General features: G+C 39.8%; 1 protein-coding gene and 1 pseudogene across 1 annotated transcript; both read right to left on the reverse strand.

The window, feature by feature from the left end:
* Positions 1-589: 589 nt before the first annotated feature.
* LOC134335778 (U1 spliceosomal RNA) lies at positions 590-735 on the reverse strand (annotated as a pseudogene).
* A 12,953-nt stretch (positions 736-13,688) lies between these two features.
* vcana (versican a) lies at positions 13,689-59,520 on the reverse strand. Its single transcript, XM_063018037.1, has 13 exons — positions 59,204-59,520; positions 56,358-56,433; positions 52,609-52,980; positions 52,325-52,499; positions 51,111-51,238; positions 45,883-46,176; positions 30,037-30,150; positions 28,497-28,610; positions 22,404-22,562; positions 20,459-20,541; positions 17,184-17,328; positions 16,677-16,859; positions 13,689-14,348 (listed from the first exon to the last, which is right to left on the reverse strand). The coding sequence occupies exons 2-13, from the start codon at positions 56,419-56,421 to the stop codon at positions 14,215-14,217; spliced, it is 1,965 nt and encodes a 654-aa protein (XP_062874107.1). The 5' UTR covers positions 56,422-56,433; positions 59,204-59,520; the 3' UTR covers positions 13,689-14,214.
* Positions 59,521-144,179: the final 84,659 nt, after the last annotated feature.

A 144,179-nucleotide genomic window follows, 5' to 3' on the forward strand; every position in this document is an offset into this window, starting at 1 on the left:
TCAAGTGTTTAATGTCAAACAGAGTCATGGACAATTTAGTATCTCTAATTCACCTCACTTGCACGTCTTTGGACTGTGTGAGGAAACCGGAGCTACAGGAGGAAACCCACGCAGACACGGGGAGAACATGCAAACTCCTCACAGAAAGGACCCGGACCGCCCCACAAGGGGATCGAACCCAGGACCTTCTTTCTGTGAGGCGACAGTGCTACCCGCTTAGCCACGCTTCTAAACAAATTTAAAACTCATGTTACTGGCAGATTTCCAAAAACGTTTTAATCAGCCCTTCACCACAAAATGAGTGTCAGACATGAACTAAAACATCAAAATGACAAACTAATTAAAAAAAAAAAATCATTAGTAGTGGTTAGAAGAAGAAGAATGCCTTTTGTTTCCATATATACATATACAGATGTACAGTACAATAAAATTCAGAGCGCAGGGTCAGCCATTGTACGCCGCCCCTGGAGCAGAGAGGGTTAAGGGCCTTGCTCAAGGGCCCAACAGTGGCTGCAAGGCTGGGATTCAAACTCTCAACCTTTCAGCTGATAGCCCTACCCACTAGACTATCACTGTCCCTAAAATCAGGGGAGAGCTCAAACGCAGAAATGATGCAGTCGAGATTCCCACATTTGGGGAATCCGCAGGGGTCAGCACAACCGGAGTGCAATGGCTGAGCCTCGCCGTGGATGAACCACCGTCTTGATCATGGTCTCGCCCCTGCCAGGTAAGTATGTGCTACTGTTTCCTTTCGAGCAAACTGTAAGTGGCCTATATTCCACTTTTTATACATTGAAAATGTATCCTTTCTTCCAAGTTGTCCTACAGCATAAGCATCTTGTCTTAACAGCAAATACAAAAAACAGCGAATTCATGCATACCTGGAGGGCATTTTTCCTGCCCTGATACTCATATGGACATCATTCCCATAAACTCTCTGATTTACTTTCCAGACCATCCAGTGAAAATCCTTTTAACAACAAACAGGAGGAAGATCAGAAATCACAAGCAGTTTGTTTACTTCAGAGCAAAAACCTGTGGCCCACTTTGTCTACACTACATTGAAGTCTACATATGAAGTCTACATTAAAGTCTACTTGATTTATTGAAGACATTTGAGAATAAATCTATCTATCTATCTATCTATCTATCTATCTATCTATCTATCTATCTATCTATCTATCTATCTATATCTACCTATCTATCTCTCTTTATATCTATCTATCTATAAATATCTATATCTATCTATCTATCTATCTATCTATCTATCTATCTATATATATATATATATATATCAATATCTACCTATCTATCTCTCTATCTATCTCTCTATCTCTCTATCTATCTATCTATCTATCTATCTATCTATCTCTCTATCTCTCTATCTATCTATCTATCTATCTATCTATCAATATCTACCTATCTCTCTATCTATCTATCTATCTCTCTATCTATCTATCTATCTATCTATCTATCTATCTACATATCAATATCTACCTATCTATCTCTCTTTATATCTATCTATCTATCTATCTATCTATCTATCTATCTATCTATCTATCTATCTATCTATCTATCTATCTATCAATATCTATCTATCTATCAATATCTATCTATCAATATCTATCTATCTATCAATATCTATCTATCTATCAATATCTATCTATCTATCTATCTATCTATCTATCTATCTATCTATCTATCTATCTATCTATCTATCTATCTATCAATATCTATCTAGCTATCAATATCTATCTATCTATCTATCTATCCCTCTATCTATCTATCAATATCTATCAATATCTATCTATCTATCTATCTACCCATCTATCTATCAATATCTATATCTATCAATATCCATCCATCCCTCCCTCCCTCCCTCCCTACCTACCTACATATAAATGCATTCAATAAACATTAATTAACCAAACATTAACAAACCAAAGCAGAATCTAAACATTGGTATAAATGCACTTAATTCCTTATAGTGAACTAACCAGTAGGGTTGGATTGTAAAACAATATAAAATGCATATTAGTAGATTTTTTTACTTTTACAGACATGTTGGCAAATTACGCTTGTGTAAAATGTTACTAAACAACTGTGTTTCTTTGAAATGAGCTGATGAGGAACTGCTTTGGATCATTTTTGTGTGAGAGAGAGTCAAAACAAACTTTATACAAAGAAACCAATACAAAGAGCTTGTTATTAAATACAAACCCAATCTGTTTGGAAGTGAATGTGTGTTGAAAAATAGAAGAAATATATAACAAAAGCAACCTTTTTCTTTATATAAACTTAAGTTATATACTACAACTTAAATAATACAATAATAAAACCTTTGATATTCATTTCATTGTCATATAATGCCAAACTAGTACCTGAGGATTCTAACTGCTAGCAAAGGCTGACCCTTTCCAAACAATTCATAGTTTAATAAATACAATTTACTAAATTAATGCTATTTTACTCAAACAACTTAGCCATACATTAATTGTAACTTTATATTTATTTGTGTTTTTAAAAAATATGCCATGTGCAATGTACACAAAGTACAATGCACCTGTTTCAACAAACCACCAACACGGCGTGTTTACATTCATGTACTTGTACTTATTACCTGTTTTTATGTCTTAAACATAATAAAAACAATTTAAAAATCACTTTACCTTCATAAATATCGAAAGCCACGAAATAAAATCGCACCTTTATCACGATATTTGTGTTTATCTGCGCCACTTTCTTTGAACGCAGGATTTCTATTGTTTTACTGAGCGGATACAAAGCAGCAGCGCCACCTGTAGGCTGTGTTAAAGTATAGCACGCAAGCATGAATAGATCTACAGGTAAACGACAAGTACTTTATGTTTTTATACGTTTATAAAGTAAAAGTTTATTACACAGCATGGCTAAAAGTAAGTGGACACCCCTCTTAATTACCCCTCTTAAAAAGGACTACAGTCAGTAATTGTAGAACCACAAAGTGCTTCTATATGGCAAGTGGAGCTGATAAAATGGACAGTGAGTGTAAAAACAAGGAGGTGGTTTTAATGTTATGGTTGATCGATGTATAAGGGTGGCATGTTGGCATTGCAAGAAATGCCTGGGTTTGAATTACAGACCAGAATCCTCTCTGTGTGGAGTTTGCATGTTTTTTCTGTGTCTTAAACATGCAGTTAATCCAACTGGAGCAGAGTGTGTGAAGGGATGTGACCTGGTTTGTGATGGACTGGCGACCTGTCCGGGGTGTTTCCTGCATTCCGTCCAATGAATCTGACCCATGGTGACCCTGACCAGTATAAATCAGTGGTAAAACAGACAATTGAATGATTGTGGCAACACGTAAAGACACGGTTTGTTAAGCTTGGTGTGACTGCACAGAGCCATGACCTAAACTCTGACTAAACATATTGGGGATAGATTTAAAAAACTGATTCTATTACTGCATTTTAAAACTTCACTTTGTATTTGTTACAAATATTATATGCACTTGCAGGAAAAGTTTATGAACCCTTTAGATGTATATGGATTTTCTCAATAATTACTGATAAAATGTGGTCTGATATTCATCCTAATACTAGACAAACACATTTTTCTAAAATAATATTACAAACAACTCTGCAAACCTGTAAGCAAGTGTTTTAATTAAAGAGACAACAGACAGTGGCCAGGTCTGTAAGTTATTTCAAAGAAAAATCGTGTAACTCAAAAAAGTCTCAATTAGAATTAAGTCCAGGACCACAGAAAAAGAATTGAGAAGATGCATAATGCTAAAGGACACTAAAAATGTACTAATAAAGAAAGAATGTTTATCTGTGTACAAAAAAGCAAAATGTCAACCGATACTGCTCTACCTAAAAAAAAGGTAAGTATGAAACACCACAGAAAAAAACAGTGTTTTTGCATTTAAATACTAAAATGAACTGATTAATAGAATAAACAATAATATGTGGTCAAAAAAACAAAACAGTGAAGTGTGGTGGAGGAAGCATTATAGTTTGGATCTACTTTACTGTTGGTGAGTTTAATAATTAAACTGAAGGCTTGTATAGAGAAATTCCTTCATTCATTTTCTTATCCACTTATCCAGTCAGGGTCACGGGGTGCTGGAGCCCATCCCAGCCTCTCAATGGGCGCAAGGCACACAGCAACACCCTGGAGTATAGAGAAATTGCATTTGTTAAATGTATCTGCACTGAATACTAGATGCTGTTTAATTTCATATTACATAGTACACAGTGAGTGCTAGTACAAGACTCCATGAGCAGTTTGACATACTAATTTGGTCTAATTTGGTACATATTTACACATAATTGCTCAGTGGACAGAACTCTCACCTCACAGCAAGAAGGTCCTGGGTTCGATTTCCAGGTGGAGCTGTCCCGGTCTTTTCTGTGTGGAGTTTGCATGTTCTCCCCGTGTTTGCGTGGGTTTCCTCTGTGATCTCCGGTTTCCTCCAGCAGACCAAAAACATGCAAGTGAGATGAACTGGAGATACAAAATTGTCCAAAATTTACTTGAACTGATGAATCTTGTGTAATGAGTAACTAGCTGTCATGTCATGAATGTAATGAAAGTGTGTAATGATGTTAACATCCTAATTAATAAAAAAATTACTACTAATTGTAGATTTTTGGTCCCTTTGCCTTTAATGTTGTTTTATAAAGGATATGTTCAGGCCAAGATAGATTTTAGCATGAAATAGTTCACCAGTTTATGGTTCTTATTTGCAATTGACAACTCCAGAATTAATAAACCGAAAGTCTTAATTTAACTTAACTGTAAAGGATATTTACAGCTTTTTATACAACAGTTAGTTCCGACCTTACAATCTGATTGGTTGAGAAGCGTTCTAACTGTGCTGATATTCGTGATAACAGCACGGTCTTTTCACACCATAACTGTATTACTCCGCTGACGCGTTGCCATTAACGACAAGCTTCATGCACATAGACGCGCACGCAGGCGACACAGCCTTTTTTCCCGATCGCGTTTTAGATCCGTTATCTGATATACAATCTAGCGCACTGTGTAGGGAACATAACCAATTGTCTATTTTCACTATCTAGGGCACTATGTAGGGAACATAAATCCGTGATCTGATACACAATCTAGTGCACTATGTAGGGAACATTAATGTGTTTGTGATGCGAACAGTTAGCTTAATAGCCCAGTTAGCAGCTCATAAAAGTTCTGTTATCACCCATAATCCTTTGGTGTGTGTGTGAGAGGTTTTTTATTTCTTTTTTTCCCTTCGGAGGTTCTCGCCCTCTTCTTCTTCTTGTTGTTCTTACCTCCCTGAAATGAGTTTTTGCAACTTGGGATGTCTGCTTTGTAGTGTTAAACTTTATATTCGTTGTGGAACTACTTTTTTGGCGGAAGGTATTGTCAATATTAAAGCATATTTATTATGAAATTCAGGACTTCTTTGAGTTATTTTCTTTCTTTATTTTGTAAAAACTGTTGTATAAAAGCAATAGAACACTTGAGGTCGTGTGTTATCGCGAATAACATCACGGCTGTGATGATCTACTGCGTCCGAATTGCTTAATAATTTATCAAACTCAGTTATCCTACTGACAGTAAATGATGCTGTCCCATTGTTCTATTATGAGTAATTCTGGCATTTTGGACCCACTACATATTAATGCAAAGCAGTTTTGCTTTGCAAGTGTTTTAACTAGTAAGTGTTTTAACCAGTGTTATAACTCAGTGATCCCCAACCACTGGGCTATTTATTACCGGGTCACACAGAAAGAATGAATAATTAGATATCACTAGAAAAGCAGTTTTCAATGCCTCTTTTTAGGGTGTTATTGTCGTAGGTTGGAGCAGCGTCTCATTGCAGCAAAAAAAGCTCATTTTACATTGTTTGTAGACAATATTATTAAATCTTCCCACCCCCGCTGGTCCGTGAAATTTTATCTTATATAAAACCGGTCCATGGTGCAAAAAAGGTTGGGAGATGCTGATTTAACTAGTTTTCCTGCGTCAGAATGAAATTATCCCTATGAATTTCATTTACATTAGCTATATTAAGTGGTTGTATATACCATACATGATGTAATGGCGTATGGTACTATTGCTCATAAAAATCCTGTAAATCCCCCCAAATGAGGGGACAGTGGTAGCCTAGTGGGTAGAGCTTTGTGCTATCAATTGGAGGATTGTGGGCTATGCAGCCACTGTTGGGCTCTTGAGCAAGGACTTTAACCCTGTCTGCTCCAGGGCTCTGTACAAATGCTGTCAGACCCTGTGCTCTGACCCCAGCTTCCAAACAAGAATTTAAATGTAAATCCTTCCAGACAGTCAGTACATCACTCCTGAATAGATCGCTTCCTTTCCTGTTTTGTAATCCCCCAGGACTTTGCAGCTGCCAGTATTCCTGACTGGGCATATTTTCACACAGACCTTGCTGTCTGTATTTTTGTTTGACCCTAGGAGCATGAAGCATCAACAAACCAGCAGCCGGGATCCTTTGGGGTTTCTGTTCTGGCTTTGCAGCTATTAAATAAAAGATTAACTGCGTTTCAGTCCACAGTTCATCTTCCATGGAGCTGGAATTTACAATCTTGTGGTGACTACGAGTCTCTTAACCTCACGCCTGAAACCATGATGAGTCTGACTGAAGTGACTTTTCTCCCCAGGGTCAGTCCATCTTTACACCTCTTGTTTGGACAGCTGACAAAGACAATCTAATGGTACAAGCTGTGATAAATGGCAAGGCTTCTGCACTTAATTGTATATCTTGACCGTAAGTGTCTCTTTATTGGTAATACTAAAATAACATAGACGAGAATAACCATGCAGAAAAGTAACAATATAAAATTGGCCATGTGTTTGCATATTTCTTGTGAATACCTATTAACATTACTGCTCAAATTACAGCGTGATTGTGTCGTCTCACCCACGCAACTAATACTTGGATCCACCCCAAAAGAGGTAAAAACTACAAATCTCAGGAAATAGAATAGATATATACAAAGCAGTCCAGTGAAGAAAGTTTGCAAGTGCAATGCTTCATTTGTTTATATAAACAGGCATGAAATATGTATGTGCGAATGAGTAATATGAGGCTCTTCATTTAAAGCGTCACGTGAATTAGTAGCAAGGCAATATAGCCATGGCAGTAGCAATGCCATTGACTGCATAGCAGCTCCAAATACTATTAAAGTGAACCATGTGCAATAGTGATTGACTTCCCAATTGTCACTGTATAATTTAAACTCTGATTAACAGGCAATTTAAAATACTGTAAGAGTGTAGCAGGCTGGCTAACTGAGTGCCATTTTATTATGGTACCTTGCATCTGTTACTGTAACGTAAAGCTTCCACAGGGTTAATTTTTATACTGGGTGTTTATGAGCCTGTAAACATTTGCTTATTAAATAATTACTATTTTTCTCTGCAACCTATTTTCTGCCTTGTGATCCACTCAAGGGTCACGACCCAAGGTAACCCTGGTCTAATGTTATCAGGTCACACCAATTTTCACACATGCCATTATGCAGCACTGTGAATGGCGCACCATAGACTGTGTGACTGTCACACAGACACAGTTTTGCATATTTATATTTTTCTATATAATATGCCTAGAACAGAGAACATAGGACAACACCAGGTGAGAAAAATAACGTATTTGTTTTGAATTCTTATAAAAATTATGGGGAGATTAGGGTTTCTGACTACTCTTATTAATACTTAGTCCCCCAACACACACACAAAAGAGGTAGAAACAACAGTCGGGAGGACGTTAGGTAGCTAAACTGTAACTTCAAACAAAACTTAGAAACTAGTTGATGTTGGTATGATCAAAGGTGTAGTAAGGTCTGTTAAGGTGTAGTAACATTTGTTAAGTTGTCGTAAGGTCTGTTTTTGTCTAATAAGGTCTGTTAAGGTGTCGTAAGGTCTGTTTTTGTCTAGTAAGGTCTGTTAAGGTGTATTAAGGTCTGTTAAGTTCTGGTCTGTTAGGGTCTAGTAAGGTCTGTTAAGGTGTAGTAAGGCCTGTTAAGGTCTAGTAAGGTCTGTTAAGGTCTAGTAAGGTCTCTTAAGGTCTAGTAAAGTCAATTTAAAGTAAAAAATGATCAATGATCAAAAGATGGCTCCTTACATTAGCATACAACTATAATAAAGACACGACACGAGTAATGAGAGTGAAGGTCCACTTTATGGATATCTGAAGTCATATTCTTATACAGGTATATACATACAGTATATATTTGTATATAGATTTGAGAACTAGTAATTAAACTGTGGCAAAATTAACTGTCAGGTTTCCAAATGGTGTAAACAAAGGCTATATTAACTATGTAGCACTTCTAATAAGTGCTGATAAACAAAACTTTCCTCTCTAATAGAAGACAAGAAGTAACCCTATATTTCAATTCAACACAGTAGCCAAACTTAGTAATTACACAGTTACTGGCAAATGTTTTGCTCTGGTAGTATCGACTTCATGAATATTTATTTAGCCAGGGATTAAACAGACTGAACTTGGACAATTTTAATTGCTAAATTGTCAATCACAAACCTTGTGTTTATCTCTCAGATCTTAAATTACAGTTTACATCAACTAACTCTCATACTTGAATAATTTCAGTACGGATTGAGGCATGTTTAGAGTTAGAACTGATGTACTGGTGCTCCGCTTTTACTTCCATTAAAGGTTGCATTTGTGTCCGTAACTGGAGCAATGAAAATTATAGGACTCTTCAAGAATGGAACATCAAAACATCTGTATATGGTTTACTCAGATGGGATTGTTTTTCCTGTTTAAGCTAGTTGTTTTATTCTGCATGTATGTGGATCCTAGTTGTGCATTTGCTTGTAAAATAATATAACTGCATATACATTGACCAGGCATAACATTATGAGCACTGACAGGTGACGTGAATAACACTGATTATCTCTTCATCACGGCACCTGTTAGTAGGTGGGATATATTAGGCAGCAAGTGAACATTTGATCCTTAAAGTTGATGTGTTAGAAGCAGGAAAAACGGACGAGCGTAAGGATTTGAGCGAGTTTGACAAGGGCCCAATCGTGATGGCTAGACGACTGGGTCAGAGCATCTCCAAAACCTTAAACTTGTGGGGTGTTCCCGGTCTGCAGTGGTCAGTATCTATCAAAAGTGGTCCAAGGAAGGAACAGTGGTAAACCAGTGACAGGGTCATGGGGCGGCCAAGGCTCATTGATGAACATGGGGAGCGAAGGCTGGTCCAATACAACAGACGCGCTACTGTAGCTCAAATTGCTGAAGAAGTTAATGCTGGTTCTCATAGAAAGGAGTCAGAATACACAGTGCATCACAGTTGCAGGGCTGTTTTGGCAGCTGGTCGATGGTCAGTATGTTTACAGGAAAGTGATGAGCTTGCTCATCCAGGTGGATTTATTGGTATGGCTAAAAAAAAAACTACAATGCTGGTCAAGTTCCCAAAAATAAAATAAAGAGTGCAGACTGAAAACCAGACCAAATCAAACCCAGCATCACAGCAGGTTGCCCAAAATGAGGCGCCAATTTTGTGAGGATGATACTATGATAGACCCTCAATTCTTATTCACCCTACTTGGTGGATTAGTGCATGAGGCCAGTCTTACGAGAGCATGGACAGTTACATGCTGATTTTCATGTTCCCCCACTCAGGCCACTAATCAGGGTCCTTACACAGCGTTGAAGACCCCGCTTTCTTTTAAGTCCTAGCAAGACTAGGAAAACCAGGTATTACTCCCTTACCCCTCCGCACATCCTCACCAACTTCTTTTACTGCACCACTAAGAGTATCCTGACAGAAAACATCACTGCCTGGGATGGGAACTGCACCAACAGCAGCCACAAGACCCCGCAGAAGGTGGTGCAGTGGGCTATGGCTTTGGGACCATTGTTGATGGAGCTCTCCTATACCTGTGGGGACAAAGCAAGGAGACTCACCAAAATCCCCAGTCATCTCCACCACAGGCTCTTTAGGTTGCTGCAGTCAAAAAAAGATGCTACTGTAGCTTGAGGGTGAACACTGAATGCCTCAATGCCCCATATTCTAGATAAGGCCATTATTATTAATCTTAACTAACAGGACTCCACCCACTCCTTAACATAGTTTCTATGAAGACAGTATTATGCACTCCCAGCTTTTTTTTTTTTTAATTCACGTTCTCTTTAAGGTCTGAGGCTGTGCCCTAAATTACATATGACAACATTAGTTCTGTGATGTTACTATAGTAACACAATATTTAATGTACTGATTATTAAGATATTATTTATTTGCAGTGTTTCCACACATGCCCAGATGTGCTAAATAACCTGGTAACTGGGCTACAGTTCAGCTGCTATTTATAGATTTCTTAAAATCCAATAGCAATGTGGATCCAAAAGTTGGGCCTGGTCCGAAAAGTGATTGGGGTGTATAATGATGGGTAAAAAGTTGAGTTCCCAGAAAAAAATAAAGAGGGCCGGCCAAAAAATGGACCAGATCGAGCCCTTTATGGTTGCCAACAAAGGAGGCGGCAAGTTTTTAAGGATGAAACCACGATACGTAGAAACTCTTCCACCTGGAGTGAAGTAATACTCCACAAGGCGCAGGTGACTGCAAGTCAAGAGAAAGCAACACATTATTCAATTGTGCCTGCATGTCCTGAATGCCAGCCATAATCGGCAAGGCAGAAGAGCATCATTCTGTAACTGTGAACCCTTCTCACCACCCCCCACCCAAATATTCACAGCAGGTGTCCCCATTACAAGTTGTGTAACATAAAAAGAAAAATCTCAAAGAGAGTTAAATTAAGCCGCTCAGGTGGCGCAGCGGTAAAAACACACGCTGGAACACCAGAGCTGGGATCTCGAATACATCGTATCGAGTCTCAGCTATGCCTGCCGGCTGGGCTGGGCAGCCACATGAACAACGGTTGGCCTGTTGTTCATATAGGGGTGGGATATTAAGCCGAATAGGGACTCTCTCATGACTGATGCAGCTACGACCTCTGCTGCCTGCACTGAGACAAGGAAAGAGTACGCTGATCAGGGTGTGTCTCTCCATACACAGTGCTGATCGGCATATGCACTATATGCACGGTGACAAAATGCATACGGCTGCTGCCCACGAATCAGCAGTGTTAACCCAGATATTTAAATATTTAAATAAATAATGATTTTAGATATTGGATTAAGCTGTATACACTATCATAATTTAATAATGATCAGATTTTAATGTGCGTGTAAACATACTCAACAGCTATTGCATTTTTTTAACAGTAAGTAATGACAGAAAAAGACCAAGAGCCACAGCTGGATGGAATAAACGTTCTCTTTGGTGACAAATAGTAAGTATAAAAGCTAACTTTTTGCAAGATCTGTTCTTCCACACAGCGCAGACCATTCACATTATACAATAATAAACATATTCAGCTTTAAATACAAAAAGATATGTGCACACTTTTTGATAAACAACTAACAAAACAATTAAAAAACAGGTTTAAAAATGCTTGGGATGAACAAATCAAGGAGAATTATTGTTCAAATGTGCAGTATTACTAATATTCCACACTGGCATACTGATTGATTGATCTGACCAGCCTATCTCGTCCCATTGAAACATCCCAAATGTCATATCAGTTTTCATTCCATCTGTGTTTAAATACTCATCAGTCACAAATGACACAAAGTGTCACCTATCTGGTTTTAAAATGATGCATGTGCGTATTTCACCAGGGCGCTGGATTCACCCACAAACACAGAAATTAGGAGCAGCTTAAATGCATAAATTACATGCATTAACAGGTTAAGGCATTTGGTTCAAGTTTTGTTGAGCAGATCACTAAGTACATTCTCTTAAAAGTAGTCCAACATGTTTAAAATACGATGGCTGAAGTTATTGAGAGTGTAATATTGAAAGTGATGAATTAAGGACATCACTCTGGTTCCTCCTCTACCAAAAACATGCCAGTTGGTGAGTCGGCTACTATTCTTCTGCTTTTTCAACACACAAAACAGCATGAAGTAAATCCATTGTGTACATATTGTTATGGCATAATGACACCTGTAGAATTACAAATAAGTCTCTGGTGGCGAGATACTAACTTGTACTAACTGGTAAAAGAAAATCTAATTAAATACTGATTAATTAGTCATTATTAATTAATTTAATAAATGCAAATTACAGACAGTGTGATTAGTGTGTAGAGAACACAATAATGGTAGAGGCATTTAACTGGCACTTTTCACCTTAAAGGTAAATGGGCATAAGGGGTCTCTGGTTGTTGGGCTTTACAGTCAACAGATTTTAATGTAATTGTAAACCTATTACAGATTTTGGAGTGATAGTTGGCATTTTGATGATAGTAATGACATCAAAGTGTGTGTATACACTGATTAGGCATAACATAATGACCACCTCCTTGTTTCTACACTCACTCTCCATTTTATCAGCTCCACTTACCATATAGAAGCACTTTGTAGTTCTACAATTACTGACTTTAGTCCATCTGTTTCTCTGCATGCTTTGTTAGCCCCAATGCTGTTCTTCAATGGTCAGGACCCCCAGAGTGGGAGACCCCCAGACCACCAAAGAGCAGGTATTATTTAGGTGGTGGATCGTTCTCAGCACCACTGATGAAGGTCTAGAAGATGACCAACTCAAACAGCAGCAATAGATGAGCGATCGTCTCTGACTTTACATCTACAAGGTGGACCAACTAGGTAGGAGTGTCTAATAGAGTGGACAGTGAGTGGACACTGTATTTAAAAACTCCAGCAGTGCCGCTGTGTCTGATACACTCATACCAGCACAACACACACTAACACACCACCACCATGTCAGTGTCACTGCAGTGCTGAGAATGATCCACTACCTAAATAATACCTGCTCTGTGGTGGTCCTGTGGGGGTCCTGACCATTGAAGAACAACAGATGAGAGAAACAGATAGGCTACAGTGAGTAATTGTAGAACTACAGAGTGCTTCTATATGGTAAGTGGAGCTGATAAAATGGACAGTGAGTGTAGGAACAAGGAGGTGTATGCAGTAACTCAGCAGTAACTCAGCAATAAAAACACTAATCAAATGTGGATTCTGGGCCCTACTGTACTGTGCAATGAAAAAGCAGAATCAATGTGAGTGTGAATGAACTAGTAAGTGTGTAAAGCTCTGTGATGGGTCAGCATCCTATCCAGGATGGATGTATCCCCATCCATGGTGTGTCTGGTATTCCTGCAATTTGACACTGATCAAAATAAGAGGTTACTAAACATGAATATTGGTGGCGTGATGGCTTGGTGGGTAGCAGAAAGTCCTGGGTTTGATTCCCAGCTGGATCGGTCTGGGTCTGGGTCCTTTCTGTGTGGAGTTTGCTTCGGTTTCGTCCCACAGTTCAAATACATGCAGTCAGGTACTACTAAAATCGGTCTAGGTGTAAATGTGTATGTGTGTGTTTGTTGCCCTGTAATGGACTGTCGACCTGTTTGAGGTGTTTCACCCAGTAAATTGGACCCACCGCGACCCTGAATCGGATAAAGCTGGTGGTAAAACAGACACTGAATGAATGAATAAACATGAATAAATAAATTGTGGAATTAATTATGAATAAAAAAATGTGTATGTACTTTTTATGAACATCCAGAATCATAACTGTTCAAACTAGGCATATAACCCCCCAAAACACACCCCCACCCCCTTTCGCCCAGATCTAGGCACTTAGGTTTTGCTATATTCAGTCTGGCTGTAGCTTGTGTAGTGTTAGTTTCTTTCCAGCTAAATGAAACATTGAACTGTTACTACTTCTCCTGTTTTTTGTCTATTTTCTATTGACATGCTGTCTTTAATGTTTTTTTTTGTACTATATCTCGTTTCATGTGCTGTTTTTGTAGCAAAAAAGTTCAGGGATCCCCAACGGGCGCAACGTCGATACACGGCATCCAAACGAACACATCCGCCATGCTGGGTTTTATGGCTCGAAGTCTTTCATATGTAGCTGACTTGAACTACGTTTCCGCAGTGGGATCTGCAGACTTGTGAAGAATTGTATGCACAAAAAAGGCACTAGCAAAAAAAATGTCAGTCGTTCAGCAGAAACGGCGGCCAGCTGAGAATACGTTTTGAGAAAATCTTGAGAAAAAAGGCACTGTGTTGGTTCTTTTAGCTGCTCAGATGCTGGTCCTTTTCCATTTCTCGTCCTGCCGCATCCGATATTTGTGTTGTTGAAAAGTTTCTCTCAGCAGTCACGGTCATTATTGTATTTTGGAAGCGTGGTGATGGTGTTTCTGGGATAGACTGGCAGCCGTGTCTGTAGATCTTCTTCGATGGTTGCCATAACTTCTGATGGTCTGATACCTCTGTCGGTATGCTCTCTGGAAGTTGGAGGCTGGAATGGATATAAAAGAACAATGTTGATTAGTTGAGTCAGTTTAAGCTTTAGGACTGGTACAGAACTAATTATTTTTAGCATGTAACGTAAAGCTCTACTAAATTAATGGAACAATGTGCTTAATTTCTGTCACGAATCAAGCGTCCTTGTTCTCCTGGAGCCATGCCACTCTCTCCAGGAGAAGGTTGGAAAAGGTTTATTTCTTTATTTATTTATTTTATTTATTATTTATTTTATTTTAATTTTTATATTTTTTTTATTTTATTTTATTTATGCATTTTCTCCCCTTTTTCTCCCCCTTTTAGCATGTCCAATTGCCCGATTGCATCATGCTTCCTCTCCACCAATGCCGATCCCCGCTCTGACTGAGGAGAATGAAGCTAACCCACGCCTCCTCCGACACGTGGGCAGCGTGCCGTATACATCTTATCACCTACACTTTGACGAGGGCAATGCGGCTCAGCGTTGTGTACGGAGAGATACACCCTGAAAGCACTCTTTTCTCATCTCTGTGCAGGTGCCATCAATCAGCCAGCAGAGGTCGTTATTGCATTAGTTATGAGAGAGACCCTATCCGGCTTAATCCCACCCCTATCTGAACAACAGGCCAATCGTTATTCATGTGGCAGAGCTGAGATTCGATACGATGTATTCGAGATCCCAGCTCTGGTTCCAGTGTGTGTTTTTAGCACTGCGCCACCAGAGCGGCCGGAGAAGGTTTGTTTAGGCTGTCATGCCTACGCCTCCTCTCTTTTGATTGGACTGAAGCCAATGACCCTGTCTGTGGGTCATTCGGCATAGGCTATTTTGACTTCTCATGATTTTGGTTCGATGTTCATGTTTGGTTTCGTCATGTTCATGTTTAGAAGTCTTGTAAAGTGTTAGTCTTGTTTAGTCTTGTTCAATTCTGTTCATGTCTAGTTCATGTTTAGGGTCTTGTTTAGTGTATTTAGCATTTAGAATTAGCATAGGTTTTAGGTTTCATTAGCGTTAGCAGTTACATTAACGTTTAGTTTATGTGTTTAGATTAGTGTTAGCATTATCATTTAGCTTAGGTGTTTGTGTCTGGTCTTGTCTTCTGTACCCTTCTCTTGGATGGATGGGTGGATGGATGGATTGGGTGGATGGATGGATGGATGGATGGATGGATGGATGGGTGGATGGATGGATTGGGTGGATGGATGGATGGATGGATGGATGGATGGATGGATGGGTGGGATGGATGGATGTATTGGGTGGATGGATGGATTAATGAGTGGATGGATGGGTGTGATGGATGGATGGGTGGGATGGATAGATGGATTGGATGGATGGATTGGATGGATGGATTGGATTGGATGGATTGGATTGGATTGGATTGGATGGATGGATTGATTGGATGGATGGATGGATTGATGAGTGGATGGATGGATTGATTGGATGGATAGGATGGATAGGATGGATAGATGGATGGATTGATTGGATGGATGGATGGATGGATTGGATGGATGGATGGATTGGATGGATGGATGGATGGATGGATGGATGGATTGATTGGATGGATGGATGGATGGATTGATTGGATGGATGGATGGATGGATGGATGGATGGATTGGATGGATGGATTGGATGGATGGATGGATGGATGGATGGATTGGATGGATGGATGGATGGATGGATTGGATGGATGGATGGATTGGATGGATGGATGGATGGATGGATGGATGGATTGGATGGATGGATGGATGGATGGATGGATGGATTGGATGGATGGATGGATTGGATGGATGGATGGATGGATGGATTGATTGGATGGATGGATGGATGGATGGATTGGATGGATTGGATGGATGGGATGGGATGGGATGGATGGATGGATGGATGGATGGATGGATTGGATGGATGGATGGATTGGATTGATTGGATGGATTGGATGGATGGATGGATGGTACTAGGCACAGCAAACACTGAGCTACTGAGTAGGCTGCAACTTGCTGCGGCGGTGGAAGTCAATGTTCTGGGCTTATTATATTTGTATGAGATGATATCGGATGTTAGGATGTTTTTAAGATTTTTTAAAACCAGGGATTAAAATGAAACATCAAAGTAGTAAAGACAGAAAATTAAAGACTGACTTGGATTAACCTAGACAGTTGTTTCCCAGTTTGCTCTAGTGGCCAAACAGTGTAAATAAATACTGGTATTAAAAAAGCATAATCCTACATCTCTGTTTCCTGTTAGCCGTCTTTGATGTAAAAAAAAAAATCTAAACAATGTTTTTCCTTGTTATTACTACAACAAACCCTTGTTACTCATGTTGGTTAGATCAGCAATAATAGGACTTACGAGTCATGCAGGAAATTTTAGGTAGGTCCCACGAGCCGTCTCCTCTGCAACGAATAGTAGGTATGTGCCTCTGGATAAAGCCATCCACACACTGGTACCTGATCAGCGAGTTGATTTCGTAGCTCGGCCGCATCTGCCCGAAGGTACGAGCGTTCTGCACCACAGGAGGCTGACTGCATGATACTGTTAATGGCAGAAACAAAAGGAACGTCAACCATAAGGAACATATATTGCTCTGAAAAATTGTCACATTAAATATTTCAGAACTGAATACTAATTAAAGACAAAATTGCCCCTTAAATCTAATAACTGGTTGTGCCTCTTTTGGCAGTAACAACTGCAATCAAACGTTTGGGACAGTGGTAGCTTAGTAGGTTGAGCTTTAGGCTATAATTCAGAAGATTGTTAGTACAAATCCAGGCTCTGCTATGCAGCCATATATTGAATATGAGTATGTGTAGGCACAAAAGAGGTGTGTATAATAAACAGCAATTGGTCAGTACTCACTTGTGCCTTTCTTGCAGGTAAAGGTGAGGTGGTAGTTGCAGGGAACGTCATTCCATTGACCGTCCTCATGCCAGATCATTACCACACAGTCCTCTCCAGATGAGAAGAAACTATCCGGCTGGTTTGGTCTCCAGTTCTCATATTGCTACAAGAAAAGAAAACACTCACTCACTTAACCGCTTATCAGGGTCGCAGGGGGTGCTGGAGCCTATTCCAGCTTTTCAATGGGCGCAAGGCACACAGTAACACCCTGGACGGGGCGCCAGTCCGTCGCGGGGCAGACACACATACACACCCATTCTCCTATAGGGCAATTCAGTGTCTCCAATTAACCTCATTGCATGTTTTTGAACTGTGGGAGGAAACCAGAGCTCCCGGAGGAAACCCACGCAGACACAGGGAGAACATGCAAACTCCGCACAGAACCTGGGGATCGAACCCAGGACCTTCTTGCTGTGAGGCGACAGTGCTACGCACTTAGCCACCATGCCGCCCAAGAAGAAAACATTATAATTACGACTGCAAAGATATACATTGTATTTTCCTTTATCCATTGCCCACAGTTATGATTGTGCTGGATAAAGCAAATTAAATCCATGTATCGTACTTAAAACATATTTAAAAAACTACTTATTATTTTTTGCTTGTACACAATTTAAGTAGATGGTCTCGTAATACACAATGGGAAAGAAAATAGTGATTAATATAGGAGTCAGGAGTTGTTTTGAGCTGTGCTTACACCATGGCCTGCTTTAATTTTGGCTTGGTTAAAGATTTTTGATATTGCTAGAGATTGTCGTTCCTGTAAGTATTCAGTACATTTAGTAAGTATGTGTGTATGTGTAATAGAAAGACGTAATTTACAGGTATCACCCCTGCTTAAAAGATATAAATGTTTTAATTGGGTGTGTCCAATGCCAGGAGCTATTCCATCCCTGCATTGTTTGAATTATATGTGGTAATATCTATAGACTGTATGCTACATTATTATTATTATATCTCTTTTATGGTTCATTATGCTGACACATTGGTGTTATATCCAGTGTCATAATAAACGACCACAGCAGCATATTCAATTCTTCGACAGACAACAACAAACAATCTGGTCCAATATAAGCATGCATGAGAATCCACATGGTGGCGCTGTCTACCTCCTAACAGCAACAAAATAAAAAGTATCCATGCCTGACTTTTTCAAACACTCATTATTAATAATTTTAAATGCAAAAAGTGCAAACTAATACGAAAAATCTGGGTTTGCCATATATTTATGATGGTAAACGCCTGATAAGTATAATTAAAAATCACTTAAACAAACAATGTTTGATCTGAAATGTTCTTTTCACTCGGTTCTCTTTATTAGTTGCTTTATCCTTGATATGAATACCCCCCTTGACATGGTCCCAGTTCATCAGAGAGCACCATACACCCACCCATTCCCTCACGCCTGGCATGGTTCTGGACTTAGATGTCCAACAAGCTCATAGTCAGGTGTCCACATATTTTTGGCCATATAGTATACTATATAATAGTAGTGCACCTACATTTACATTTTCCGCATTAAGCAGACGCTTTTATCCAAAGTGACTTACAGAACTGTGACAGTCTAAGCAATTGAGGGTTAAGGGCCTTGCTCAAGGGCCCAACAGTGGCAACCTAGCAGTGGTGGAGCTTGAACCATTTTTCACCAGCACGAGTCGAGTTCATATATACCGATCAGCACTGTGCACGGAGAGCCACACCCTGATCAGCATTATTCCTCAGCCCTGTGCAGGCACCGTAATTGCACCAGTTATGAGGACCCATGATCCGGCTTGCCCCTAACCCTATGAACGACAGCCAATCGTTGTTCATGCAGCCGCCCAACCCAGCCGGGTGGCAGAGCTGAGTTTCGATACGATGTATATTCGTATATATAGTCCAGTACTTTAACCACTAGTCAGGTGTCCACATATTTTTGGCCATATAGTGTACTATATAATAACAGCGCACCTACATTTACATTTTCAGCATTTAGCAGACGCTTTTATCCAAAGCGACTTACAGAACTGTGACAGTCTAAGCAATTGAGGGTTAAGGGCCTTGCTCAAGGACCCAACAGTGGCAACCTAGCAGTGGTGGGGCTTGAACCAGTGACCTTTCGATTACTAGTTCTGTACCTTGACCTCTAGGCTACACTTGCCCTTATATATTTAATTTCCTTCGAGATCAATAAAGTACCTGTCTGTCTGTCTGTCTGTCTGTCTGTCTATCTATCTATCTATATTTCTGTCTATCTGTCTGTCTGTCTGTCTGTCTGACTGTCTGTCTGTCTGTCTGTCTATCTATCTGTCTGTCTGTCTGTCTGTCTGTCTGTCTGTCTGTCTGTCTGTCTGTCTGTCTGTCTGTCTGTCTGTCTATCTATCTATCTATCTATCTATCTATCTATCTATCTATCTATTGTTTTTAAGTTGCCAACTCAAGTCGCCCTAACTCAACTCTACGAAACAACTTATCCTCTTACTTCCAGCTCTCTGTCACTGGAGTTCACATGCATTCCATCCATCAGCGGCACTGGGATTAGAACTGGCCCTTCAAAGCTGAGTGAACCAATCTGCCACAAAACTATGACGTTACTCCACAGGCTACTTTCGACACTCCTAGTAATAAAGCAGCAATAACCATCAAAGCAAAGCTTAATCCGACACATCCTAATTCACACAGATATTTATAAAGCATCTACTTCACTCAATCAATCCCCACCGCCACAACCACACACGATCACAGCCCCTCCGGGTCCTGTATTTCAATTTTCCACTCTACCCATCTGCATCGCTGGTTCCCTTCCATTTCCTGTGGAGACCTCGGACCTGTCCACACCTGTCAGCTTCGTATTTTAATCTCAACTAGAAGAGCATGAACGGCCCTTATCTCCTGCCCCTCAAGGCCTTTCTTTTTTTTTTTCCCAGCCCCGACTACAGGTCATATCTTTGAAGTGATAGCCCAATTGGCACCAAATTACCCAAAGCCATAATTAGCCACTTTCCTGTCCTTTGAAGTAATAACTCTAAAAACAAATGAGACGTTTACCACCCTTTTGCTCTGCAAGTATTCAGAGATTACTGAGACATGTTGTGGAGACTGTTTCTGACGTATTTGTGTATTTTGGATTACTGTACAAAGATCAGGCTATTATAAGAGGCAAATATATATACTGGAAGCTATCTGTATTATCCCAGTATATATTTAACATTGAGTTTAGGTTTAAACACATAAATAGCGGTCAACTTCCTTACCACGGCATGGTTATCAGTCCACCGGAAATCACTTTCAAACATCTTATCGTTTAATCCGATCCACTGGTAGTCGTGGCCAAGGCCTGTCAGGACAAAATAGAAAGCGTGGGTTAATTCCAATACCATATAAGGCATGCGTGCACACTCCTTAAAAAGGGGGACCTTTTTATTAGATTACACATCACATGTAGCTTCTAAGGTCTGAAATTCTATTATTCTAGTGATGTGTTAAAAACAGTAAGTATTAACCTTTCTGTTCTGTTCTAACATACAGACGCATGTGGATCTAACAGAAAAAGCACAGCACACCAGCACAAAATCCTCAGGCAAACTGTGAAGCATGGTGGAGGATGCATAAAGCATTACATTACATTACATGACATTTTCGGCATTGAGCAGACACTTTTATCCAAAGCGACTTACAGTACAGACAGTATACTGTCTAAACAATTGAGGGTTAAGGGCCTTGCTTAAGGACAACCTGGCAACCTGGCAGTGGTGGGGCTTGAACCAGCAACCTTTGGATTACTAGTCCAGTACTGTTACTACTATTTTTCCCCGAATTTTCTCCCCTAATCTAGTCATGTCCAATTACCCTGATGGCATCCTCCACCCTCCACCGCTGACCGAGGACACTTCTCAACCGACACGTGCTCAGTACAGACTGCATTTTTCACCTGCAAGAGTCGAGTTCATATATACCGATCAGCACTGTGCATGGAGAGCTACACCCTGATCAGTATTATTCCTCAGCCCTGTGCAGGTGCCGTAATTGCACCAGTTATGAGGACCCATGATCAGGCTTGCTCCTAACCCTATGAACAACAGTCAATCATTGTTCATGCAGCCGCCCAGCCCAGACAGGTGGCAGAGCTGAGTTTCCATATGATGTATTCGAAAACCCAGCTCTGGTGTGCTAGCGTATTTTACGGCTGCGCCACCTGAGCGGCCTACTAGTCCAGCACTTTAACCACTAGGCTACAATAGTGGCAACATAAAAACAGTGGGGCTTAAATCAGAGACCATCTGTGATTACTAGTCCTGCATCTCTAGAACTGTTGTTGTTGTCAAAGTGGGCACCACTGGTTAAGTAAGCGTTGGCACTATGTATGATTAATTAGTGCACTTATTTGTTTTGGTGTTTGTTATTAGTTTATAGGTAGGTTGGAATCACCAGGCAAACAGTAGGAAACACCCTGGACAGGTTGCCAGTCCATCACACGGAAGACACACACATTCACATTTAGGGGAATTTAGTAGCTCCAATTAACCTGACTGCATGTCTCTGGACTTGTGGAAAATCATAACAATATAGGAACTGATTAGGACACAAAATACTTGCAGAAAAATATTTAGATTAATAATGCTAATTAGGGATGTAACGATGCACCACAAGACAGTTAAAAATCGATACACATGTGCCACAATTTTGATCAGTTATTTATTTAAGATGAATAAATATTCACTTTAAACAGCAGAGGGCACGGGTGCTATTCACCTCGCCTGGTTGACGGAACTTCACAAAGTTGCCAGTTAGGGCATTTTCCAGCCAAATCTATTTACGAGAGGATACTTTCTTTATTTGTATTTTTCATTTATTTAAATAATGTTGGATTTGTTTTAAAATTTCATTTCAGTTTTTTTTTTTTACACAATAAGCATAGTTTCAACCTACCTCAGAAATAAAAGGGTATTCATTATTTAGATAAATAAAAGATAAGCACAAATACAGTATTTTATTTTATTTTTGTAAAGAGAAATAATAAAAGGAAACTTTGTCATTATTTGTCTTCAATTTCACTTTGTTTAAAAGAATCAGGAAAAAAATCAGTATTGTGAATCGTATCGCATCATGGGTAGAGTGTATCGTTACATCCCTAATGCTAATAATATCATATGTGGGCTACAAAAAAATCTCAAAACAAGTCCAAGCTTCAGCACTTACGGTTAACAAACTGCTGTTCCTCATGGGACTGAATGCTAGTCAGGTGTCCGCCCAGAAGACGGCATTCACGCTCAGCTGCATCCCAGGTACGCCTGTGGGGGACGTACCTGTAGCAATTACTGTGAAACTTGTGCCAGCCGTAACTGCATGTTTCAGTGTCTGGAAAAAAAGAGAAAAGATTTAAGAGTGTGGAAAGACTCGTGAGGTCAAACGACCAGCAAGAGTTACTTATTGTTCGGACATGTAATCAAATAACAAATTATATAAGATCAGAACAAGATAATCAAGAGTAGCAAATATAGTACATACAGGGTAGGTAAGAAACTTGGTAAGGTCAAAATAAACATGCACAAACTTATTTGCTTATGTTTTTAGCTAAAGCTAACAGTTTTGCTTATGTTTATTTTAGCTAAAGCTAACAGTTTTGCTTATGTTTTTAGATAAAGCTAACAGTTTTGCTTATGTTTATTTTAGCTAAAGCTAACAGTTTTGTTTATGTTTTAAGCTAAAGGTAACAGTTTTGCCTTGTTTTTAGCTAAAGCTAAGAGTGTTGCTTACATTTTACCAAAAGCTAAAAGTTTTGCTTGTGTTTTTAGCTAAAGCTAAAAGTTTTGTTTATGTTTTAGCTAAAGGTAACAGTTTTGCTTATGTTTTTAGCTAAAGCTAACAGTTTTGCTTATGTTTTTTAGATAAAGCTAAAGGTTTTGCTTATGTTTTAGCTAAAGCTAACAGTTTTGTTTATGTTTTTAGATAAAGGTAACAGTTTTGTTTATGTTTTTAGATAAAGGTAACAGTTTTGTTTATGTTTTTTAGATAAAGCTAAAGGTTTTGCTTATGTTTTAGCTAAAGCTAACAGTTTTGTTTATGTTTTTAGCTAAAGGTAACAGTTTTGTTTATGTTTTTAGCTAAAGCTAACAGTTTTGCTTATGTTTTTTAGATAAAGCTAAAAGTTTTGCTTATGTTTTAGCTAAAGCTAACAGTTTTGTTTATGTTTTTAGATAAAGGTAACAGTTTTGTTTATGTTTTTAGATAAAGGTAACAGTTTTGCTTATGTTTTTTAGATAAAGCTAAAGGTTTTGCTTATGTTTTAGCTAAAGCTAACAGTTTTGTTTATGTTTTTAGATAAAGGTAACAGTTTTGTTTATGTTTTTAGCTAAAGCTAACAGTTTTGCTTATGTTTTTTAGATAAAGCTAAAAGTTTTGCTTATGTTTTAGCTAAAGCTAACAGTTTTGTTTATGTTTTTAGATAAAGGTAACAGTTTTACTCATGTTTTTAGCTAAAGCTAACAGTTTTGCTTATGTTTTTAGCTAAAGCTAACAGTTTTACTCATGTTTTTAGCTAAAGCTAACAGTTTTGTTTATGTTTTTAGATAAAGGTAACAGTTTTGCTTATGTTTTTAGCTAAAGCTAACAGTTTTACTCATGTTTTTAGCTAAAGCTAACAGTTTGACTTATTTTTTAGATAAAGGTAACAGTTTTGCTTATGTTTTCAGCTAAAGGTAAGTTTTGCTTATGTTTTTAGCTAAAAATAACAGTTTTGCTTATGCTTCAGCTAAAGTTAAGAGTTTTGCTTACATCTTAGCTCAGAGTTTTGCTTATGTTTTCAGCTAAAGCTAACCGTTTGACTTATTTTTTAGCTAAGGCTAACAGTTTTGCTTATGCTTTTAGCTAAAGGTAACAGTTTGACTTATTTTTTTAGCTAAAGCTAAAAGTTTTGCTTATGTTTTCAGCTAAAGGTAACAGTTTGACTTATTTTTTAGCTAAGGCTAACAGTTTTGCTTATGCTTTTAGCTAAAGCTAACAGTTTGACTTATTTTTTTAGCTAAAGCTAAAAGTTTTGCTTATGTTTTCAGCTAAAGCTAACATGCACAAACTTATTAGCTAACTAATTTAATTCATGTCATCTCCTTCTAAATGCTTGATGCCTGTTATTCACACTAGCCATGTTTACATGCAGCCTGATAATCTGTTAATAATAAGACTAACAGCTCGACTGGAATAGAATGCGTCCATTATACATCTCAGTTGGATTAGACTAATCCACTTGGTGCAATTTCAAGTACAATTTCTACATGGGTTATACCGTCAATACTCTTAAACAGAAGTATAATAGCTATGTAAACACCTGTATCTGATTACATTCCCAATCAGAATGTAATGTACAAATGTGCAATTCTGTCATTCTGTCAGTGGCAGAAACAAAAACTGCTCTGCAGAGGAGACAAAGTTTATGCTGCAAACTTTAAAAGAATTAAAAATAGTTAGCAGGATGGACAGCCATAAAAGCCGCAATAACGAGCTGTTCAGACAAGTATTTGAGCAAATGAAGAACAGTGGGTTCACATGAGCTACAGAGCAAATTAAAAACACATGGAAGTTTCTAAAGTCTAACTGCTTATAAGTGAATCTGATTGACTTTAGCTTCTTTGTGCCAATACAAATAAGGCAAATACACCGATCAGGCATAACATTATGACCACCTCCTTGTTTCTACACTCACTTTGTAGTTCTACAATTACTGACTGTAGGCCATCTGTTTCTCTGCATGCTTTGTTAGCCCCCTTTCACCCTGTTCACCACCACAGAGCAGGTATTATTTAAGTGGTGGATCATTCTCAGCACTGCAGTGACACTGACATGGTGGTGGTGTGTTAGTGTGTGTTGTGCTGGTATGAGTGGATAAGACACAGCAATGCTGCTGGAGTTTTTAAACACCTCATTGTCACTGCTGGACTTAGAATAGTCCACCAACCAAAAATATATACAGCCAACAGCGCCCTGTGGGCAGCGTCCTGTGACCACTGATGAAGGTCTAGAAGATGATCAACTCAAAAAACAGCAATAGATGGGCGATCGTCTCTGACTTTACATCTACAAAGTGGACCAACTAGTTAGGAGTGGACAGTGAGTGGACACAGTGTTTAAAAACTCTAGCAGCATTGCTGTGTCTGATCCACTCATACCAGCACAACACACACTAACACACCACCACCATGTCAGTGTCACTGCAGTGCTGAGAATGATCCACCACCTAAATAATACCTGCTCTGTGGTGGTCCTGTGAGAGTCCTGACCATTTAAGAACAGGGTGAAAGCAGGCTATAAAAGTATGTAGAGAAATAGATGGACTACAGTCAGTAATTGTAGAACTACAAAGTGCTTCTATATGGTAAGTGGAGCTGATAAAATAGACAGTGAGTGTAGAAACAAGGAGGTGGTTTTAATGTTATGGCTGATCAGTGTATGTTCGTAAACACTGGACCTGTATTGGCAAACAAAATATAAATTAGGTCAGTAGACTCAACGCCGCATGGACAGATGTTGCGAATACTGTACCAAGTTAGTCATGAAAATAAACTGTGGATGTTTACGGACCAGCCCTGAGCTACACTGGTTCAATCTCACGACTTGTTTGAATTTTTACCCTGGCAGGAATGCTAATGAGTAGCAGTTCATCACTGAACCTGTAAGCAAAGCTGCTCAAGCACCTCTGAAATGCACGTGTTTTTCTCTCAGAAATGACAGCAATATTAAGCACTTATTATAACTGTTAAAACAAATGTTTAAGACTCATTTACGAGGAAATATAAAACATCTGTGTTCCATGTACTCTTTTTTATACGCTTCATTCTTAGATTGTGAGTTGTCTGAAAAAGCAGCTGCGTGTGGCTGTTCAGACACCCGAAATACATCATTCCTGAGTTATTACACTACATGAGTTATGTTCCATTATAATTTACTGTTCATGTTAAAATAGGTAAGGTCAGGACCTCGCTAAATACATCTGGGTGACAATAAAATGAGAAAGAAACCATAATAAGTCTAACATGCTTGCTTAAAGCTTATGTTTTTTAATAAAGCTAACAGTTTGCTTATGTTTTTAGCTAAAGCTAACAGTTTTTCTAGTGTCTTTAGCTGAAGCATATGTTTTTAGCTACAGCGTTCATGTTAAAATAGGTAAGGTCAGGACCTCGCTGAATACGTCTGGGTGACAATAAAATGAGAAAGTCTAATATAATAATAATAAAACTAATATATTTGCTTAAAACAGTTTGTTTATGTTTTTAGCTAACATTTTGGCTAGTGTTTTTTTTAGCTAAAGCTAACAGTTTTGTTTATGTTTGTTTAGTTGAGGCTAAAAGTTTTGCTTGTGTTTTTAGCTAAGCTAACAGTTTTGTTCATGTTTTAGCTTCATCTAAGAGTTGTGCTTATGTTTTTAGCCAAGCTAATAGTTTTGTTTGTTGTTAGCTAAAGCTAACGGTTTTGCTTATGTTCTAGCTAAATCTAACAGTTTTGTTTATGTTTTTTAGTTAAGGCTAACGATTTTGCTTATGTTTTAGCTAAATCTAACAGTTTTGCTTATGTTTTTATCTAAAGCTAATAGTTTTGCTAGTGTTTTTAGCTAAAGCTAACAGTTTTGTTTATGTTTTTAGATAAAGCTAACGGTTCTGCTTATGTTTTAGCTAAATCTAACAGTTTTGTTCATGTTTTTTAGCTAAGGCTAACGGTTTTGCTTATGTTTTAGCTAAAGCAATGGGTTTTGTTCATGTTTTTTAGTTAAGGCTAACGGTTCTGCTTATGTTTTAGCTAAATCTAACAGTTTTGTTTATGTTTTTTAGTTAAGGCTAACAGTTTTGTTTATGTTTTTTAGTTAAAGCTAACAGTTTTGTTTATGTTTTTTAGCTAAAGCTAACAGTTTTGTTTATGTTTTTAGTTAAAGCTAACAGATTTGTTTATGTTTTTTAGTTAAAGCTAACAGATTTGTTTATGTTTTTTAGTTAAGGCTAACAGTTTTGTTTATGTTTTTTAGTTAAAGCTAACAGATTTGTTTATGTTTTTTAGTTAAAGCTAACAGATTTGTTTATGTTTTTTAGTTAAAGCTAACAGATTTGTATATGTTTTTTAGTTAAAGCTAACAGATTTGTTTATGTTTTTTTAGTTAAGGCTAACGGTTCTGCTTATGTTTTAGCTAAAGCAATGAGTTTTGTTTATGTTTTTAGCTAAAGCTAACAGTTTTGCTTATGTTTTAGCTAAATCTAACAGTTTTGTTTATGTTTTTTTAGTTAAGGCAAACGGTTCTGCTTATGTTTTAGCTAAATCAAAGAGTTTTGTTTATGTTTTCACTAAAGCCTAGTTTTGCTTATGTCTTTATCTAAAGCTAAACGTTTTGCTTATGTTTTTAGCTAAAGCTAAGAGTTATGCTCATGTTTAGCTAAAGCTAACAGTTTTGCTAATGTTTTAGCTATAGCTAACAGTTTTGTTTATGTTTTTAGTTAAAGCTAATGGTTCTGCTTATGTTTTAGCTAAAGCAAAGAGTTTTGCTTATGTTTTCCTAGTTAAAGCTAACAGTTTTGCTAATGTTTTCAGCTACAGCTAACAGTTTTGCTTATGTCTATCGACATGTCTATTTTTTTATGTCTATTTTTAGCTGAGCTAATAGTTTTGTTTATGTTTTTAGCTTAATCTAAGAGTTGTGCTTATGTTTTTAACAGTTTTGCTCATGTCTATATCTAAAGCTAAACGTTATGCTTGTTTTTAGCTGAGCTAATAGTTTTGTTTATGTTTCTGGCTTAATCTAAGAGTTGTGCTTATGTTTTTAGCTAAAGTTAACAGTTTTGCCTATGTCTTTATCTAAAGCTAAGAGTTTTGCTAATGTTTTTAGCTAAATCTAACAGTTTTGTTTATGTTTTCAGTTGAAGCTGAGTTTTGCATGTGTTTTCAGCTAAAGCTAACAGTTTTGCTTTTGTTTTTAGATGAAGCTAACAGTTTTGCTTTTGTTTTTAGATGAAGCTAACAGTTTTGCTTTTGTTTTTAGATGAAGCTAACAGTTTTGCTTTCGTTTTTAAATGAAGTTAACAGTTTTGCTTTTGTTTTTAGATAAACCTAACAGTTTAGCTTTAGTTATTAAAATGAATGTTGAATAACACGCAAGTTAACACAATTCTTTCAGCTTGTCTGGTTGCCTTTTTTGGTAAAAATCTGCTGTTTTGTACTGGGACTGATTATTATCAGAACGCTCTGGCTACTGCATTTAATAGTCACACTTTATAAAGTAAACAGTAAAGCAATATTAACAAAGCGGTTTAATCTTACCTTGTTCACACAGAGTTCCCTTGTAGCTTGGAAGACATAAGCAGGTAAAAGAGTTTAGTCTGTCTATACAGGTACCTCCATTATGACATGGGTTGTTCTGGCACTCATCAATATCTAAATAAAGAAGACAGGAATGAGCTTACAATTAAAGCAAAATGTTTAAATACACATGTAAAGAAATATGTGTATTAGGGTCATTTGAGATTTTAATGATTTTAGAGTCACTTTTTAGTGACTGAATGATGGGGTCAGTTTTCTGAAAATTCACTGGCTCATAAATATACATTTATTTACTTTTGGTGGTGCTAAAGCTAACAATTTTGCTTATGTCTTTATCTAAATCTAAGAGTTTTGCTTATGTTTTTAGATAAAGCTAACAGTTGTGCTTTTGCTTTTAGATAAAGCTAACAGTTTTGTTTATGTTTTTAGATAAAGCTAACAGTTTTAAAATGCTGATTTAACTGCATCTATTAAACACACCTGCTGTGAACACAGTTGCAAAGGGCTCAAAAACTGCCACTTTATGCTACGAGAAAATCTGTCCAGATAGAAAGATGTAATAAACAAGTCTATCTTAAATTATAATAGCAACACTATTCCCAATCAAGCAAGCTTGCCATCAACATGACATTAGCAACTGCCCTTTTTAGCGCGTCCAATTGCCCGATTGCGTCATGCTTCCTCTCCACCAATGCCGATCCCTGCTCTGATTGAGGAGAACGAAGCGTGGGCAGCATGCTGTATGAATTTTATCACCTGCACTTTGACGAGTGCAGTGCAGCTCAGCGTTGTGTACGGAGAGACACACCCTGAGAGCACTCTTTTCTCATCTCTGTGCAGGCGGCATCAATCAGCCAGCAGAGATCGTATTTGCACCAGTCATGAGAGAGAGAGAGACCCCATCCGGCTTAGTCCCGCCCAAATCTGAACAACAGGCCAATCGTTGTTCATGTGGCCACTCAGCCTTATCCAGCAGGCAGAGCTGAGATTCGATACAATGTATTCGAGATCCCAACTCTGGTTCCAGCGTGTGAGTTTGACTGAGATGTTACTATAAATGTATCATGTCTAAAGTGTTATCAGCTTGCGTAATATGACCATTAGGATTTTCAAAGGTCTCACCCCTATTTAACTTGGTGAGCTACTTCATCCTTATTATTCCTTTCACTTTCTTGGTCTTCCAGTTGTACTGCTCCACCATCTCCTTTAAAGCTCAAATAAAAAGATTCTCTTTACTGCTCACTATTCGTCTTCCATGTCTTAGTGTTGTTGTTTCCTCTTCTCTATTGTTATTTTGCCTCTCAATGTAAAGCATTCTTGGGTTCTTGGTGAGCTACTTCATCCTTACTGTCCCTCCAACTTTCTTAAATCTACTGGCAGTTGTACTTACATACATACAAGACTCCTGTCAGTTGGTGGTAGGTCTTCCAGTTCTACTGCTCTACCATCTTAAAAGCTTAAATAAAAGCTCAAAAGCATATTTGACCCCATTTGACTACTAGCCAATGATAAACAAAAACGTTTGTTATTTAACGTATACCTATTTCGCAACGATCCCCAGAGTATCCTGGTGGGCAGCTGCAAATTTGGTTGTTACCCATCTTCAGGCACAGGCCCCCATTGAAACATTCATTATCAGAACATGGATAAGCACCTTAAGTAAAAACAAAAAGAAATAGCACAAAGATTAGATTGATTATTGTATTAATTAGCAACATGTAATTAGGTTTTGATCATTCATTATGTTTCATACCTGTTATGTCATATGCCTCTCCGATAACCGTGTATTCTAGGTCCACTATAGGTCTGTGTGTTGCATTTTGCACCTCTGGGTAGGCTGTGGTCGCCTCTTCCTTGTTACTTTCTAATTTACTAGATATTGTTGAGCTGTCGTATTCAGACAGTGTGGATGGAGTTGTTTGTTCAACGGTATCAAATTCTGTACTTCCAACTGACGAATGTGTCTCAGTAGGGGTCGTTCTGTTTAAGATGTCTAATTCATTCTCAGTATCAATAAGCTCTGGTCGAGACTCAACTAAAAATTGTTCTGATGTACTGTTGACATCCAGGTCTGCATCAGATGTAACTTCCAAAGTCACTGTTTGATCTTCAGCTGTGGGACTAAACAGAGACGGATCTGTTGGCTTTGGTGATGCATCATTTAAACCTTCTTCTTCAGTGGACTGTCCAGTTTCCTTTAGGGTCTGCTGCGTAGAAACTATGGGGATGATTGTTGTTGACAAATCTGTCATTCCTGTAAAAGGTTGGGAGGTAAATTCCATTTCAGGCACCTTGACACTGATTGTTGTAGATTCTTCGCTGAACATTTGAGTAGTCTGATCTCCAGAGATTTCATCCACATTCGATGATGACGGGCTTGATGTTTTTTCACTAGTTTCAGTTGCTTCATACTTGATAGTTGTCTGTACAGTGCTGTATTCATCTGGTTGTCTGGCCGTTACAGCACTAGTCTCACCCTCAGTATTGGGCTGAGTGGTGATTTCAGTCTCAGTTTCATTAATGACGACAGTAGCACCGAAATCTGGTTTTGATTCTATGAGGGAATTACTTTGGCTTTCGTAGTCAAATACCTCATTAGTATCTGAGCTAGATGTCATGCTTTGCGTTTTTGGAGAGAATGTCCCTGAAAACCCACTGGAGGTTGGAGGAACAGTGGTGTATATACTAGAATCTACATTTTCAGTGGGAAAACTTGAGTCTTGGTGTGATGTAGATGCAGGAGTTAGTACATCAATCCTAAAATCTTCACTTGATCCTTCAATGTCTGAAGGTTGAGAAAATACAGGTGAGAGTGTTACTGACTGTGAAACAGTTCCATACAAGGTTGTTGTTGATACTATGTCCTTAAAAGGTTGAGGAGTTTGACTTGTCTGTCCGTCTAGAGTCTCTGAGATGGTATCATTGATAATCTGAGGAGTTGTCCCAGTAAAGGGTTTGCTGGTTTTGTTTTCATTACTTGGCAAACTTTCTAAGCTCTGATCTGTAATTGGTGGGACAGTTGGAATCACAGTCTGTACATCAGAGCCTTCTGCAAATGCACCATCTCCTGAGAAACTATCGTTTAGAGCAGGAATTACAGAATTCGACATGTGGGGTGTTGCCTGAGTGGTTCTAAATCCAGAATGAACTGTGGTAGACGCAAATTGTGAGACTGTTTGAGATAAGGGGTCAACGGTTGTATGGCTAGTTTCAGTGGTAGTGTAGACAGGATGAGTGGTGGCATCGCTGATATGTGAGGTGATTGTTTGAGCAGAGTATGCAGAAGCATCAGTTTCATTAAGGACTTCTCCAGATGGTGCTGGTTTTCCTTGAACTTTCGTCAACAAAGAGTCCGTCCCAGAAACCATGTCTGTAACCTCTGGCTCTTCTGTTACTGATTGAGATGGCACATGTAATTCTGGCACAGGTGACGTAGAACTATACACCCCGGATCCTTCTGGTTCCTCTGTTATTATGCTGGATTGTGGTGTCATTGTGACAGCTGTTATACCTGCTGCTTCCTCTGTCATGATCGTGGGGACGAAAGGGGACGAAGGTTCTGACACCGCAAAAGTGTCTGCATCGATGATTACGTTATCTTTGGTAATAAATTCTGTCGTCACGCCATGGTCGATCATGCTGCCTGTGACTGTTGAGAAAAGTGCATCCTCATTTTTCACCTCTTCGGTGAAAATGATCACAGGGCTTGTTAATGTTTCAGATTTATGGACACTTGTGCTGCTCTCACTGCTAGATGGTACAGCAGTTAAGACTTGCTTAGCTGTATGATCTTCGTAGATGACAGATGGAATAGGTGGGGTTGTCACTGATTCATGTGTAGGCAGACTGGTAATTAGGGGACCCTGTGTAGATATCTCTAAATTGTTTTCTGTCTTCTCTGAGCTGTGGACCACTTCACTTGCTGTACTTGTTTCGGTGGTATTAAAGAGGTCGGGAACTTGGTCTCCAGAGCCACCATCTTCTGTAAAAGGTCTCACGCCAGTGTGTGTTGGTGTTGGATGCACCTGACTTGCACTTGACATCTCTGGAGCAGTTGTTACAGCTGACTGTTTATCTAAATCCATGTTTGTGACATCTGCTACCGACCCTGGTAGAGTTGAAGCTGGTGGCATCTTTGGAATACTGGTGGATACTTCAGTCATTACATCAGCTCCAGTGTCTTCTCTTGCTCCACTTCCAGACTCATCACGAGTCAAAGTTTCAATGCTAGGTGCTAATGTGCTAGGTTTATCACTGGTTTCTGCCTCATCGGTTTTTACAAAGTATTCCTTATTGGCTTCAGTTTTTGTTTTTTCAGAGTCTTCAACCAGGACAGATCCACTTGTGCTTAAAGCGTCAGACTTTTCAGCTGTCAACAATGCTGCTTCTGTTACCTTTTCTTTAGATGGACTAAGAGAAAGAGAATCTGGGATAACAGGAGATAGAATATCACCAGAACCTTCATCTTCAGTCCCTTCAGTTGTAGTGTCCTCTGCATCCCCACTACCAGAGTGTAAAGTAGATGCAATGGATTCTTTCTGGGTTGAACTTGAAAAAAGTGGTAAGGGAGTCTGTGACTGTAATAAGGTAGAGAATGTAGCCGTTTCAACACCTGAATAATCAAGTGTGCTCTTTGTGTAACTGATTTCAGCCTCATCGGTGTGTACAGGAAACTCTTTATTTGCTTCAGTAGTTCCTGATATATTATCAGCAGATCCTTCAAGCAAGGTAGACTTTTGATCGTCTGTGCTTGACGTCCCAGACCCCTCCATTTCAGCGGCACTGGATGTCCTGACTGAACTTGGTAATGTGGCAGATACAGTGGTAGGAATATCAGATTTCTGGTCCTGGTCCTCTGACCCATCCAACACCTCTGGAGTTGTGTGTACTATCATTGGTTCGGACTCTGTTGTTGACACATCTTGTGTTAGAGTTTGTGAAGGAACTGACTCAAGAACGGCATTAGAGAAATCACCAGAAGCCTCATCTTTGAAGTCTTCATTTTCTTCACCAGAACCATCTGACTCTGGCATTTCTAGAGAAGAAGGAGAACTGATATGTGACTCTTCCCGAACTACAGTTGGAGTTTGAACAGTTAAGTATTCAGTATTTCCGGTAGCATACAAGGACTCTGTTTTGTTGTGACCAGCTGTTGTGTGCACAGCTGAAGGTGAAGAAGCTGTAGGACGTACAACTGACTCGGTTGAGGTTTGGATAAATGCAGAAAACTCTGGTGTGGAACGTGTAGGACTGAAGGACTCTTCTACTGTTGAGGTAGCATGACCAGCAGTGACTGATTTAGTTGTAGTTGTAGAAAAACTTCCCTTTGCTTCCCTTTGCTGTGTTGTTCTTATGTCTAGTTCATTAGTGAATGTGGTTGTGCTAAACATACTTAAAATCTTCGCACCAGAAGCTGATAATGGCGTCTCAGTCTCTGCTTTCTCTGTCTGGTCTGTTTTAAATTTCATGGTTGTTGCATCTGCCGAGGACAAGGCACTCGATGTAGATTTATGACTTGTGTTCATTACAGTTTGTCCACTCTGAGTAAACTCAGAGTTGGGTAACTGTGTGGTATCCAGTGCTGATGATGTAGAAGTGAAATGGTCTTTAGGAACAGCTGGAGCAGTTGTGGTAGAGGCTTCAACTATTTGATCGCCTGAGCCTTCTGCCTCAGGGAAGAAAAATCGTGGATCTAAACTTGAACTTAATGGTGCCGCTTGGCTTACTGACTCCAAACTAAATCTATCAGTCGTTTTCTTCTGTGGACCCTCTGTTGAGAACAATGTTTCAGAGGCATCAATAATAGGCAGTTTAGATGAGGTTGATGCCTGGAACTCTACATTACTTGTCGGAACCTCCACTTCTGCTCCAGAAAATGCAGTGTTTGTTGCCTTCGTTGGCAACTGGGAAGGTTCCACTTCTTTTGAAATGGGAACGGCTGAGGATGTTTGCTCAGTCTTCGGTGACACTGTTTGTTTGTCTGTATAAACTTCATAAGCAGGTGTTGAGGTGATGTTTTGCTCCCCTGCCTTGTCTGTATTTACTGGAAAATCGGTTGATGATTCAGGTGACTGATCTCCTGAGCCATTAGCATCAGAAAATGGAAACACTGCTTCCAAATGGATTTCTGATGACACAGGTTTACTTGTTTCGGCTGTAGATGTGCTGCTTTCTTTTGAGGGGTGGGTTTCTTCAGATGGTTTTTCTGTGACAGTGCTGTGTAATAATGCAGGCCTTGTGAATAAGAAGTCCGAGGATTGATCACCTGATCCTTCTTCCCCAAGAATGAAAGGTTGTTTTGTTGAAGTAGTGCCTAAGGTGGCTGAATTAGATCCAGCAGAATCTGTGCTGTTTGAAATATCTTGCTTTGTGTCAGATGTGAACATATTTATCATTTGAGGTGTTGTAGACGTCGGTTGGTCAGTACTTTCTGTTCTTCCTGGGAGGTCTGTATGGTTTGTTCTGTCAGTCTCTGGTGCTTTTGTTATTTCCTCTGTTGTCTGAGCTGCTTGAATGGTAATTGATTCCTGACCCGACCCTTCGTCGACAGAAACAAAAGCCTCAGTTTTCTCAATTGGTTCTGAAGGTGCACTTGAGATGGCAATTGTTGGGGCCTCGGATGACGATTCCTTTAATGGTTGATCCAGTCTCGCTGATGTGCTTGTTTCAGATGTGGTCTCTGATTGATTGCTTAAGGTTCCCTCCTCAATGAGTGTCTCATTTTTAGGTTCTGGTACAAGAATTATTGGTGGAGTGCCCTCAACAATGAATTGTTCTTGGTCATAGTCATATTTTGATTCAGAGGTACTGGAGACCGTTGGTATTGTTAAGGTTTCGTCAACTTTTGTTGTACCTGTGTCTATAACTGAGTAATCAAAACTGGATTCCATCTCTTCTGTTTGTGTTGGGTCTTGAACTGTTGAGGACACGCTCTCAAATACGTCTCCTCTTGCTTCTTTTTCGACCATATACTCAGTCTCGACACTCACCTCTTGTTTGCCGTTTATGAAACTGAGTGTTGGTGTAGAGGTGGCAGCAGGAGAGTAAAATTCATGAGTTGGCTCTTTTACTTCTAAAATAGGTGAACCATCCACAGAGGAGGGAATGGGCTGATTGGGTAAATCAAGAATCTCTGGAAAAAGAAGACGGGGATCCAGATTCACTAGAAAAACAACAGAAATATTATTTCTTTATTAGATGAAGGGTTTTTTTTGCATGTTGTATATTTTCACACAAGACAGCTAAATATAGGGCCAGTGATAGCTCAGTGGTTAAGGTACTGGACTAGTAAACAGAAGGTTGCCGGTTCAAGCCTCGCCACCACCAAGTTGCCACTGTTGGGTCCCTGAGCAAGGCCCTTAACCCTCAATTGCTCATCATGTTCAGCTCATTGTGTAAGTCGCTTTGGATAAAAGCGTCTGCTAAATGCTGAAAATGTAAATATAGGGGGTACTGAATGCAAGAATTCAGAAATAAGAGCATTGTGAGCATTACATTACAATTACTGAAAATAGTCCATCTGTTTTTCTGCAGGCTTTGTTAGCCCCCTTTCATGCTGTTCTTCAATGGTCAGGACTCTACCAGGACCACTACAGAGCAGGTATTATTTAGGTGGTGGATCATTCCAAGCACTGCAGTGAAACTGACATGGTGGTGGTGTGTTAGTGTGTGTTGTGCTGGTATGAGTGGATAAGACACAGCAATGCTAATGGACTAAAAATAGTCCAACAACCAAAAATATATCCAGCCAACAGCCTCCCGTGGGCAGCGTTCTGTGAGCACTGATGAAGGTCTAGACGATGACCAACTCGAACAGCAGCAATAGATGAGCGATCGTCTCTGACTTTACATCTACAAGGTGGACCAACTAGGTAGGAGTGTCTAATAGAGTGGACAGTGAGTGGACACGGTATTTAAAAACTCCAGCAGTGCTGCTGTGCCTGATCCACTCATACCAGCACAACACACACTAACACCACCACCATGTAAGTGTCACTGCAGTGCTGAGAATGATCCACCATCCAAATAATATCTACTCTGTAGTGGTCCTGGGAGAGTCCTGACCATTGAAGAGACTCCAAAGAACTTCAAAGCTTATCTTGCTCATAATTCAAATAGAAATGACACTGGGTTAGGGAGAATTTTCCGTAGGTAAATATCATTTAACACAATATCTGGCTTATTGATTGTAATGCCACAAACACTGCCAAGTACAAAGCCATAATTAGAGGCACTCATTGCTCAGCTGCCGTTACAGAGTGAGACCTTACACTGGTGGTGACTTCAGCCTTGTTTTGATGCCCAGTTTTTACTGTGGTAATAGGCATCTGTGTTTATTCAGGTAACAGGCCAGGGTTTTTCTTTGCCAAGTCTCCAGAATTGAAGAGAAAGCAGAGAGGACCTATAATGTGCAGTCCCTTCATTACCCGCCTGTTGAAGAGACTGCATATACCTTTGAGCCAAGATTAACTGTGTAAACGCTAATAACTGAAACCTGCCAGCATGTAATGTCACGTCTTTTAAAAATCAAACCCGTCTTGAAGATTTGTTAGTAACATGAGTATAACCATGTACACTAGACCACTTTTAAAACGTCAGAACTGGTGCACAGCTCTAACTAGATGACGTTAATTGCTAACGTCATCTTGTGGTTATGTGGTGGGCACATTATGGCATCTATCATAAATAAGAGTCTTAAACAAGAGGATTCTTCATCCTGGAGGAATGCCAACCTAGCATCTAATTAGAAAATGTATGCAGAAACTGTATATTTGGCCACCTATTATTCTAAAATCAAGTAAAAATATTTAAATATTAATGAGAAATTGAGTGTGAAGGGGTGGGTAAAATGCTTTTCAATTTTGCATTTTGAGAGGTGTGACTACTGGTACACCGATCAGCCATAACATTAAAACCACCACCTTGTTTCTACACACATTGTCCATTTTATCATCTCCACTTACCATATAGAAGCACTTTGTAATTCCACAATTACTGATTGTAGTCCATCTGTTTCTTTACATACTTTGTTGGCCCCCTTTCATGCTGTTCTTCAATGGTCAGGACTCTCCCAGGACCACTACAGAGCAGGTATTATTGACACTGACATGGTGGTGGTGTGTTAGTGTGTGTTATGCTGGTATGAGTGGATAAGACACAGCAATGCTGCTGGAGTTTTTAAACACCTCACTGTCACTGCTGGACTGAGAATTGTCCACCAACCAAATATATCCAGCCAACAGCGCCCTGTGGGCAGCATCCCGTAACCACTGATGAAGGTCTAGAAGATGACCAACTCAAACAGCAGCAATAGATGAGCGATCGCCTCTGACTTTACATCTACAAGGTGGACCAACTAGTTAGAAGTGTCTAATACAGTGGACAGTGAGTGGACACGGTTTTTAAAAACTCCAGCAGCGCTGCTGTGTCTGATCCACTCATACCAGCACAACACAGACTAGCACACCACCACCAGTGTCACTGCAGAGCTGAGAATGATCCACCACCTAAATAATACCTGCTCTGTGGGGGTCCTGACCATTGAAGAACAGAATGAAAGCAGGTTAACAAAGTATGTAAAGAAACAGATGGACTACAGTCAGTAATTGTAGAACTACAAAGTGTTTCTATATGGTAAGTGGAGCTGATAAAATGGACAGTGTGTGTAGCAACCAGGAGGTGGTTTTAATGTTATAATGATCGGTGTAAATGTATGACTTAAGAAGCCTACTCATCAATGGCAAATTATAGCAGTTAAATGAATTCCAGTCATTGAATCAGACAGAAAATAAATGCCACTGTAGCAGTGATTTAAAGCAACACTTTTTCCATACAGAAAATAAACAAAAGAAGAGTTTAAAGGGTCTAATGAGCACTTTAAATAATCTTACATTGCACAGAACAAAGCAAGTATACAAAGATTTCCTGTGGAGAGTCCCTGTTTTGTACAACACATAAAATACAATGAGGCCTCATTAAGTTTGCTTGTTAGCACCCTATTAAATTTTATATGCTTACCGTCCCTTAGAGGACACACCCCAAATCCCAGCCATGTTAAAATGCCAGAATAAAAATATGAAAAGATCTAAAGTCTTGGCTAATACTTACACTTATCAGTCATAACATTAAAACAACCTCCTTGTTTCTACACACACTGTCCATTTTATCAGCTCCACTTAACATCTAATTCTCTACATACGTTTTTAACCTGCGTTTACTCCGTTCTTAAATGGTCAGGACCCCCACAGGACCACCACAGAGCTGGTATTATTTAGATGGTGGATCATTCTCAGCACTGCAGTGACACTGACATGGTGGTGGTGTGTTAGTGTGTGTTGTGCTGGTATGAGTGAATCAGACACAGCAGCGCTGCTGGAGCTTTTAAATACCGTGTCCACTCACTGTCCACTCTATTAGACACTCCTACCTAGTTGGTCCACCTTGTAAATGTAAAGTCAGAGACGATCGCTCATCTATTGCTGCTGTTTGAGTTGGTCATCTTCTAGACCTTCATCAGTGGTCACAGGATGCTGCCCACGGGGTGCTGTTGGCTGGATATTTTTAGTTGGTGGACTATTCTCAGTCCAGCAGTGACAGTGAGGTGTTTAAAAGCTACTGCAGTGCTGAGAATGACCCACCACCCAAATAATACCTGCTAGTGGTCCTGGGAGAGTCCTGAGCATTGAAGAACAGCATGAAAGGGGGCTAACAAAGCATGCAGAGAAACAGATGGACTACAGGCAGTAATTGTACAGTAGAACTACAAAGTGCTTCTATATGGTAAGTGGAGCTGATAAAATGGACAGTGAGTGTAGAAACAAGGTGAGTGAGATGAGTGTAGAAACATTCTTATACAGATTGATACAAATAGCCATTTTTCCAAAATATTCTCTCAATCTAGTCGTATCCAATTCCCCAATTGCATTTCACTTCCTTTCTACTGCTACTGCCCTTCACTCCTGACCGAGGAGAGCCGTGACTAACACGCCCCCTCCGACAAGTGTGCAGTAGCCGACTGCATTTTTTCACCTGCACGAGATGAGTTCATAAGGGGCTCAGTCTCGTGCATGGAGAGTAACACACTGCTCTCCACTGGTACAGGCACCATTGATCAGCCAACAGAGGTCGTAATTGCATCAGTTATAAGGAATCCCCTATGACACCCAAGCCTGACAGGAAAGCCAATCGTTTTTCGTGTAGGTGCCCAGCCTGCTGGTAGCAACAAATGGCCTTTTTTTGTGTGACCACAGCATTTAGCTGTGGCATCAGACCTCCTAATTAAACGCAGCTGATGGATCCCTAATTTAATAAGAAGATAATCCTTAGTGCTTTAATGACCTGTTGACCAGAGTCAGTGATTCAGGAAGATTTAACCCCTATAAATATGATTCCAATAAAATACAAGATGGTTTAAGTAAAATAGAAGTAAATACCTGTTCCATTCTGCCTTTGCTGATCAACGTTGATGATGATCACTTGGATAGGCTGGCGACTTGTACAGTTGTTAGTGCTCGCTCCAGGAGAAACCGTTGGGATATTTTCGGTGTCATCGCCTTCCACTAATATCTCAGGGATTTCTGAAGTTCCTGATGCTGATTCTTCAAAAATTACCGCAGAGGTTGCTTTCTCTGCCGGCATTTCAAGGGATTCAGCAGGTGTTAGGTCAACCGATATAGAAGATGCTGTTGTGAACTCTCCGGAATGTAGGGTAAAGGTAGGCTCCTGGGTACTGGCATCAACTACGTCTGGTAGCTTGGTGACTAAAGAATCATCCTCCACGGTATTGATGGTGTCCTTCACTTCTTCCATTGCTGGGGTCGTTGGTTCTGTGGTTGTGCCAGGCACTGTGTCGCAGAGAACAGTTGTGACTGTGAAAGTCACGTCAGTAGTGGCTGGCATAGTGGAATCAAGTCCAGAGCTGGAATCTTCATCGGATGTGTCAGGAATGGTGGTTTCTGGTGTGGATGGTGGTCCTGCCATTACGCCAACTTCAGATTCGTCGTCATAGTTTGCAAACACAGTAGACTGAACTTCTTCGGTAGGGGTTGCCTGAGGAACGTCTACTATGCCGGGAAAGCCTGCGTCTTCTTTGTTTGTGGTTCCTGAAATCTCAACTGATTGGTGCACCGGCATTTGAGGAGTCTTGGTAGGGTCACCTGATGAAGAACTCATTTCTATATCTGGTTTTATGGTTCCAGATGTTTCCTCTGTATTGGATTGTGAATCAATGAGTAGGCCAATTACATTTGTTGGCCCTAATCTAGACAGGTCAGGTGTACTCTCCAAATGTACGCCCTCAAGTTTTGTCTCTTCTGTATTCCCCAATGCAGACATGGGTTCTGACGTTTCCTCTGTATTAGATTGTGAATCAATGAGTAGGCCAATTACATTTGTTGGGTCTACTCTAGACAGGTCAGGTGTACTCTCCAAATGTACGCCCTCAAGTTTTGTCTCCTCTGTATTCCCCAATGCAGACATGGGTTCTGTGCTTGGAGACGCTGTAAGGAAAACATCAGATTCATGGACAACATCTCCACGGTCTTGTTTCTCTGACCCAGCTAAGCTTTGACTAGGAAAATCATCAATATTAAAGTCTGAGAGGGTAGTCTCTGAGTCATCATTCTTAAAATCTCCAGTGGGAGCTGTTACATGGAGTTCACTCAGTGACTCAGAACTCCTAGAAGCCTGGAGCAAGCTTGATGGAGACATGCTGGTGGAAAACATGAAAGGCGATTCTGATGGGGTCTGGTGTTCAGTGTCTATGGAAGCCTGGGTGTAAATAAATACTCCTGGTTCAAGGGTGGACACCGTCTCGGAAAGTGAAGGCCGGGCCGTGGTGGATGATTCTGTGGTGGGTAAGGATGTGGTGACACCCTGAATTGTGACATCCACCCATGTTGTTTGGTTAAGCTCCTGACCTGGAGATAGACAGGAAAATCTATTTAAACTGGTATAAACTAAACAAAAACTGTGCAGCAGTAAAACAGCAGTAAAAATTCTCTGCTAAAGAATTTATGGACAAACTGGACGTCTCACTAGGGAACAAGTTTGCCTCACACTCTCAAATGCACAATGTTAAACGTGTATTAATAATTTACGAGACAAGCTAGCTGGGAAATATAACTGTTATTGTACACTCTTATTAACACTTTTTGTAGCGTTTAAGTTAAATAAATATTTAGGTAAATCTATTAAACTAACGAACTGCAAATTTTGAGATAAACCGATCAGCCATAACATTAAAACCACCTCCTTGTTTCTACACTTACTGTCCATTTTATCAGCTTGTCTCACCATATAGAAGCGCTTTGTAGTTCTACAATTACTGACTGTAGTCCATCTGTTTCTCTGCATGCTTTGTTAGCCCCCTTTAATGCTTTCAGGACCCCCAGAGGACCACCACAGAGAGGGTATTATTTAGGTGGTGGATCATTCTCAGCACTGCAGTGACACTGACATGGTGGTGGTGTGTTAGTGTGCGTTGTGCTGGTATGAGTGGATCAGACAGCAATGCTGCTGAAGTTTTTAAACACCTCACTGTCACTGCTGGACTGAGAATAGTCCACCAACCACAAATATATCCATCCAACAGCTCCCCGTGGGCAGCGTCCTGTGACCACTGATAAAGGTCTAGAAGAAGTCAAACAGCAGCAATTGATGAGCGATCATCTCTGACTTTACATTTACAAGGTGAACCAACTAGGTAGGAGTGTCTAATAGAGTAGACAGTGAGTGGACACGGTATTTAAAAACTCCAGCAGTGCTGCTGTGTCTGATCCACTCATACCAGCACAACACACACTAACACACCACCACCATGTGTGTCAGTGTCACTGCAGTGCTGAGAATGATCCACCACCTAAATAATACCTGCTCTGTAGTGGTCCTGTGGGGGTCCTGACCATTGAAGAACAGCATGAAAGGGGGCTAACAAAGCATGCAGAGAAACAGATGGACTACAGTTAGTAGTTGTGGAAGTATAAAGTGCTTCTATATGGTAAGTGGATAAGTGGTAAGTTGTCCTTTCATCACTGTTTCACTTAAAATGACACGTTCTTTTAACCACAGACTGAAATAAAATGTAAGGTTTTTTCCTCTAAAGACACATTCAGCCCTTTTACATACGTCATGTGACGTTTTCCCCTTATATTATAAGCCCATTACTTTTAGGCTAACATTATACACTCCAGCTTTTAGGTATACAGTTTCCTGCAGTAACATTCACTGTTCACACACTAAAACTTTGTAACTATAGCAACCTCCAGTGTGTAATGCGACATGGACTGTATCCAGCGCTCCAGCTGTTCCAGATTACGCACATGCCCTCGTTCTTGTTCTCCAGATATCACTGATGTAAGGTGTGAGGAAATTTTTTCCTTCACGAAAACCAGACTACAGTCCGCTCTAGTCAATGAGTCTGTGTTCTCTTCCTTCTTTTTCAGCTTTCGGCGATTTAACGAGATGAGGTGCAAACGAGACCTCGCTGAATTCAGATACTGACCGGCACTTAGAACCACAAGGACCTGAGAGGTCCGAGCGACCCGAAATAGACCAAACATACACAGGGAGGTCATAGCGTCCTGTTTAAGGGTGACCCCGGGGTTCTGATACTTATCACAGCAGGCTGTCATTCCGGATGAGCGCCTTGACTGGTAGGAGGTGAGGAATCTAAATTAGCTTCGGTTAAAAAGATAAAGCCTTTCCCAGGTCAGAGGTCAGAGAGAGCTGTTAATTCGGGAACTGTGGCAGTAGTTCTAGGCATTATCTCCATGTCTGTTCTGATAAGTACGTGCATGAGAGACAACAAGGAGTGAGAGTCCGGTCGAGAAAATTACTGGAGTGAGTAATGAACAAGTTAAAGCTAAGCACTTTTTAATGGTGTTTGCTGGTGCAAATCATTGTCGTTAATAATAGGGTAAATTTAACAAATCATGGTAGAAATAGAGTAGTAAATGTAGCTCTCTAGACAAACACTTGTATGTGAATATTTCTATTTAATCTGTTCCACTGAGTGATATCCAAGATTTATTACATAGCAATCATCACTGTTTAAACTGGCTTTCATCAACACACTGGTCTTATTACACAGCTCATTTAAGTTTCCCTCATTACCCACAATGCCATTCAGCTACAAGCCTATAGTTCATTAACAAAATCAGTTGCCAGCTACACAGGCTTATTCATCCCTCCTATGTTGTATAGCTGATCTGCATTCTTTAACTTTAGAGCTAACATTTCTCTCCTCACTTTTAATGTTTAAATAAAGACATTTAGTCAGATTTGTTCTTTTTCTTCAATTTTACTTCAACAAAAGTAGTCAACCAGACAGTTTTCCACCAGACAGCACAATACTCAGCTGACTTATCATGCTTAAACACATTGTTGATGTATAAATACATAAGTCAGGTTAGTTATAGTGATCAGCAGATGAATAATTATGCCTGTATAAATATATATACTCTAATCAGCCATAACATTAAAATCACCACCTTGTTTCTACACACATTGTCCATTTTATCAGCTCCACTTACCCTATAGAAGCACTTTGTAGTTCTACAATTACTGACTGTAGTCCATCTGTTTCTCTACATGCTTTGTTAGCCCCCTTTCATGCTGTTCTTCAATGGTCAGGACCCCCACAGGACCACCACAGAGCAGGTATTATTTGGGTGGATCATTCTCAGCACTGCAGTGACAATGACACGGTGGTGGTGTGTTAGTGTGTGTTGTGCTGGTATGAGTGGATAAGACACAGCAGCGCTGATGGAGTTTTTAAACACCTCACTGTCACTGCTGGACTGAGAATAGTCCACCAACCAAAACTATCCAGCCAACAGCATCCTGTGACCACTGATGGTCTCAAAGATGACCCACTCAAACAGCAGCAATAGATGAGCGATCGTCTCTAACTTTACATCTACAAGGTGGACCAACTAAGTAGGAGTGTCTAATAGAGTGGACAGTGAGTGGACACGGTATTTAAAAACTACAGCAGCGCTGCTGTGTCTGATCCACTCATACCAGCACAACACACACTAACACACCACCATCATGTCAGTGTCACTGCAGTGCTGAGAATGATCCACCACCTAAATAATACCTGCTCTGTAGTGGTCCTGGGGGAGTCCTGACCATTGAAGAACAGCATGTAAGGGGCTAAAGAAGCATGCAGAGAAACAGATGGACTACAGTCAGTAATTGTAGAACTACAAAGTGCTCCTATATGGTAAGTGGAGCTGATAAAATGAACAGTGAAAACAAGGAGGTGGTTTTAATGTTATGGCTGATTAGTGTAAGTATGTATGTATATATATATATTTATAAAGATGTATATCGTTCATATCAATACTAAATCCAATCAGAGAACTATTTCAAATGACAGTGAAATTGACCAATCATATCAAAGTTAGCTTTTCTTCAATTTTATGTCGATAATATATAAATTCTCCTTGCATAAAGTTCAGCATACAGTCTTCAAAAATACTTTAGAGTAGTTGTTTAAACATATGAAATACATAAGAATATGTTATAAAAGTCAAATATAGCCTTAATATGGTATTAACAAGCAAATAAACCTTAAATTGTTTAACTTCTTCATACTGGACGCTCACTGCAGCTACTACTACATGTTTGAGTGACTGAAGGAAACCGGAGTACTCTGGGAAAACCCAAGCCAACATGGGAGGAACTCGCTAAACTCTTTGCAGAAGCAGACCAAAAGCAAGAATTAAACCCCAGGATGCTTGTAACTGTGAGACACCCACTTTACCAGCTGTGCCACCCTACAGCCCATGATAAATCTTATGAATTACAGCATATATTACATTTGTGAATTGATCATTTGCTAAGACTAACCCCACGCCATGATTTATTTCCAGAAGCAGTTGGCTTTTATAGCAATATGAGTTAACGTTCCTGTTCACCGAGCCCAAGCCCAATTCAGTTTCCGAGGCGACGGGTGGAAACCCAAAGTGAAATAAAGTGAGGTCAGAGGAACACTGCTCCACGGGCTAATAAAACCTGTGTAAACATGTCCAATCCTTTCCAGACACGACCCACGTGAACTTTCTCAAAGTAACAAACAAAGAGCTAGGATGCACACACGGTGTGCGCGTCTGCCTGGATTTACTATCTCTGGGTGTAGGGAAGGAGAAGGTAATACTGACTCACGGAAGAGAATCTGTGTCAGAGTGTGTGCGTGCGCGTCTGTGGGAATGGAAGTGCTCGAAGGGTGGGGACTGGATTACGTACTCTCAAAGAAATGACTTCAAGAAGCTGAAACTGACTACACGGTTGTATTTTCTTTCCACTTAAAACTTAAATACATGTCAGCTAAGTGTAACGCACACGCTCTTATGACACACTGTAAAATGCAGAGAAATGATACCTTTGAAACAGTACGCTCCCAGTTTCATGGTGGGTTCTGGGAAGCCGGTCTGGTTTTTGAAGCGGTACATGGTGCGAACCCCAAGCAATCCGCCGCCGCACTGTGTTCTGGGGATGGACACGGGGTGACGGGCGCTTCCGTCGGTGAGCCAGCCGTAGTCACAGCGGTCCAGACCTTTTCTCCAGGCTGAATGGAGCTGACCTGGTGAGGCCAGGACTGCATCGATGTTCTCACACTCGGACTTGGCCTCCTCAAGGGTCAGTCCATGTGAGGTATGTGCAAAGAACACTTCACCTGTGTGTAAAAAGGAATAAGATATGGGTCATTCATTGAGGGACATGAGTGTGACAGGTACAGCTATTTATCTAACTACTAATAAATATAAAAAATTATATTTATTTGGCTTTTCTTAGTAATGAAAAGTATTAGATCATTGAAACATACACCATATTGCCAAAAGTATTCCGCTCATCTGCCTTCACACGCAAACTTTACACTTGGCACAATGCAGTCAGACAAGTACCGTTCTCCTGGCAACCGCCAAACCCAGACTCATCCATCCGATTGCCAGACGGAGAAGCGTGATTAATCACTCCAGAGAACACGTCTCCACTGCTCTAGAGTCCAGTGGCGGCATGCTGTACACCACTGCATCCAACGCTTTGCATTGCGCTTGGTGATGTAAGGCTTGGATGCAGCTGCTCGGCCATGGAAACCCATTCCATGAAGCTCTCTACACACTGTTCTTGAGCTAATCTGAAAGCCACTGACTCTACATAGTGTGCAGAGGTTGGCGACCTCTGCGCACTATGCGCCTCAGCATCCGCTGACCTCGCTCTGTCATTTTACGTGGCCTACCACTTCATGGCTGAGTTGCTGTCGCTCCCAATCGCTTCCACTTTGTTATAATACCACTGACAGTCGACTGTGGAATATTTAGTATTGAGGAAATTTAACGACTGGACTTGTTGCACAGGTGGCATCCTATCACGGTACCACGCTGGAATTCACTGAGCTCCTAAGAGTGACCCATTCTTTCACAAATGTTTGTAAAAGCAGTCTGCATGCTTGGTTTTATACACCTGTGGCCATGGAAGTGATTGGAAGACCTGAATTCAATTATTTGGATGGGTGAGTAAATACTATTGGCAAAATAATGTAATAGATAACATATAACAAATAATATATAGCATACACACACAACATACACAACATGGAAAATATACACCAAATTATAATATATAACATTTAATTTTAATTTAACTGTATCCTGAGAACTCCCTCCGCTTCACAAACAGATTAATTTATATGAGCAATTAAAAAATGTACCTCTCACTTCCAGTAACTTAAGAATGAGAGAAACAGGAACCAAATTACAAAAACAAATTTTAGAGAGCAAACTTCATGGTTCCATCATCCAGGTCCTGCGGAAACAAAGCCACCCCAGACCATCACACTACCACCAGCATGGTATGATGTTCTTATGGTTGGATGTAGTGTTAGCTTGAAGCCAAATGGACCCATGACCCACTCTACAGAATACTATCATACTATACTATCAGTCTACAGAATACTAAGTCTTGGGGGTTATCTAAATGTCTTTGTTTTCTCCATTTGTGAATAATGGCTCACACTGGCTCTCGCAGTGGCTTTGCAAGCCTTTACAGACTGGTAGAATTTTATGACTTTTTTAAGGATTTGTATGTAATTTTTTGTAGAACATGATATTTCTTTGGTCTTTGCAATAGCTCAGGACACAGAGCCAAGGAATCAGATAAGTCCAGGGTTAACACTACTTTACTGGCTAAAATAGAGTAAAAGTTACAACCATGTTGCATTTCATGTAGTTCTTTTATTATATAATTTGCATATTTTGTAAATAGGTTAATCTGCACTCCTATTAAGACATTAATATTAACAGTCTGGCTAGATTTATTTTACATATCATGGAATGCTGTGTGTAGACCAAAACCTATGAAGAGAATGAGTAAAAAATATAAAAATCATGATGTTAGTGATTGATCCACAAAAAAATGACATTAAATATCAATAGCAATTTATAACAAGGCTGGCTTGTATTTTTGTAGACATTATTTTTGGACCATATCTTGTGTTTAACATAACTGTCAAGGAGGAAGATGATGATCAATGAGTAAACAGAAAAGGAGCTACTGAAACACATCGAGTCATGCAATTTATGTTACTTGACACAACTTGTGGAAAGTCTCAGAAGACGAGGAAGATCAAGAATAAGCTGGTCTGACAGCATCACAACATGGATCGCATTATCAGGGGCCAGTCTGCTAAAGATGACACAAGACACAGGGCACTGGAGAAAGCTGACCCTTCTGTGCAGCCAACCATCACAAAGTGATGATGGAGTAGAGACATGATATTTGACCATGTAAGACGTGTGTGCCCCAAACCCTCACCAAATTATCAAAGCAGTATAGAAACATCTTGATATATTTTATTTCATTTATCTTCTGATTAATCTATGCTGCTCTTTGAGGTTATAACAGAAATATCTTCTGCACTGCAACAAAAGGCAGATTCCAAACAATACTCATCAGTAATCCTTATAAATACTACCAATAAACAATACTGTCCGAGTGTTAACACAGTGAATTCTTCTCTTCTTTCAGACTGTTGTGCAGAGAGTATAATCCGCTCCATATGTAAAACAGTGGTAAATTAAATACAAATGATAAAAACAAAAGCAGGGTGTGTGTGTGTGTGTGTGATTTTTTTTAACCTAGAATTATGATAGAACCAAGGTTTCCATGGTTTTCAATACAGCAATACACAAAGAACATCCCCAAACTCTCTATCATTGGGAATAAAGCATGACACATGGCACAACACACAATAGGGCGTTTGTTTTCAGGAAGTGACACCAATTTTGCAAGTGTAGTTAATTTGTGAGCATTTATGTTTCTCTGTATTGGGCAGAGCAAACATGCCCCTCTTAAGCAGTCATCTGGTAGATTTTGTTTTAATTGTGGGTGTAAATGTGCCAGCCTCTGGGACAAATAAGTATTCAAAACTACCCTAGTTTATACACCGATCAGCCATAACATTAAAACCACTTTATCCATTTTATCAGCTCCACTTACCATAAAGAAAGCACTTCCACAATTACTGACTGTTTCTCTACATGCTTTGTTAGCTCCCTTTCATGCTGTTCTTCAATCGTCAGGACTCTCCCAGGACCACTACATGTGTGTTAGTGTGTTAGTGTGTGTTGTACTGGTACGAGTGGATAAGACACTTTAGTGTTTTTAAACACCTCAATGTCACTGCTGGACTGAGAATAGTCCACCAACCAAAAATATCCAGCCAACAGCGCCCCATGGGCAGCATCCACTCATACCAGCACAACACACACTAACACACCACCACCATGTCAGTGTCACTGCAGTGCTGAGAATGATCCACTACCTAAATAATACCTAACCATTGAAGAACAGAGTAAAAGGAGGCTAAAAAGGTATGTAGAGAAACAGATGGACTACAGTCAGTAATTGTAGAACTACAAAGTGCTTCTGTATGGTAAGTGGAGCTGATTAAATGGACAGTGAGTGTAGAAACAAGGAGGTGGTTTTAATGTTATGGCTGATCAGTGTATATATGTCCACCCAGTTTAGTGTACAAACATGAAGGGACATCTTCATAATTAGCAACGGTAACATTATAACAAGTTGTTTTACTCTCTCATAATAGTTGAATAGTTAAAGAGGCACTGTGTAGAGTACTCTGTAATTGGGATGGGTAGAGAGGCCTGGCATGTGATGAAGTGAAGCTTCATTTATAACATTTTCTAACATGGTTAACAAGCAGAAGTGGCAGGTGTACGCAAACCTCTTAATTCAAAGTTATTAAACACTACAAACTTCATGGGTTGGGACATTTTTGTAAAAGCAGTACAAGTATCTCTTGAATTCTCTTTATTTAACTGACAAAATTTGAAAGAAAAGATTTCCAATGTTTTCTTACAGCATCATAATTGCATTTTGTAAATATGGACATTATGGGAAATTCGATGCTTGCAACACATTCAAAACGTTAATAAATGTTCACCAATGTGCTGCATCACCTTTTATATTAAGTGACCACAGTTGTAGCCTAGTGGTTAAGCAGCTGGACTAGTAGGCCGATCAGGTGGCGCAGTGGTAAAATACGCTAGCACACCAGAGCTGGGTTTTCGAATACATCGTATGGAAAATCAGCTCTGCCACCTGGCTGGGCTGGGCGGCTGCATGAACAACGATTGGCTGTTGTTCATAGGGTTAGGGGCAAGCCAGATCATGGGTCCTCATAACTGGTGCAATTACAGCACCTGCACAGGGCTGAAGAATAATACTGATCAGGGTGTGGCTGATCGGTATATATGAACTCGACTCGTGCAGGTGAAAAATGCAGTCTGTACTGAGCATGTGTCGGAGGGGGCGTGTGTCAGTTGAGAAGCGTCCTCGGTCAGCGGTGGAGGGTTGAATCATTGGAGGATGCAATCAGGATAATTGGACATGACTAGATTAGGGGAGAAAATTGGACTAGTAATCAAAGGGTCACTGGTTCAAGCCCTACCACTGCCAGGTTGCTACTGCTGCACTTAACCCTCAATTGCTTAGACAATATGCTGTCAAATGTCTAAGCAAAAAATGCTGTCAAATGTCTAAGCAAAAGAGATCAGCACTGTGTACAGAGACACACCCTGATCAGCGCACTCTTTCCTCGTCCCTGTGCAGGAGCCATCAATCAATCAGCAGAGGTCATAGTTGCATCAGTTATGAGATAGTCCCTATCCGGCTTAATATCCCACCCCTATATGAACAACAGGCCAAGACTCAATACAATGTATTCAAACTGCCTTTTTTAATACTCTAACCTGCTACCAATTCACCTGCTTATTGTTAAATGTTTCAAAATGGTAACTTAAATACTCAAAAACTTTATTATTAGGTCCCTATTTGTACTTGTTGCAGGATTCATCAGGTCAAGTTTAACGTCAAACACAGTCATGGACAATTTTGTATCTCCAATTCACCTCACTTGCATGTCTTTGGACTGTGGGAGGAAATCAGAGCTCCAGGAGGAAACCCAAAGGCATACAACTGAAAATTTGTTCATATTTACATAATACAATGAAATCAGCCAACCAAAACATTAAATGACTTCTTAGTCTTCAAAAGGTTATAAACAGTGAGGGATTTTAGCTGCACTCTTACCCTCAAGCTTATCAGCATAGCAGTACACATCGTAGGTCTCAGTGGAGTTACGGATGCCGTATGATCGCACACCAGGTTTTCCAGGCATGTTACCAGAGCAGGTGTATCTTGGCATAGTTATAGGGTATCTACAGATTTAAAAAAAAGATCAGCTTGCATATATATTTATAACTACAAAAATAATCAATGAATGGTAGCCTGGTGGGTAGAGCTTTGGGCTATCGATTGAGAGGTTGGGAGTTTGAAACGCAGCTCTGCCATGCAGCCATTGTTGGGCCCTTGAGCAAGGCCCTTAACCAGCTCAGCTCCAGGCGCGCCAATCAATGGCTGACCCTGCGCTCTGACCCCAGCTTCTTAACAAGCTGGGATATGCCAATATGTGTATATGTACACCGATCAGCCATAACATTAAAACCACCTCCTAGTTTATTCACACACTGTCCATGTTATCAGCTCCCCTTACCATATAAAAGCACTTTGTAGTTCTACAATTACTGACTGTAGTCCATCTGTTTCTCTACATACTTTTTTAACCTGCTTTTACTCTGTTCTTCAATGTTCAGGACCACTACAGAGCAGATATTATTTAGGTGGTGGATCATTCTCAGCACTGCAGTGATACTGACATGGTGGTGGTGTGTTAGTGTGTGTTGTGCTGGTATGAGTGGATCAATACGGTGTCCACTCACTGTCCACTCTATTAGACACTCCTACCTAGCTGTTTCACCTTGTAGATGTAAAGTCAGAGACGATCGCTCATCTATTGCTGCTGTGTGAGTTGGTCATCTTCTAGACCTTCATCAGTGGTCACAGGACGCTGCCTACGGGGCGCTGGTGGCTGGATATTTTTGGTTGGTGGACTATTCTCAGTCCAGCAGGGACAGTAAGGTGTTTAAAAACTCCAGCAGCGCTGCTGTCTCTGATCCACACATACCAGCACAACACACACTAACACACCACCACCACATGTCAGTGTCACTACAGTGCTGAGAATGATCCACCACCCAAATAATACCTGGTCTGTAGTGGTCCTGCTTCTATATGGTAAGTGAAGCCGATACAATGGACAATGTGTGTAGAAACAAGGAGGTGGTTTTAATGTTATGGCTAATCAGTGTATATATGACAAATAAAGGCATTCTATTCTAATCCCACCACTAAATTTGGAAGTTTCCCAATTCTTAAAGAAACAGAATTGCATAATGTGCTCTAACCTAACTGACTGATCCGAGATCCATCCAGCATCACACTGATCTAGGCCATCTTCATACGCTGCTTTAAGCTGGTCTGGTGTAGCAATGGAGGCTCCAACACTTTGGCAGGTCTCCACGGCTTGATCAAAAGTCAAGGTGTATCTACTGGCGTTGGGCCGATAATGAAAAACGACACCTAGATAAAAGAAAACAGAAAGTGACTCAGTTTGGTTGTTGTCTCTAATAAGAGGATCAGAGATAAGATAAGATAACAATCATTACAGGAGACATAAGCAATCACCCACCACTAACATCCAGACTGACTGTATCTTGCATGTCCTCGATACCATACATGACCTCACAGCGGTAGGTTCCAGCATCACTAGCCCTCAGTTTCACCAAAGTCAACGAAGCGTCTCCGACATCCTCTGGATGACTTGGTACGGACACACGGTTCCTGTATCCTGACCCAATCTTAATAGCACCATTCTTGGCTACAATGACCGTAGACTCCACGTCGCCTTCCATCTTGGTCCATTTGATGCGCATTTTGTCTTTTGTAGCGGTCGTGGCATTGCTGGGTTCCACCTTAGGTAGCGAGGTGAAGTGGCACGGAAGGACCACCTTTCCCGACAGAGAGCCACTCACCGGCAGCATCACCGTTGGTGACTCTGAGACTGAGAGGGTTAAAAAAAATACTGCATTAAGCATCAAACACAGTGATGACATTGTGGATTTGAAGTGGGCTGGCATGCTTTCGAGAAAAACAGGGCATGCAAGCTTTCTATGCAAAAGGGCAAGCTTTGTTTTTCATAATAAAAACAAGCTAGCTGGGAAATGACAGAGAAACACAGCTGAATGTAACAGCTGATGTAAGAAAGGATGGGTCGATGCTCGGTTCACTTCTAATTACTCTTTACTTTGCAAACAAACCTTCCAGATTACTAGCTATCGCTCCGGCTTAGAAATCTAAAGGACCTAGAGATTATCTGTACTCTTAGATTTAATGTTCTGTACTCTTTCATGGAATCGAGCATAAGAGGTTTGTTAAGAAACTACATTCATTATTTTATATGCATTAGATTTTATGTAGCATTCAGCATGTTCTCTATGGGTCCCGGTAGTCTTGGAAACTACTGTATATGAAACAGTTTGCTTCTGAGTGACTGACATGCATACATACACTGATCAGCCATAACATTAAAACAACCTCCTTCTGTCCATTTTATCAGCTCGACTTTGTAGTTCTACAATTACTGACTGTAGTCCATCTGTTTCTCTACATACTTTTTTACCCTGCTAATCACCCTGTTCTACAATGGTCAGGAGCCTTAAAGGACCACCACAGAGCAGGTATTATTTAGGTGGTGGATCATTCTCAGCCCTGCACTGACACCGACATGGTGGTGGTGTGTTAGTGTGTGTTGTGCTGGTATGAGTGGATCAGACACAGCAGCGCTGCTGGAGTTTTTAAATACCATGTCCACTCACTGTCCACTCTATTAGACACTCCTACCTAGTTGGTCCACCTTGTAGATGTAAAGTCAGAGACGATCGCTCATCTATTGCTGCTGTTTGAGTTGGTCATCTTCTAGACCTTCATCAATGGTCAAAGGACGCTGCCCAAGGGGCGCAGTTGGCTGGATATATTTTTGGTTGGTGGACTATTATTAGTCCAGCAGTGACAGTGAGGTGTTTAAAAACTCCATCAGCAACGCTGTGTCTTATCCACTTATACCAGCACAACACACACTAACATACCACCACCATGTCAGTGTCACTGCAGTGCTGAGAATGATCCACCACGCATATAATACCTGCTCTGTAGTGGTCCTGGGAGAGTCCTGACCATTGAAGAACAGCATGAAAGGGGGCTAACAAAGCATGCAGAGAAACTGATGGACTACAGTCAGTAATTGTAGAACTACAAAGTGCTCCTCATAAAAAGGAGGTGGTTTTAATGTTATGGCTGATCGTGTAAGTTAATTACGTCTGTATTTCAGGTAGTAAATGTTGATGTCAATTTCCTCTTTAATTTGGATACATATAAGAAAACTCTATATTAATAGAGTCTAACGTCAGCATGGCTTTTTCCCCAATACGACCAGCCATAGGATGTCATTTTCCAGGTTCTCGAAAATTGACAGAATACTCAAAGCACCAATTCGAGAACATTCTTTGTACAGGTGGGATAGACCCCGAGGGCCTCCAAGACAGTGTGTGACGAGGCTTTCTATGTTATGAGGTGACCCCATCTGTTTTACCAGACACAGACTGTTTCCTAATTAAAAGGTTTAAGTCCTGGGAAGGCAATTCAGGAACACATTAACACTGTGTGCTAAAAAAACAAGTTTTGCACTGTGAAAAAACAGATGGATTAAAAATATGTGAATAAACTTGGGTCATTATATTAATGCTGGGTGTATATTTTACCCTCATATACACTTAAAATGTCCCCTACTATGCCTAGAGATCAATATTAATTTGAATAATATAAACATTAATTTTCAAGTCAATGTCTTTGTGAGGTCTAAAGGTATTGTAGCGTCAGTGGGAGGAGCCGTGGTATCCAGGCTTACCGTCAGCGTGTATCCCAGTGTGGGAGACTGGGTGGCTGCGGTGAGAGCTGGATAGGTAGCTTAAATGTTTGTCTGTTGTATGAATGAATGTGTGTATGAATGAGTGTATGTCCTAAACCACTGAGAGAACTGCCAAGGGCAGCTCACTCGAGGCCCCGACGCTCGCCTTCCTGCTCGCCGGCGCCACAGTATGTTAAAAACTTGTATTGATATTTTAAACAATATCAGAGATCATTCAAATTAAGTCATCTAGAAGCTTAGATGTGGAGAAACTTCCTAGGTCAGGTCACCCATTTAAGTATAGCCAATAGTCGATGGTTAGAAGTGTATGTGACAAAAAGGTCAGATGATGAGTATTAAAGCAGTAGCCCACTGCTGGCTAATATAACCATGTCTAAAACAAATAGGTGTTAAAATAATAATGCCTGGTGAACAATATATTACATTTATTCCAATAAATACTTATGAACCACACATACCCCCTACACTTTATGAAAGACAACTAAAGTCAAATGTTGTATGTCATGGCAGTCCAGGCATTTTTGTTCTGTGACTAAATAATTGGAACACAAGTTCACGAATTTGAGGTATTTTATAAGTTTATGTGGGTTTAATTATAATATAACAAAATCCGCTGAGGTAAAATATTGTTCTGCAACTTATTATTCTTTTGATAGTGTAAAAAGTTCTATACTGTAAATAAACTGTGAGGCAGGTTTGCTATAAATTCAAGTTGCTGTTGCCACTGTCTACAGACAAGCAAGCCTTACATCAGCTTAGAGGATGTCATACAAGAAAGAAACCCTGCTCCAGGGTCTATATAACAGGTCCACAATGACAAGAAGTATGTTTGGAAAAAAAAAATGTAAAGCCTTTAAACCCAACAACACTGTAATACATGGTTATCATGATTCGCTGCTGGTGCAGTGCAAAAAATAGACACAATAATAAAGAATGAAGAATTCTTGAGGTAATTCTTGAATCTTGTGGGTGTACAGGCTGGATGATCGACCTAAAGTTACATCAGAACTGGTTTTGGAATGTCTAAATCTGACAAAAACTGAGCTGGCTTTTGAAATGGCCTTTATAAAGCCCTAATCTTAACCCAATTGACAATATGTAGACCTTACTAAAAAATCATGTCTGTGCAAGAACACTATAGAATATGGCTGATTTATTCCAATTAAGACAGGGAGAGTGGTCAAAGATCCAACAAATGGTTTGGCAAAGCCTTGTTGTCTGCTATTAAAAGCAGAATTGTACGTATATTTTTGACCCAGTAGATTTTGACATATTTGTAAGGTTATTTGATTAAATATCTGTTCCAATCAAAGAATATTTGCAGAAATGGTTAAACTCCCAGCCAGGACTGCCATGAGATAGATTTCCCTTACTGGTGTTAAGTCAACTTCTGACTTCAACTGCCACTGGTTCCCAATATAATATGGAAAGTCTATAATGCAGAAAAAACTTACCAAGTCCCCATGATGTGTGGTACAGGCATAATAACCACAGTATGTGTTTGACATCCAGGAACATCTTTTATCTGTTCTGTAAAAGAAAAAAACAAAGAGGAAATAATTTAAAGCCTAAATGACACCATGTGCAAATATAATCTTGAGCTATGTGAGTGCATTTCCTCATCTATTGTTGAGTGCTGTATAAACACAAAGCACTGAGATAAGCATACTTTTCTGTTTCGGTGGCTGTTTCTTTACAATTACTAACCGTGGTCAAATGGAACACTTGCTTTGACAGTGTGGGTGGTAAAACTCAGGATTGTGTTGTCGTAACCCCCCGCGGGGACATGGGCAAATTTGTACTCCAGCTGAGAGACACCTCCGGAGGTCTTTCAGTACCGTTAGTTTCAGGCCTAAAATCAAATCAGCTAAACTGTACAGTCCGGATATTGTGCAAACGAGTGGTGATAAAATAGTAAAATTATATAATTGTTCCGTGTTAAATCGATTGCTGGAATCAGTACGACCTCGTTCCACGTTTGTACCGAGATATAGATTAAATGCTGTAAAGGTATTAAATATCTACCTACCTACCTACCTACCTACCTACCTACCTACCTACCTACCTACCTATCTATCTATCTATCTATCTATCTATCTATCTATCTATCTATCTATCTATCTAATCCTCCAACAATTCCTCTCTTTCTGTCTGTCTGTCCATTTATATATCTATTCAATCATCTATCTATCTATCCATCCATCCATCCATCTACACATTAATCCATATATCTATCCATCCATCCATATCTATGTATTTCTATACATATTCAATTATGAATATTAACTACACCTATATATAATACAGGCTTAGCGTGTGTCAAACAAGACGTAGGCTTTATACACCCTGGGCAGATCTCCAGTCTATTGCTGTCCATTTATCCTAGCCATGCCGTAGTGGGTCCAGCATTACCTGGAAACACTGAAAGTAAGGTGGAATACACCCTGGGCAGGGTCCCAATCATCACAGCTCACTGATACCAAGAGGCAATTTGGTCAAGTGAGGTGAAAAACACACCTTCTGCATGTTAAAGATTAAGCCCAAAGAATAATGCCTTGGAATCAGTACGACCTCGTTCCACGTTTGTACCGAGATATAGATTAAATGCTGTAAAGGTATTAAATATCTACCTACCTACCTACCTACCTACCTACCTACCTACCTACCTACCTATCTATCTATCTATCTATCTATCTATCTATCTATCTATCTATCTATCTAATCCTCCAACAATTCCTCTCTTTCTGTCTGTCTGTCCATTTATATATCTATTCAATCATCTATCTATCTATCCATCCATCCATCCATCTACACATTAATCCATATATCTATCCATCCATCCATATCTATGTATTTCTATACATATTCAATTATGAATATTAACTACACCTATATATAATACAGGCTTAGCGTGTGTCAAACAAGACGTAGGCTTTATACACCCTGGGCAGATCTCCAGTCTATTGCTGTCCATTTATCCTAGCCATGCCGTAGTGGGTCCAGCATTACCTGGAAACACTGAAAGTAAGGTGGAATACACCCTGGGCAGGGTCCCAATCATCACAGCTCACTGATACCAAGAGGCAATTTGGTCAAGTGAGGTGAAAAACACACCTTCTGCATGTTAAAGATTAAGCCCAAAGAATAATGCCTTGTAATTTTTCATTCATTCATGATTAGTAGTTACTTTAACCTAATGAGGGTACTGGTGGGTGCATCTCTACACGAAACAGGTGAGCAAAACAAATCACAGGTCAGTGATTAACATGTTTAACAATACAGAGGTCTAACAAAGGGGTGATACAGATGCCAGTGTCTGCTTCATATCAGCATGGGTCTTTGAGACGTGGGTCCCAAAATATGCAGAAGGTGGACTGGGTACTGTAAACTGCATTGAGTTGCCTTGCAATGAATGCAACGAAGGTGACCCATCCAGAATAAATGTATGCACCCAGGGTTTGATGCTGGACCCCACACAACCTTGATGAAGCTGTTGTAAATGAATGAATGAATGAATGAATGAATTCATACACTATAAATGTGTCATTAAGATTAAAAGTCGACCAGATAGGGTGATATTCATTCCCATTCCAAAGTTGTTACTTTTAATGTGCGTTCAAAAATTGGTTTTGGTTGGTTGGTTGGTTGGTTGGTTTGTTTAAGGTATAAAAAACTCAATTTAGGTCAAATGTGAGAACACATCTGTCCTCAAAGCTCAAAGCTCAAAGCTGTGACAACTGTTCCAAAATCCCAACCAACCCCGTTCTCCCCTATCTAAAACTGGGTTATTCTAAAGTGTAAAGCATCTTAGTTTAGGGTGTCCTTTAACTGGTCTAACAAAGGGGTGATAAAGATGCCAGAGTCGGCTTCATATCAGCATGGGTCTTAGAGACGTGTGTCCCAAAATATGCAGAAGTTGTTGCCTTGAGTTGCCTTGCAATGAATGCAATGAAGGTGACCCATCCAGAATAAATGTATGCACCCAGGGCTTGATGCTGGACCCCACACAACCTTGATGAAGCTGTTGTAAATGAATGAATGAATTCATACACAATAAAATGTGTCATTAAGAACAAAAGTCGACCAGATAGGGTTATATTCATTCCCATCCCCAAGTTGTTGCTTTCAATGTGAATTATGTGACAGCACATCTGTCCTCAAAGCTCAAAGCTGTGACAACTGTTCCAAAATCACAACCAACCCTGTTCTCCCCTATCTAAAACTGGGTTATTCTAAAGTGTAAAGCATCTTGCCAGCTGTTTCAACTACATGCCAAAAATCGTTGTATGAAATACTGTACCTTTAATTCAGTATTATAATTCCAAACACGACCCGACGTTCCTTAAAATTCCAGTAAGTATCCAGGATGCCCAGAGTCCATATGATGCAGCGTTCACAATGTTCCTTCTCCTGCCCGTCCCGTTTTCCAGTGGAAGACTTGGCTTTATCTCCCGTGCCTGTGTTACTCAGACGAGTGGGTGACTTCTTGTCTGAGATCCTACTGGTGGACCAAAAGATGAAGCTCCAGCGCGTCTTTAGACCCACCAGCAAATGTCGTCAGGATGGAGAGGAGGGGCTCACAGATCTCCCGAAAAGCGAATGGACATTTGGAGAAGGAGACACGAGAGGACTGGCACGTCCTGCAGGACTTCACATTAACACTAAGCTGGGTTCTTTGTGTGTGTGGCACCACATCTGCTTTATTGCTGTTTATAATGGGGCATCGTACCACCAAGTCAGCAACGTGGCCAGTATAAATAAATGCGCATCAAATAATATAGCATTATAGAACCCAATGCCAAAAAAATAATCATCAAAGAACAAAGAACCTTTGCCTGCTGGTTGAAATTATATAAGCATTGTGTGTGGTAACAAACAGCTGTATTCATTCACTCAACTCATATTCAGTAACCACATTATTTATAGTCATGGTCGCGGATGCGCCTGGAGTCTATCCCCAATGGGCGCAGGACATGAACGCATCCTAGACAGGGTGCCAAGTCCATCACAGGGCATCACATTTTACTCATTTAACATTTGCATCATTCCCACTCACTCGAACGTATGTTTAATAGGACGCAACCTATATAGTAAATCCACCTACCGGCATATTTTAACACGAGAACTAACGATCGGAGACAGGAATCGAACCTGGGTTATAAGATGCGCACCACCAATGCTTCACTGCTGCCAAAAGTCCAGTCCAGAATAAAAACAAAAAAAGAAATTCAGAAATCACATTTTCACATTTTTTTTGTTTGTTTTTTTAAAAGGCGCACATTTAGCACATCCTTTGTGAGGTTACTCTTTTTTGCCTGCTTTCCACACGGTGGGAGTGACTGACCACTGATAAGGAGACTCTATACAGTGTATCCTATATACCACTATACCCTGCTTTGCTTTCTAATACACAGTACTGAGGATTCACATAAGAAAGTCAAACCATTTTATACAAAATAATACATAATATTCAGTAAATAAATGGTCTGGCTCCACAGTATCTGAGTGAACTTATTGATCACTACAACCCAGCACGTTCACTTCGTTCACAAGATGCAGGGTTATACTTATAGTTCCTAGAATTATAAGATCACAGCTGGTGGACGAGCATTTTCTTACGAAGCTCCAAAACTTTGGAATAATCCCCCTGCCTCTGTCCGGGACTTAAACTCAGTCTCGATGTTCAAGTCTAGATTGAAAACATTTATATACTCAGGCTTTTGATTAGTCTTGTCAAACTAAACTAGCAAACTTAGTTATGCTGTAATAATTAGGGGTGCTGGAGTCTAAAGCTACTCTTTGTAAAACTGACATTTTACTCTTAACGATTTCACATTGTAACTACATCTTCTGTTGTTTTACCCCGAGGTGGTTCTGACGGAAAAGTCGAGACTGCAGTGCCAACAATGCTGCTCCTGCTAGATGGGATGGGACACTGGCGAGTTTGCACCAAAATGTCCAGAACTTACAACGGACTTTACCACAGACTGGACCGAATAATGAAGATTTCCAATTATTTTTTGCTAGTTATAACTTTAAGTTCAGTTTAATTTTGTGTTTGTATGAATTGTGTAAATCATATTTATTTAAAGTATCCTCCAGGCCACCCAAAGAGGATGGATCCCTGCTGAGTCTGGTTCCTCTCAAGGTTTCTTCCTGTAATTTTAAGGAAGTTTTTCCTTGCCACTGTCGCCCTTGGCTTGCTCAGTAGGGTTTTTTTGTCTGTTGGTCCTGGATTCTGTAAAGTTGCTTTAAGACAATGTCCATTGTAAAAATTAAAACAATTTAAATTAAAACAATTCATAATTTTAATTTACTAAATTAAATTAAAACTAAATTAAAACAATTCATAATTTTTTTTTTTTATTATAGCGATGGGACAATAACATTTGTTTTCAGGACCTATTAAGGTAAAGTGGGTGCAGTAAAGCAACATAGGACCCCAGGGGTCAGTCCTTGCCACTGTCTATAAGGACCTTTGCATTGCGCTGTATTGCTACTATATGTGTACGAGTGAGACAATGCAAGGGTGCATTTACCTGTAATGGTCAGTCCAGGGTGTATTCTTCTACTTTGAGTTTCCAGTAGCACAGAGCCCATCATGAGCATAACAAGGACAAAGCAGTTAGTTAATAAGGTTTAAAATTAAACTGATTAATAAGAAAGAGGGTAAGAATTTGACTTGGATTGTTGCAAAATCCTAAATGGACTAAGTTCTTTGAGAGATGACAGAGCTAAAATACCATCTTAAAATATAAGAGCATCATCAGGAAAGAATGTGCGCACTGACTGTAGCAACTCATGTAACAAATTTTAATTCCAAAAAAGTTGGGAAAGAGGTTCTAGAATGATCCGCCTGCTATATTTCACATATATGTTTTATAGTTTTGCCTTTCAAATATGTTAAATCTTTATTACGACTCAACACTTCATCCTTTTCATGATCATAGTGGCTCTGGTGACAGCAGACGCGATGCTGGATGCAAAGTCATAGATTCACTAACCGATAATAGGTAGCCAGTCCATCTACTGGGCTATTTTTTGTGATGCCATGTGATGGACTGGCACCCAGTCTAGGATGTGTTCATGTTCTGCGCCCACTGGTTGTGTGATAGGCTCCAGACACATCCACGACCGTGACCATAAATAAAATGGTTACTGAAGATGAGTGAATGAATACAGACACCATGCTGGACACAAGTTCACAAATTCACTTACCCAGACCTGGGTCCGATAAAGGGTAGCCAATTCATCTACTGGGCTATTTTTTGTGATGCCATGTGATGGACTGGAACCCTGTCCAGGATGTGTTCATGTTCATGGACAAAACACTGAATGACACCAAGAGGGCATGAAGAAAGTTCTGACAGACGGTGATCAGAGGCAATAATCCAGTTTTCCAGGAGCTGCTGCATCATGGGCCAATCTGGATAAGAATTATTTGACAATGACATGTAAAATTCATGTAAAGTTCCAAAACACAAGTAAGAGTGATAATAAGAGTGATAATTTAATGATAAGCAGTTTAGACTCTCGGAAAAGCAGATTCTTATTCAGGACCCCAAGTTATAACACAAGTTTAAAAGTGAAACAGGAGAAACACAGATAAATGTGGAGCTTTTAGAGTGAATTTGACAATAATTCCACACAAATGAAAAAAAGATTCGTCTTATGTTCGCATGACGTTTTACCACACCGAGCCAAGCGCTGATCAAAGCAGCGGTCGCGTACACGTTGAATTTAAGGGAAACGTTGAGTTTAGGGGTACAAATTTCTCAACAAAGGGCATTGAGTTTCAAAGCTTTTGAGTTTAGGGGACGTTGAGTTACAAGGTACCACTGTATGTTAAACAGAACATTAAAAACCCCAGCTGTAGAGTTGGGACAGTAGGTAAACTGAAAATAAAAACAAATTGCGGTGATTTGTGAACTGTGTTTTACTGTTTTAATTCAAAAACAGCCCAAAGAAGCAATATTTAATTTAATTTGATTTTGATTCCTGTAAATATTTGCACATTTCTGATTTAGTGTGTGTAACACACTTAAAAAGGTATGCAGTCATTGGATGCAGATTGGGTATAAAAGTACAGTTAAGGATAAGTGAGCATATAGTCCAACAGTTTACAAACAACAAGAATTAAGGATTTTACCATCTACAGTTCATAACATTATTGAAAGTTTAAGAAAGTGCAGAAAAAATCTCTATGTAAAAGACAAACCTGAGGCTGATCTTTGATTCCTCAGATGGCACTGCATTCACTGACATGCTTCAGTATAACAGAACCAAGCAGGCCTGGAAAGGTTTGTTGATGCTCTACAAATGCAGGTTCGGTCTGCACTAAACAAAGTCAAAGCCAGATATCAACAACATCCAGAAACTCGGCTAGCTTCTCTGGGATTAAGGTGAACTTTGCATGGATTGATGCAAAGTGGAAATATGAGCTATGGTTTGAGTTAGAATTTTTTAGATAGTTTTTTTAAATAATGGGTGTTTTGTTCAGAGCCATAGAGGACAAGGACCATCCTGATTTTTATAAATGCAAAGTTTAAAAGCTAGCATCTGTAAATGGAGGTACGTCATTGCAGACAGGTAGGTTACCAATTCCATTGTTTCTAACACACATCTAAATTAGTTTTAAATTAGTTTTTTGTGGACTGTAATTAGGGTTTGCCAAGGCCTCTTAAAAGTACTTCAGCTGTGTTGGTAGTAGTCTAGCGAAAGGGGGGTTGACCAGGCTGGCTGTATGTGTTTCTATGATCTTCAACTGGACCAGTGCTTTGGCTGTGCACTTTCACTGCATCTACTCAAGACCAGGCTTGCTACCTCAGTTACAGTTATTTACAATAGAGAAACGTCCCTTAGGAATTGAAGAGAGAGCTCAAAGCAGTTTGCCTGTGGAATGCTCGCAGATGATTTATAACAGAAGTTATAATTAAAGTGTAAAGTTACAGAATTAGCTCATTTTAATGTATGCTGAGTGTAGAGAGTTTCTGGACTAAGGTTAGTTTTAAAAAAGTTAACAATAAGAACAATATAATCACATTGAGTAATTTAAAAGACTAATGGTAGGTGGGACAATTGAGTTCTTGAATCTATTTGACCAACAAGCTGTTGATAAATTGTATCTGTGGCCAGACAAAAGCAACTTGTGGGTTGTAAAGGTGCCCAGTCCCAATATAAAGGCACACAACATCAATCTATCCATCCATCCATCCATCCATCCATCCATCTATCCATCCATCCATCCATCCATCCACACATCTACCTATCCATCCATCCACACATCTACCTATCCATCCATCCACACATCTACCTATCCATCCATCCATCCATCCACACATCTACCTATCCATCCATCCATCCATCCATCCATCCATCCATCTATATATCTATCTATCTATCGATCGATCTATCCATCCATCTATCCATCCATCCATCCATCCATCCATCTAGATAGAACAGTGAGTTAAACCACACAAGTAAATTCATTCATTCATTTAATTCATTGGCTGTTTTACCTCATCTTTATCCTATTCATAGTCACGGTAAGTCCAATTCACTGGGCGAAAGGCAGGAAACACCCCAGACTGTTCATCCTGACCACTGAAGAACAGTGTGGAAATGGTAAGAATGGTAAGTGAAGCCGATAAAATGGACAGTGAGTGTAAAAACAAGGAGGTGGTTTTAATGTTATGGCTGATCAGTGTAAATATACATAAATAACTTAATCTAAAACTTCTTATCATTGTGCAAGTATTAAGGTAAAATAAGGTAAAATATACTTTAATTTGAAAATAACTTTTTTACATCATTGTGAATTGCATATTTAAAGCAGATAAGAAGCTCGAGTGTAAAAACCATAAACACAGCCATCTTTACTTCCTAAGAACATAAAATATAATTAAAAGGTGTCAGGCCGGGAACCACATTTTTGAACCGTATACAGCTGTTCAAAGGAACGTGAAAGCATAACACAACTGGCCCGTGTGCCCACAACAGCTGTCAATCAGAAGACAGGTGGTTATCTCAGTTAAGTGAGTATGTATGTATTTAGTCAAACTGTGGATGGGGAAGGGGGTTAATTATAGACGTGGTACCTGTCACAAAATCCCATGATGATGACATAGTTGAGGGAAAAAGAATGATCACAAGACCTTTCACTTCTCTTCTGGGACCTCTGTAACTGATTCTAGGGAAAAAAACAGATGGGGTATTTTTTAAAAGTGCCTAAAAGAGCATTCAATAAAATAAAAATTTACTGTCATTTACCACATCAAACATTCCATGTTTTGGAAAAAAAAAAGTTAAGAATTTTCACATAAACATGTCTGTCATGACCTCTAAAATCAAGGTTCTAAACTTGATACAAAGTGTAATAAAGACTATTCCTCCTCGTTTTAGGTAGTGTGACAATGCATGAGGTAAGTTTGACACACAAACACTATTAAATAGAAAAAGTAACCTTTGAAACTCCTTGATCAGGCATAACATAAAAACCTTGATCAGGCATAACATTATGACCACCTTCCTAATATTGTGTTTGTCCCCCTTTTGCTGCCAAAAAAGCCCTGACCCGTCGAGGCATGGAGCCTGACACCTTTCTATCAGAACCAGCATTAAATTCATCAGCAATTTGAGCTACAGTAGCTCGTCTGTTGGATCGGACCACTCGGGCCAGCCTTCGCTCCCCACGTGCGTCAATGAACCGGTCGCCGGTACTGACCACTGCAGACCGGGAACACCCCACAAGAGCTGCAGTTTTGGAGATGCTCTTACCCAGTCGTCTAGCCATCACAATTTGGCCCTTGTCAAACTCGCTCAAATCCTTACGCTTGTCTATTTTTCCTGCTTCTAACACATCAACTTTGACGATAAAATTTTCACTTGCTGCATAATATATCCCACCTACTAACAGGTGTCGTGATGAAGAGATAATCAGTGTTATTCACCCGTCATTGGTCATAATGTTATGCCTAGTCGGTGTACTGTATATTAGAATATACAGGTACGCCGATGGGTAAAAATACAAACCTCAATCCCAGAAAATAATGATTTAAATATTTAATGATGTATTAAAACAGAACAAAATCACCAGATTATATATTTTACCTTATAAACATATTCCAAATTTAAAGCCTGTAACACAAGTCACAGTGGGAGAGGAGCAAGTTTACCACTGTGTTACTCTACTTTTCCTTTTAACAACACCTATATCGATTCGTGTTTTTGGTGGAGCATTCATTCACTGCTTTATAATGCACAACATTTTGACTGGAAGACAAGTCTGGACTGCAGACAGGCCAGTCTAGCACCAGCACTCTCTGATTACATGGCCGAACTACACGTAACACATCTAGAATGTTGCTTGGCATGGTCACATTAAACAAATTGTCTTGAAAGCTGGAATATGGTTATTATGTTAGGATGTCAGTGTTCACATCATCAGTTGTTGATTGCAGGAATGTTTTAGAATGGTAGGAAACACCAAACCCCCAACACCCAGTTGGATTTGTCCCACCCCCCATCCTGTGTTCAGTTCATGATACTAATAAATAAATTGTGATATGATAATGATATGATAAACATGTTCTACTCATTGTCTTTTCATAAGGTTAGGATCCATCAGGGTTCACATTAGTTGTTGATAGCAGAAATGCAGACATCCCAAGTTGCAAAAACTCATTTCAGGGAGGTACCCCCGGACCCGGACCTCACCTAGATGATGATTTGTGTTCCTTACATAGTGCACTAGATAGTGTATTAAATAATTAATAATGTTCCCTACATAGTGCACTAAATTGTATATCAGATAACGGATTTATGTTCCCTACATAGTGCACTAGACAGTATATTAGACAATTGATTTATGTTCCCTACACAGTGAACTAGATTGTACTGTATATCAGATAACGGATTTAATACGCGATAGGGGAAAAAAGTCTGTGTCGCCTGCATGCACACGTGTGTGTGTGTTGCTCTTGGCCGCTCGTTCTAGATTCCGGGAGATTTTATCTGACTTGCGGGCACCAGGGAGCCGCTATGTATATGCGGGAGACTCCCGGAACTTCTGGGAGACTTGGGATGTCTGAGAAATGTTTTAGAATCCTCCCACTCCCAAGTACATTTACCCCCCATGTTCACTTCAAGATAATGATATGATATGATAAATATATTCCAGCATTTCATAAGGTTGGGCTCAGTCAGTGTTCACATCAGTTGTTGATACCAGGAATGTTTTAGAATGGCAAGAAACCTCCAATCTCCCCCACACCAAGGTACATTTACCCCCCCCCCCCCCCCCCCCCCCCCATCCCCATCCCCATCCCATTTTTAGTTCATAATACTGATAAATGATGTGATATGATAATGATATGATAAACATATTCCACTCATTAGCTTTAATAATGTTTGGATCCATCAGTGTTCACATCAGTTGTTGATGGCAGGAAGCCCCTATCCCCCACACCCAGGTAGACCCTCCATGTTCAGTTCATAATAATAATAAAAAAAAATATGATATTACAATGATATGATAAACATATTCCACTCATTATGTTTTCATAAGGTTAGGATCTATCAGTGCTCACATCAGTAATTGATGGCAGGAATGTTTTAGAATGGCAGGAAACCCTAATCCCTCCACACCCGAGTAGATTATCCACCCCCCACCCCCGTGTTCAGTTCATGATAATGATAAATAAATGATGTGATATGATAATGATTTGATAAACATATTCCACTCATTAAGCTTTTCATAATATTAGGATCCATCAGTGTTTACATCAGTTATTGATTGCAGGAGTGTTCTAGAATGGCAGGAAACCCTAATCCCTCCACACCCGAGTAGATTATCCACCCCCCCCCCCCCCCATGTTTAGTTCATGATAATGATAAATAAATGATATGATATGATAATGATATGATAAACATATTCCACTCATTAGCTTTTCAAAATATTGAATACCAAGTTCATGGGTATGGCTTTGTGCCACATCTATGAACTCTTGAGCTTTGCCTTCTTGATTATAATATAATAACAGTATGAATAAATAAATCCTATTTATTTAAAGTATTAAATCCTATTTATTTAAAGTATCCTCCAGACCACCCAAGAAGGATGGGCCCTGCTGAGTCTGGTTCCTCTCAAGGTTTCTTCCTGTAATTTTCAGGGAGTTTTTCCTTGCTACAGTCGCCCTCGGCTTGCTCAACAGGGGTTTTTGTATCTGTTGGTCCTGGATTTTGTAAAGTTGCTTTTAGACAATGTCTATTGTAAAAAGCGCTATATAAATAAAGTTGACTTGACTTGACTAGATGCAAAACCCCTCAAACTCAAGCTAAAATTTGGTGCATTGTTTGTTTTAAATCCCATCTGCTAAAATACTAAGCCATAATCACACACAATGTCTAACTGTTAGCACTCACTAACTGCATTACACATACCAGGTCTGGGAGTTCTGTTAAATTACATGCAAATTTCTCTAATTCTGCTAAAGAATTTAAACATAACTTATGCTTACCTCACCTAATTGCTCATTTTGTGTGAGCCGGTCAAAATGTAATTAGAAACAGATGGTTACAGTAGTTCTTGATGGTTTACAGTATGCTGACTGTGGATTTTTCCCCAGTGTGTAGTAGTTTGAAGGCATTTTGTCATAGGCTGTTTTAAATTAGCATTAGCAAATTATGTTCTTGAATTCTATTGTCTGTTATGAAAGAAAACACTGTTTAAACAGCCTACTTATATCCCCTTTTGCCTCACCAATGTGGTAATATTTGAATACCCATCGTATCTTTCCTCCACTGTTGAAGGAGGAGGGCTGAGCCTAACACACGACCCCTCTGACTGTGCAGCTGCTAATCGCTTCTTCTAACCTGCCAGAGACGGGTTGACACACAAAGCGGTATCATGTATAGAGGGTCAAGCACTGATCTCCTTTATATACCATCTCAGGCAAATTTATTTATTTATTTATTAGGATTTAATGTCATGTTTTACACACTTTGGTTACATTCATGACAGGACAGGTAGTTACTGGTTACACAAGATTCATCAGTTCACAAGTTTAATGTCAAACACAGTCATGGACAATTTTGTATCTCCAATTCACCTCACTTGCATGTCTACAGAGAGGACCCGGATCACCCCACCTGGGGATCGAACCCAGGACCTTCTTGCTGTGAGGCGACAGTGCTACCCGCTGAGCCACTGTGCCGACTCACCCAGGCAAAAGAGGCCACAACTGCAGCAGTTATGAGGAATCCCTTCGACCCACTCTCCCAACAGACACAGCCTTATCTGTGTAAAAGCTATGTAGCTATACACCGATCAGGCATAACATAATGACCACTTCCTTGTTTCTACACTCACTGTCCATTTTATCAGCTCCACTTACCATATAGAAGCACTTTGTAGTTCTACAATTACTGACTGTAGTCCATCTGTTTCTGTACATGCCTTTTTAACCTGCTTTCACCCTGTACTTCAATGGTCAGGACCCCCACAGGACCACCACAGAGCAGGTATTATTTGGGTGGTGGATCATTCTCAGCACTGCAGTGACACTGACATGGTGGTGGTGTGTTAGTGTGTGTTGTGCTGGTATGAGTGGATCAGACACAGCAGCGCTGATGGAGTTTTTAAATATCGAGTCCACTCACTGTCCACTCTATTAGACACTCCTACCTAGTTGGTCCACCTTGTAGATCGCTCATCCATTGCTGCTGTTTGAGTTGGTCATCTTCTAGACCTTCATCAGTGGTCACAGGACACTGCCCAAGGGGTGCTGTTGGCTGGATATTTTTGGTTGGTGGACTATTCCAGTCCAGCAGTGACAGTGAGGTGTTTAAAAACTCCATCAGCACTGCTGTGTGTCATACCAACACAACACACACTAACACACCACCACCATGTTAGTGTCACTGCAGTGCTGAGAATGATCCACCACCCAAATAATACCTGCTCTGTAGTGGTCCTGTGGGGGTCCTGACCATTGAAGAACAGGGTGAAAGGGGGCTAACAAAGCATGTAGAGAAACAGATGGACTACAGTCAGTAATTATAGAACCACAAAGTGCTTCTATATGGTAAGTGGAGCTAATAAAACTGACAGTGAGTGTAGAAACAAAGAGGTGGTTTTAATGTTATGGCTGATCAGTGTATGAACAAAATTTGGAGTTTATGCCTGCAGCACTCAAACACTGTTTTGAATAATTCCACAATACAAAAGCTTAATTCTGCACATGCAACAACAGTGGCATCATAAACTTGGAAAGTGCGTGTGCTTGACTGGCCTGCCTGCAGTCCCAATCTGTCTCTTAAGTATAAATTCAATCTGTCTCTTGCATAATGAACAGGAGAATCAAACAACAAAAAACAAAGACTGTTTAGCAGCTGAAGTCTTGTATCAATCAAGAATGTGCAAACATTCTGTTTCTGTACACAGTTTTAAAACCATTAAACAGTGTATTTAACAGGAAAGATGATGGAACACTGTGGTAAACATATATCTGTCCTAACTTTGAGTGTGTTGCAGATATCCAATTCTAACTTATAATCAAATTTACAAAATACAATTATGTGTCAGTAATAACACTGGAAATCTATTTCCATACTTTTGGCAGTTAAATAAAGGTTTATGAGAATTAACAAATCACAGATTCTTGTTTTCATTGCATTTTACAAGCTGTCCCAAACTTTTCCGCAAATAACTTTGTATGTTACTGTTTTTAACATCTGTCAGCAATGAGTGTGGCTGAAACACCAGCACTCAATAATTAGAAGGGGTGTCGACATATTTCAAAGCATATACAGTGTCGGTTATATGTATGAATTAATTCAATTATTTATTGGATTATTATGGTTAGTTGAAAATAAAAACACACTGTTATAGTTTTTTTGTCTGGGTAATAAAACAGATGAGCTTAGGTTGGTCCAAGATCAGTGCTAAGAACTTTTTACAGTTATAGTGGATTGCAAAACTCATAAATAAACCAAGATGTTCACAGGCTGTACTGATAAATCAACAAATCCCAACATCGCAGTGTGTTTGAATGTGTATCACTGAAAAAAATAAGCATAATTAGTAAACTGATTAAGGAATTAACATTTTTGAGCTTACATTTTTACACTTTTAAAATTAGGGCTGTCTTGCGATAAAAATTTGTTATTGAGATTAATCACGATTAAAGAACCAAATTAATCGCAATTAATCGCAAACTAATAACTAAGCTACTAATGAATCAACGCAGGAAAGACAGAGCTGCATCTTCTTCAACACCCCTTGGGATAATCTTTCCCTGTTCCAAATGCAGTCGCCCCTGTCTTTCCAATATCGGAAAGAACGCACGCGTCATGCATCCACAAACAGCTGCTAAGATCGTCTGTCAAGACACAAGAGCCAAAGAATAACTAAGCAAAATTTGAACAGTTATGCACCAGCTACCCATCTTTCAGTCAGTTATTTAAAATGACAAGTCTGTTCACATTATCTAGCAAAAGTTCATAACCCTGCCACTGAAAACAGGCGCTCATAATATAAACCATTTCTAGATGCAACACCAGTGGCGTAACTAGGAGCTCATGGGCCCCAGTGCAAAAAAGAATTTTTGGGCCTCAACAAATTGCATATGCTGATTCAACTGAGTTCGACTTCAAGTCCAAATTCCTGCCTCTGGTATTGTTAATGCACAGTTTTAGTTATATTAATTTTGCTTAACAAAAATATTGTAATATAATAATAACAACATGGCGAGTGCAGTCAATGGGGGGGCAGTGAGGTGAGTGCTTGAGTCCATGTCGTGGAGGACCCCGCTCCCCCCCCACCCCCCTGCATATACAGTCCATTGTGATCCATTTCACACCAGTGTTTGTAATGTTCCCATGACGTGTACAGTTCATGCGCTTTACATCCAAATTCATCTGAAATACAGTCTGAGCTCATTTAGTATCTGTGCGCGTAGACGCCCGACGAGACACATGCGTGCTCTGACCAAAGATGATATTAGAGAGTGTAATTTTGTCTAGTGATTAGAGAGTGTAATTTTGTCACACTTTTTGAAAATGATTATTTAAAATCCCCGATATTTCGCAGTATGTAGCAGCAGCAGCTCGAGTAATTTGTAACTAACGACACCTGTCGTGCCCGTGTTATCGCTACAGTGAGTATAAACACAATGTTGCTGTGTTAAAGCAGCGCAAATTACCACAGTGACACATATTTACGTGGCACAAACAGCCCAATAAAAATATTAATCTCGATTAATTTGTTTAATCGTGATTAAAATTTTAATGCGTTAATCGCGTTAATTAACGCGATTAACGGCAGGCTTATTTCAAATTATTGTCGCTATACTGTATTTTATATTGTATTTTAGTTATTTCAACGTGTTTTTTTTCTTTTCGATTTTATTTATGCATTTTCTCCCAATTTAACGTAGTTAATATGTCTTCCGCTGCTGGGGGATCCCTGATTGCAGTCAAGGTGGGTATATTGCTGCTCATGCCTCTTTCGACCGGCGCGCATCCCTTAGCGGAACCCTTTTTCACTTATGCACTCTGCACAGGCGCCTCCCCATCTGCCAATCAGGGTCCTTACACAGCGTTTGAAGACCACACCCACACAGTCCGGTCATCCCACCCTAGCAGAACCATGTCTGCTGCAGGCACTGCCAATTATGCCCGTTAGATGGCACCCAGCCGACCGGTGGCAACGGCGAGTTTCGAACCGAGAAGTTCAGAATCTCGACTCTGGTGTGCTAGCGGAATATCCCGCTGTGCCACCTGGGTGCCTCTCAACATGTGGTTTTTGATTACTCATTCTTAATGTAAAGTATGGTGGAGGGAGCATCATAGTTTGAATTGACACCTTGAAATTCATAAGAAAACTACATTTAAAACTGCAACAAGGACAGACTGAAGAGGCCATTGAAGAGATTGGCACAAGTGGTCTTGTCCGGGATACCTTCACAAAGTTATACACTTTCCATCTGGCACTCACTCTCTGCAGTATTTCCATCTCTGTGTCTCCTACTTTCTGTCCCAGGTGGGACGTATTCCTCCACCTCCTGTATTTCATCACTTCCCACCATTATTGATGAATTTCAATTTCATGCAGTTAATCCTGAGACCTACTGCTGAGCTTTTGCTGTTCAGCTCTGCCAGCAGGATGTGCAGCTGAATGATGGTTTCGGCGATGAGTACGATGTAATCTGCGATGATATACAATAATTGGATACCACTAAAATCATATACGAATTATGTTTGGCAGGTTTTTCGTGCAAACTCAAGCTGACCTTGCCCAGCCCATCGGTACTTTTTCACTGGTAATCCTCGCTCGGTTTGCCAGACTATAAAATAGACGTATGAACCAGAGTTATTATGCAATAAAATAGAGTTCCTGAGCACCAGCTGAGTTACTGGTTTACCGAGCCTGCTTTAGATTACATCGGATTCGTCCTTTGAACTTCACATGCGAAGTTTATGCACCAATCACTTTGTTTAAATACTACTTGTAAACAACGTTACTTAATCAGATATTATGGGTATTTCTTTCATTCGCTGCTTTGGACATGACGTCCAATACGTCTAGTATTGATGTTAGCTATGTTCTTATGTTCTTCTATGAGTTCTTAGTGTAATAGCATCTGGTCTTCTCATCCTAATCATGTTTAACTGAAATAAGAGGTCTAGTAAAGAGAAAATAATGATCAACAACAATTCAAAACTGGAAAATCTTTTATTTAATAATGACCCACCTACTGCTTTATTTCAGTACTCATATCAACTGCAGCAGAAAGGAGCTCATGTGTAATGCATTATACATTTTAGGAAGCCCATAAAGTCAATTAAAAAAGGGAAGAAGTTTGGGATTATATTTAAGATGTAATAAAAACAAATGTCAAATGCTTAAAAACAAGGTACTCGGTGATAAAAGGGGAACTTGACGCATTAAAACAAGTACATAATACAAGTACATCCAACTTATACAGATCCCAGAAAAACATTATAGAAACCACAAACATCTGAGATCTGCTACATCTAAGACACTAAGGGCTCATTCACGTGAGAAGCAGCAAAACCGTTTTTGTGCCGACTGTGCCATGGAGTGTGGCGGTGTCACTTATGCCAAGTTCACACTACACGACTTTCCAAGTCATCAGGTTGTTGTACATTTCACACTACACGACTAGATCTTTTGTAATCGGGAGTCTTTCAAGTCGGTGTGTATTTCACACTACACGACTGATCGGCGATAGGGGGTTTCACACTACACCATCTATCACCAACTGGAATCGCAGGCGAGCTTCTCTGGTCTCCCAAACTACGTTCGGTCACGAAAACAAACGCGAGAAGTGACGAAAGGTTTAACGATACCACGTCCAAAAATGCACGTCAACAAGTAGCGAGCGATCAAAGTTTGTGCGTTGATGTGCAGCGTAAAAACAAAGAGGAAAAATAAATGAATCTGAGTGGATTGGGCTACGCGAGCAGCATGGATTGTTCTATAGTGAGTTGGAGGTTAATAAATATTTTTTGCAATGCAACGTTGGTGTTTTGTTTTGTAGAGAACGATAAGGTCAGAAATACTGTAAAACTTGTGTGTACGCTGATGTATTCTGATATAAACTATATTATGCCCCTGTCCCACCTTTTTACAACTCCTCCCCTGCGTTCCCCCTCTGATTGTGAAGCCACAGTGAAGCCAAAAAAAGAAAATCTCACACAGTAGTAAATCTCTGGAGAAAAAATTTCTCCAACCTATCTTGATCCTAGAAAAAATATTATAGGAATGGTAGACATCTGAGATCTGTTACATCTAAGACACTAAGGGCGCATTCACAGTGGCAAAACCGCTGTGGTGGTCCTGACCATTGAAGAACAGCATGGAAGAGGGCTAACAAAGCATGCAGAGAAACAGATGGACTACAGTCAGTAATTGTAGAACTACAAAGTGCTTCTATATGGAAAGTGGAGCTGATAAAATGGACATTGAGTGTAGAAACAAGGAGGGGGTTTTAAATTTAAAACTTTTGGGACATTTGTGCTCGTATTATTTTGGGGAAAAAAGCAAGTACAGTGGAACCCTGAAACTCAACGTCAGTTGGTTCTGGGACTGGAGTTGAGTTTAAAAGGCATTGAGTTTCAATGTATTTTTTCCCATTAGGATGTATGGAAAACCTGTTAATGCGTTCCATGTTCCAAAATAATGGGGTTGTTTTTGACACTTATACGTTGAAAAAATCACAAATATAATATAAAAACACTGAAATAAAAAGCTGATTCTCACAATTTCTCAGCACCCCGAGCTGAAACAAGTTTAAAAGTGAAACATGAGGAAAATCCAGATAAACACAGACACGTACAGATTTCAGACTAGATCTGACGGTTATTCCAGACAAATGCAGATTCATCTCATATTCACACTAATGACATTTTACTGCACTGCTCAAGCAGAGTGCTGAACAAAGCGACTGTTCATTGTTAATTTGAAATTAAATACATTTTTTTAAAACAAACTGAACACGTTTAGTTTAAGGGAAACGTTGAGTTTAAGGGTACAAATTTCTCAACAAAGGGTGTTGAGTTTCAAAGATTTTGAGTTTAGGGGACGTTGAGTTACAAGGTACCACTGTACAACATAATAAGATCTTTATACCTACACTTAAATACAGTGTAATATACAGAGTGATATACAGTGGTGTTCAAAAAATAGCAGTGATTTTAAAAAAGCGAATAAAGCACAAAATCATTATAATAACTTTTATTTCCATAAATGCAAATGCACTGAAAATACTACACTTTCAATTCTAAATCAAAACATTAACAAAATGTAGTCAGTTTGTGTTAATCCTTTACAGAAAATTAAGAAAAATGAATATTAGGCTGTAAAAAAAAAAGCAGTGCCAGGATTTTTCTTTAAAATAAAAAAAAATGTATCCTTAACATGAAAAAATGTTTGAGGTTTCACTTTACTTTAAATTACTGAACTAATATTTAGTGGCATAACAATTGTTTCCGAGATCTGTGTTGCATGGAGTCGACCAACTTCTGGCACCTCTGAACAGGTATTCCAGTCCAGGATGATTAGACTACATTCCACAGGGCAACATGATCCCCTCAAGTATTCTGATATATTTAAACTGATCCATGATCCCTCATCTGTAATAAATAGACGTAACACCATGGTATGAAAAACATCCACATATCATAATTTTGTACCACCATGCTTTACTGTCTTCACAGTGAACTTTGGCTTGAATTCAGTGCTTGGGGGTCGTCTGACATACTGTCTACAACCACTAGACCCAAAAAGACCAATTTTGCTTTCACCAGTCCACAAAATGTTGAGACATTTCTCTTTGGACCAGTCAATGTGTTCTTTGGCAAATTTTAACCCGTCTTTTTCTTAACAACAGGACTTTGCAAGGAGTTCTTGCTGGTAACTTGGCTTCATTTAATCATCTTCTGTACTCACTGGTAACTTCAGATGTTGCTTGATCTCTCTGGAGGTTATCACTGGCTGAGTATTTGCCATTTTGGCTATTCTTCGATCCAATTAAACAGTAGTTCCACGCTTCCTTCCGCGTCTTTCAGGTTTTGGTTGTCACTTCAAGGCATTTGAGATCATTTTAGCTGTGCAGCCTATCATTTGCTGCACTTCTCTGTATGTTTTTTCTTTATGTCTGGAACAACCCATTTTACCCAGTATTTCAAAAGGAAATGTTTGCTACCCTCCTACCTTAAAATAAGGGCCAAAATTGACACCCGTTCTTCTGCAGAATGAATGACTTCACCAATTGAACTCCTCACTGCTATTATTTTGAACAACCCCCTTTCAATCAATGCTTCGATTATTCAGAATGAGTGGGATGCATGTCCTAATTGTTGGGTTTGTTTTGTTTTCATTACTCTACTACACTTTCAAGTACATTTTTTGCTATGTAGAAATAGCATTTCTACTAAAAACAGATTTATCAAGTAAATGGTGTTGGACTGCTATTATTTTGAACACCACTGTATGTGTTGTATGACTTTTCTGGTCAGCATAATTTGGGCTCCAGAGACAGTGGAACAGTAGGCTCAAAGCAGAAACTCACCCTAGGCATGATGCCAGCACATCGCAGAGCGTCACACATTCATTCGCTCAACATCTAGCAGTGATTTATTTTGGCCGATGTAGGTTTAGGAGATCCGAGTGCCCACAGGAAACCCATATGGATGTAGAATAAACATGCTAAATTTCGCACAGCGAGTACGTGGAGTGAGGACTGAACCCGGGACCCAGAAGCTTTGCAGGAGTTATACTGCCTCAAACAGAAATATTTCACCCAAATGATGCTGATGCGGCATGTAAGTTAATATGAGGCAGCATTACACAGATGAGCTCATGCTGTTTAGAGCGTTCACTCATTTGTTGAGCACAATGGGCTCTTTGTATGAACTACTGCTTTAAATAACTGTGTTATTCCCTTGTACGTACTGTAACCAATTAACTATAATTAATATTTTTATTCTAATGTCTCGGAAAAGTTAAATACGAGCCAAAATGATTTCTGTGCCATTCTGTGCCATGAACACTCAACACTATCAGCCTTTATTAGCCTGTAATTTAGTATTAGTCTGTCTTTCACACAAAGCACATCTTTGTTCATCGCTGGCAGCAGGCCACATTTTATTCACCTAGTTGTGCTAAGTTCATTTATTTAATTATTTTCATTTGCCAACAATAAGGGCTTTTCTTGGAATAAATTAACACAAGGCAGGAATACAACCAGGACTGAGAGTAGCCAGTGTGTTTTTGGGATCTGGAAGAAATTCAAAATTCAAAGCACCTGAAGGGAACCCACTCAGACTTAAGAAGATACCAAAGTCCACTTAGATACAATAATTAAAGGCAGGGATTGGATCCAGACTGCTGTACAGGGTGTAACAGCTGGTACAGTGAGCAACGTGGGTCCTGGGGACCAGGGTTTAAGCCTCCCCTTCGGTCACTGCTGGTTTCCTCCAAGTTTTCCAGCTTCTTTTCACCTTCCAAAGATTATTGCCCCTAGATGAAAGACAGCGAGTAAACGTTGTTGCTCTATGATGGATTGGTGTCTGTCTAGGGTGTATATCTGCCACGTACCCAAGGTGGAACCAGACCCATTTCTACCTTAACCAAGATACAGTACCTTGTAAAAATGAATTAATTAATACGACCCCAAATCATAAAAAGTTATGACAGTATGGAAATGCAAATAAAATACAAACACAGTGTTCCTTACATTTACTTGGACTTTTATTTGATTGCAGACAGTTTGAACCCAAGATATGTCATGTGTTAATAAACCTCCATTCCTGCATTTTAGGCCTGCAACACATTCCAAAAAAAGTTGGGACAGGGGCAATTAGGGCTAGTAATGAGGTGAAAAAACTAAATAATGATGTGATTCCAAACAGGTGATGTCAACAGGTGATTGTAATCATGGTTTGGTACAAAAGCAGCGTCTTTGATGAGTAAAGACGATCAGAGGATCTCCAGTTTGTCAACAATTATTGAAAGAAATCTGGAGAAATTTCAGTGTGTAAAGGCCAAGGGCACAAGTTTGACCTGAACGTCTGTGAAAACGCCACTCAACAATAGCTGATATAACCACATGGGTGAGGGATTACTTTATCAAACCTTTGTCAAGCACTACAATACAGAGTTACATGCACAACCACTTGAAACTTTTCTGTGCAAAAAAGAAGCCTTATGTTAACCATGTCCAGAAACGGCGTCGACTTCTCTTGGCTCTGAGGCATCTAGCATGGACCATCACACAGTGAAAACATGTATTGTGATCAGATGAATCAGCATTCCAGGCCTTTTTTGGAAAATATGGAGGCCGTGTGCTCCGGACCAAAGACGAAAAGGACCATCCAGACTGTTATCAGGAACAACAGGTCTGTCATGGTATGGAGCTGTGTCAGTGCCCTTAGCAAAGGTAATTTAGACTTCTGTGATGGCAGCATTAATGCAGAAAGGACACATTGAGTTCTGTCCCAACTTTTTTGGAATGTGTTGCAGGTATCTCAGGTTCATCCTGTCTGCAATCAAATAAAAGTCAAAGTAAATGTAAGAAACTGTTTTTTTTATTGTTTGTAATTTCCATGCTGTCCCAACTTTTTCTGATTTGGGGTTGTAAATGAATAAATAGTTAAATAGCATCCTTGCAAAGAGTTGGCATCCTTACAAAGTCAATAATATGCAATTATAAATGCTACCAATGGTGCTCGAGAGCAGCGGGGGGTCTGTTTTTCCAGCCCACCGGTATTGAATCCCAGTGGCACTATTAACCGTCTACACTGATATGATTGCTTTTGTCTGAAAAAAAGGGGTTGGCCAAAGCCTTGCAATGGATTAGATACCTGTCCAGAATAAAACAGTTGATGAAAATGAAACGAAATAAAAATGCTACCTGTCAAATTAAATTCAGCAAAGTGAAAGCTCAGCACAAGTGGGAGTTCATTCACTGCCAGGAAAAGAAATGTATGTCATTATTAGCTTGGGAACTGGTTGAGTGAATGCTTAGAGCTGTTATTAGAACAAAATTAGGACAAAAAAGTTATTTTAAAGAATAAAAAAATAAGATTGTTTTGATTTATAATAATATTCTGGCTCACTACATTCTTTATGCATTTGTTGTAATCTAGAAGGCAGAAAACAGGACTAAAAAATAAAGCAAACACCCTCTATCTTTAAAAATAGATCAAATACAATTGTGGACCACCATCCAGTTGTCTCTGGAAGCTTGTAAAAACTTATTGGGGCTTAATTGATGTATTTTTACTCTTTAGGCAGGTAAAGAAATTAAATTAATTTAGCTTATCAATTTTAAGCATGATAAATTCTTTGACTCTTCAAATACTGTGCAAACATTTAAAAGAATAAACAATAATGTCTACAAAGCACATTTACACCGATCAGGCATAACATTAAAACCACCTCCTTGTTTCTACATCCACTGTTCATTTTATCAGCCCCACTTACCATATAGAAGCACTTTGTAGTTCTACAATTACTGACTAGTCTATTTCTCTACATACCTTTCATCCTGTTCTTCAATGGTCAGGACCCCCAAAGGACCACTACAAATATTATTTAGGTGGTGGATGATTCTCAGCACTGCAGTGACACTGACATGGTGGTGGTGTGTTAGTGTGTGTTGTGCTGGTATGAGTGGATAAGACACAGCAGCGCTCAGTCTACTTACTGTCCACTCTATTAGACACTCCTACCTAGTTGGTCCACCTTGTAGAGAGCTCATCTGTTGCTGCTGTTTGAGTTGGTCATCTTCTAGACCTTCATCAGCGGTCACAGGACGCTGCCCATGGGGCGCTGTTGTCTGGATATTTTTGGTTGGTGGACTATTCTCAGTCCAGCAGTGACAGTGAGGTGTTTAAAAACATCAGCAGTGCTGTTTCTTATCCACTCATACCAGCACAACACACACTAACACACCATTACCATTGTCAGTGTCACTGCAGTGCTTAGAATGATTCACCACCTAAATAATACCTGCTCTGTAGTGGTCTAGTGGGGGTCCTGACCATTAAAGAACAGGGTGAAAGCAGGCTAAAAAAGTAGATGGACTACAGTCAGTAATTGTAGAACTACAAAGTGCTTCTATATGGTAAGTGGAGCTGATAAAATGGACAATGAGTGTAGAAACAAGGAGGTGGTTTTAACGTTATACCTGATCGGTGTATACACAAGAGTAAAGAAGCTTAACAAATACCAGTTGTGCACAGCGACCATGCGCCTACATACAACCAAATCAACACTAACCATATATGGTTGTCTGCAAATAGAACATTCTTGAAGAAGCATGTCATTAAGAAACCTGCAAATACTGCAGAAGTAGATATTTTAGTCAACCAAGTGGAGACTTACACAGCTGTTTTGGTTAAGGTAGAGTTGCAAGAGCTAAATTTGCTTTAAATGATGTCTTTAAACAAAGAATATGAATGATTTAGCATTTTAAAGTAGCAGATTTTTTGCTAATAGTGTCATGTCACAATTACTCAACACCTTCAGATTACTGCTGATCATAAAACGTATTACTAGGCTGTAAGACTTAAAGTTGGGTTACAACATGAATAAAGCATTGGAAACTTAATAACAAGCCTTTATTTGCTTCAATGGTGATGTGTTATATAAACATCACCCAGACGTGGTGGAATCATGATGAACACTGAAGAGCTAAGAGAGAAGCTAAGCTAAGCTATTTATGGCACAGCAACAAACCTGACTGATCATGGGAAAAATCCCAAAATTGTATCCAGAGGCCTTAGCAATCTTATCAGGACAATCTTAATGCTCCTAATATTTACAGAATGGCCTAGGGAGGGTTGTCTGTGGCAACCATAAAAAGGAAAAAATGGCCATGTCCCTCAAAGCATATCGTTCTTGACCAAGAAGCGCTGGACGAGACAAACTGGAATACACCAAAAGAAAGTTGGATAGGCCTGCAGAGTTCTAGGACACAGGTCTATGGAGTGATGAGTCAAAACTGGAACAGTTTGGTCACATGGACCTTGTTTTTCTGGAGCAAGAAAGGCAAGGCCGATGACCAGTAGAATGCTGTCCCCACGGTCAGGCATGGAGGTGGATGAGGCATCATGGATTCACAGAAATACATTAACTGAATTGGATGGATGGATGGACGGACAGATAGACAAATATTGATCTACAATTACTGACTGTAGTCCATCTGTTTCTCTGCATGCTTTGTTAGCCCCCTTTCATCCTGTTCTTCAAATGGTCAGGACCCCCACAGGACCACTACAGAGCAGGTATTATTTGGGTGTTGGATCATTCTCAGCACTGCAGTGACACTGACATGGTGGTGATGTGTTAGTGTGTGTTGTGCTAATATGAGTGGATAAGACACAGCAGCGCTGCTGGAGTTTTTAAACACCTCACTGTCACTGCTGGACTGAGAATAGTCCACTGACCAAAAATATCCAGCCAACAGCGCCCCGTGGGCAGCATCCTGTTACCACTGATGAAGGTCTAGAAGATGACCAACTCAAACAGCAGCAACAGATGAACGATCGTTCCTACAATGGTACACCTACAAGGTGGACCAACTGGGTAGGAGTGTCTAATAGAGTGGACAGTAAGTGGACACAGTATTTAAAAACTCCAGCAGCGCTGCTGTGTCTGATCCACTCATACCAACACAACACACACTAACACACCACCACCAAGTCAGTGTCACTGCAGTGCTGAGAATGATCCACCACCTAAATAATACCTGCTCTGTGATGGTCCTGTGGGGGTCCTGACCATTAAAGAACAGCATGAAAGGGTGCTAACAAAGCAAGCAGAGAAACAGATGGACTACAGTCAGTAATTCTAGAACTGCAAATTGCTTCTATATGGTAAGTGGAGCTGATAAAATGTACAGTGTGTGTAGAAACCAGGAGGAGGTTTTAATGTTATGGCTGATCGCATACATGGCTACATGTAGGGCCATCAGTCCTTAGCCATCACCCACTGCCCCTGAATGTTGGAGTTATAGAGTCTAATGGCTCTGGGGACAAAGGGCCTTTTTAGTCTGTCCGTGGAGCAGCTCTGTGACAGCGGTCTGTCACTGAACATACTCCTCTGTTTTATGATAACTGTGTGCAGGGGGTGGCTCTAATTTTATAAGACTCTAGTCGCCACTATGATCCTATGTCAAATTTCATTTATCCAAATTACACAGCAATGATGTAAAAAAAACCTCATTTGCAGCATGTACGTTTACACAGCTCTTGTTTTTCTTTACTCGTACCCTCTGAAGTTTGCCTTCACTGACGTCATGAAAGAGATTTGACAAATAATATCAACACCAAAAGGCATCTTGGGTATAAAATCCCATTACCTGACTGTAGTCAAAGTTTTCCAGAGTGTACATTATGACACACTGTTCTGGCTTCTGAATACAGAGCCTTTGACTCATGCATAGCAATGACTGTATATCTGGAAGGGTTTGTTAGCAACATTAAGACAAATATACTCAAAAAATTGGACCACATACAAAGAAGCTATGACTGTTAAGAGAAGCATAGTCCAGATCTGTGTGTCAGAAAACTTAGTTAATGAGGCATCAATGAGAAACAATAATCTTGGGACATGTATTTGGCTACCCATGCTGCCTGCGCAACTGGAACCGAATGTAGCCAAGTACGTACAATAAAGTATTGTCTGTGACGGCATAATTGTTAGTAACGTGCCCAACACTGTGAAGAAACCAACTCATATTCATAACTGATGAATTTCAGCAACAAAATTGTAGTAAAATTACAGTATGTCTTTGGTAATAATTAGGGCTGTCACGTGATTAAAAATTTTAATCGAGATTAAACGCGATTAATCTCAATTAATCGCAAACTAATAATTAAGCAAAATTTGAACAGTTATGCACATTTTTATTGCAAGAACATGTTTACCAATAAAAACATTCATAAAACATAATAAAATTATTAAATCTAAATTCCTTTTTGGAAAGCACATTATCTGACAAAAGTGAGGACCCCCATGTGTTACGCCCCTGTGCATCTCGTATAACGTCATGTAGACCCACAATGTTAACTGTGTTAAATCGTTTATACCAGTGGTGTCCAAACCCTCGAGGAGGGCCAGATTTGATAATGTGCAAGTGCCCGTGGGCCAGCAGTCCCTGATGACATTATTTTAAACAATAAAATATGCATGCTACCTTTGGAGTATTTCCTGGCATACAGAACCATAAGACAAAAGAGAAAAAAAGACGTTCATATTAAACAATACTTGACATTTTGCTTAAGTTTTCTGGCTAACTCAGAAATCACGCTTTTCAAAATATTTTGATCTAATATTGTGCATCAATAAAGCATCAAACACAGATATGATTATTTCATAGATCTATTAGGAAAACCTTTTAATACTGTGTTTGTGCAGAAAGAATACTGGGAAATACTGTTCTACATTACCATTAAAACACCTATAAATACCTGAAACAGTCAAGTTACAAGACATTATCTATAAGTTATTGACTATAGCTATTAAAAAAAAGTGTTAATTAATACAGTCCATGTAAACGCTTAGTCCATATAAATATCAGATACAGATGTGTTTTTAAAACACTACAAACATCACAAATATAAATCATGTTTATAACCATGTGATAGAATAACCTGAATAAACTGTAGAGATGAAACATCACACAGAGTTTCACTTCTCACCGGAGGGGGAGGAGTCGGAGATACACGGTTTTGATGGACAGGTCTAGCAGCCAATGGAGATACTCGTTACAGAGATTGCGATTTCATTCATCTTTTCATCAACACGTAAAAAAAGTAAAAACCGCTAAAAGTAGTTTTTCATCGGACAGCGACGATAATTGATTACTTTTTCTGTTTTAACAATTTAAGACAGAAGATGCGGGCCGTATAAAACCCGATCGCGGACCTGCCTGCTTTATACAGTCAGTGTGATCTATTTAACATCAGTGTTCGTAAAGTTCCGTGTACAGTTCATGCGCTTTACATCCTAATTCATCTAAAATAAAGTTAATTACCACAGACACATATTTATGTGGCACAAAAAGTCAAATAAAAATAGCTAGATTAAAATCTCGATTTTCTTTTTTTATCGCGATTAAAATTGTAACGCGTTAATCGTGTTAATTAACGCGATTAACGACAGCCCTAGTAATAATTAATATACAGTTTTGAAATGACCCCCGCCAGCTTCCTGCATCTTCTCAGTTCTTACATTTACACTTAACATTGGTGGCACTTGACAAATACCTTTACTGAAAATGACTTAAAGGAACATTTGAGGTTTGATGACCTTGCTTAAGGGTTCAACATTGGCAGGTTGGTGATGCTGAAGCTTGAATTCCCAACCTTCCGTTAAATAATAATACAGTACCTTATCCATTAAGGCGTACTAATTCCTTTACAGTGTCGTAATATCACACGATCCCACACGATCTTTCATGTAAAAGCAGCATGTGATTCAGACTAGAAGGAATTTTTCTAGTACCTCTTTAATCCACAACTCCAATCTTGGACCAGGGGCATTGATATGGAGTTGCCCCATCACACACCCCATCAATTTGTGCCCATTCATTTAAAAAGCATCTATGAGGTTTATGTTGGATGAAAAGGTCTTCCCAAAGTTGTTCAACTGGGTAAGGGTCAGTGCTCTGTAAAGGCTATTGGACTCCCATCACCCAAACTGATCAATGCATGTCTTTATGGAACTCACTTTGTGCACAGGTGTATAGTCATACTTAAATAGACAAAACCTTCCTGAAGCGGGTACCACAAAGTTTAAAGAATACACTGATCAACCATAACATTAAAACCACCTCCTTGTTTCTACACTCACTGTACATTTTATCAGCTCCACTCCATCTATTTCTCTATGAACCTTTTTAGCCTGCTTTCACCCTGTTCTTCAATGGTCAGGACCCCCACAGGACCACCACAGAGCAGGTATTACTTAGGTGGTGGATCATTCTCAGCACTGCAGTGACACTGACATGGTGCTGGTATGTTAGTGTGTGTTGTGCTCAATTGTCCTCAATTGCTTAGACAATATACTGTCATAGTATTGTAAGTCGTTTTGGATAAAAGCATCTGCTAAATGCTAAAAATGTAAATGTTTGGTCAAGCAAAATTGATTCTACGCTTTAGATTTACTACTGAAGCAGCCACAGATGTAACTTAAGACATTCTTTGCACAATATAAATTAAATACTGTTCAGAACATTCTTTCCAACTCTGCAGAGGTTCCAACAGAAGTTCCCATAAACCTACTGCCCTTGTAGGATTTTATTGCTTTCACCCGTCTGTCCAGTTCATCCCACACCTGATTCGTCTGGCTATTTTATGATTTGAATTCTATAATTCTTGTTCTTGTCCTTTAAGATATTTCTGACATAATATGGAGGTTTGTTTCGGATCATTGTCTTGTTGTAGGATGAACCCCCTGAGCAACTTAGTACTGCAAAATGCTGTGATAGCCTATCTGGATCAGTATTCTAGTCACTCACTGTGCTGGTTCCTGACTTTAAATCCAGCAAAAGAGCCCCAGACCTTCACATAGCTGTCTCTATATTTGACAATTGGTGTCGCACACTGAGAAACCATTGTTTTGCCTACTTGTTGGCATAGATAAACCTTAAATGATGAATGTAAGATTTAAAATATTACAATAATATAGGAACCCCAAGTGTTCCTTACATTTACTTTGACTTTTATTTGATTGCAGACAGTTTGAACCCAAGATATTTCATGTTTTATCTGCTCAACTTTCATTTCAACATTTCATTTGTTAATATACCTCCATTGCTGCATTTCAGGCCTGCAACACATTCCAAAAAAGTTGGGACAGGGGCAGTTTAGGGCTAGTAATGAGGTAAAAAAACTAAACAACGATGTGATTCCAAACAGGTGATGTTAACAGGTGATTGTAATCATGGTTTGGTACAGAAGCAGCATCCAGGAAAGGCTGAGTCTTTGATGAGCAAAGATGATCAGAGGATCTCCAGTTTGTCAAAATTATTGAAATGTTTAACCTCAGAAAAAGATTGGAAGGGATTTGCATATTTCTCCCTCTACAGTGCATGATTTCATTATTAAATGATTCAAGGAATTTCAGTGCATAAAGACCAAGAGTGCAAGCTTAAGATGAACGCTTATGATCTTCGATCCCTCAGACGGCACTGCATCAAGAACTACCACTCAACAATAGCTGATATAACCACATGGGTGAGGGATTACTTTGGCAAACCTTTGTCAAGCACTACAATACAGAGTTACATGCACAAATGCCACTTAAAACTTCACTGTGCAAAAAGAAGCCTCATGTTAACCATGTCCAGAAGCGGCGTCGACTTCTCGGGGCTCGGAGGCATCTAGGATGGACCATCACACAGTGGAAATGTGTATTGTGGTCAGATGAATCAGCATTCCAGGTCTATTTTGGAAAAAAATGGACGCTGTGTGCTCTGGACCAAAGACAAAAAGGATCATCCAGACTGTTATCAGGAACAAGTACAAAAGCCAGGGTCTGTCATGGTATGGGGCTGCGTCAGTGACCTTGGCAAAGGTGATTTAACTTCTGTGATGGCAGCATTAATGTAGAAAAGTACATTGAGATCTTAGAGCAACATGTGCTGCTTTCAAGACGTCATCTCTTCCAGGGACGTTCATGCATTTTTCAACAAGACAATGCAAAACCACATGCTGCACACATTACAAAGGCACGGCTGAGGAAGAAGAGGGTACGGGTACTGGACTGACCTGCCTGCACGACGACCACGTACTGTTGCACATCTTAAGACATGTCTGCAGGAAGAATGGGACAAAATAAAACTTCAAACACTAAATCACTTGGTCTCCTCAGTGCCAAAATGTCTTAAGTGTGGTGAAAAAGAATGGCAGCATTACAAAGTGGTAAATGCTTTATTGTCCCAACTTTTTTGTAAATGTAAGAAACTGTGTTTTTTTATTATTTGCATTTTCCATGCTGTCCCAACTTTTTCTGATTTGGGGTTGTAATTCATTGGTCCACAAGATGTTTGTCAAGTCATCATTAGTGCACGGGATGTGAAGGCACAGCGCAGGGAAGCCAATTTTGGTACCACTTGACTGAAGACAGGTCAAAGTCTTCACCATTGTAACTGAGACATTGCTTACTTTGATGAATGTTCTGAGCTTCCCATCACACAAGCCTCTTGTAGTGTTTGTAAGTAAGCACTAAAATTTGGGACACCTTTAGCAATAGTTTTAATTTTTAAAGCTCAACTTACTGCAGAACTGCCTGTTCTTCTAACTTTCAGTTATTGGTAAACTAAACTTTTCTAACTTTTACTTCTGGGAAGTCTCTAAAAATGATTTGTTTTGCACAAGAATTTGGCAAAGTTTGAGTTTAGACCTCTGTGAACGCTAGCCAACACCTTGAGGATGAATACATGTCTGCGGCAAACCAGCGTAAATCAACATCCGACCTCAGTTAGTCTCTTGCATCTAAAAGAAAATACTTCTAAGCCATCATGTTTCAAAATAATGTGGAAAGCTTTTTGACAAGATCGAAGTCTGTAACAGAAGCGAAGGAGGAACCAAGTCTGGAAATAGCTCTGATTTTGGAATGGGCTGTTCTCAAGCGCTTATGGATGTGATGTTCTGGGAGTTCCAATACTCTCCAGTGTCTAGCCTTAATTTCTTAATGTAAAGTCTGACAAAACTGATTCTCATCCAAGAAGTGGTTGAAATGGAACACCGTTTACACAGATTTTTAACGGTAACCACTCTCCGAAACTGGAATCCTCAGCTGGGCTGATCTAATCCTGAAGTACAGCGACTGGACTGCCTGCCAGCCGCTCTGTAAAGAGTGCTGTGTAATCTCACTGCAGAGAATTCTCTCAGGCTCAGCGCGAGCCGATGATGCAATGCGTTACGCCCTTTTGCTCTGTCGCAGACGCACAGATCCCGAGAAAAGACGTAGGAAAGATGGAAAGTTGTGCATCTGGCACGATAACGAGAGCCAAAGCTTACTGTAAGTGAGCGAAGTATATCTCAAACACAGCCCTCTTTTTTTTACATGAATAATTAGTCATAACCGGGCACAGTGATAAATTACAGTAGCCAGGATCCAGAGTTTGAATTCCCAGCGGTGGCATCTACATACAACCGTGATTGGCTATGGCGATGGATTGGCGACCTGTTGGAGTGTGTAACTACAGAGGTGGAAAGTAACGAATTACATTTACTCATGTTGCTGTAATTGAGTAGTTTTTTTGTGTACTTGAAACACAAAAACAATTCACTAAAATTTGCATTTAGGGCAAGTTTGCATAAAAAAAAAAGTTCTTTGACTTTTGAAGGTCCGCTCGGTAATACGTGATAAAGAAAAAACTACAGGGAAGGGACATACTTGCATTGCATTGCATTTAGTTTCAGAAAAAATCCTCTCTTGTGCAGAGATGTGTTTGTTTCTGCTAAGCAGAATGAATGGATTACCGCCGATAAGAACTGCGCACAAATAGAAATTTATATATAATGGCTCCCAGAGGTGCGACTCGGTTCCTTTCGTTTATTTTAAAGGGCCGTTCAATAGAATCGGATCGTTCGCGAGCGACCCATCACTAGTGGTTATACAGTTTGAAAAAGTTTTATGGGATGGTCTGTACTGAAATGACACATTACACGTCCCTAAATGTTTTAAATGTTGTATCAACATGTTTTTTTCTATTATATTTTAATTAAAAACAACTATTGTGAGATTTATATCCACTTGTCCTGTTTGCATTACACAGGAGACACCCTCTCCTGTAAAAAAAGTAACTAAGTAACGTTTACTTTGAGTACATTTTAAATGAGTTACTTTTTACTTGAGTAGATTTTTAGACTAGTAATTTTACTCGTACTTAAGAAAAAATTCATTAAAGTAACAGTACTTTTACTTGAGTACAATATTTTAGTACTCTTTCCACCTCTGTGTAACTATATTGAATCCAGTGATCAGTGACACCAGAGAAACTGGACCCACTGCAACTCTGACTAGGATAAAATAAGATGAAAATGAAATAAAATGAATCATTAAAAATCATCACAACCTTGGATCTGTATTCATTTGAAAATGCTTCTTTTTTTCCTATTTATTTATGCATTTTCTCCCTTTTTCCCCCCATTTTAACATAGACTATTAGTCTTCATTAAGATTCTGATTGCATTCGAGGAGGGTATATTTGCCTGCTCCACACCCCTTCCGACACGTGCACAGTCCTCAACCCTTTCATTTTAGCCTGTGCCTTGGTGAATTTGCACATTAGGCTCATTCACTTCTGCTAATCAGGGACCTTGAACAGAGCCAATATTCGAACCTGGTTGTTTAGGATCTCAGCGCTGGTGTGCTAGCGGAATATCCCGCTGCGCCACCTGGGTGCCATGACTCGAAATGTTTTTGACTGCTTGTCTTTCAATCAGACACTCAAGGCCAAATTAGACAGTAAAAAACAGTGTACGCTCAAACAATACAAATACAGCGGGACCTTGAAACTCAACGCCAGTTGGTTCTGGGAGTGCCGTTGAGTTTCAAGGTATTTTTTTCCCATACGGATGTATGGGAAACCTGTTAATACGTTCTGTGGTCCTGTGGTCCCATGGAACTGCATATATTTTAGGCTAATGTAAAATAATGGGGTTGTTTTTGGCACTTATACAATTGAAAACAGTTAAAAATCAATAAAAAAAAACTCATAATTGTTTGCTTGTGCTTCTTAATCATGGAGATGCTTAATCTTGGAATACTGTATTCCATTCAGTAGCGGCGCATTCACATGAGAAGCAGCTTAACAGCTTTCGTGCTGCTTTTTAACAAGAAAGCCTTTTTAGACTCTCTCGAAAAAAAGCTGACTTTTACAATTTCCCAGCACCCCGAGCTGTAACACAAGTTTAAAAGTGAAACAGGAGGAAAAATACAGCTAAACACAGATACATGTGGGGCTTTCAGAGTGAATTTTACGGTTATTCCACACAAATGCAGATTCATCTCATATGCACAGTGACGTTTTACTGCACCGCTCAAGCCGAGCACTGAACAAAGCGGCTGTTCATTGTTAATTTGAAATTAAATAAATATTTTTTTAAAGAAACTGAACACGTTGAGTTTGAGGGAAATGTTGAGTTTAAGGGTACAAATTTCTCGACGAAGGGCGTAGAGGTTCAAAGATTTTGAGTTTACAAGGTTACAAGGTGCCACTGTACAAAATACAAAATGTCATCATAGATATTTATTATTACTTATAAGTACTTGGTTGAGTCGTTTTGGAACAACTGAAACTGAAAACATTTCTTTAATTCCTTAAGTTCTTCAAGGGTAGCTGGAAACCAGTGGTGCACAAAGTTTAGGGCTTTACCACAGATGTTCACATTAGTTGTGGCTAGGCCACTCGAGAAAAATTTTCTGTCTTTCGTTCTTTCTTTTTTTTTTTTTTTTTTTTTTAACCCTATCCATGTGTTTAGTCCAGACTTGTAGACAGCTGGTTTAGGGCTGTTTTAACGAAACTTGACATTGAAAGTATTCCAGATAAATTACAGTGGTACCTTGTAACTCAACGTCCCCTAAACTCAAAATCTTTGAAAATCAACACCCTTCGTGGAGAAATTTGTACCCTTAAACTCAACGTTATTTTTTTTAATTATTATTATTATATAAAATTACCAATGAACAGTCGCTTTGTTCAGCACTTGGCTTGAGCGGTGCAGTAAGACGTCATCATAGTCAACATAGAAACACTTACTGCTCATTAGTTCTCTCCACTAATGAAATTCCTCACTCACTTTAGTACAGTAAGTCATGTTAAGCTTTGTGCACTGCCACACTCAATAGGAAATAATGACACTGCCAGCACAAAAGCTATTGTGCCACTTCTCATGTTAATGCGCCTTTACTGAACGGAGTACGGTATTCCAAGATCAAACATCTCCACGATTAAGAAGCATAAGGAAACAATAAAGGTAAAGTGCAGGTTTTTGCATTCTTTATTTATTTTTAACTGTTTTCAATTGTATTTTATTGTTTTATTGATTATACTTGTGCTATTTTCAGTGTAGAAGTGTCAAAAACAACCCCATTATTTTACATTAGCCTAAAATATATGCAGTTCCTTGAGACCATGGAACAAATCAACACTTTTATATTTTGGTTGGAAACGGTGAAGTTGGGAGGAGTAGTAATTAGCGTCTGAGAGACTGATACCCCTTTTCCACCGACGTGGATCTGGCTCCATTCGCAAACTTGATTTTAAACCGGTTTCCACCGAAAAAAGAGGTTCCAGACAGCGAACTAGCGTTCTAATCTGGCACCATAGAATACTTGGTTTTTCAGCGCGAACCATGACGTCATATGTGGGCGTGTCACAGTGTAGAGGTTTGGAGTGGACGTTTTCACATGAGACATTATAACATTATATAGAATTTAAACCACTTTCATCTTTTAAAGTTCACCTGATTAAATTTTGAGGCAGTTTGCTGCTGATATTCGCTGATATTTTCAAAGACATGAACTGTGTGATATGACGTAGTAAAAGTGACCCGGACAGTACGAACAACATTTAACGTGAAAAATAAAGCGTAACGTGGCTTGTTGTACTAAAACAATTAGTGATGAATTTGGGCAGTACAGAGCACTTATAACCAGAGAGAAGTTTAGTGTTTCTGTGTCGTACTTTTAGTACATTAAGTCACATTACGCTTTATTTAGGTGAAGCTTTTTGCAGATTCAGAACCCCGAGCTGCATAAACACCACACCTGAAGTTAATACGGCTAAACACAGGTACATGTGGAGCTTTTAGAGTGGGTTTGATGGTTATTTCACACAGATGGATGTTCGTGTCGTAGAACTTTAGTGATGTTTTATCGCGCAAGCCGAGCGCTGAGCAAATCGGCTATTTGAACTAAAAAAAAAAAAAACAACCGCAACAAACACGTCTACGTCTTCTTATCACCAATAGTTGAGCGATGCTTTTTTGCATAAAAACAAACATCTGTAACAACAGCACAAATGCTCGCAGGTAATCTACACGCTCCGCCATCATGTTACTGCTCTTTACTTTCGCTGTGTAACGCCCACCGTTGATGATGCAAGCTTGGTTCCAAAAAACTGGTGAAAACGTGGATCGGTTCGCTACAAAACACCAAGGTTCTAAGAAACCTGAACAGAACCAGTTCTTTTGGTGGAAAAGCGCTATGCGAGACGCTTATAGTCCAGATTTAGCACTCGCTCGAGGAAGCTTTAAGGGAAAGAAGATTTCCATGTGATGATGATGTGAAAGCAGCGATGCATCAGTGGCTACGCGCTCAACCAAAAACACAAGGGGCTGTTGTAGCCTAGCCGTTAAGGTACTGGACTAGTAATCAGAAGATGGCTGGTTCAAGCCCTACCACTGCCAGGTTGCCACTTTTGGATCCTTGAGCAAGGATCTTAACCCTCAATTGCTCAGACTGTATATTGTTTTAATACTTTAGGTCGCTTTGGATAAAGACGTCTGCTAAATGCCGTAAATGTAAATTGTTTGCTGATGGCATTAAAACGTTGGTACAACGCTGGGAAAAAATGCATCGGAAGGTGACGGTAGAAAAGTGATGCCATTTGTTTTTGAAATTCTTAATAAATAGAAGTAAAAAAAAGTGTAAGGGCCGCTCAGGTGGCGCAGCGGTAAAAACACACGCTGGAACCAGAGCTGGGATCTCGAATACATCGTATCGAATCTCAGCTCTGCCTGGGAACAACGATTGGCCTGTTGTTCAGATGGGCAGGACTAAGCCAAATGGGGTCTCTCTCTCTCAAGACTGGTGCAATTACAACCTCAGCTGGTTGATTGATGGTGCCTGCACAGAGATGAGAAAAGAGTGCTCTTAGGGTGTGTCCCTCCGTACACAACGCTGAGCTGCACTGCACTCGTCAAAGTGTAGGTGATGAGATGCATACGGCTTGCTGCCCACGTGTTGGAGGGGGCGTGGGTTAGCTTCGTTCTCCTCAATCAGAGCAGGGATCGGCATTGGTGGAGAGGAAGCATGATGCAATCGGGCAATTGGACGCGCTAAAAAGGGAGAAAATACATAAAGAAAAAAAAGTGCAAAGACTTTTTTTAAAGAACCCTTGTATATGCATGGAAGATGCTGCATCTAGTGTTGTTTTGGCAGTATGCTTTGGGTCACTGTTTTGCTAAAAGACAAATTCCCTCTCCACCTTTCTGTCAAAGATTTTATTTTTACATTTGTATAAATTTTTTGATCAATCCTTATTTGAATGCTAGTCCTTTCCTCTAAAAACATCTTAATTAAGCTTGTTAGATTTATGCCACTTACTCCACTTAGAATTCAAGTTAAAATCTTTACTTTAGTCATACTAAAGTTCCATTTTGTGACTTAAAAAAAAAAAAAAAAAAAAAGATCCTTTTTGTGCAAACAACTTTGATATGGTTGATCCATAAACATTTCTTCCTACGACTCCTACAACAGATTCAGAGTGACAGTTTGTACCCAACAAGTAATTTAGATATACCGACTTATGAAATGTGGCTGTAGCTTCATATTTGCTCCACTTTTTTATGATGGATTGAACTATGCTCTGTATGTTTAGTGCTTTAAGGTTGCTCTTGTAATCTTCTTCAGATCTATGTTCTCCTATAATTAGATCTCCGAGTCGGGTACTGTGTTGCACAAGAGGGAAGCTAGTCTTACGATTACATGCACGGTTTTTAAATCAGATTTCTCCCATAATGCGCACTGTTTATAGTTTATTTGTTTTATCGTGTGTTCAGTCATCTGTTGTACATTAGCTGGACAAATCAATAGTACAGCTGACATGTCGCCACTTTCTCCGTCCTGTTTATGAGAAACTCAATACACATAAATATGAACACATTTATATAGTGTGTGCCAATGTTTGGACTTGAGCGCTTGAAAAGCTTGCGGCTCTGAAGGTTTCCCTCGTGATCTTGTCCTGGCTAAAGAGCACTGCTGTTTGTAATTTACACAAATAATGAGGGGTCTTATACAGAGATGAGTAATGGGTTAGTAGTTCTGCTCTGTGACTAGTTTTCACTCATATTTACGTAGTAACGCACACAGCCTTGTACAACACACCACACCAGATTTGACAAACTTGTCAGATTTCTGGGCAAATCATAGGAACTCATTATTCCACGGTTTGCAACATTATTCCCTGCTTGCAAAACAAAAACACAGGAACACATTTGACAGTGACGTTAAACAGAAACTGGCTATTGAAGCCGTACAGGACAGAATTATGTATTAAATTATTTTCCTGAGAAATATTCATTGATTAATACACTAAAAAAGCATTTGCATTTATTTATTCAATACCGATCTACCTCACTTGCATGTCTTTGGACTGTAGGAGGAAACCAGAGCTCCTGGAGGAAACCCACACAGACACGGGGAAGACATGCAAACTCCACACAGAAAGGACCCAGACCGCTCCACCTGGGAATCGAACTCAGGACCTGCTTGCTGTGAGGCCACAGTGCTACCCACCGAGCCGCCCAAATATTTCTTTTTATTGTCATACTTTGGTCAACGTACACATATCGTACATCAAACCTGCTGACTATTAGGGTTACAGTAGTTCAGTCATTACAAACGCAGACACAACACAAAATCTTTACACTATTGCTTACTCTTTTAAAGTGTTATAAATGACAAATAAATTCATTAAAGAGCAAGTGAGTCCAGGTTTAACAGCAATACATCAAGTCTCCACACCAACCAGCAAAGAAATTCTACATTTAAAGTGGGGGAGGAATATAACAAACAAGCTGCTCCAGTTGTCATAGGTTTAAAGGGAAATGTTTAAACGAATATGCAATCAGCTACTGAAGTAAATAGTTACTGAATAATGATAAAAAAAATAATAATACTGCAGGTGCTTAGGTGGCACAGCAGTAAAACACGCTAGCACACCAGAACTAACATCTCGAACTTGTAAGTTCGAATCTCAGCTCTGCTACCGGCAGGCTGGGCGCCTACAATGTCGGAAGGGATTCCTCATAACTAATGCAATACAACCTTTGCTGGCAGATCAGACAGGGGATAATAAAAATCAATGTGTAACTCTCCATGAGCGAGACCGAGCCCCATATGAACTCGACCAGAGTTGCAACCAGAGAATTGGACATGACCATCTGTAGTCCATCTGTTTCTCTGCATGCCTGCTTTTTACCATGTTCTTTAATGGTCAGGACTCCCACAGGGCCACCACAGAGCAGGTATTATTTAGGTGCTGGATGATTCTCAGCACTGCAGTGACACTGACATGTTGGTGGTGTGTTAGTGTGTGTTGTGCTGGTATGAGTGGATCGGTATGAGTGGATCAGACACAGCAGCGCTGCTGGAGTTTTTAAATACCGTGTCCACTCACTGTTCACTTTATTGGACACTTCTACCTGGTTGGTCCACCTTGTAGATGTAAAGTCAGAGATGACCACGGGGCGCTGTTGGCTGGATATTTTTGGTTGGTGGACTATTCTCAGTCCGGCAGTGACAATGAGGTGTTTAAAAACTCCAGCAGCATTGCTGTGTCTTATCCACTCATACCAGCACAACACACACTAACACACCACCATCATGTCAATGTCAATGCAGCGCTCTGTAGTGGTCCTGTGGGGGTCCTGACCATTGAAGAACAGGTTAACAAAGCATGCAGAGAAACAGATGGACTACAGTCAGTAATTGTAGAACTACAAAGTGCTTCTATATGGTAAGTGGAGCTGATAAAATGGACAGTGAGTGTAGAAACAAGAAGGTGGTTTTAATGTTATGGCTGATCGGTGTATGTAAAGTACAAGAAGCATTCTGTTTTTGTTGTTGTGTATGTTTTTGTACTGTTAATTCTTTACAGTGTGTACCTACCTACCTACCTAACCAACCAACCACCCACCACCCTAAATGTAAACTGATGGGTAAAATGCCAAAATGAAATCCACAACACAGTGTGCAAAAGTAAAGGTGTTGGGATACTTTCTGAATTCACTGTATATGTTTATGTATTTATTTTAAAGAATAGGGCTTAATCTAACACTAAATATTAGACTGTATGGATGAGCTGGAAACCTACTACTACTTTTTTCCCTAATACCTGAATGTAGGAGTCACACTTCAGTTGTCCAGCATTGTTTACCACTATGAAATAACATGGAAAGAAGAAGATGAAAAACAGAATTCTATTACTGATAAAAGGACAGCTGTTTACTGAATCACTGTGGTCCAAAATAAGGGAGCTGCGGTATGTTGAAAATGTTGAAAGTTGTTAAACTAGCACCCCACCCAAACCAGACATGATTGTATTCCTTGTGCGCAATAATTCGGTTGCCAGACTACTCTGTGCGTTAATGAGTCGCAATAACATTTCCATGCTGCTGTTTCCAAGAAGTGATGGGTATAAGTACCAGACTCATGGAAAGCATGTCTAACATACAGAGATCAAACTCAGATGTATAGGACCTATAATGCTGCGTGGAACTTACACTACCAGCTGCACCAAGGCACCACCACTTGTGTTAGTATTAACATTAACATACAACCCCAAAGCAAAAAAAAGGTAGGACAATATGGAAAATGCAAATATAATAAAAGTGCAGTGTTTCTTACATTTACTTTGACTTTAATTTGATTGCAGACAGTTTGAACCCAAGATATTTCATGTTTTGTCTGCTCAACTTCATTTTATTTGTTAATATACCTTCATTCCCGCATTTCAGGCCTGCAACACATTCAAAAAAAAGTTTGGATAAGGGAAGTAAAGGGCTAGTAATGAGGTGAAAAAACTAAATAATGATGTGATTCCAAACAGGTGATGTCAACAGGTGATTGTAATCATGGTTTGGTACAAAGAGTCTTTGATGAGCAAAGATGATCAGAGGATCTCCAGTTTGTTAACAAATGTGTGAGAAAATGATTGAAATGTTTAAAAACAATGTACCTCAAAGAAAGATTAGAAGGGATTTGCATATTTCTCCCTCTACAGTGCATAATATCATTAAACCATTCAAGGAATCAGGAGAAATTTCAGTGTGTAAAGGCCAAGAGTGCAAGCTTAAGCTGAACGCCTGTGATCTTCCATCCCTCAGACGGCACTGCATCAAGAACCACCACTCAACAATAGCTGATATAACCACATGGGTGAGGGATTACTTTGGCAAACCTTTGTCAAGCACTACAATACAGAGTTACATGCAGAAATGCCACATAAAACTTTACTGTGCAAAAAAGAAGCCTTATGTTAACCATGTCCAGAAGCGGTGTCGACTTATCGGGGCTCAGAGGCATCTAGGATGGACCATCACACAGTGGAAACGTGTATTGTGGTCAGATGAATCAGCATTCCAGGTATTTTTTGGAAAAAATAGATGCCGTGCGCTACAGACCAAAGATATAAAACACTAAATCACTTGGTCTCCTTGATGCCAAAACGCCTTTTAAGTGTGGTGAAAAAGAAATGGCAACGTTACAAAGTGGTAAATGCTTTACTGTCCCAACCTTTTTTGGAATGTGTTGCAGGTCTGAAATGCAGGAATGGATGTTTATGAATAAATGAAATGAAGTCGAGCAGATAAAACATGAAATATCTCAGGTTCATCCTGTCTGCAATCAAATAAAAGTCAAAGTAAATGTAAGAAACTATAATAACACAGTTATTGTGGTCAGATCAAAAATCTAAGGTGGTGGTTTTTCAGGCTTTAGTCCAATCCAAACGCTCATTATCGAGGATTTACTAACAAGGTCTTTGGTGACTGCAATCTGCTGGTTCCTAAACTGTAATAAACCTTGTGAGCTACATCAGGCCGTGTTTTACTTGAGCCGTGCGTACAGTAAAATCCAGAGGTGGTCTCGGTTTTTGCAAGGTATGAGTATGAGAGTGATAAAACCTGAGTTACTGTGTGTCAAAGTAGCACTAGGCCTACCTCCTAAATCCTTTGTTCTGTTGCCAGGTCCTTTGACTTCACATCTTGGCAGCTTAGTCCCTAAACTGTCTTAAACAGCCAAGACTTAGTGGCAGTGATTTTCAGCAGTTATGTATACAGGATTTATGCAGACTGTTACCTAGGGGTTAGCTTTGGTGGTGACATTGTCAAGTTGGGATCAGGACATTTTAATTTATATATATTTTAGCAACTATTCCATCTCATTTCAGGGTAACAGTGGATCCAGAGCCTGGAGCACAACGAAGAAGCAGACACTATACAGGGCACTTATTAGACTCACGCATTTACTCACTAATGCACACCAAGGGACAAGTTTATACAGCCAGTCCATGTATTTTAATATATTTGGTTAGTAGATGATGCCAGACTCCAGGCTAGGAGTCCACCCAGATTGCCTGTATTTAAACTTAAAAATATTAAATAGAACCTCTTGGATGGCTGATCATACACTGATCAGCCATAACATTAAAACCACCTCCTTGTTTCTACACTCACTTCCATTTTTTCAGCTCCACCTACCATATAGAAGCACTTTGTAGTTCTACAATTACTGACTGTAGTCCATCTGTTTCTCTGCATGCTTTGCTGCAACTACAAAGTGCTTCTATATGGTAAGAGGAGCTGATCAAATGGACAGTGAGTGTAGAAACAAGGAGGTGGTTTTAATGTCATGGCTGATCAGTGTACTGTATATTAGTATATTTGTTTGTTTGTTTATTAGGATTTTAACGTCATGTTTTACACTATTTGGTTACATTCATGACAGAAGCAGTAGTTACTCATTACACAAAATTAATCAGTTCACAAGTTTAATGTCAAACACAATCATGGACAACTTTGTATCTCCAATTCACTTCACTTGCATGTCTTTGGACAGTGGGAGGGAATCGGAGCTCCCGGAGGAAACCCACACAGACACGGGAAGAACATGCAAACTCCACACAGAAAGGACCCGGACCACCCCACCTGGAGATCGAACCCAGCACCTTCTTGCTGTGAGGTGACAGTGCTACCCACTGAGCCACCGTGCCGCCCCTGAACTAAACTTAATTGTTTAAAATAAAAAATTATAAATAAATAAAATGTAATTTGTCCTGCCCTATGCAAGCATTCTTTTTGTATCTCTGCTCTCTTATTAATTCAGTAAAAGCTACTAATCAGTCAAATTGAAAAATTAAACAATATACAGTGTATCACAAAAGTGAGTACACCCCTCACATTTCTGCAGATATTTAAGTATATCTTTTCATGGGACAACACTGAAAAAATGACACTTTGACACAATGAAAAGTAGTCTGTGTGCAGCTTATATAACAGTGTAAATTTATTCTTCCCTCAAAATAACTCAATATACAGCCATTAATGTCTAAACCACCGGCAACAAAAGTGAGTACACCCCTAAGAGACTACACCCCTAAATGTCCAAATTGAGCACTGCTTGTCATTTTCCCTCCAAAATGTCATGTGACTCGTTAGTGTTACTAGGTCTCAGGTGTGCATAGGGAGCAGGTGTGTTTAATTTAGTAGTACAGCTCTCACACTCTCTCATACTGGTCACTCAAAGTTCCAACATGGCACCTCATGGCAAAGAACTCTCTGAGGATCTTAAAAGACGAATTGTTGCGCTACATGAAGATGGCCAAGGCTACAAGAAGATTGCCAACACCCTGAAACTGAGCTGCAGCACAGTGGCCAAGATCATCCAGCGTTTTAAAAGAGCAGGGTCCACTCAGAACAGACCTCGCGTTGGTCGTCCAAAGAAGCTGAGTGCACGTGCTCAGCGTCACATCCAACTGCTGTCTTTGAAAGATAGGCGCAGGAGTGCTGTCAGCATTGCTGCAGAGATTGAAAAGGTGGGGGGTCAGCCTGTCAGTGCTCAGACCATACGCCGCACACTACATCAAATTGGTCTGCATGGCTGTCACCCCAGAAGGAAGCCTCTTCTGAAGTCTCTACACAAGAAAGCCCGCAAACAGTTTGCTGAAGACATGTCAACAAAGGACATGGATTACTGGAACCATGTCCTATGGTCTGATGAGACCAAGATTAATTTGTTTGGTTCAGATGGTCTCAAGCATGTGTGGCGGCAATCAGGTGAGGAGTACAAAGATAAGTGTGTCATGCCTACAGTCAAGCATGGTGGTGGGAATGCCATGGTCTGGGGCTGCATGAGTGCAGCAGGTGTTGGGGAGTTACATTTCATTGAGGGACACATGAACTCCAATATGTACTGTGAAATACTGAAGCAGAGCATGATCCCCTCCCTCCGGAAACTGGGTCGCAGGGCAGTGTTCCAGCATGATAATGACCCCAAACTCACCTCTAAGACGACCACTGCTTTATTGAAGAGGCTGAGGGTAAAGGTGATGGACTGGCCAAGCATGTCTCCAGACCTAAACCCAATAGAACATCTTTGGGGCATCCTCAAGCGGAAGGTGGAGGAGCGCAAAGTCTCGAATATCCGCCAGCTCCGTGATGTCGTCATGAAGGAGTGGAAAAGCATTCCAGTGGCAACCTGTGAAGCTCTGGTAAACTCCATGCCCAGGAGAGTTAAGGCAGTTCTGGGAAATAATGGTGGCCACACAAAATATTGACACTTCAGGAACTTTCACTAAGGGGTGTACTCACTTTTGTTGCCGGTGGTTTAGACATTAATGGCTGTATTTTGAGTTATTTTGAGGGAAGAATAAATTTACACTGTTATATAAGCTGCACACAGACTACTTTTCATTGTGTCAAAGTGTCATTTTTTCAGTGTAGTCCCATGAAAAGATATACTTAAAAATATGTGAGGGGTGTACTCACTTTTGTGATACACTGTATTTATTTTAATATATATAATATATATAACATATAACATATTTGAATGAATTACAAACACTGGAACTAAATACATTATATAGAATAGACAGACAGACAGACAGACAGACAGATTAGATAGATAGGATAGATAGGACAGACAGATTAGATAGATAGATAGATAGATAGATAGAGAGAGAGAGAGAGAGAGAGAGAGAGAGAGAGAGAGAGAGAGAGAGAGAGAGAGAGAGAGAGAGAGAGAGAGAGAGAGATAGATAGATAGATAGATAGATAGATAGATAGATAGATAGATAGATAGATAGATAGATAGATAGATAGATAGATAGATAGATAGATAGATAGATAGATAGATAGATAGATAAGTTTAGATAGATAGACAGACAGATAAGTTTAGATAGATAGATAGATACAGTGTATCACAAAAGTGAGTACACCCCTCACATTTCTGCAAATATTTCATTATATCTTTTCATGGGACGACACTATAGACATGAAACTTGGATATAATTTAGAGTAGTCAGTGTACAGCTTGTATAGCAGTGTAGATTTACTGTCTTCTGAAAATAACTCAACACACAGCCATTAATGTCTAAATAGCTGGCAACATAAGTGAGTACACCCCACAGTGAACATGTCCAAATTGTGCCCAAATGTGTCGTTGTCCCTCCCTGGTGTCATGTGTCAAGGTCCCAGGTGTAAATGGGGAGCAGGGCTGTTAAATTTGGTGTTTTGGGTACAATTCTCTTATACTGGCCACTGGATATTCAACATGGCACCTCATGGCAAAGAACTCTCTGAGGATGTGAGAAATAGAATTGTTGCTCTCCACAAAGATGGCCTGGGCTATAAGAAGATTGCTAACACCCTGAAACTGAGCTACAGCATGGTGGCCAAGGTCATACAGCGGTTTTCCAGGACAGGTTCCACTCGGAACAGGCTTCGCCAGGGTCGACCAAAGAAGTTGAGTCCACGTGTTCGGCATCATATCCAGAGGTTGGCTTTAAAAAAATAGACACATGAGTGCTGCCAGCATTGCTGCAGAGGTTGAAGACGTGGGAGGTCAGCCTGTCAGTGCTCAGACCATACGCCACACACTGCATCAACTCGGTCTGCATGGTCGTCATCCCAGAAGGAAGCTGACGCACAAGAAAGCCCACAAACAGTTTGCTGAAGACAAGCAGTCCAAGAACATGGATTACTGGAATGCCCTGTGGTCTGACAAGACCAAGATAAACTTGTTTGGCTCAGATGGTGTCCAGCATGTTTGGCGGCGCCCTGGTGAGAAGTACCAAGACAACTGTATCTTGCCTACAGTCAAGCATGGTGGTGGTAGCATCATGGTCTTGGGCTGCATGAGTGTTGCTGGCACTGGGGAGCTGCAGTTTACTGAGGGAAACATGAATTCCAACATGTACTGTGACATTCTGAAACAGAGCATGATCCCCTCCCTTCGAAAACTGGGCCTCATGGCAGTTTTCCAACAGGATAACGACCCCAAACACAACCTCCAAGATGACAACTGCCTTGCTGAGGAAGCTGAAGGTAAAGGTGATGGACTAAACCCAATTGAGCACCTGTGGCGCATCCTCAAGTGGAAGGTGGAGGAGTTCAAGGTGTCTAACATCCACCAGCTCTGTGATGTCATCATGGAGGAGTGGAAGAGGATTCCAGTAGCAACCTGTGCAGCTCTGGTGAATTCCATGCCCAGGAGGGTTAAGGCAGTGCTGGATAATAATGGTGGTCACACAAAATATTGACACTTTGGGCACAATTTGGACATGTTTACTGTGGGGTGTACTCACTTATGTTGCCAGCCATTTAGACATTAATGGCTGTGTGTTGAGTTATTTTCAGAAGACAGTAAATCTACACTGCTATACAAGTTGTACACTGACTACTCTAAGTTATATCCAAGTTTTATTTCTATAGTGTTGTCCCATGAAAAGATATAATAAAATATTTGCAGAAATGTGAGGGGTGTACTCACTTTTGTGATACACTGTAGATAGATAGATTAGATAGATAGATAGATAGATAGATAGATAGATAGATAGATAGATAGATAGATAGATAGATGGATGGATAAGTTTAGATAGATTAGATAGATAGATAGATTAGATAGATAGATAGATAGATAGATAGATAGATAGATAGATAGATAGATAGATAGATAGATAGATAGATAGATAGATAGATAGATAGATAGGACAGATAGAGACAGACAGACAGATAGATAGAGACAGACAGACAGACAGAGACATACGTACATACTTTACTGATCCTGAAGAAAATGAAAGAACCCCGAAGGAAATAGCAGTATAATTAATAAAGTTACACGGACTATGCGTTTTGTATTTTGCCAGTTCAAGTGGCAAACAGGTTAACAAAAGAACTACATGAAGAAACAGCTGAAAAGGGTTGCCAAGGGATGGAATAAAAAATAAATAAATAACAAAATGAACCTACAGACCTTATTTAAGGCATTCGGCTTAATGGATCCCTAGTCGTGCGTCACAAAATCAGATCAGATCAAAATCATCGCTTTTTAATTTTAAGTGGACAAGACTTCTTCTTACTAAAAACAATTTCCCTCACTATTTATTTCTAAGAAGTCTAACCCTGTAAATCCGCCTGTCTTTTAAAGCCAAGCTTGTAAACAGGTGGCCAAAGACACCAGACGCAGCAACAAACATCATGTCTCCGGCTCTACCAAAATGGGAATAATTAGTTCTAATGATTTCAGTAACGATCGCATAAGTATAACCTCTGTTCAAATGACAGGGGTTTGTAAATGTTGTTTTTGTGACATACTGCAGTAAAAAGTCCTTCTCAAAACACCTCAGCCTCATAACGAATTACAGGGAAATGAAGTCAAGCTGGAGTGACCGGGTGAGAATTTCAGTTAACTCACTGTTATCTGGTGTAAGAAGTAGTTTTAAAGTCTAAATGGTTCTGTACACAAAGTCTACTATAGTGATGCCATCCATCATCTCTAATTTAACCTTTGTTTAAAGGTGGGTGGTTACGAAGCTGTATTAGGACTGTATTAAGTAAGTTTGAATGTTAAAAGCCAATATATGCTGCCTGAGGTGGAACTAGAAAAGGCAACAGCAAATAAAGGAGGCAATGTAAATAGTACTGTAATAAACAGCATGTCTAATTTGTGCACTATTAATCATTGTTACACACTGCATAGTGCAAAGAATGTGGTTTGGGATACAACCTGGAAATCAGTTCGTGTGCTGTGTAAACAAACTCAAACCTATGGACATAAAATCACAGCCAGAGATCCCCAGATGCCAGAACATGCCAGTAGGTGTCAAGTGTCAAGTAAGAAGAATTACATAGAGCAGAAATAAATATTGTCGTTTGTAAGAAAAAAATGTTTAGTTAAAGCAGACTGTGCTAACAGCATTATAATAAATCCATCTACAGAGCGTAAAAAGTTAAAACGGTGCTGTGCGTCTTGGCTGTTCACTAATAAAACCAAATAGTCGGAATAAATATGAAACTAAATATTGCCTGACAGGTTGTATTTAAGTGATTTTTTATTAATTTCTGCATTTTCCTCCAGTTTTATTCCCAATCTAGCCATATACAAGTACCTGATTTGGATTTGTTACTCTACTGCATGATGTGGGTTCATTTTGGGATCCATATCACATGCAAAGGGTCATGCACCGATCTCCATTATCCCCTGTTTCATTCCCTGGAGAGAGGTGGCATCGATCAGCCGGCCATCAGAGGCCATAACTGCAGCAGTTATGAGGAATCTGTACTTCCCTCTCTCCATCGGACAGTCCAATAATTGCCTGGTAGCTGTTAGCAGAGCTGAGATTTGAACTGCTGAGCTCGAGATGTTAGCGCTAGTGGGCTTGCAACCGCTGCGCCACCCGAGTGCCCTATTTTAATGATGTTCAGATTCACCAGGTCTTGCAGTAATCATGCCTGGGTGTGGCTCGTGAAATCGAACCCAATTGTTAATTGTATTTGGTTTACTGACTGATTTAGTAGACATAGCCCAGCAGTTAAGGTGCTGGATTAGTAATCAAAAGGTCACTGGTTCAAGCCCTATCACTGCCAGGTTGCTGCTGTTGGGCCCTTGAGCAAAGCCCTTAACCCTCAATTGCGCAGAATGTGTACTGTCCTGGTACTGTAAGTCGCTTCGGATAAAAGCGTCTAACTAAGTGCTGAAAATGTAAATGGAAAATGGAAAGTAGCTTAGGGGGCAAATACTGGTCAGTTAGGGTTGAATACAAATTTTCTTTCAATAAATAAGATTTAAAAAAAAAGACCACTAGGTTGATCAAATAAGGAAAAAGTTGGCACAGCTGCAAATTCTGTCTAAATGTGTCTCAACAATGTAATTATGTACAGCTTGCTTCTAAACATGGAAAAAAATGAACAGGTTTTCCAACTGTGGAGTAACCGAGGTATGTCTCAAAGTAAAAAATAAAAAAAATAAACAGGCACTATAAATCTGTCAATACTTTATGAGCTGAGTCCTGTCAACATTTAAACAGGTGGCCTGAGACACCAAACGCAGCAACAGACATTATGTGTCTGGCTCACTTTTCCAGGATAAATATAAATAGTTCTAATAATTTAACTAACCTCAATGATGGAATAACCTCAAGTTAAATCACAGGGTTTTTAAAGTTGTTCTTGTGACATTCATTAGTAGAAAAATAAATGAATGAATAAATGTTATATATTTAAAAAAAAAATCCTTTTTTTAAGAACCTCCATTCATCAATTGCTGATATAACCACATGGGCAAGGGATTACTTTGTCAAGCACTACAATATAGAGTTACATGCACAAACGTCACTTAAAACCTTACTGTGCAAAAAAGAAGCCTTATGGTAACCATGTCCAGAAGCGGCGTCAACTTCTCTGGGCTCAGAGGCATCTAGGATGGACCATCACACAGAGAAAATGTGTATTGAGTTCAGACGAATCGGTATTTCAATTGTTTTCGGAAGAAATGGATACATGGCTGTGTGAGAAAAGAGTACGGGTGCTGGACTGACCTGCGTGTAGTCCTGATAATTTAACTCACTAACCCAATGCACGCACACCTACAGACAATTTAATGCAGCCAGTTCACCTTCTGCTGTTTTAAAAGGAGTACTACAAGGAAACATACACATACATTTACATTTGCAGCATTAAGCAGACGCTTCAATCCAAAGCGACTTATAATTATGACTGAATACAGTTTTGAGCAGTTAAGGGTTAAGGTCCTGCACCGGGGTCCCACAGTGGCAACTTGGCGGTGGTGGGTCTTGAATCAGCAACCTTTTGAATACTAGTCCAGTACCACTGTACCAGCAGCTATGAGGTCACATACACATCATGCAAAACTCCTCACAGACAGAGACCAGAAGTAAAGATTAAACAGACGGTCTAAGAGAACCATTCTGCACCCACTCTACAACCTGCCCAACCGCATCACCCCAAATCAAGTGAAGAATCAGGTCTGAAAAGTGTCTATGTCCAGTGATTTATATATAATCCATCACTTGGTCAGGTGCCTGTTGACAGGAACATGACTACTTAGCTTGGCTAATTTGGTCCTTTAAGCAGATCTTTTCACTATGTGCTCCAGAACATCAGTGAAAACCTAATGACAGCCCAGCAAAGCAGACGGGGTGTGGTTCTAAATCTTCAAAATGTGCACAAGTTCACAAGTCAAGAGTAAAATTTACCCTAAAACACAAGCCCTGCTAGGCTTCACACCTGGTTTCTTCACTTAAATGCGAATATGAAGTGTATGTGGACATCCGAGTATAAGCTTAGTGGAAGGCTCATGCCAAAACCCAGGTATTAATATGGAATTGACACATCCCACCCCCCTTTTGTGGCTGCAACAGTCCCCACTCTTTAGGGAAGGCTTTCTACAAGGTTCTACATTTGTATTACTCCAAGAGTAAGGTCATGCAACAATGTTTAATAATTATATCTGTCTTTTAATTGATTTTCAATTTATTCCCAAATTATTCACTGAGGTTAATATTACGGATCTGTGCTTGTCAAACCCTAAGGCACAGTCATGTAAGAATAGGAAAAGGCCTTCCCTAAACTTTTGCTGCAATTTTTATTAATTTATTTACTTATTGTCTGTTTTACCACTGCTTTATCCTTCAGGGTCATGGTGGGTACGATTCACTGGGCGAAAGGCAGGAAACTCTGGGCAGGTCGCCAGTCCATCACAGGGCAAACACACACACACACACAAACACGCACACATCTAGGAGGACTTCAGTATCTCCAATTAACCTGACTGCATGTCTTTGGACTATGGGAGGAACCCCACGCAGAAACATGGAGAACATGCAAACTCCATACATAAAGGACCCAGACCGCTCCACCAGGGAGTCGTACCAATGCTACCCACAATGGTAGCCACCAAGTCACCGTATTGCCATTGCCACACTTTTGGAAGCATAACATTCACAACCCCTAATCAAAAGAAGTTAGGACCGTATGAAAAATGCAAGTAAAATAAAAATGCAACGTTCCTTACATTTACTTTGACTTTTATATGATTGCAGACAGTTTAAACCCAAGATATTTCATGTTTTGCAACACATTCCAAAAAAAGTTGGGACGGGGGCAATTTAGGGCTAGTAATGAATCACAAACAGGTGATTGTAATCATGGCTTCGTACAAAAGCGGCATCCAGGAAAGGCTGAGTCTTTGATGAGCAAAGATGATCAGAGGATCTCCAGTTTGTCAACAAATGTGTGAGAAAATGATTGAAATGTTTAAAAACAATGTACCTCAAAGAAAGATTGGAAGGGATTTGCATATTTCTCCCTCTACAGTGCATAATATCATTAAACCATTCAAGGAATCAGGAGGAATTTCAGTGTGTAAAGGCCAGGGACACAAGCTTAAGCTGAACGCCTGTGATCTTCGATCCCTCAGACGGCACTGCATCAAGAACCGCCACTCAACAATAGCTGATATAACCACATGGGTGAGGGATTACTTTGGCAAACCTTTGTCAAGCTCTACAATATTAAGTTACATGCACAAATGCTACTTAAAACTTTACTGTGCAAAAAAAGTAGCCTTATGTTAACCATGTCCAGAAGCGGTGTCGACTTCTCGGGGCTCAGAGGCATCTAGGATGGACCATCACACAGTGGAAACGTGTATTGTGGTCAGATGAATCAGCATTCCAGGTCTTTTTTGGAAAAAATCCCAAGACAAAAAGGACCATCCAGACTGTTATCAGGAACAAGTCCAAAAGCCAGGGTCTGTCATGGTATGGGGCTGTGTCGGTGCCCTTGGCAAAGGTCATTTACTCTTCTGTGATGGCAGCATTAATGCAGAAAAGTACATCGAGATCTTAGAGCAACATATGCTGCCTTCAAGACGTCATCTTTTCCAGGGACGTCCATGCATTTTTCAACAAGACAACGCAAAACCACATGCTGCACACATTACAAAGGCACGGGTGCGGAAGAAGAGGGTACGGGTACTGGACTGACCCGTCTGCAGTTCTGACCTGTCCCCAATAGAGAATATGTGGAGAATTTTGAAACGAAAAATGCGACAACGACGACCCCGTACTGTTGCACATCTTAAGACGTGTTTGCAAGTGATACCAATCACTTGGTCTCCTCGGTGCCAAAACTTATTTTAAGTGTGGTGAAAAGGAATGTAACATTACAAAGTGGTAAATGCTTTACCGTCCCAACTTTTATAAAAATGTGTTGCAGGACTGAAATGCAGGAATGGATGTTTATTAATAAATGAAATGAAGTTGACCAGACAAAACATGAAATATCTCAGGTTCATCCTGTCTGCAATCAAATAAGTTCATGATCTTATAAACCTGTTAGCAATCGTTGTGGTTGAACCAACTAAACGTTATGGCCATACAGAAAATATACATAGCTCTCTTCATACATTCAGCACCCAGCCAGTTGAGAAATATGAATACGTGTTTGTGACATCATGTCTTCTCCTCCTGAACAGAATCAGCCAGCTTGACAGGGTTTATTGCCACACACACACACACACACACACACACACAGAAGTAATCAAACTTTCATACACTCACTCCTTTGTAAGTTGCAGAAGATCTAGCTGAAGTGAAGACACTTGAAAATGCCAACCCCTACCTCATCCACCCAGGCATCATTGCCAAGACCTGAAGCACGGCCAAGAAAATTCCCATTAAAACTCATTTCAGTACAGAAAAGGGCTCCTATTATTTTGTCATATTATGTGACATATTTAGTTATTTTGGCTGTCTGGTTTACTTTGTTACTATGTTGATGCCAGTTGGCTGTTTAGCATGTAGAGTGCTGTGAAAAAGACTGACCATTTACCCTGAGTGCCTCTGTTATTCAAATTTGTCACAGTGAATGATTGAAACTTAAAACATAAAATTAAAACACTGAAATATAAATATAATCATTTTATGATTTAAGAAACCTAGTTATCCAATTGTCATGTTAGCCCTATAAAAGTATCAGTCCACTAAATCACTGTTTAAGCAGCTTTTACAGACTTCAGTTCTTCCCATTGCTGTAGCTGAATTCTGCTTACATTTATGCTGGTGTTAGGTCTTGCACTTCAAACCTTTTTTCCAGCCAATTAAATGTAAACATGCTTTGTATTTTGTTGCAAACCCCACATATGCATCGGTTTTAGCCTACAAATAATCGAGAATACAGAGGTGTATACTCATTGGTCCCTCAATAATGAAAAGTTGTCTAAGTCCTGATGCAGAAAAGCACCCCAATACCATTACGATACCACCAACATTTAATTGTTGGTATAATTTTAAAATGGAAAATGCATTAGTTTTAACTAAATAGGGAAAGTGGTAGCCTGATGTAGACCAAAAGGTTGAGAGTTCAAATCCCAGCTCTTGCCATGCAGCCACTGTTGGGTCCTTGAGCAAGGCCCTTAAATCTCTCTGTTCGAGGTGTGCGGTACGATGGCTGACCCTGTGCTCTGAACCCCAGCTTCCAAACAAGCTGGGACACACGAAGAAAGAATACGTATATATGACAAATGAATTATATTCTACAGTATTCATTCTAAATACAACCCCAAATCAGAAAGAGTTGGGACAGTATGGAAAATGCAAATAAAATACAAATGCAGTGTTTCTTACATTAACTTTGACTTTTTGCCATTCCTGCATTTCAGGCCTGCAACATATTCCAAAAAAAGTTGGGACAGTAAAACATTTAACACATTATAATGTTCCATTCCTAGCTGATAACAGTCTGGATGGTCCTTTTTGTCTTCGGTCCGGAGCACACGCTGTTCATTCTTCCCAAAAAGACCTGGAATGCTGATTCATCTGACCACAAAACACGTTTTCATCGTGTGATGGTCCATCCTAGATGCCTCCAAGACCAGAGAAGTCGACACCGCTTTTGAACATGGTTAACGTAAGGCTTCTTTTTTTGCACAGTGAAGTTTTAAGTGGCATTTGTGCAGTAGCTCTGTATTGTAGTGCTTGACAAAGGTTTGCCAAAGTAATCCCTCACCCATGTGGTTATATCAGCTATTGTTGAGGGGCGGTTCTTGATGCAGTGCCGCCTGAGGGATCGAAGATCACAGGCGTTCAGCTTAAGCTTGCCTTCTGATTCCTTGAATGGTTTAATGATATTATGCACTGTAGAGGGAGAAATATGCAAATCCCTTCCAGTCTTTCTTTGAGGTACATTGTTTTTAAACATTTCTAAATTGCCCCGTCCCAACTTTTTTGGGAATGTGTTGCAGGCCTGAAATGCAATGGATGTTTATTAACAAATGAAATAAAGTTGAGCAGACAAAACATGAAACATCTCAGGTTCATCCTGTCTGCAATCAAATAACAGTCAAAGTAAATGTAAGGAACACTTTTTATTAAGATGTTTTTATTTTATTTGCATTTTTCATACTGTCCCAACTTTTTCTGATTTGCCCACAAATAGCACTGCATGAGAATATGGGCTGCATATGGGCTGCATATGGGCTCAAGAGAACTTCAAAAAACAGTAGTTGCTTAACACAGTTAACCACTGTATCCAGTAATGCAACCTGAACGTCTATTGTTCTAAGAGGAAGCCCGACATAAATTACACTGTGAGTCAAAATAAGGGACCTCTGTACCATTGCCCATAACTTTGGCAAATGTTGATCTATTTTTAAAATTCTTCCACTGTTGCAGAGCCAGGTCACAATAAATAATTCAGACTGATGATGGAAAGTCCAGTTTCCCTAGAAATCTGACATGTTGTCCTCTTGGCTGTGCACCAGTTCTTGAACTTGTGCTCTGTTGTCATGGGTACTTTTTGGTCAGCTGCTTTGTTTTCGTCTTAGTTATCCAATTGTCATGGATAACCAAGACGATGGATAAGTGCTTCTTTTTTTTAGGTTTTCACTGAAAAACACTGAAGTAATTTCATACATTTTATAACCTTTATTCAGATACAAATTTGTCCCCAGTGCTTAAAAAAACCCTATCATGGGTTACAATATTGTCATCTGCTGCTGTTAAGAGGAAACACAAATGATTGTCATGGTAACCAATAATTTCAACAAGTTAAATGACCTTGTTGTTGGCCGCTCAGGTGGCGCAGCGGTAAAAACACACGCTGGAACCAGAGCTGGGATCTGGAATACATCGTATCGAATCCCAGCGCTGCCTACCGGCTGAGACTGAGCGGCCACACGAACAACGATTGGCCTGTTGTTCAGATGGGCGGGACTAAGCTCTCTCATGACTGGTGCACCTCTGCTGGCTGATTGGTGGCGCCTGCACAGAAATGAGAAAAGAGTGCTCTTAGGGTGTGTCCCTCCGTACACAACGCTGAGCTGCACTGCACTTGTCAAAGTGTAGGTGATGAGATGCATACGGCATGCTGCCCACGTGTCGGAGGGGGTGTGGGTTAGCTTCATTCTCCTCTATCAGAGCAGGGATCGGCATTGGTCGAGAGGAAGCATGACGCAATCGGGCAATTGGACGCGCTAAAGAGGGAGAAAAAGGGGAGAAAATGCATAGAGAATATACAGTATATATAAAAAATGACCTCGTTGTTGTGTCCAATACTAATAGAATTTGAAAGTTGATAAACATACTGGCAAAAATACAGAGGTTCTTTTTTTTTCACTATGTATTTACAAAAACTCTCTGGACAGGAGCTCATCTCAAATGGACCAACAGACAGTGAAAACACAAAGTGCTGTTTTGTTGTTCATGCACTTTACCCTCGTTCTCCCAATTTACTGGACAAATTTCCACCCTCAAAACTGCAACAATTAGTATCCCTCTTCCCAAATGTTAAAAAAAAAAAACAGTGTAGTTAATAGACAAGGTGATAGGACACGGGGTAAACATGCCTCTGTCTCTACTTTTCTGAGTGTGTTGCAGGTATTTCAAATTTGTTCATATATGCAGGATACAATTAAGTTGGTCAATGAACCATTAACCCAAATAACGTGGATCTATAATTACTGATGACAAAACATCAAATGAATAGGTTTCCACAGCTGAATGTCTAGCCCTGAAAAGTCCATACTAACAAAAACGTTTCCTCAATCATTAACTATTCATTATTTTAAGAGTGGTCCTGGCTGTGGGTTTCTGACAAGCTCCAGACCAATCCATACAGGAGACAGACTAAGCTTGATGGAACTTGTCGGGGAAAGCTCTAGGAGCTCTAAGTTTCAGCTAAAATTTCACTACAACCATCACAGTGTCTGTAGGTGTGCTTGTATTTAAATGATTTTCTAATTATGTGGAACTTGCTTACATCCCCAAATAAGTTAAAGGTCATTGTACGAAAGTCCACTGGTTCTGGCCGAAAGTGTGCAAAGTGCTCTGTGTATTTGTGTTCTCTGATCTGAATACCGCCTCAGCCAGTGTTTCCTTGGAGGGTATAATCCCCTCCGGTACAGTCATTGTTTCTGTTTTGCATCAGTTCGAAAGACTGTGGGCAGATAAATAAGTAATAAATAATACCAGGCTACACCCGGAATAATGTGATTCCATGCCTGCCAAACTGGTTTGAGTTCATAGGGGAATTACAGAGCAACTAAAATTTGCATCATGTGCCTCCATATACAATAGATACAGTCATTGTCTGTTTTACCAATGCTTTACCCGATTCAGGGTCGCAGTGGGTACAATTCAGTGGGAAAAAGGGAGGAAACCCCCTGACAGGTCGCCAGTCCATCACAGGGCAAACATATTCACACACACACTTATATTTAGGGCCAACTTAGTACCTCCAATTAACCTGACTGCATGTCTTTGGACTGCAGAACTCAGGACCTACTTGCTGTGAGGTGGCAGTGCTACCCACAGAGCCACCATGCCACCCTATAATAGATACAAGAACCAAATTCATTGTCTGTTTTACCAGACATCATGCCACCGTACAATAGATATCAACAAACAATGTTACATACAATAGATACATTCATTGACTGTTTTACAACCGTTTTTTACCCAATTCAGGGTTGCAGTGAGTACAATTCACCGGGCAAAAAGTAGGAAACACCCTGGATAGGTTGCCAGTCCATTACAGTGCAAACACACACACACACACTTATACCTAGGGGCAAAATAGTATCACCAGTTAACCTGACTGAATGTCTTTGGACTGCAGGACACAGGACCTACTTGCTGTGAGGTGTCAGTGCTACCCACCGAGCCATCATGCCACCCTACAATAGATACAACTAGTAATGTTACATACAATAGATACAATCATTGTCTGTTTTACCACCGCTTTACCCGATTCAGGGTCGCAGTGGGTAAAATTCACTGGGAAAAGGGGAGGAAACAACCTGGACAGGTCACCAGTCCATTACAGGGCAAACACACACACACTTATATTTAGGGGCAATTAAGTATCTCCAATTTACCTGACTGCATGTATTTTGACTGCAGGACACAGGACCTACATGCTGTGAGGCAGCAGTGCTACCCACCAAGCCACCATGCCACCCTACAATAGATACAACAACCAACAATGTTACATACAATAGATACATTCATTGTCTGTTTTACCACCGCTTTACCCGATTCAGGGTCGCAGTGGGTACAATTCACCGGGCAAAAGGGAGAAAACCACCTGGACAGGTCACCAGTCCATCACAGGGCAAACACACACACACACTCATACCTAAGGGCAATTAAGTATCTTTATTTAACCTGACTGCATGTCTTTGGACTGTGGGAGGAGCACCCAGATGAAAACCCACACAGACCTGGGGATCAAACCCAGGACCTTCTTGCTGTGAGGCGACAGTGCTACCCACTGAGCCACCGCGCCGCCCCATTCTTTAAACCACTACTAAAAAACACCATTTGTACTGAACGACAGAACAAATACTGAATTGTTTTATCTGGTTGTGGTCAGTACCAATTCCCAAACAGATGTTTCCATAAATGCGACCGGAATGACCTCTAAAAGAGCAAGAGTTGGAGGAAGCTTTAGGTCAGAAGTAGGTGTGTAAGAAAGAAAATACTGTGTGCAGGACAACACCACACTGTAGGCACAAAGGGAAAAAAATGACATTTCTCACCAACGGGATAAATATTTCCTGCTCTAAAAGAGAGCATTGATTTCTGTCATCTGCTTAATTCTGCTGAGCTTTGAGTCTTGGCTTTCTTTATTTTTTTGTATTTTTGTTTATGCATTTTCTCCCGACTTTTAGCGCGTCCAATTGCCCGATTGAGTCACACTTCCTCTCCACTAATGCCGATCTCCGCTCTGATTGAGGAGAACAAAGCTAACCCACGCCCCTCCGACACATGGGCAGCAGCCGTATGCATTTTTTCACCTGCACTAGGCGTAAGTTTCGAAACGCAGCGGCGGCCTGCGTTAAGCAACAACTGTTTTCCAAAGTTGTATGCGACAAGCTGAAATGTGGACTCTTCTGACCACAGCACACATTTCTACTGGCTAACGGTCATCTGAGATGAGCTTGGTGGTGTTTCTCTTCGCATAATAGTTTTACGAAAAATTGACTGATGCAGCGGTGGCCTGTGTTAAGCGACAACGGTTTTCCAAAGCACTCCCGAGCCTGTATGGCTATATTTATCACAGTAGGGTGACAGTTTGTCATGCTGTCACATGTGTTAACAGTTATTACGTCCTCGTCCTACATGGATTAAGATTTCTTTGAACCTTTTGACAATATTATGTGCGGTAGATGGTGAAAGACCTCAATATCACTGCAATATCACATTTAGAACTGTTATTTTTGCGCTGATTGGTACAAAGCGGTGAGCCACGACTCATCTTTGTTTGCAAGGACCGAGTCTTGTGGATCCTCCTTTTATACCCCATCATGATACCCCCACCCTCACACATTCATCTGCTTATTATATCAGCCGTGTACAGAGAGACACACCCTGATCAGCGCACTCCTTCCCCAACCCTGTGCAGGTGCCATCAATCAGCCAGCAGAGGTCACAGTTGCATCAGTTACAAGGACACCCTATCCGGCTTACTACTACCCCACCTCTATATGAACAACAGGCCAATCTAGTTCATGTGGCCACTCAGCCCCGATGTATGGGAGATCCCAGCACCGGTGTGCTAGCGTGTGTTTTTACCGCTGAGCCACCTGAGCGGCCTGTGTGGCTTTCATAAATATGACACATAGTTTACTGGCTTATAATTTGAACCTGGTGCTAGATGAAGTATTTTATTTCCTTTGTCATTAAATACATTTTCATTTTCTTGTAAATACATACTGTATTCATCATTATTTAGTATTAAGTATTATTTCTATTTAAGATTTACATTCACATTCACATTCTTAAAGAGGGATTTATATTTATTTAGGGTTTTAACATCATTTTTTACACACTTTGGTTACATTCATGACAAAAACGATAGTATAATATCAAACACAGTCATGGCCAATTTATTATATCCAGTTCTTTGGACTGTGGGAGGAAACCGGAGCTCCCACGCAGACACGGGGAGAACATACAAACTTCACACAAAAGGACTGAGACCGCCCCACCTGGGGATCGAACCCCGGACCTTCTTGCTGAGAGGCGACAGCGCTACCCACGGAGCTGCCATGCCGCCCCTCTTAAAGAAGGAAAAATATGCAAGACAATCCAAGTAGCAGCTAAGTGTTCCTAATAAATAGTGTTGCCAGGTATACAGATTTTGATCACACAGTCTAATCTTTCATCTTTCAGCTTAGTTCTGGACAAAACTAAGTGAGATCATACTGTATCATGTCAGTAAAGTAACAAATAAACCTAAAAACCCAGCCCATGTGACCAAAATTAATCTTAAGTAAGGGACAGTTGTTGTACGCAGTGATTTAAACAATTCTGGGCAAAAAAACATGAGGTGAATATGTGCTAATGACGTGTGTGTTTAAGTTCTATTTACTGGATACTTGCTCAAACATATCACACATATTAGAGCTGTCAATAGAAATGACATATTAGTGTTTTTTTTAGCTTGTGCAATTGCTTATAATAAGAATGAGTTCAACCATAAACAGGGATCAAAAACTGGAATAATACTGTAAAACACCTGACAAATTATTATTATTAATAATTAATGAATTGTTATGGGGCGGCATGGTGGCTTGGTGGGTAGCACAGTCACCTCACAGCAAGAAGGTCATGGGTTCTAAATGGAGCGGTCTGGATCCTTTCTGTGTAGAGTTTGCATGTTCTTCCATGTCTGTGTGGGTTTCCTCAGGGTGCTCTGGTTTCCTCCAACAGTCCAAAGACATCCAGTCAGGTTATGTTTGTTTATTAGGATTTTTTAACATCATGTTTTTACACTTTTTGGTTACATTGCATGTCTTTGGACTGTGGGAGGAAACCCACGCAGACACGGGGAGAACATGCAAACTCCACACAGAAAGGACCTGGCCCGCCAAACCTGGGGATCGAACCCAGGACCTTCTTGCTGTGAGGCGACAGTGCTACCCACTTAGCCACCGTTCCGTCCCCATTCAGTCAGGTTAACTGAAGGTACTAAAATCACTCCTAGGTACAGTATGAGCACTGATGTCAGTAACGCGTTACTTAGTAACGCGTTACTCTAATCTGACCACAGTTTTCAGTAACAAGTAATCTAACGCGTTACTATTTCCAATCCAGTAATCAGATTAAAGTTACTTATCCAAGTTACTGTGCGTTACTATTTTTGCGTCTCGGGGAGTGACGTCTGGCCTATGCGACAATTAAGTCACGAGCTGCGTCCAAAATCGCATACTTACAGAGTATGCACTAGATTGGAGGAAGTATGCACTACTCGGCCGGTAAAGAAGTACATACTTTCAGTACAGAAGTGTGCAGTATGCAAACAACACCGCTACGTACTACACGTGGGGACGTGATGACGTAATATCACCATAGTTACAGTCTTTTTGTTATTTATTTGTCTCTAAAAATTGTATTTTATTTATCTTACTTACACTTGTGAACAGAGGACTCCGTTTTCCGCTATCTTTCTTGTTTCTTATTCCGCTTCAATCGCCTACGCAGCTCCAGTTGCATTACGGCAGCTGCTGAATGTAACTAATAAAGTAACTTGTAATCTAACTTAGTTACTTTTAAAATCAAGTAATCAATAAAGTAACTAAGTTACTTTTTAAAGGTAACTATGCCATCACCGAGTATGAGTGTATGTAAATGTGTGTGTGTTTGCCCTGTGATGGACTGGCGACCTGTCCAGGGTGTTTCCTGCCTTACGGCCAGTTAAACGGACCCACCGCGACCCTGAATATGATGAAGTAGTGGTAAAACAGACAATGAATGAATGATTATAGCATGCTTGAAATAATGTAGGGTAATGAAGAGTAATACATTAGACTGTGGGTTTGAAATGACTGACACCTCCCTGTATTTTTGGGGCAAAGCCAGAAGAAAGAAGCATCTGGTTTAAATGAGTTTGCACATGTTTTTACACAAAGAGTACCCTTAAACATCTTATGCATTTAAACTATGTTGTGCTGTCTTATATTTGAACTATGAGCTTATGGTAAAATTATTTCACATCCAAACATGCAATAAATCTTATGCATTACTGTTAGCTAAATCAGCATGGGAATGTGGGGGGATTATTTTCCAGGCTGAAAATAGGCTGATATCTAAAAGAGACAGGAGGATAAGTTAGCGTGTGTGTGCGTGCGTGAGCGTGGACGTTGAGTGTGGCGTTGGTGGGATTTGGTTTACAAGGAGCAGCATATCAAGCGGAAAGTGTGCCCTCTTATTCAGTGTATCCACAGAGCATGGGTGGAAAGCAGATAAAGAATGGAAAATGCTTAAAGAACCGGCTGAAATCTTTGGCAACTTGCTTTTTTGAGTTTAAGAAGTCACAGTAGTATTGCTTTCTTTTTAAATATAAAATCTTTCTCTGTCACTGTTGTATGTTAGAAATAACATTTATTTAGGCTTTACTTATTTCTCCAACTGTATGCCCACTTTGATAAATGCTAATTTGTGCTGAAATTTAATTAAAAAAGTAAACAGATGAATAAGTAAGCAATGTTTCCTGCTTAAAATGAGCATCAACATAAAACTTAGTTGTTTAAGAGCAAGGATAGGTCAAGATTTGTTTGTTAAAAAAATAGGCATATTACCATCTACAGTCCATAATATTATGAACCTTGACATTTGATCCTTCAGATGACGCTGCATTTTGTAATAAATACAAAAAAATATTGGTTATACACTAGTGATGATGAGGGATATATTCTCATTTAAGAGCAACATACACCAATCAGCCATAACATTAAAACCACCTCCTTGTTTGTACACTCACTGTCCATTTTATTAGCTCCACTTACCATATTGAAGCACTTTGTAGTTCTACAAATGCTGACTGTAGCCCATCTGTTTCTCTGCATGCTTTGTTAGCCCCCTTTTTATGCTGTTCTTTAATTGTCAGGACCCCTACAGGAACACCACAGAGCAGGTATTATTCGGGTGGTGGATCATTCTCAGCACTGCAGTGACACTGACATGGTGGTGGTGTGTTAGTGTGTGTTGTGCTGGTATGAGTGGATAAGCCACAGCAGCGCTGATGGAGTTTTTAAATACCGTGTCCACTCACTGTCCACTCTATTAGACACTCCTACCTAGTTGGTCCACCTTGTAGATGTAAAGTCAGAGACGATCGCTCATCTATTGCTGCTGTTTGAGTTGGTCATCTTCTAGAACTTCATTAGTAGTCACAGGACACTGCCTACGGGTCCAGCAGTGATAGTGAGGTGTTTAAAACCTCCAGTAGTGCTGCTGTATCTGATCCACTCATAGCAGCACAACACACACTAACACACCACCACCATGTCAGGGTCACTGCAGTGCTGAGAATGATCCACCACCCAAATAATACTTGCTATGTAGTGGTCTTGGGAGAGTCCTGACCATTGACGCATAGCATTAAAGGGGGCTAACAAAGCATACAGAGAATCAGATGAACTACAGTCAGTAATTGTAGAACTACGAAGTGCTTCTATATGGTAAGTGGAGCTGATACAATGGACAGTGAGGGTAGAAACAAGGAGGTGGTTTTAATGTAATGGCTGATCAGTGTACACACATTATATTAGAGCTGCTAAGTTTTATATTATTTAACTTTATCATAGCAATAATAAAACAGCATTACTGTTTCTAAAAAAGGGAGGTCCTCTGTATAATTCTATAATCATTTTCCCCAAAGGTAAACCCTGTTAACACTTCTTACCTGTTGTCTCACTTGGGTTCAAACACTCAACTTAATAATGTATTTCATAATAATGTTATTTTGATAAAAATGGCAAATATCTCAACCAATCCTGCTTTTCCTGCACATTAGGTTGATATATCAAATAATTTAACTTTTATATATGTACAAATGAGTGTAAAAATAACAAGACAAGAAGACATTCTTGTTGTACGTGATGTCAACTAGTCTGTTATTATGTATCTGTTCAAAATATAAGAGAAAGGGACCACCATAAATACATCACTGACTAGATGATGATGTGGTGGTGGACTGTTCTCAGCAACGCAATGGCACTGGCATGATAATGACACGATTGTATATTGTATTGGTATAAGCGGTAACAAAGTGTATAGATAGTTAATCACTGGCTACAACCAGTAATTGTATACTCGCAAAGTTCATCTGTGTAGTAGGTGTCACTTATACAATAATCAAAGTGCTCCGCTCAGTGATTATATACTGTTCAGTTACATTCATGACAGGACAGATAGTTACTGGTTACACAAGATTTATCAGTTCAAGTTTAATGTCAAACAGTCATGGACAATTTTTGTATCTCCAGTTTAACTCACTTGCACGTTTTTTTAGTGCAAAAAAAAAAAAAAAGGTTCAATTCTGTTTTAACCGACAGAAAGATACACTAAGCATCAGGTTGCTTCAACCTTTATGGATAGAGGCTCATAACAATAAGGTCAAGCAGAAGACATTGGGTATAACTAATGATTATACATTAGTGTTGTGTTTGACCAGTTGCCAGTTTCTGCAAATAAATGCTTTAAATGACAATTGTGTCAGTATTTTATAGAATTAAACATAAACCAAGGATCAATTAGAGCAACAATTCCTCTTACCAGCATGTTCTTTTGGAAGAAACCCTCAGGGGAGAGAATGTCCGAATGCACACAGACTGCAATCAAACCTGGAACCGTGGACCTCTGCACCACCAACATTGTCTGCAAAAAAAATAGGTTACTTAATTTAACTACTAAATTCAATTAAATTACTTTAGGCATGACAACCATTATTTGTATTTGTATACAGTATGTATCTATTTAAAATATACAAATAAAATTTACATTTGAGGCATTTACCAGACGCTTTTATCCAAAGCGACTTACAATTATGACTGAATACAGTCTGAGCAATTGAGGGTTTAGGGCCTTCTTCAGGGGCCCAACAGTGGCACCTTGGCAGTGGTGAGGCCTATTGTGTTTAGTACCTTAACCACTGAGCTACTGCTGCCCCATAATCTAATATATACTGTATACAGTGGTACCTTGTAATTCAACGTCCCCTAAACTCAAAATCTTTAAAACTCAACACTCTTGCCGCTCAGGTAGCGCAGCGGTAAAGTACGCTAGCACACCAGAGTTGGGGTTTCGAACACATCGTATCGAATCTCAGCTCTGCCTTTCCGACTGGGCCGGCGGCTGCATGAAAAACGATTGGCTGTTGTTCATTGGGGTAAAAAGTCGGACCATAGGTCCTCATAACTGGTGCAACTGCGGCCCCTGCTGGCTGACTGATGGCGCCTGCACAGGGCCGAGGAATAATGCTAATGGGGGTGTGGCCCTCCGTACACAGTGCTCGTCAGTGTATGAACTTGACTCTTGCAGGTGAAAAATGCAGTCTGTACTGACTGTACGTGCCGGAGGGGGCGTATGTCAGTTGAGAGGTTTCCCCAGTCAGCGGTGAAGGGTTGAATCAGTTTAGAGGGCGGAATCAGGGTAATTGGACACGACTAGATTAGGGGGGGAAATTGGGGGAAAAAAGTGGGAAAAATAGAAAATTCAAAAAAAAAAAAAAAAAAAAAACTCAACACTCTTCGTCGAGAAATGTGTACCCTTAAACTCAATGGTTACCCTAAACTCAACGTGTGCACGACTGCTGCTTTGTTCAGTGCTTGGCTTGAGCGGTGTGGTGTGATAAAACTTAATGCGTACATGAGAAATCTGCATTTGTGTGGAATAAACATCAAATTTACTCAGAAAGCTCCACATACTGTATTATCTGTGTTTAGCTGTGTTTCTCCTGTTTCACTTTTAAACTTGTGTTATAGCTCGGAATTCTGAGAAATTGTAAGAATCAGCTTTTTCGAAAGAGTCTAAAACACATCATTAAAAAAAACAATAATAATAATAATGTGACAGTGTATTAAAAGAACGACATAGAAACACTAAAACTCTCTTAATTATTACTGCTTATTTGTTCTCTCCACTAATTAAGAAGCATAAGACAACAATAAGACAACAGCCTCACAGCTCAAAGATCACCTAAATTCCAATAATCTATTTGAATCATTTCAGTCTGGTTTCCGCCCCCAGCACAGCACTGAGTCAGCCCTCCTCAAAGTCACAAATGACCTTCTTCTTTCCTCAGACTCTGGACAAATTAATATTCTCGTCCTCCTTGATCTTACTGCAGCTTTTGACACCATTAATCACTCCATTCTTCTGTCCCGCCTTGAATCCTCTGTCAACATCACTGGTACTGCCCTTTTGTGGTTAAGGTCATATCTCGTAAACAGACAACAGTTTGTTAATATCAACAATTGTAGTTCTGCCATTGCTCCACTGTCCCAAGGCGTTCCCCAAGGCTCAGTGTTAGGTCCCCTTTTGTTTATTCTTTATATGCTCCCCCTTGGTGACATCATACGTCGGCATGGTTTACATTTCCACTGCTATGCTGATGATATTCAGCTTTACATCTCCTCCAAATCCATTAATACTGAACTTCACTCCACTCTGACAAATTGCATCACTGAAATGAAATTGTGGATGAAAGCTAATTTCCTCAAATTAAACTGTGAAAAATCTGATATCATCGTAGGTCCTACAACCCTGGCAAAAACCACAAAAAATTTTCAAATTACCATTGATAATGACACGTTGTCTCCGTCTTCTAACATCCGAAATCTTGGTGTAATTTTTGATAGCAACCTCTCTTTTGACCGCCATGTAAATCACATCACCAAAACTGCTTTCTTTCATCTAAAAAACATAGCACGTCTACGTCCATCACTCTCCTTTTCTGCCGCCGAAACCTTGATTCATGCTTTTATTACATCCAGAATTGATTATTGCAATAGCATCCTTTATGGTACATCTAACAAAATACTAAAAAAACTTCAGTATATCCAGAATTCAGCTGCTCGCCTCCTTACTCATACTCGCTCCCGTGATCATATTACACCTGTTCTCCAAAAACTTCATTGGCTTCCCGTTGCTCAACGCATTCAATTCAAAATTCTTCTATTCACTCACAAAGCTCTCCATAATCAGGCCCCATCCTACCTCACCGACCTGCTCCATCAGCACATTCCCTCCCGTAGCCTTCGCTCTTCTGAGGCTAACCTACTGTCCATACCCTCTAGGACCAAGCACCGGACCTGGGGTGACAGGGCCTTTTCCATAGCTGCTCCATCTTTATGGAATGCTCTCCCCAAACACCTACGAGATTGTCCTGACCTGTCCAAATTCAAGTCACTTCTCAAAACTCATATATTCAAAATGGCATTTAACTTGTAACAACACGAAATAAATGCTTTTATTTTTGCAATTCTTTTTAATAGTTTTTATACTTAGATCACGACAGAAATGTGAAGTCCTAGATCCTAAAACTTGTAAAGTTTTCAGTTTCCTGATTGCATGTGAATCTGTCCTGTTTCTGTCTAATTTTAAGAAATTGTTCTATATTTGTTGTTCTCTCTCATAATTTAGCTAATTTTTAATGAACTGTCTTATGCTGCTCTCTTTGTTTATATCTTAATTATTCTTGATGTTCTATTTTGATTTTGTACTATGATTTGTATGGTGTATGTACGTATTTGTTTTGATTATTTGTCTTATGTAAAGCGTCTTTGAGTATCTTGAAAAGCGCTATATAAATAAAATGTATTATTATTATTATTATTATAACAATAAAGAAGTAAAGGTAAAGTGCAGGTTTTACTGTTTTTTATTGATTTTTAACTGTTTTTTTTATATTTTTTTTATATTATATTTGTGTTATTTTCAGTGTATAGGTGTCAAGAACAACCCCATTATTTTACATTAACCTAAAATATATGCAGTTCCACGGGACCATGGAACACATTAACAGGTTTCCCATACATCATTGTGGTCTTTTACAAGTCTTTTAAACTCAACGCCAGTCTCAGAACCAACTGACGGAGTTTCAAGGTACCACTGTATATAGTAAAATGATTCCTCACTATTTATAAGAATAATAGAACTTTTAATATGTTTAAAATGTCTTTTTAAATGTAACTTCACCATCTTTACACTTTTATTCTGGATTATCACCAATACTAAAGGTAACAAAAACACCTCTTGCAAAGTGCCATAATAGCAAAAATAATAAATCATTCTTAATAATTAATGCTGTAAGAGTTAAATAACAGCTGCTTTTCATGGGTGTGGGTATAGTGTTAAGTATTAATTAATTTGTCATCCCATGAGAAAGCTGTGGTAATTACTTGAAGACAGGTGATGTGACAAGGAGCTTGGTGTAATACACCATTGGTGCTTCAGGCTGTTTTTTATAGAATCCATCAGCTGTTCTGGTGTTGTTCTTGACACACAAAAGGCTGTGCCGCCACCTGAAGCTGAAACGGCGACAAAGAGATGCTTTAAATAAACATATCAGAAATTCCTTAAAGGCTTTACTTCCAATGCTGTAACTGAACAGATTGCATTTGACACAACAGCTAACAAATAATTAATAAAATAGATTTTTCTTAAACTTATTGTGTATTGTGCATTTATTTCCAAGTCACGTTAGCTTCAAGACTAAAAAACATTTACAAAATACAGATCCCAGGTCTAAAAGGGCCTAAGCAATACAAAAAACATGGCCATGGAGTCTAAAGAATCTCTGTGATCAAATTGTGGCATAGATCAGCGCAAGAACATAATACTAGAACTGAGGCTTAAAGTGTTCCCAGGATGACAATGGCCTCAATAACTTTGGAATGCCAGCCTGGCATAACATTAAACCATCCTAGAGTTGATCATCCATGCCAAAGTAGGCATCTAAGCAAGAAGGTCCTTGGTTAAGGAGGTAAGAAAGAACCCAATGGTTCCCCCTAAAAGAGCTCCAGAGTTCCTGTGCAGAGAAGGAGGGATCGTCTAGAAAGCCACCCATTGCTGCAGCACTCCATAAATCATGGAGTGGAAGCCAGTGTTGAGTGTTGAGCATGTGATAGCCCACTTGGGGTTTTCTTAATAGCATGTAAAGGACTTAACACCATGAGGAAAAAGGTTCTCTGGTCTAATATCATGACAATTGAACTCTTTGGGTAGAACTGCAAGCATTGTCTGGCCAAAAACAGGTGATGAATATTACCTGGCGGATACCATCTCTAAGGTAAAACATGGTACTGTTAGCATTAAACAATGGGGACAAAAAGACTAAAGAACTGTGGAATGGGTAACTGCAGCAAAATACAGGGGGGAAAATCATAAAGAAACACTCCTCCATGGAGCACATAAATTCAAACTGGGGCAATTGTTTACTTTTCAACATGACAGTAATCAAACATGGGCAGTGGTTACGTATCTAAGTGGCCATTCAAATCCTAGATTTAAATCCCTTTAAACATTTGTCCTAAAGTCCTAGAGATGTCAGTTCACAGATGCTCACCATCCCATCAGACAACAAAATGGATAAATTGCCTAAATCCAGGCATGCTTGTAAAGACATTATTAAGACCTGCAGCTGTAATTCATTTATTTATTTATTAGGATTTTAACATCACGTTTTACACACTTTGGTTAAATTCATGACAGGACAGGTAATTACTAGTTACACAAGATTAATCAGTCCACAAGTTTAACGTCAAACAGAGTCATGGACAATCTAGTATCTCCAATGTAGTATCACCTCACCTGCATGGTTTTGAACTGATGGAGGGAACATGCAAACTCAACACAGAAAAAACCCAGACCGCCCCACCTGGGGATCGAACCCCAGGAGCTTCTTGCTGTGAGGCGACAGTGCTACCCACTGAGCCACTGTGCCGCCCATCTACAGCTGTAAAAGCTGCCAAAAGTGCTTCTACAAAGTAATGAATAAAGGATCTAAATAAGTCTGTGACTATGAGATTTAAACGTTTTTGGGGTGACAAACTCTAAAACATGTAATTCATTATTGTGGGTGTTTTTTAGTCAGTAGTGAAATGATTAAAAGTATAGAGGAAATTGCTTCTGGTTTCACTGGAATCACTGGGCACAACAATGCAGTAATACACCTAAGACAGGACGCAAATCCATTGCGGGGCCTCGGCCATAAGTGACATATACAATCGTGTCTGTTTGGAAACGCCTGACCGACTGATAGCACCACTGGGGATTCGAACCCTGGATCCCAATAGTAGTAGGCTTGCGTAATTTACTGCTGCACCAACCGAGCTACTTAAATCTTCTTTTCAGAATTTAATTAATTCAATTACATAGGAGGGATTTTATACAAATATACAAAAGTACTTATTTAAGGTCATTAAGGAGGGTAATCAAGGTGGTATTTGTGGAAAAGAATGTAATACAGTAGTTTTATTGATGTTATTTTTGCCTTGAAGCTCTTCTATTGATACAATTTTTGCTTAGTCTCTTCCTAATGATGAAATCATGAACGGTGACTTTATGTGATGCCTGTGGGTCTTTGTTTGCGTTCCTTTGTGACTTTTTTTTTTTAATATGTTGAATCTCACTATGGATTGCTTAGGCCCAAAATCCTAAAATGGATTTGAACCCCTGTCCAGAGTAATATACTTCATTTGATTAACGATAGTAACCTTTTTAAACCATGGCACAGCTTAATTATTGCACATAACATTAGCACATACACAGATTGGGCATGACATTATGACCACCTCCTTGTTTCTACACTCACTGTCCATTTTATCAGCTCCACTTACCATATAGGAGCACTTTGAAGTTCTACAATTACTGACTGTAGTCCATCTGTTTCTCTGCATGCTTTGTTAGCCCCCTTTCATACGGTGGTGGTGTGTTAGTGTGTGATGTGCTGGTATAAGTTGATCAGACACAGAAATGCTGATGGAGTTTTTAAACACCTCACTGTCACTGCTGGACTGAGAATAGTCCACCAACCAAAAATATCCACCCAACAGGGCCCCGTGGGCAGAGTCCTGTGACCACTGATGAAGGTCTAGAACAGAGGTCACTAACAGGCGGACCGCGGTCCGGGTCCGGACCCAAAAGCTGTCCCATACGGACCCGGACCTACAGCCAAAACAGAAAGTTATGATTTGAAACCTGACGGAGCGCTTCTATTTTAACCGGCGCAGCTTTTGTAGTCTTTACGGTAGCGGTTTAGCGGATGAGAAAACGCACAGACCAATCACGTGACACCACTCAGCCAATCAAGTCTGTGCATTCCAGCCGGTAAACACTGCGACTCTACAGTGCAGACAGATGAGAGAGTTAGAGAGAACGTAGAAAAAACGAAAAGAAGGGAGAGATACAGACGACTGTGCAGAGAGTTATTAGTTAGAAGAAAGTTGACGAGTGAGACAGGAGACAAATGGCGCTCTCCAAAAAGAAACGTGTACAGCGAAAATACAGCATTTAATCCGTGATGGAGAGACTCATTTCTGTTCTTACTTCTCATTGGAGCACAATTTATTTTTATTTTCTCTTAATTTGATAAGAGAAAGGTTTGATAAGGTAAGGCGGTCCGGGTCCTCTCTGTGTGGAGTTTGCATGTTCTCCCCGTGTCTGTGTGGGTTTACTCCGGGAGCTCCGGTTTCCTCCCACAGTACAAAGACGTGCAAGTGAGGTGAACTGGAGACACTGAATTGTCCATGACTGTGTTCGATATAACCTTGTGAAATGATGAATCTTGTGTAATGAGTAACTACCGTTCTTGTCATGAATGTAATCAAAGTGTAAAACATGACGTTATAATCCTAATAAATAAACAAACATCTGATTTGACAGTCAGTTATTGATTACATGCAGATGTTGATACAACTACTAGGCTACTTATATATAATATATATATATGTTATATATGTTATATATATACGTATATATATGTTATATATACAGTGTATCACAAAAGTGAGTACACCCCTCACATTTCTGCAAATATTTCATTATATCTTTTCATGGGACAACACTATAGACATGAAACTTGGATATAACTTAGAGTAGTCAGTGTACAGCTTGTATAGCAGTGTAGATTTACTGTCTTCTGAAAATAACTCAACACACAGCCATTAATGTCTAAATAGCTGGCAACATAAGTGAGTACACCCCACAGTGAACATGTCCAAATTGTGCCCAAATGTGTCGTTGTCCCTCCCTGGTGTCATGTGTCAAGGTCCCAGGTGTAAATGGGGAGCAGGGCTGTTAAATTTGGTGTTTTGGGTACAATTCTCTCATACTGGCCACTGGATATTCAACATGGCACCTCATGGCAAAGAACTCTCTGAGGATGTGAGAAATAGAATTGTTGCTCTCCACAAAGATGGCCTGGGCTATAAGAAGATTGCTAACACCCTGAAACTGAGCTACAGCATGGTGGCCAAGGTCATACAGCGGTTTTCCAGGACAGGTTCCACTCGGAACAGGCTTCACCAGGGTCGACCAAAGAAGTTGAGTCCACGTGTTCTGCGTCATATCCAGAGGTTGGCTTTAAAAAATAGACACATGAGTGCTGCCAGCATTGCTGCAGAGGTTGAAGACGTGGGAGGTCAGCCTGTCAGTGCTCAGACCATACGCCGCACACTGCATCAACTCGGTCTGCATGGTCGTCATCCCAGAAGGAAGCTGACGCACAAGAAAGCCCGCAAACAGTTTGCTGAAAACAAGCAGTCCAAGAACATGGATTACTGGAATGCCCTGTGGTCTGACGAGACCAAGATAAACTTGTTTGGCTCAGATGGTGTCCAGCATGTGTGGCGGCGCCCTGGTGAGAAGTACCAAGACAACTGTATCTTGCCTACAGTCAAGCATGGTGGTGGTAGCATCATGGTCTTGGGCTGCATGAGTGCTGCTGGCACTGGGGAGCTGCAGTTCATTGAGGGAAACATGAATTCCAACATGTACTGTGACATTCTGAAACAGAGCATGATCCCCTCCCTTCGAAAACTGGGCCTCATGGCAGTTTTCCAACAGGATAACGACCCCAAACACAACCTCCAAGATGACAACTGCCTTGCTGAGGAAGCTGAAGGTAAAGGTGATGGACTAAACCCAATTGAGCACCTGTGGCGCATCCTCAAGTGGAAGGTGGAGGAGTTCAAGGTGTCTAACATCCACCAGCTCCGTGATGTCATCATGGAGGAGTGGAAGAGGATTCCAGTAGCAACCTGTGCAGCTCTGGTGAATTCCATGCCCAGGAGGGTTAAGGCAGTGCTGGATAATAATGGTGGTCACACAAAATATTGACACTTTGGGCACAATTTGGACATGTTCACTGTGGGGTGTACTCACTTATGTTGCCAGCCATTTAGACATTAATGGCTGTGTGTTGAGTTATTTTCTGAAGACAGTAAATCTACACTGCTATACAAGTTGTACACTGACTACTCTAAGTTATATCCAAGTTTTAGTTCTATAGTGTTGTCCCATGAAAAGATATAATAAAATATTTGCAGAAATGTGAGGGGTGTACTCACTTTTGTGATACACTGTATGTTATAATATATATAGCAGTGATAGCTCAGTGGTTAAGGTACTGGACCTGTAAACAGAAGGTTGCCGGTTCAAGCCCCACCACCACCAAGTTGCCATTGTTGGGTCCCTGAGCAAGGCCCTTAACCCTCAATTGCTCATTGTGTAAGTCGCTTTGGATAAAAGCGTCTGCTGAAAATGTAAATATCAATATATATATATATATATATACAGTATATATAGGTAACTCGGTAGGAGTGTCTAATAGAGTGGACAGTGAGTGGACACGGTATTTAAAATCCCAGCAGCGCTGCTGTTTCTGATACACTCATACCAGCACAACACACACCACCATGTCAGTGTCACTGCAGTGCTGAGAATGATCCACCACTCAAATAATACCAACTCTGTGGTAGTCCTGTGGGGGTCCTGACCATTGAAGAACAGGGTGAAAGTAGGTTAAAGTACAGTATGTGGAGAAACAGATGGACTACAGTCCAGTGCTTCTATATGGTAAGTGGCGCTGATAAAATGGACAGTGAGTGTAGAAACAAGGAGGTGGTTAAACTGTTTTCAGTCATATCCTAATAAACTAACTTGGCCCAAAACCCAGTCAGGATCATTAAAACTAATTATGCAAGAGTTCAATATTATTACATACAGCAGCCGACAGTTTTTAGTCAGTACTAAAATGAATAACAGCATGACATATGCTGTAAATCCAAGCCAGAGAAAAATCACTCACACCTCCGTATTAAGAAATCACCTAACAGTCTGAGTCTTTGTTTATAAGCCCGCTTTAAAGTGTTCATTGTAACCTATACATGGACTTTAACAATACACGAGCACTTCCCACTATATTTACATAATGCTGTCTTCTGTTTAACAGATTATATACATCCACTTCCACACACCCATGAGAACATGCCAGCATCTATAACAATAATGGAATAAATAAAAAAAGGAAGAGACTGTCAGGATAACCCTCGAAAGCCCTTTCTCTCATTTCTTCATACATACAGACCTAGATCGGTCCATTTCCATACCGTCTGCCACAACAAGATGCACCCGCATATGCCCTCACGTTCCCACACATCTGTGGCAACAAACCAAAAGTCCTGGGCTGGGGGTTTGCGGATCCCCTGGTTCAGTTCCTGCTGGGTCATAACAGCAGGTTTGTTTGACAAAGCTCAATTCATCAAATCCCCAAAAAGCTGGTGGTCTCCATCCCCTGCACACGCAGGCCCAGGGTGGTCGGCACTTAGATGGCAAATAAAACCTCCTGCCATCACTCATTCGATTATCTAGTAGTCAAGTCACAATGAGGAAACCAATGTCAATGTGAGATGCATCAAACATGTTCTTTATAAACAGATTTGAGGAAGCATTTGACAAAATAAAACAGACGTAATTGGAACTTAAACTTCAAAAATTAAGAATTGTTAATTCTTTTATTAGTCCTGAGAGACTGACGGTCTCTGTTGTTGAAGAGCCGTCTTCCACCATTATGCTGCCACCACCGTATTTTACAGTAGAGATGATAGTACCGATCTGTTTCAACATTGTGAGTAAGGAAATTATTTTTCAGTATAAATGGCTTTCTTACTATTAAATAAGAATATCTTTTGAGTAATATATTCACAGGGTTGACCAATATTCTTTATTTACAGTGACTGACCTCTTATTCAACAGTACAGAGCAACTGAGTGTTTAGAACCTAGAAAATGGTCTAGTCTAGTCACCTTTGACTTGTGCTTCTCTCAGACTCTATAAATGGTTTTTTTTTTACATTGTTATTTTTGCAAATTCCTCAGCGTAGAACTTGCATTTTTGTCACTTATACAAACCCCTCCACAACTATTAGTACCCCAGTAAAGATGAGTACAAAGGATTGTAAGAAATTCAGATTTTATTTAATCAGAGAACAAACCAAACCCTTAATTAAAGTAATGCATTGAACTTGCATTATGTCACTTCAATGTGCAACCATTTACAGTCCCCACCTTTCCACAATTATTGACACCCCAGTAAAATGAGTATAAAGAAATTAACCTTTTATTTAATTAGAGAAAAAAATCCAACCTTTTATTATACAGTAGTAATGTTATTACTATAGGTATAGTAATTATAATTTGATAAAGTTTTTTACAAAGCCACGTGTCAAAATTCCACAATTATGGGCACTCAGACGTTCATCAGACATAGCATCTTCCATTTCCATTGTACTTTTTTTTAGGTTGATAAGTGTTTACAGTGTTTAGATAGATAGACAGATATAGATAGATGGAAGGATGGATGGATTTTAACACTGTATCAGCACATTGAGGCTATTTATACAGCTGTACATACGTTGCATATTGTCCTTTGAAAGAAATTATAGAAGATGTTTTAGATTGAAATGCATCAAAAAAAAAAACAATTTCCCTGGTGCTGTGTGTTGTAGGTTTTATATATTGTTTTCATTAAAGAATTTCAGTCTTTCTGTGTTTAGTGTTTAGCAGTCCGTCAGTATGTCTTTAATTGTTAGTCTTTCTTTACATAGCTGGCAAGTTGGTGCATCTTCCCCTGTAAGATGGATGGATGGATGGATGGATGGATAGATAGGTAGATGAGGACCAGTTTATTTTGCCCACATGCACAGTGGGGAGGATGGTAAGAGATGCAAAAAAAATCCCCAGGTATCAGTGATAAAAATCACAAATAATTAGCATCTTTGGGAAACAAATTCACTGAAACTACTGGTCATATTGGTCATATTTGAAAGGCTTGTCAGAAAATGGCCTTTCCTATTATTTAATCACAAAATGTAAGTGGCTGGAGTTTGCTAAACACTATTGGGACTTGGAACCTTGGGAAATGGAACCATGTTTATGGTCAGATGATACGAAAATGGACCTTATTGGAAACAATCAATCTGGGTTTGGTGTAATTCATTTATTAACTAATAGAATTTTAACCTCATGTTTTACACACTTTGGTTACATTCATGACAGGACAGGTAGTTACTGGTTTCATCAGGTTAAATCTTTAATGTCAAACACAGTCATGTACAATTTTGTATCTCCAATTAACCTGACTGTGGGAGAAAACCGGAACTCCTGGAGGAAACCCACACAGACACGGAAAGGACTGGGCCGCTCCACCTGGGGAACGAACCCAGGACCTTCTTGCTGCGAGGCCATGCAACCTGGGTTTGGTGTAAAAAGCATGATGACTACACTGAAAAGTGTTGCTCACTGTTAAGTAGGATGGAGGTTCTGTGATGTTGTGGGGTTGTTTTTCCTCAAAGAACCCTGAAAACTTCCACAGGGTATGTGACTCTGTCAAGAAACTAATAATGGTTCGTTATTGGACCTTCCAGTAGGACGATGATCCAAAACGTAATTCCAGTTGCACATAAAAATGGAAAACCTGTGGGTTGAGCTGAAGTGAAGAGTTTACAAAAGTACCTTGGACCCTGGGTGATCTGGATAGATCATTGCTCTGTATTCTCTGACCTTGTTACAGAAGTTGTACAAAAGTATTAAACACAGTTGTGCCAATAATTGTATTGTATGGTTATATTTCTCTCATTTGTAGTGTAAGATTAAGTAAATTTCCTACAGCCCATTTTACTAATCTTCACCAGGAGAGCCAGTAAATCTGGAGAGGACTATACACAGGTCAACGTATTAATTACAGCCCCGATGCAAAGCCGTAACGGTCCCACGAGAGCTGACAACAGAGGGAAAAGGTGCACGCTGAGGTTGCGTTTGTTTAGGAGCCATATCTCTGGGCTCATGGGACATTTGTGGGAAGGGGAGGGGGAGCTCCATAGGTGGCCTTGTCATCACATTCACTAACACACACACACACAATCACTCTCTGTTTTACAGACTGACTGACACAGACCGACAGACACAGAGGCAGACAATTAGTGCTATCAGTGACATGCGTAAAACCAGCTATTTTTATGTTGCTCTTTATGGACCCACGGTTCTGCTATCAGGCCACTGTTTAGATACCCCCGACCCTCCTGGAGCAACAAAACAGCCTGGGACAAAGGAAATGATCCTTAGTTAGCGTTTGAATAACTGAAAATGCCACGAGTAAATGAATTTGAATGAAGTTGAAGACTGAGCATTCAGTTAGTGTTCTGTGTTGTGTGTTGGTCAAACAACAGGTTGTTAAGCTACAGTTTACCAAAAATGTAGCCATTATTGGCTAAACATAGCTAGTTGTGCTACAAGTTAAGAGGTTAAAGCTCCCAATTGTCATTAAAAACTGTTAAAATGAATCTATGTAAAATAGAAGTCATAATAATAAAATTACCAAGATATCTCTATATTCATAAGAACATGCATTCCTATAATAGCAGGCTGGGTTTGTTACACATTAATTCATATTTATTGCAAGTTTTCAGAACCCAGCTCCTGATCTCTATGGTGTCCATACGTCCACTTTGTTTGTGTCCGACCGGGGTTTCTAAATCTCCAAAAATGTCCGGGATTCGAGAAGGAAAGACTTTGTCAGGTAAAGACTGGGTAACAGAGATGATGTTACTGCTGCAGAGGGAGTTTTTGCATTTCACACCACGAAGCATCACAACAGCTACAGATCAACGGACTGCACGCCTGCCTTGTTAAAAAGTCTTTCTCTGATTCTGAAACAGCATAAACATTTTCAAATGTGCATACTAATAGCGACAGAGGTTATTGTCAATTACGTGATTGCCACATTCTGTTGAACTAACTCTACTGATGAACTACTGTATTTTATTAGTTGTTGTTATTGTTCAGAGCTAAACGCTGAATTGAAAGTAAGTAAGATTATCTGACCATAAATGCATTTGTTAGTTGTCTTGTTAAAAAGACCCCCACTTTTCCAAATCAAACTTTCAATCCAGTGCAGGAGTTTGTCTGGCCTATGTTGCCATCCTGCCAAGTGTCCCCTTTTTTGAAAACCAAAATAGTCACTGTATTTAAGATTTATTCCATAGTATCTATCTATCTATCTATCTATCTATCTATCTATCTATCTATCTATCTATCTATCTATCTATCTATCTATCTATCTATCTATCTATCTATCTATCTATCTATCTATCTATCTATCTATCTATCTATCTATCTATCTATCTATCTATCTAGCACCTGGATTGGATATCGGAAGGAAAAAAACGTGTAATCCGATCCGATACTGTTACTTAACGTAAATAACACTTAATGTAAATAAGGCCATTCAGAAATTAAAACACATTGATCTACTTAAACTTTTAGCATTTAAAAAAAAATCAGCTACTACTGCCACATCTAAAAACACTGTTTTACGGCATGTTGTATAAAGTGTCTACAATTAGAAGATGTGGATGTCAATCGGGACCAATTACAACTGACGTAGATCCAAAATCATAGTTTCACGGAACTAGGTATTAACTCAACTAAACTACATATAAATTAAAGTTGGGAGGAATCAAACATTGCATTTTATAAGCCTCAATGCAATACATGGGGTACCAAAGATCAGCAAAGCTGCGCTGTGGAAAAATATATATATATTAAAAACGAACCCTACTGGGGCAAACCACTACTATTGTTTGTTTGTTTATTATGATTTTAATAAGTTAGTTCACAAGGTTATATCAAACACAGTCATGGACAATTTAGTGTCTCCAATTCACCTCACTTGCACGTCTTTGGACTATGGGAGGAACCTGGAACACCCGGAGTAAACCCACGCAGACATGGGGAGAACATGCTAACTCCACACAGAAAGGACCCGGACCACCCCACCTGGGGATCGAACCCAGGACCTTCTTGCTGTGAGGCAACAGTGCTAGAATACATGATTAAAGGCAACACATTTTCATATGTTTTGGTTTCTGTGTGGTGTTAAGGGTACAGCTGACACACACACACTCTCTCTCTCTCACATCTGTATCTCCCACCTCTCTCCAGTTAATTTTGAACTCAGTGTAATTTTTTACCCACAAAACACTGGGGTCTCTGGACCCCAAAAACAAGTCAGTAACGTCAAAAGTTGAAGCTGAAGTTTTATTTTTTCATGCCTAGTGCACACTTTTAGCTGGTAAAAATACCAGGATTTTTCACCCACATAACTTGTTTATCTGTAATTTACTTAGACATTCCATTATAACTGTGATACTATTTTTTGGGTAACTGTAATACATAGTTAAAAGGTCGACTAGAAAGCATGCCAGCCAACGAGTCAATGAGCCAGCTCATAAATTTCTTGGTATTTGTTAGCAAAGGCTGTGAAGCCAAGAGACAAACTGTCAACACTTGCAACTTAATTGCAAAAAATATGAACAAAAGGGTTTTTTTCCAGTAATTAAAATGATGCACAAGCTCTATGTTCTTTCTACTGATGCACATTCTTGATCAATCTTGCAGAAACCTGCTCATTCATGTCTGTAAATACAATGATGAAGCAAATAAAGCACTTGTCTACATATTGTGACATTGTGTCATTTAGGCAGCAAGTCTATAATGGATGTGTTGATTACAGATGCCAATGCTTTTACTACGACTTTAATGCTTTATTCTTGGCCACGTAGAGTAGTGCATTATAGGGTCTGAACACCAGTATGGTACCCTTTTGACAAAGAAGATTTAAATTTGGAATTCACCCATGTTTCAAGCTGAGAGTCACCACAGAGGATCTTTCATCCATACACTTGAGTTGGCACAGTTTTAACACCAGATGCTCTTTCTGATACAACCCTCCTATTTATCTAAGCTTGGGAGCTAGGGGCTAAGGGTGCACCGATGTGTCAACCCAATGGCTAGGTTTACATAATACAATGCACTTTCTGCATTTGTGAGCCATTTGTGCTGTTGCCAGCAGTGTGGTTTGTACCATTAACAGCTGAATAATAAAATCTAAAACTCTGCACAATAATTGGAAGACATTTAGAGATTTACATTAATCTCTCCCCAAAATTCTACAAAAATTAAACAATATTTTTATTCCCAACAGCATAAAAATTATAATAAATTACAATAAGTGGCTGGAAAGCTTCATGGAACCAAATTGTCAAAATTTACATGATTTGGTAAAATGCTCTAATACTAATAACAAAATTAAGAAAGTCACTCAACATGGGTTGCAGAATGACCTGAAAATGACATGAACAACAGTCACACAATCAACAATAAGTCATAAACTGCACCACATCGTCCTTGATCCCACACCCACACAAAACATCTTTGCTAAAAAAGAAGTGCATCTAAAATCTGAACAATGTCTAAATAAAACTAAAACTTTATCCTCTGGCAACAATTCAACTCATCGTTTATTCAACTAGGAGAAAAAAGGGGTTGCACATATGGTAGCAATAACACCAGACCCACAGTGAAGTACGGAGAGGGCGCATCATGACGTGGGGCTGCATCTATTTAAAATTGTACAGGGGCATTGCTTCATTCACGTTGATCATGTTTAAGATAAGTTATGTACTTAGACACATTAGAGAAGAAATTTATCTCACTGGCCAAGAAACTAGATCTGGAGGCTTTTACTGAACAGTAAACCAAGACATAAAGCCAAAACACATGACTACTAAAAATTAGGAGACGGTGCGTACATGATCTAGCTAATCTCACACCTTAGAGCTAAATCTCATTACAAATAAAGGATTTATAAAGGAGACCTTTATTATTTTGGGAAATTAAACGTCAATTGTTTCAGAAAGTTTCAAAAAGCTTATTTTCTAAAGCTGTCATTTCCAAAATATTTTAACAAAACACATAATTAAATTCCTTATTAAGTTAGTGTTTTAACACCAGTGTCTTTGTACACCGCTCAGCCATAACATTAAAACCACCTCCTTGTTTCTACACTCACTGTCCATTTTATCATCTCCACTTACCATATAGAAGCACTTTGTAGTTCTACAATTACTGACTGTAGTCCATCCAGTCAGGACTCTCCCAGGACCACTACAGAGCAGGTATTATTTAGGTGGTGGATCATTCTCAGCACTGCAGTGACACTGACATGGTGGTGGTGTGTTAGTGTGTGTTGTGCTGGTATGAGTGAATCAGACACAGCAGCGCTGCTGGAGATTTCAAATATTGTGTCCACTCACTGTCCACTCTATCCACACTTCTACCTAGTTGGTCCACCTTGTAGACGTAAAGTCAGAGATGATCGCTCATCTATTGCTGCTGTTTGAGTTGGTCATCTTCTAGACCTTCATCAGTCATCACAGGACGCTGCCCACAGGGCGCTGTTGGCTGGATATTTTTGGTTGGTGGAGGTGTTTAAAAACTCCAGCAGCGCTGCTGTGTCTGATCCACTCATACAAGCACAACACACACTAACACACCACCACCATGTCAGTGTCACTGCAGTGCTGAGAATGATCCACCACCTAAATAATACCTGCTCTGTAGTGGTCCTGGGAGAGTCCTGACTGGATGGACTACAGTCAGTAATTGTAGAACTACAAAGTGCTTCTATATGGTAAGTGAAGCCAATAAAATGGACAATGTGTGTAGAAACAAGGAGGTGGTTTTAATGTTATGGCTGATCGGTGTACATTGTAATATACTAAGACTGAACAAGTTGCTGTGGTAGCAAGAGGAAGGCTTCTATTTGAGGGATTTACAATTATCTGTTGTAGGGTACATTTTAATATTTTTGTAATATAAATTCTAATATACAATGTAAATAAATCAACGACTGATGTTTTATATATTCTGCTCAATTCATTGTGATTGAATTAAAAAAAAAATTATTTATTGTATACCTTACAAACCCTACAACAGATAATCTTAAATCCTTTAAATAGAACCTTTCCTCCTGCTACTACTGCAACTAGATATCAGTTCAGCAGCTGATAAGAATCCTTATCCCATTAGCAGTATAGCATGTTGAGGGGGCAGGAGGGAGGCTACAAGAGTTTGCTGTGTAGGGTATCAGCTGGTCCCCAGCTGTTATCAAAGGCTAGGTAAAGGAGAGTCCCAATTATCTATCCCAGAGGCATACATGGGGCTACACATCCGCCCAAGCAACGATCTGTCAGCAGGCCGTGCAGTCTTTCATCTAGCCAATAAGAAAAGATGAGGAGGAAGGCCCAGGTGTCTGCTCAGGCCAGCTGTACGGCACTATTCAGAAAGCCCGGGCTGGAAGCACGATGACTGTCGCATTGTACGTATACTGGCAGATCCACAAGAACCTACAGAATACATTTCTAGCACCTGGCTGAGCATATACTTAACCTTTTGTTTTCAGGCTTACAGTGGCTGAACACATGTTTTACACACCTGGAGAAAGCAGGATTAGAGACAAAGTCAGCCCTTCTTTTCTTAGATATTGCTTAAGTAAGACTACTTACAGAGACATTGCTGTTTGACTGATAAGCAAAAATATAGATAACATTTAGTACTCCATTCAGTCACTCGTCTTCAGTAATCACAGTATAGTGATAAACGCTGCAGCAGATTCAGAGCTTGTCCTACATACTCATTACAGACATCCCAAGTTGCAAAAACTCATTTCAGGGAGGTACCCCCGGAACCCGGACCTCGACCCCCCAAGGCCCCAAAAAAAAAACTGAAAAACCTCTCACACACACACCAAAGGATAATTTTAGGAGCTGCTAACTGAGCTACTAAGCTAACTGTTCGCGTCACAAACACATTAATGTTTTCTACATAGTGCACTAGATTGTATATTAGAAAAGAATTTATGTTCCTTACTTAGTGCACTAGATAGTGTATTAGATAACAGACTTATGTTTCTTACATAATGCTTTAGGTAGCGTATTAGTTAACGGATTTAGGTACCCTACATAGTGCACTAGATAGTATTTTAGATATGAATTTATGTTCCCTACGTAGTGCACTAGCTAGTGAATTAGACAATTGGTTTATGTTCCCTACACAGTGCACTAGATTGTATATCAGATCATGGATTTATGTTCCCTACATAATGCACTAGATAGTGTATCAGATAACGCATTCATGTTCACTACATAGTGAACTAGAAAGTATAACTAGATGATGATTTGTGTTCCTTACATAGTGCACTAGATAGTGTATTACATAATTATGTTCATTACATATTGCACTAAATTGTACATCAGATAACAGATTTATGTTCCCTACACAGTGCGCTAGATCAGATAACGGATTTAATACGCAATTAAGGAAAAAAGTCTGTGTCGCGCGTGTGCGTGCTCTTGGCCGCTCGTTCTAGATTCCGGGAGATTTTATCTGACTTGCGGGCATCAGGGAGCCGCTATGTATATGCGGGAGACTCCCGGAACTTCCGGGAGACTTGGGATGTCTGTCATTAACATCATATCACATCTGACTACTTAGTTTTTTATGTGGGGAAAAACTGAGTACTTAGAAGACAGGAAGAACAGGCCAAAGCCTCACAGACAGTAACTGGAGGCAGGGATTGAACCAGTTCACTTGCTGGGTGCTACTGCACTGCAGCACTGTGTCAGACTAACCAGACCATTAGCCTTTTGTATTTATACAATTTTTAAGCTTTTATAATCATATTAATTAAGTCAAACGTGCAGTTATTAGCCCCTTTCTACCAATGCCATCAGTATTATTACTTGAACTGGTGCTTAGGACTGGTGCAATTCTGTTTTTTTTTTTAATTACATTTGCAGCATTAAGCAGACAGTTTTATCCAAAGCAACTTGACTAAATACAATTCAAGCAATTGTGAGTTAAGGGCTTTGCTTAGGGGCCAAACATCACATCCATGTACAAGTATACAGTGGAACAAAATACTAGACCATATAACAATAGACCCTAGTGCAGCATATAACAAAGTACAGTACACAGAACAACAAGGTAAGGTCCATAAAGACTTGGAACAGCATCCATCTGCAATCCCGGTACAAAGCATTATAGATTATATGGGCACAAATTCAAGAGACATTCCTAAATCTAGAGGGAAAACCTCACTAGAGGAAATGAAGGCTGTTATAGCTACATATGGGGACTGTGGGTTACAGATGAACGCCCATTGTTTTGTTACGGAATGTCTAACAAGTTCGTGGTCAGGTTGCCAAGCTGCCGACTATTGGCCTTCACGTTCCATGCTTAAGTTACGCAATTAAAAGCTGACAGCAGACAGTTTTATCCAAAGCAACTTGACTAAATACAATTCAAGTAATTGTGGGTTAAGGGCTTTGCTTAGGGGCCAAACAGTTGCAACTTGGAGGCGGTGGGGCTTGAACAGGCAACCTTCTAATTACTAGTGTAATACCTTAACCATCAAGCTACCACAGCTTTAAAATAACAAAACAACCTTCTTTAATACCAGCACCAAAATGCACACGGTCTGGATCTGAAAACCAGTGACATGTCATCAAAAAATCTTCAAAATCTAAATCTTCTTAAAAGTACTTTGCTATAACACCAAAATAATGTTTAGTTGTTAGATTTAAGTGTTTAAGACATAAACAGCTTAGGAAACGTCCTTTCCATTTCCAGAACGACTCTGCCCCTGTGTCAGGTCAACTCAAGGTTTCTCATCACATGCATGTACAAGTATACAGTGGGAGAAAATACTAGACCATATAATAATAGACCCTAGTGCAGCATAACAAAGCATTATAGATTATATGGGCACACATTCAAGAGACATTCCTAAATCTAGAGGGGAAACCTCACTAGAGGAATAAGGCACTACAAAATCCTGAGGAAAACCTTCTTAGAAGAAATGATGGCGGTTATAGCTACATATGGGGACTGTGGGTTACAGATTAATGCCCATGGTTTTGTTACGGAATGTCTAACAAGTTCGTGGTCAGGTGGCCAAGCTGCCGACTATTGGCCTTCACGTTCCATGTTAAAGTTACCCAAGTAAAAGCTGTGTAGAGTAAGGTTTTATGACCTACTGAAACACCATCCAGCTGGCCAGTGACCAAATGTTGCACCACAAATTGCTAAATCTGTTTTATTTATATGTATAAGATATGCTTCCAAATACTTTAAATGTGAAAAAAACTATGAGGGTCAGACAGTACAATTCAAGACTAATGTACCTATAAATAATGGGAAGTTATGTGTAATGCTCAGAGTTGCAGCAGGTAATGAGGGGGGCACAGTACCAGAAGTCTGAGAGCCTTGGTTCAATCTTTGCCTTCTGATTACTAGCCCAGTACCTTAACCACTGAGCTATCACTGCCCTGTACATGTGGAGGATCTGGCAGTTTTTAATTGCTTCTAGGTTAATGGAAGTGGATGGTTAGTAAGTGTTACCCTGCAATGTCCTGGTTAGGGATTACCCAGGTTTTTTTATACATATGACCTAATTGGTTACTAAAGATTTCAGCTGCCCGTCTGGTTTTCAACCAACCTGAACACTACCACATCACCCCACTGCTGTGTTCTCTTCACTGGCTTCCAGTAGCTGCCACATTCACAAAAGAGACCAGCCCCAAGCTACCTCTGAGCCACAAGTCTCACTCGTTCATTTGATGCATGTATACTGTGTCTGTCTGTCTCTCTGTCGGTGTCTCTGTCTGTATCAGTATGTCTCTATGTTTGTCTGTCTGTCTCTCTGTCTCTGACTGCCTGCCTTTCTGTTTTTATCTATTTGTCTGTCTGTCTTTGCCCCTCTGTCTGTTTCTCTGTCTGTTTCTCTTTCTGTCTCTCTGCCTGTCTCTCTGTTTCTCTCTGTTTCTCTCTCTCTCACTCACACACACACACACTCACATCAGGACATGTTGTAGTAGGACAGAGTAAAGGGACACACCTAAATACCTGTGGGTCCAGTTAACCCAAACAACACGTGTAATATAAATGTGTAGGGGGGTGTACAGTGTGAACTCATTAAAAACGTGTTATTTTATATGTTCTTCACACAAAATGAGCCAGAGGCAAGGGGTCTGAGGGTAAAATAATAATAAATAGCATCATTTATCTTTAGGTAAACATTGAAAACAGGTCCCACAGACCCAAATAAAAGACCACGTGAGGAGACTGGTTGAAAATACTTCAAGGCCATTTTATTCTTGTCTTAGACAATACAAAAATATAATTCTATATAGATGATTTGTAATTCCTACCACAAATTAAATCAGGCTACAGATTCAAAAGCTATTTCCATATTCAGTTTAGGAATTTTATAGCCTGTGTGTTGATTGACTTTTTAAAGTCATTCACTGTAGTATTAGTATCAGTCTGGTCTGACCTGTTGCAGGCTACGTAGGCTTTAGAGGCCAGTCGTATGGGCTGTGCGCTGTTAGTTTGTGCTCTGTGTTAATCGACTGAAGACACATATGGAAATAAGGTTCTCATTAATTCAGCTGTGGAGAAAATAACAGGTCAGGTCTTTACCAAGGCAAGAAATGTGCGGGGGGCGACTAAGCATGGTGTGTTTAAGCCGTAGGGGAGCATGAGGCTGGGTTGTAGGTGTTGATCTGCCACTGTTAAATTAAACACATATCAAATAAACCTTTGAAGAATCAAGTTTGGCTCAGCGTGGATCCTGCTGGAGAGCATTAACACCATTACGATAATCGGATAATGCCTGAGGAACAAGGAGCAATTTCAGAAAACAAAACTTGATAATGGATATCCTGAGGAAGCCTCAATTATAGCCTACACGTGGCTATCAGAGTTCCACATGGAAATCACCTGGATTCAAACACAGAGAAAAGTGGGCACAGTGAAGTACTGCCTGGTCCACATCTGCGAGTCACATTTTCCATTGATGAGCTTGCCAAGGTGACATTAGGGAAGCAGAACAGAGGACTTTGTCCTTTTTTTCTAGATTAAGCCTGACCCTCAACTTTAACCTCATAAAAAGGGCCCCAGCTACTCATTAGTATATGTAACATCTGCAGCAGGAATGATGAGCTCTGCTGTAATGACAGACATATGGCTGAATGAATGAAACAGTCGGCTGCCACTGTAGAATGGAGGTCCTAAGAGTCACAATGTCAAGTAATTCATTCTAAACTTTACAGGTAAAGTAAAAAGCTGTCTTATGAATTTTTAAATCATTAAAAAATACAGATTGTCATTTAAGATAAATTATAGTTAGACACAACTGAGAAAAAAACCCAACTGGAATTCTAATTATTTTTATACATTACCAGATTAATAAAGGTGATAATGTCATCACCCAGGATTGTAGATTGTAGGTACATGAAATCTGTAAGCTTCCAGCATTGGACCTTTATAAGACATTTATAATCATTAGATAATGATAAGTTCACACTACCCAATTTTCAAAGTGTTCAGATGGCTGTACAGTTCACACAACAAAACTTGATCTTTTAAGTCATGGTTTTCACACTACACGATTGATCAGCGATAGGGTCACACACTGCATGGTCTATCACCAAGACGAGTCCGTCTGGTCTCGCAGATGAGTCTGTCGCGAAAATGGGTTAGATGGGTTTTTTCCTTCCAAAAATGGACATCAGCGAGAGGCGAGTGATCAGAGTTGTTTGTGCGTTGGTATGTAGTGAAAAAGCAAGAAGGATAAAGAAAAGAATCTGGGTGAATCATGGTATTATGGTTTGGCATAGACGATGAGGTCACGAATACTGTAAAGCTTGTATGTGAGAAAAATAAGGTTTCTATCAGAGAA

Source organism: Trichomycterus rosablanca, chromosome 21 (assembly GCF_030014385.1).
Source record: "Trichomycterus rosablanca isolate fTriRos1 chromosome 21, fTriRos1.hap1, whole genome shotgun sequence".
Taxonomy (NCBI): domain Eukaryota; kingdom Metazoa; phylum Chordata; class Actinopteri; order Siluriformes; family Trichomycteridae; genus Trichomycterus; species Trichomycterus rosablanca.

Excerpts from the sequence above, each read along its gene's own strand:
- vcana (XM_063018037.1), bottom strand. The coding sequence starts at position 56,421 with ATGTTCCTGGATGTCAAACACATACTGTGGTTATTATGCCTGTACCAC. Across the intron at positions 51,239-52,324 it reads ATCTCGGATCAGTCAGTTAG|ATACCCTATAACTATGCCAA; the intron begins GTTAGAGCACAT and ends TTAAATCTGTAG. Across the intron at positions 20,542-22,403 it reads GGAACAGCAGTTTGTTAACC|GCCTTGGCCACGACTACCAG; the intron begins GTAAGTGCTGAA and ends TTGTCCTGACAG.